This window comes from Pteropus medius, unplaced genomic scaffold (assembly GCF_902729225.1).
Source record: "Pteropus medius unplaced genomic scaffold, Ma_sr-lr_union100, whole genome shotgun sequence".
Classification (NCBI taxonomy): Eukaryota; Metazoa; Chordata; class Mammalia; order Chiroptera; family Pteropodidae; genus Pteropus; species Pteropus medius.
In genome coordinates, this window is record NW_024344241.1 from 3,382,107 (window position 1) to 3,526,285 (window position 144,179).

The 144,179-nt window shown below is 40.0% G+C and overlaps 1 protein-coding gene, 1 long non-coding RNA gene and 2 pseudogenes across 2 annotated transcripts; 2 read left to right on the forward strand and 2 right to left on the reverse strand.

Annotated features, from left to right (window-relative positions):
* Positions 1-25,688: 25,688 nt before the first annotated feature.
* LY86 (lymphocyte antigen 86) lies at positions 25,689-95,688 on the reverse strand. The gene is made up of 5 exons (XM_039869402.1): positions 95,516-95,688; positions 57,881-57,967; positions 56,430-56,558; positions 29,966-30,018; positions 25,689-26,100 (listed from the first exon to the last, which is right to left on the reverse strand). The coding sequence occupies exons 1-5, from the start codon at positions 95,640-95,642 to the stop codon at positions 26,017-26,019; spliced, it is 480 nt and encodes a 159-aa protein (XP_039725336.1). The 5' UTR covers positions 95,643-95,688; the 3' UTR covers positions 25,689-26,016.
* LOC120607681 (26S proteasome regulatory subunit 6A-like) lies at positions 32,138-35,170 on the reverse strand (annotated as a pseudogene).
* On the forward strand, positions 49,368-56,260 carry LOC120607683 (uncharacterized). Its single transcript, XR_005654196.1, has 3 exons — positions 49,368-49,711; positions 50,254-50,661; positions 56,094-56,260. It is a non-coding gene; the product is annotated as an uncharacterized LOC120607683 (long non-coding RNA).
* Positions 95,689-117,858: 22,170 nt separating the features above from the next.
* On the forward strand, positions 117,859-117,974 carry LOC120607788 (uncharacterized; annotated as a pseudogene).
* The last annotated feature ends 26,205 nt before the right edge of the window (positions 117,975-144,179 follow it).

Here is a 144,179-nt window from a genome sequence, read left to right on the forward strand (position 1 = left end):
GGTTCTGTCACACTTTTAGAGATAACAAATGCCTCACATAAAATGGATCTATTCTTTCCATTTTGCACCATTCTTTCAGTATTGGCCTTGCCATGAAGTCATTGCATCTGGACCGATAGCAACTTCTAGGCTTGGAGGAAATTGCCTTTCCAAGAAAGCAGAATGCAGACATCCTTCAATTTGTGTGTGCACCTGCATTAAACATAGCTCCCGCCTAATTGAGCTCCCCGATTTGGGATCTGGTACCATGCTGGCTTTTTGAACAAGCAACTCCTCTCTCTCCCTAACACTGAAGTGGGGTGCTCAGGGCCCCCCTTCCCTGCCCACCATGGCTAGGAGCCCAGGTCCTTGCTTCCATGGGCACCCTTCTCCCTGCTGGCCGGGAGCCTCTGGGGCTCCAGGTCTGGGGCCAGAGTCTGCTCCCACTGTCCTGATATCTTGAGGGAGAGAAAGGTTTCAACCTTTCTGATCAGGTGGCTCTCTCGCTTAAAACCTTTCGATGGTGCCCCATTCATTGCCCTCAGGGTAAGGTCCAAACTCCTAAAGTGGCTTCCAAAATCCTTTCTCACCTCCTCTGGCTTCTGTGCATCTTCCACTGTGTCTCTCTCTGTTTCCTGGCCCTCTGTGTCAATTCTCCTGCCACTCTGAACTTGATTCAGTACCCCCAAATTTTTCAGGTTTCCCTGGCTTCCTGGTCTCTGTATGAGGCCTAGAGTGGGTTTGATCGGCTTTTAGGGACTCCTACAAATGCACAACCCCTAGCCCCATTGTTTTGATGGGAAAATCACATTCCAAACGGACTTTCAAACCAACCTTTGGAGTACAGTCAGTTGGATATACAGTGGGGCCTGTATACGTTTTGTTAAACAAATCCAGTTACATTAGAGGAGTTTGGGTCTGGCAGCTCACCTCTTCCTCCTGTAGGACTCCTTTTTAGAGCTTTGGAAGCTTCCACACAGAAGTGTGACCCATTATGTGCTTGCCTTGTCTGGCACGGGAAGGCATTTGGAATAGATCTGGGCAAATGCTGAATTCCAAGGTGGGTCTGGTAAATAGCGCAATTCTCATAGGTCTGCCAGAAAGAAGAAGCAGCACACCTAGGCCTCACAACAACAGTAAGTGGAAAATTTGAGCTTGGGGGTTAATAAGTGTGAAAATGCTATTTATGGGCAGTGGCTTTTCACTGTGTGGCTTCTGTGAGTTCCCACCTCCTTTCTAACCTTGGCAGGACACTTTCCCTTCCCTGTAGTTCAAATATGTGCCAGAGCCTTGGCTTAACCTCAAGGTTTTTGATGTCATAAAAGCAAACATTTCTAGTTACTCTTATCAAATCAGCAGGTGACTTTTCTCTAGCCACAGTGAAAGCAGAAGCCTGATCAAGTAAGCCCTGGATGGCGGGCCAGAGCCAGGACCATCCCCGAGGTGCAGAATGTGAGGAGGCTGAACCACAGGCTGGACCCTCTGGAAGCATTTTTATGGGGTGGAAAAGGAAAATCTCCAAGGCATCTTGGCTGAAGCAAAGAAGTGACTAAGCAGACCCGGTGGTGTGTGTAAGATGGAAGAAGGACTCTATGCCTGTGTGTGTGTGTGTGCGCGCGTGTGTGTGCGTGTGTGTGCGCGTGTGCACATGCTCGAAGGGTCTTTATAGATTGGTGGGTATGATGAGCCTCAAGGCTGGCTTAGCATCTGCTTGTGGGATCACTATTTTGTGATCATTTCCAGGTCGAGTCTCTGTCTATGATAACTACTGTTTATCAAGTGTTTATAGCTCAAGCTCTGTCCTAAGGACTTACATATGTGATCTCATTTAATCCTCACACCAATCCCTGCTCCAAGTACTCTTTCTCTATTCAACACATGAGGAAACAGAGGTCTGAGAGCTTCTGCTACTTTTCCAAATCTCAAAGCCAGATCCCTCCAATTCCATAGCCCACGAGCTATTCTGTCATCATTTGTCTCCCTGAGGACTATAGGAAAATGGGTGCGGCTTCCCCTCCAAAGACGCAGTAGAGAAAGGAAACTAAGCATGTTGCCAGAGTTTTCCTCAGCATTCTTCAAATATGTTACCAGAAATACAATACAAATGGCCGGTTGCTGAGATTCAGGGATAGAAAACCCATTTAACTTGAGACCTTCCTACTGTCTTCATTGCCCTTCTAACTTCAGTTAGCTACCTTACTCGTCTGCTTTAAGCCTTTTAATAGTAGCGCCCATTACCCACAGGGACAGGTCTCAGCTCCCTAAGTGGTTTCCCAAATCCTCCAAAAACCCTTCAGTGTCTGAGCAGGCACTCTGCTCTATTGCTTAAAAGGTGGCAATAACACCATTTCAATTAAAGGTCTCTCAGGAAAGACGGTCAGACCCGCGTTTCCATGAGAAGGCACTTGGGTGTTGCTGGTGGGAAAGCACTTCTTGGTTGGAGTGACTCAGGTCTTAGGAACAGTACTCTTACCTCAACACAACTGTTACTCAGCTTCTAGTTATTTCCTGAAGGATCCTTCGGCATGTTCAGCCTTCCTGAAGCTGTCTAGCAGCTTGTCTGGGTCCTTCTCCTTTATATACCTTCCCACCACCCTGAGGGCCAATCTCATAAAGTGTGGGGCTTCCCTGCGGGGTAGCGTGCCAGTTTCGCGGCAGGAAGAATATTTATTGAAGGTCTGGCTATAGCTGGCATAGTTTGACAACATGTAAAGCACAAACATTCTTTATCTGCAGGATGAGGTTAGTTTCTGTTTAGGCCTGGTGTTTTTGTAAGAAGGAAATCACTTTCATAAGCGTCAGATTAGATCCAGGAAGCATCCGCAGGACATCGAAAAGCTGATAGAGGCAGAGCCTCGGGAATATCTCGTTGGTGACTACTGCCACCTCTTGGCTGACCTTGTGAACTACATAGTATGGACTTGCTTGGGAAACTGTTAAGAAAGGTTACATACCCCACTCTCCCCATTTTTACAAGCTCAGTGTGGTGCAAAAGAAAAAACGAAAAGAAATTATTATTTAGATAGAGTATTTATTGATATTTTAATATTAGAACAATGATAAAGCAGACACAGGAATGGTGAATAAAAACATAGTGAATTATTCTTAGTTGAGACAAAAAGGAAAAGAATTCATCAGAGCAATTTATTATACCTTCTGACTCAGCTTTGCTCAAAGTAAGTTTTCAGTCCTTCCTTGAGTTTCTAAAACCTCCTGTCCACTCTCTCAAGCTGTAATCTTAAGAATTTTAGGGAAATTTACTAATCATTTTGGAAAAGCAGTGCGAAATTAAGGACTTAAGTGATATTACATAAAAATTATTGAGTTTAAGGCATGCCTTTAAATTAAGCAATAAAGATATTAGATTTGGTATTAGTTCTCATCATTGTTTCATATTGGTTTTATTCTTAAGGCCTTACTCTCTAGGAATTTAAATTCTAAGTTAGGAAAAGGATTATCATAACACATGTAGAATACACATATATTGACAGAGGTAGAACTGAGTTTTTCCAGTTTTTTAAATTATGTATTTTACTTTTTGTGTGTGTGTGTATTTTACCTTTTATATCAATTGTGCTGAAATCCACAGGTGGGCGATTGCCACCATTCTTAGCTGCCCGACAGCTACTTTGTTAGTCTGGGTATTATGAGAAACAGACGCTAAGAAGGGATTAAACATTCCAGGAGCTTATTAGGGGGACCATCTGGTAGAGAAGATGGAGAGAGAGCTAAGGAAGACTTGGAGGGCCACCAGACCATGATGCAAGTCTGACCCCAAGTGCAGGAGAGAGGGAGGAAATGTAAGGAAGTTAGGAAGGAAGAAACGAAAGAAGGAAGGCTGGAAGCATCTTAGACTCCACTGTAGTTCTGAGGAAAGTCTGCAAAGCTGTCAGGGATCCTTGGGACAGGCAGATTTCAGAGATGACCCCCAAAGATCCCTGCCTCCTGGTACCCATGCCCTTCCATAACTCCTTCCCTTTGAGGAGAGACCAGACCTAATGACTAGCTTTTAATAAATAGAATATGGCAAAAGTGACAGGCTGTCACTTCTATGATGTTACAAAAGACTGTGACTTCCAGCTTACTTGATTCTCTCACTTGCTGATTTTGATGAAGTAAGCTGCCATGCTGGAAAGTCCTATGTAACAAGGAACTAAGGGCTGTCTCCACCAAACAGCCAGGAAAGAACTGATGCACTCAGTCCAACAACTTGTGAGATGGCGAATCCTGAGAATAACCGCTAGGTGAGCTTGGAAGCAGATCCTTCCCCTGTCAGGCCTCAGATGAAACCACAGCCCTAGATGACACTTTGATTTCAGCCTTATGAGAACTCCTGAAGCAGAGGACCCAGATAAACTGCGCCTGAATTATCGACCCACAGAAACTGTGACATAATAAGTGTATGTTGTTTTAAGTTACTAAATTTTGGTGTAATTTGTTATATAGCAACAGATCATTAATATGGTGTTCCAGCCAATGTTGCCCAGAAGAGAAGTCTTACAACTCCTAGAAACAAGCCTGAGTTAGTATTCCTGATGTGCTCTGTCACGGTTGGGAGCAGCCTGTGGGAACATGATCTCACTGCTAATTGGTGATGGAGTGATTCAGAGTGTGGTAGCTGGGGCTGTAGGACAATTATACTCCCTGTAGTCAGAGATCGGAATAACACATCTGAAGACACTCAAAACAAAGATTGCGTTTCCCATTCACCCTTGAAGTTTGCAGGGTGTTGTGATTGCGTTCTGCTCAATATGTTTATGTGCAAGCTGAATATACAACTTTCAGGAAGTGTTCTTTTAAAAGAGGGTTATTCCTTCTCTGCTTTTTCTCCTCTCTTGTTGGCTAGAATGTGATGAGATGACTGGACCTGAACAGCCATTTTGGACCATGAGACAGAAGCCATCTATGGAGTATGTTGAAGCCATAAAATTAAAAAAAACCAAGTTCCAGTGATCATAGACTGCCTAGGTTCATTGAAGAGAAAAATGAACCCCTAACTTGTGTAAATCACTGCTTGATTTTCTAACGCTTATAACAGAACTTAATTCTAATTGAAAAACATCTACATTTTCTATGTAAAGTCTAAAGGTTAAAAGAGTTAATATTCTCTGAGGATAAATCATGGCACAAAGAAAAGTTTAATTATCTAGGATTATTACTGGAATATGATATTTATTCCATCTGGTGAGTGTGGTAGCAGATCTCATTTTCCTGTTACTAGGAGAGCGTCCCTCTTAGTAAGGACAAGAGAAATAAACCACTCATGTTTATCATGGAAAAGGCTTTGAAAATAGCACATAAGAAAGCAGCTAAATCCTCTCTACTGTGTGCCCAGCTAAGAAAATTGGCCTCGGAAGCTAACAGAGTTTGTTGAATGAAGGGACCAAGAAGGAAACCAGCTTGATTTTTAATTGTCTGTTAAATCTGTTGAAAACTAACTTTCTCTAATTAAAAAAGAGAAAAACATTTCAAAGATTGAGAACATAACGAATGTTACCCTTTGTCACGCTTGTCATTGATTCAACCCAGAACCATTCTTTGGCTTTCTTTGCTAGCAGTAAGACAGGGATGGTGGGGGGGGGGGGGCGATTTGGGATGAAAGAGACTATTTTCTGGAAGGATATGGTGGTTCTCTCTGATGACTTTCAAAACATGAATTTACTCATGAAAACTTTTTGGCTATATTAATCCACAGCATTTTTAGCCCTCATACATACTTTCAGTGTGTGACATCTGAGGGTTAATTAGTTTCATATTTACTAAATGTCCCATAGGTTAGGAAGCAGTGTGGAGGAGTAGTAAACACATCCGCCTAGAGATACACCAGCCTGGTTCTGGCTTGGACTCTGCCACTGAACTGCTTGTGTCACCTTGGACAAGTGCTTAATCTGTGAGACTGTTTGCTCATTGGTAACATGGAGTTAAAACAGTCCCTAGCTTATAGGATTGCTGTGAGGATTAAATTTGATAATGCAAGAAAAGTCTTAGAGGTTCACTAGAAGCTGCACATGTTGTAAAAACACAGCGTTAGCTATTACTATTACTATTAATATTCAATCTCTAGTCACGTGTTGTCCAATATCCACTGGCCAGTATCCAACGGCCACACGTAGTCATTTTTTCAAGCACTCAAAATGAGGCACGTCCAAATTGGGATGTGCTATAAGTATAAAATGCAGACTAGATTTTGAAGTCGTAATACGAAAACAAGAATGTAAAATATTTCCCCAATAATTTTTAAAATATTGATTACTTGTTGAAATGATAATATTTGGATATATTGTGATAAATAAAATATATTATTGAAATTAATTTCACCTGTTTCTTTTCCCTTTTTAAAAATGTGGCTACTAGAAAATTAAAAATTCATATATAGTTTGCACATCAGATTTCATTTGGATAGTGTGGGGCCTAGGCAGACAGATAGGGGTGGGGGCAGTAAAATGAACCAGGAAATCATGGTCCACTTGGTCAGTCTCCAGTGGTTTTCAGGGGCTTGGACAAAGAAGCCAGAGGTTCAGGAGAGGAAACCTGCTTCCTGAGGTGCTGTGGATACTGGTAGAGTTCAATTTCACAGATATTGGCTGAGGTCAAGGGATAGTCATCTGAGGAAGCATCACTCAGCCATGTAAGTTTAAAGATAGGCTGAAATCTGGGGGACAATAGAGGTCTGGAGAGGGCAAACCAGGAATCAGGGTGGAGTCTCAGATTCAGGATGCAGCATATCCTTGACAGAAAACCAAATGGGAGGGAGTTATTTGGGGGCATCCACCAAGGAGACAGCAGTTTAAGGGTAGGAAATCCACAGCTCGGGGGCACCGTTGGTACCAACACAATTCAATTCTGCAGATGTTGATTAGAACTTAGTAAGTGACGATCCTCTATTAGAAACTGAAGAAAACACAGCCCTGCCTGTAAAGTGCTCACAGTCTGGTGGGCAGCCAGTGGAAGACGGATAGATGAGCAAGTGACTGCAGTACAGAGAATGCAGTGGGAGAAAGTGCGCCCATTCTGTGGATAAGGAACAGTTTCCCAGAGAAAGTGACATCTCAACTGTTGAAAGACATATGGGAAAAGAAGCTGGGAAAGAAGGGAGAAGCACATTGTAGGTAAGGCGGCAGCGTGTGCAAAAGCTGAGAGGTCAGGAGAGCACTATGGCTTCAGGAGCTGCAAGTGGCTCGGTGTTATTTTGGAATAAAGTGAAAGATGGGGATGGCTAGAAGATGGAAAGAGGAGAGACCAGATTATGAGGGGACTGTATCACAGATGGAGGGGTTTGAGAGCACGAGATTGGGGGCTTTAAAGATATATAAGCAAGGAGGGACATAGTCAGCTTCGTGCTTTAGAAAGATCTCTCTGATTACATTGTGGGGGGTCTGGTTCTGGATAACATGAATTAAACATTCTCCACCCTGTCTCTCCCACTGAAGTCAGCTATAAAACCTGGACAGAATGCATGGAAGAGCTATTTGAGGACTCCGAAGGGTAAGTAGTAGCAAGTGGATTGAGGAAGAGGGCTAGCACCTGAAGGGCCACTAAGCCGGTGGTGAGTTTACATTTTCCCCTCCAGTATTTCTCAGACTCAGCATAGCCTGAAACCTGAAAGGTGACATCAGCACAGAGAAAGATCCAGGAGAAGCAGCCTGGTTCAAGTTTGAAAAGTGGAAAAGGGATCTCCTAGTGCTAAGAGGGAGTAGGAAATCCTCACATTATTCTTCCTTTTCTCCATTTGTCTGCATTCCAGCCCCTAAGAAATCCTGAGGTGACAGCAAGAACAGTGGCAGCAGTGGGGACCCCAAAACTCTGAGGGAGGAGCTGTGGTCCCAAGAGTGTGGACTAAACAAACGCTTGCTGTTTTCCCTCCAGTGCTTAGCCCCAGATGTGGACTCAGTTGCAGCAGGTGTATGGCAGAGATTTCTGGCTGGAGATTGAAAAGAAAAGTCCCATGGGACCAGAAAATACTGGGGAGATCACGGAGAGGAGCTCAGAAAAGCAACCTCATAAAATTGTTTATGAACCCACAGACTCACCCCTGAGCTGCACAAACCTGAATCTGAACCTAGACAGAATGTCACAGACTTTGAGAACTGAACCACACCAGAGACCACAGTCCAGCCACTGGTTGGTACATGTGTGGGATATGTCTGAATAGCATAGCAAAAGCTTTGAAAATGGCACTGACATTTAAACCACATGGACAGAAGGCCAGTCAGTACTTGCAGCCTGAACCTAACAAGAGTCTGCTAAACAAAGTAGTTTGCCTGCCTAAACAAAAACATCAATAGTCTCCATAGTTTTGAAATAAAACCTAGTGCTTTATAACATAATATCGAAAATATCCAGGAAACAATCCAAAATTACGTAGTATACAAAGAACCAGGAACACTTTAACTTGCGTGGAAAAAGAACCACATGTACCGAAACCAAGATGTCACAGATGTTGCAATTATCTGACAAAGACTTTAAGGCGGTAATTATAAAAAGTAAGAAAGGGAATATCTTCTCCAAATCAGTGGAAAGACAGAAACTCTCAGCAAAGAAATAGAAAACATTAAATAGAAAAAAGGAACGAAATGGGAATTTTTGAAGTGAAAAATATGATAACCAAAATTAAAAAAACTGAATGTACTCCATGGAGATGACAGAGGAAAGAGTCAGTGAACTTGAAAACAGACCAACGGAAATGATCTGATATGAATAACATAATGTTCAGCTTCTGACATTCAAAATTGATTTTTACAGCCTGACAATAAGCTCTGGTCAAGGGAAACATTTTCTAATATTTTCAGCTCCTGTTTAGCATCTCAAGAACCAAGGCCTGGGAGGCTCAGATCTTAGAGGTCATTCCACAATGTAGAGAAGATGCTTGTCTCGCTTATGCAGATTACTGTTCTGGGTAGAGGAAAGAGGGAAAATTCATTCCTTTTCATCCTGGGAGATGATGAGTGAAAAAATAGTGAGAGAGGCAGGAGAGGTAGTTGGAAGTTTGTTGCAATTTTCTAGCTTTATGATGGAAAGTTTTGAGAGAGTCAGAATATCCAGGTGTGTTGAAGATGGTTTGTACCAGCTCTTGAGAGCTAGTTGTTAAAATTTCAGCAGTTTTATAGGCCGATTGTTACATAGTTGGCAGCATGAAATTGGACATGGTGGGAATATTGCAAACACTTCAAATCCCTATCAATATTGCTGGTGACAGACAAATCAAAGAGAAGGTGGGAGTGGATGGGATGGGGGCACGTTTTCCTTCTGAATCATTTGGAAGATGCCATGCAGGGACTTATGCTCATGTGGGATGATTTGGCATGGTGGTGGGACACAGCTGATCAGAAAATGAGTCTGGTTAACACTCTCAGCCCTACCAAGTTTCTCACATGGCACAATGCTGAGTCGAAAGCCCATGAATTAGCCATGGGGCCCACTGTGGTGAGGTGAGCAGTCACACCACAGAGTCTGGCCAGGAAACTCAGACCAGTAGTCTGTTGACCAGTGAGAGCTGAGGAAGGCTGAATCAGTGCGGGGACCCAGTGGGAAAGAATGGGCCACGGGTTTATGAGGCACAACCTCATCAGCAGACTGGCAGATCCGACAGACAACGTCAGGCCAACTCTACTTTAGTGCCCGATGGGCCGAGATGAGCCTGGGACTGAGGATAGTTCCTGGATCCCCAAACTCCTCATTCCACCACCATGAGGTCACAGGAGGCCTCCTCCCTCATACACTAGATACCATCATGGAAGGGGTGGGCATGGAAATGGGTGACTGAGATATAATTCCCCAAAGAATGAATACCAACGGGACTGTTTAACTTACTGCATCTAACTAAGTTGGGAGATCAGTCTATACATTAGTGATCTTTCCTCTGCTACCTGGTCAACAGGAGCTTAGGCCAAACTAAAGAGGCTACATTTTCTCTTCTTCTCTGACTGGTAGTATAAATTTGCCACTCAGTGACATTTATTAAGATGTATAATTCATGAATTTTTTAAAAGCTCAATCATTCTTTGCAAACTGAAGTTTAACTTCATCTTTATTTTACAGTTGAAAAGAAGCTGGAACTTATGCACTTGAGGGATTTGAAGACAGAATGACTAAATCTGCGTGCCTCTCCATGAGGTGGGGCTTTGCTCCCAGGCTATAAATCCAGAAACTAAATTTTTATCATTTCTCTCTGGAATAACAAGGATCAGGGGAAATAGCTCATCTCAAACCCAAGAGAGGAGAACTGATAAAGAATACTGAGTTCATTTAGTTGCTGTGAAAAACGTAACTGTAGTGAATTGGGATGCTCAATAAAGCAGGATGTTAGGACCAAAGAGATATTTGAGATAATTTAGTCCAGGAAACTGAGACCCAGAGAAGTAAAAACACATACTCAATATTAGAGAGCTTGTCTATGGTAAGGCTGGAACTGAAACCTTGACCCCATCCCCGGTTTTACAAGGACTGTAGGATTTGACCCAACCTCTGAGTCTACGTGAGAAACCAAGTCACAATTAGAAACCTGGGTGGGGATGGGGGCGGGGTGAGGATTCCTTAAGCAGAGGGCATTGCTTCTATGAGCCCATCTTTCAGAGACACAAATTCTTAATTCCATGAATAAAGACCATTGGGTCTTTACTCAGGTCATGAAAATGCTTAGTTAGGATATGTTATTTTGGAGTGAAGTGCTAAGCCCAACACCCATTCTTGATTGGATTTCATTATGACCCAAGTCATTTAGTAATAATAACAGATGATGATAGCTTCCATTATCGAGCATTTGCTATCTGTGTTAAGTGTTGTATTGAGTGCGTCACATGCTTTATCTTTTTCTTGATAGACTTACAAATAATCTATAAGGGTCTACTAGTTCTCCCTCAGAATGTGGCCTTTTTCCCACATTTGTGGCCCTCGGTGTCCTGTGGAGCTGTGTGGCTGACCAGCCACATCAGCAGCTGAGCCTCGAGTTTTGTGTTACAGCCTCAATGTCCCACCTCTTCTCTCTCAGCCCCCAGAGGCCCCACATACCTGTGTCTTGAAGGGTTTTGTGGGCCCCGGGAATTCTTGGGGCCCACTTAAGCTCTGTCAAGCTCACACTTTCTCTTTCACATGGATTCAAATCTCTGTGTTGGCTTGTGTGGGAGGCTGGTGAGCTGCTTTAGAGATACTTGTGTCTTGTTTTCAACAAGGAAAATGAAAGAGTAAATAAAGGCACTGACTAAAAATTGGAAATGTTTAAGAGAAATTTAATTTTCTAGGGATACAAACATAATACAAAAAAGTATGTGTGAGTAATTTGGATTTATAGTCTACACCTTAGGGTCTGGAGCTCTTTGGGTCCCTACATAAGATCGAATGGCAGGCGAATCACCTTGCACTGTCCAGGAATTGTGAGGGGGCAGCTGAGAGTGTGGAAAACCTACAGATGCTTGTGCGGCATCCTGGCTGTCAAAGAGCTCCTAAGAAGGTGACTGGGACTGGAGATGGGGCTAGAGGTGGTGGGGAAAATGTGACAAAGAAAAAAGACAGAAAACATGGCTTGGATTCTAAGGCAGAGGATGGCATGTAGGGGGGTTTCTGGCCTTTTTGTGTCTCTACCTGGTCTGGCAATTTAGTTCAATATAAACTTCAGGTATAGAAGAACTGATAACAACAAACTAAGAACTGACTAAAAGACTGTGCTCTTCATTAAAGCTTCTCTGGCATTTCTGCTTCATTTCTTAAGCAATTATTTAAATTTAAAGAAATCCACAAAGACGTTTTTTTTGTTGTTGTGGTAAAATACACATAATGTAAAATTTATCATCTCAACTCCTTGTTCAGTGGCATTAAGTACATTCACATTGTTGTGCAACCATCACCATCACCTACCCATAGAACTTTTTCATCTTCTCAAACTGAAACTCTGTCCCCATTAAACACTAACTCCCCATTTTCCTGTCCCCAGTCCCTGAAAAACACCATTCTGCTTTCTGTCTCTATGAATTTGATTACTCTAGGTACCTCATGTAAGTGAAGTCTACAGTATTTGCCTTTCATGTCAGACATATTTCACTGAGCATATGTCCACAAGGTTCATCCATTTGTAACATGTATCAGACTTTCTTTTCTTTTTAAGGCTGAATAATATTCCATTTTGTTTATCCATTCATCCATTGATGGACACTTGGGTTGTTTCTACCTTTGGCTATCATGAAGAATGCTGCTTTGAAATTGAGTGTACAAATATCTGTTTGAGTCCCCATTCTCAATTCTTTTGGGCATATGCCTAGAAATGGAATTGCTGGATAATGTGGTAATCCTGTGTTTTTTGAGGAAACTCCATATTGTGCACAAATACTTTTGTACGGACTCTGCCAGCTCTACCTCTCTGTAACTAACTATGAATGATTCAAGATTATCAGAGATTTTCTGTTACTAGGTGGCACTGAGTTGGAATATTTTAATTTAACAAGGGATCCATTTTATTTTTAAAAAAATATAGAAAGGGTCTCACTGAAGTCAGTCCCTCCTTTTGGAGCCTAGTTTGTGTCCCCCAATCTGGTTTGGTGAAGAAGACAGAATAAGATATCCCTAATTTAATCCCTAGAACCTGTTGCATTATAAGGTAAAAAGGACTTTAGCAGGTTTGATTAAGGACACCGAGATGTGGAAATGATCCTGGATTATTCAGGTGAGTCCAATGTAATCACGTTTCCTTAAAGGTGGAAAAGGGAAGCAGGAGAGACTCCAAGGAAGATGTGACTATGGAAGAAAGACACGGAGAGATGCAACATTTTGAAGATGATGGTAGAAAAGGCTATGAACCAAGGAATGAAGGTGGCTCAAAGGCATGAAATGAATTCTTCCCTAGATCCTGTAGAAGAACACAATCCTGCCTTCACCTTGATTTTAGTCTAGTGAGATCCATTTCAGATTTTTGACATCCTCAGATTTCTGAACTGAAAGATAATAAATTTGTGTTCTGCAGACCACTAAATTTACGGCGATTTAGTATAGCAATGACAGGAAACTAAAACAGATGGGTCTCATAGGGTCCTGTGTTCACATTTTATACTTTTCTTGTTGTTACTGTCTTGAGAACAGATGCCATGCCTACCTTTTCACACTGTGATCCTCTACCCCCACACTACCCTCCCAGCACAGGGCCACGTGGGAGAGGCATGAAGAACACTCACTGAAGGAACATGGATGACTGAGTCACACTGTGTGTTAGCGCAAAGGGGAGGAAGAACAAGCAGGCCCAGGGGTGCCGTGCATGATGACGGTGAGGCTGGGCCTTCACCTAGCTTTAAGAGCTTGGACCACAGTCCCAGTTGGGGGCCTGCCATGCTGCCCACACATACTCCTGGTCTCCATACTTTGTCAAAAACATGGTTCTGCTAAGAATGACTCTACTTGAATTACTGATCAGATACTAGTTTTAATCCTGGTAAATGGGTGACTTGTTTAACCTTTTTGAACCTTATTTTAAAAAAAATTATTTTAAACGGGGATAGAATTACTTCACAGGTAGTGGTGACTTTTAAATTGCCTAATTTATGAGAAAGTACCTAGTGTGGTGCCCTTAAAAGCAAGCCACTAATAAGCCCTCAAGGACTGAAGAAACCATTTTAGGTTAAATCCTGGGTCAAGGTGTTCAAGGTCACTGATTTTCAGTTATCTTCTCTCCGTGCTACTTGAACAAATTCGTTTGTTTGCCTTGCATCTGAGCCTCGTTTCCTTCCTTTCATCAGAAAAAGAGAAAGAAAGAGAGACAGGTAGGTGGAGGGAATCTTCTCAGTGTTATGAGTCTCAAGAGGGCCAAGAGCTTCACTCTTAGTATTTCTCTGATAAGAGATATTTTCCTATTCCATTAAGAAAATTTTAATCTCTTCCCAGCCTCGGTTAAAGGGACTGCTACCCTTACAAAGAACAAAGCTTTTTGAGAAACATTCAAGCAATGCTTTTGAAGATGTTTTTATAATAATGTCAATGTCTACCAAAATTTTAAGATCAAAGAATTCTGAGTAGATTTATACAGTAGTGAATGCTTTGCAAAAAATATTAGATTTTTGAAAGGGCGTGTCAAGTAGTAAACATTCAGGGTTCCATTTTCTTTTCCATAGTCTCAGAATGAATTCCTTTTTTTTACTATTTTTTTCTTTTAAATTTTAGTAAACTATACATAACAAAATTTACCTTTTTAACCGTTTTTAAGTTTTCAGTGGCATTAAGCACATTCACTTTGTTGTGTAATCATCGCTGTTCATCTCCAGAACTTTTTCATCATCCTAAACCGACCTTTATATTTTTCAAGATATAAGTTGCATCGGGGAATTTAGAATCCACATTTCCTTATTGGCTATCCTTAGAATTGTTCTAATGTTCTATATAAATGTTATATGCTTATTTGAATGTAAGCAATTAAAAATGACTCAGTAGAGGAAAGGAAGGAGAAAAATTTATCAAATGCCTGCTAAGCTCGACATGTTACATATTCCATACAACAATCTGTGAGGCAAAAAACTGTTATCCCATGTTACAGATGAGGAAGCTGAGGCATAGAAGAATTAAGTAGCTTGCTCAAGGTCACACAACCAGGAAGTGATGGAGCTGAGACTCAACCACCATCTGTTTTTCAATGGCACCATACTCTCAAGTTTAAACCACTTTCAGCACAAAGGAAAGAAGGAAGGAATTGGGTGAGATGTAAACTTTAGGTTTGTTGAGTTGCTAGTTACTGAAAGATACCTCCAGCAGAGTATGGGTTTTACTTTGTTGGAAATTTTTAAGATCAATAGTCAGCTCTTTTTCTGCCTTGTGTATTCTTGGACCACAAGAAACTCTAAAGGATTTCTGTGATTTGTGGTTACATTAAATTAGCTTCATTGTTACTTGTCTTTGTGAAATAGTGAAAATAGGGACAAAGATGAGGGAGGGACAGATATAGAGAGCTACTGGCAATGGAATACCAGAGGGAAGATGTCTGGGTGCAGCTGCTGTTCCTGTACACCCCTGTTTTGCTCAGAATATCATATATGAACTGGAGGAGATGATTGCTGAAAAAGAAGCAGGTGGCTTCTTCATGGATACAAGAATGGACGGACTTTGCAAGAGAAGTCTCATCCTCCACAGAGATAAACCAAAACTTTGGCCTCTTTTCTAACTGAGCTCTGGTACTGTCCCTGGGTCTGCTTCTTAGGAAGATGGAGTTAGAGTCATATTATGATATGATATTAGCTAATTTTTGTCAACCTCTGTGACACACATTATATGGTAATTGCTTTACTTACATTATATCTCCAAATGACATAATGACTTAGGTTCTGTTATTGTCACTATTTAACAGATGGGGGATGGTGGTCTCATGGCCCAGAGGTGGCAAGGACAGGACTTTGATTGTGGTCCACCTGTACCCCAAGTCCATACTTGTCTCCACCATGACACTCTGATGTCTAGTGTTGAAGTCACATGCATGTAGGTACTAGACTTGGCTCTATTACTTACTGCCTTGTGCTCTCTTCTCTCATAGAGTCTCACATCTGTAATATTATGAATAATGGAAATTGTACTTCCTTCTTCACTGGATTGCTACGAGGATTAAGTAAAATTATCTGTATGAAAATGTTATGTTATGGGTAGAATTGTATCCCCCTAAAAGATATGCTAAAGTTCTAACTCCCATTAATTTAGTATGTGACCTCATTTGGAAATAAGTTTATAGAGGTAATTAAATTAAAATGAAGTCATTAGAGTGGGCCCAAATCCAGTGTGATGTATGACCTTACAAAAGAGGAAATTTGGGCACAGAGACAGACTTATACCAAGGGAAGATGAAGTGAAGACATACAGGAATAAGGCCATGTGAAGATGGAGGATTGGCATGACACATCTGTAAGCCAAGGCACACTTAGATATACTAGAAACTGTGAGAGGCAAAGGCACAGACTTGTTCTTCCCAGGCACCTTCAGGGGGAACATGGCCCTGCTGATATCTTGATTTTGGACCTCTGGCCTCCAGAACTGTGAGATAATATATTTCTGTTGTCCTAAGCCACTCGGTTTGTGGTAATTTGTTACAGCGGACTTAGCAAACTAGTACAGCACACGATCAGTGTTATTTTATTCCTTAGACTCCTGGGCTGCGGACAGGTACCAGTCCGTGGCCTGTTAGGAACTGGGTTTAACAGTAGGAAGTCAGCGGTAGGCGAGCAAGTGAAGTTTCATCTGTATTTGCAGCTGCTCCCCAGCGCTAGCATCACCACCTCAGCTATACCTCAGATCATCAGGCATTAGATTCTCATAAGAGCACTGGTCCCTGGTGCCAGAACGGTTGGGGACCTCTGCCTTAGACCATTTATTAAACAAGAATTTTAAACCAAGCACTGGAGATTTCTTCGAAGGTGAACAAGACCTTGTTTCTTCTCTCAGGATGCTTATGTTGTAGTAGGGCAGACGAAAAGTAAACAAGCAATTAAAGTAGAATGTGGCGAGTGTCACGTTAAAGGCAAGTGGGGAGTGCTAGGAGAGCCCCAAAGGGGGTCTTTAACCCAGCCTGAGCATCAGAAGATGGACAGCTTCTTAGAGGGAGTTAAATTCCAAAAGTGATGTAGTAGTATTTTGGATAAGAGCAAGGCTGTCACGGAGCAAGGTTGTTAATGACTTTTTGTTGTTATACCGGAACAAGCTCAGTTCCCAGTCGATGTGAAAAATGACAAGAGACAAGCAAGATTAGAGAGAAGTTGATGTGTTTCTTTAGCAGTTTTGCCTCCAGAACAACTTTTAGCTAGGATGCCTCTTTATTAAGTTTGGTGAATTGGTAATGGTGAGCAGGGACTGGAGTAGGATGGGGTGATAATGAGATCAGGAATCATCAAGAAACAGGTAGAGACCAATACCTTCCTAAAGAAGAATATTCCCTTTAGTTAGCTCTCTTTCTTCAATATGTACCGTGTGGAGGAAGGAGACGTCGAAGCTTGGCCTAGGCCACTGGGTAAGGTTTGTAGGTTATGGACAGCACAAGAGGATATAGGGGACCGAAATCAGCATGTACTCACATACCAAGCTGTGTATCTGGGCATGGACCTGTGTCTGCCCGAAGGAGCAGCACCCTTTGATTTGTGTAAAGGTGTCATCTTCTTGCCAAGTCATATGCCACTGATTCTGGTTCCACCAAGAATTCTGGTTTCTAATTCACACAAAGGTGTCATCAATCCTAGTAGTTGACCCTAGCATGGCACTTGGTCTGGTTATATGACAAGGCATTTGTTTCTTTGAAAAGAAGCCTATTCTACATGTTGGAAAGCTGTCCGAGGAGTCCTTATTATACAGTTAGAGATTGAATCTACGGCAGATGAAATTATATTCCCATCTCATTAGCTAAATTACTACCTTCCAGTTAACTTGCTAATCTGAACCATATATGGCTTTTAGCTCATGCCCCTGAAGTTGAGACCATATCTGGTTTTTGTGGAGCCTGGAGAGCAAGAGACACAAGAGAGTTTAAGCAGTTGGTTAATAAATATTAATTATAAATATTGTCTGTGTAGCCAGGACAAATTTTTCTATAAATTTTATTCTTGTCATATACATAAATGTTTAATATTTTGTAAGTTACTCTGAGTTTGGAGTTTCTTCTCCTCTGGAACACACCACATATTTGCTTTGGGAGTAAGGTAAATGGATATGCTGTGGTGGGAGTCGAAGTGTGAGCTTCAGTCCAGAATATAAACAGACAATGGATCCTAATGCTTATTGTCAGAAGGATGGTGAGGAAGGGACTCTGTTCACAGTAGGAGCAATACATCCTGTCTGTCTTCGAGCAGAAGGAAAAACAATATCATAGGGACAGTGCAGAGGTCCAAATGGACTTCCAGATGTCAGTGGGGAAACAGAAGGAGCTGGGGTGGGAGCACTTGTAAGGAAATGGGATTCCTATTCTGGCGTGGCTCTGGGGGAGGGAAATCCTGCTTCCCAGTAAACTGGAATTTCTTACGTGTCAGTTTGTGGGTTCATAGGAAAACACTCTAACAACACTAACTTAATTAAATATCACTGACTTATCACTTACTTCTCTTGCATATTACAGAATCTATGCAGATTCCTCTCATTCTCCACTGGTTATTTTTGGTGCCTCATATCAGCTCAAGAGCAATTCTCTCCTATTTCATTCTTTAGCACCCTTCTCCCAGGACTGTTGCCCTAGCTCTTAAAGCTACGTGGAGGCAGAGCGTTGCTGCCATTGTGTGTGTGGGGGGCAGCATGCCACTCATGCCCACACCTGGTTATCCTTTCCCTCTTTGTGCTGGGTCCCTCTGGGTTTATGGAATAAGCCATGCCGTTTTCCTGCACCTCCTTCTCATCCACCCTCAAAATAGCTGCCTGCTCCCTGCTCCCTGCTCCCTGCCCCCTCTTGCCCCCTCTTGCCCACTCTTGCCCCTGTACCACATTGCCATGGAGGCCCTACAAAATACCACTGGTGCCCTGGAGTTTTTCTGAATCCCTCGTAAAAGTCAACTCCTGGTTCAGCTTCTCACTGTAGCTTCTTTTTGAGGCTCTGTCATACATGCGTGGGGAGTTGAGACACCAAGTCCTTCTTTCCACTCCACTCTTCTCCCAGGAGCTCACCCATAAGGCTCTGCCAACGTCATCACTTACACTCCCAAAATATCCAGAAGAGATGACATGGTGTGCTTTGCTAAGGCGAAGATTGATTTTTTTTCCCAAAGTTATGTTGATTTTTAGTTCCTAACTCTGAGGGTTGCTTCTCCAGCCTTGAAAAGCCTCTGGGAATGAGCTCCCTTAGAGCTAGAACAGGTGCCACCTGGCTCTCAGTGATGACTTAAGTTGCTTGTTCCGGATACCGAGATTCTGAAAGCTTGAAAGTGACTGTGAAATATTGAAATCAAAACACATCAAATATTGAAAAATGAAATCCAATGTAAAAAATGAACAAAAACAAATGAGTGCCAATTAGACAGACTTCAGGTTGTAAAAATGAAGGTGAGAAAAATGACATGTAAAAACAAATAGTTGGGAGGCAACAGTGAGCAAATCCAATATGATTATAAAAAATTATGGCCAGAGAGCAAGGCAGGAGTGATAAGAACCTTTTTCTTTTAAATGACTCTAGATATAATGTGTGCTACCCAGGCTGGTGGAGGGAGTCATTACTAAGAGCTGCAGATTTGGCCAGCTTGGGCTTGATACCAGATGATCAAGAAATGAGTTTCTGCATTAAGATGTCTTACAAGATAGTCTGAATGTTAGAGTTCCCCCAAAATTCATATATTGAAACCTAACCCCGTTGTGATGGTAGGTATTAGGAGATGGGGGTCTTTGGGAGGTGTTTAGGTCATGAGGGTAGAGCCCTCATAACTGGGATTAGTGTCCTTATAAAAGGACCCCAGAGAGCTCCCTGCCCCCTTCTGCCATGTGAGGACACAGAGAGAAGATGACCGTCAAGATTCAGGAGACGAGCTCTCACCAGACACCAAATCTGCCGACACCTTGGACCTGCAGCCTCTAGAACTGTGAGAAATAAATGTCTGTTGTTTATTAGCTTCCTAGTCTATGGTATTTTTGTTATAACTGCCCAAATAGACTAAAACAGGAGAAAAAGTTATAAAGTACATGATCCTGGCTCTGGTAAAATTTATGGCTCATGAGTATTATATTTTATGGAGCACTGTGTCAGGCTCTGAAAAGTAGTGGTGGGAAGAAAGTTGGATACACTGTCAGTGGCTCTGCCTGTCCAGGCCTTCAGCACTGGGCTCATGTAGAGGCTACTGCATGGAAGATACCATGTCTGCTGAGCCCCTTTCTTATCACTCTCAAAACAGCTGCTTCCTGCTCCCTGCCCCCAACCCTCCAATCTCTACTCCCCTTGCAAAGCATTTGTTTGTGCTTTGGTGCTGCCTCTATGTTCAGATGCCCTTCTCAGGCTGCTGTCCTCTCTTTCCTTCCTCCATTGTCTCATCCCCATGGAACCCTGCACAGATCCTCACTCACTGGGTCAGTCCCACACCTCGCACCACCAAAGGTAACTCAGACAACATGAGTCATATGTGAAAAGGGGTGAGGATGCTCTGGGTAAAGAGAATAACCTCTCTCCAGGGAGAGATGCAAAGGAGTTGGTCAGGAGGGTGACAAGTAGAACCTTTGGCAGGGGGATGGGCTTAGAGTGAGATCTGGGTCAACAGTAGGCCTCAGTAAACACTTGCTGACTTGTTGAGTTTCAGGGATCACAACTAAGTATTAACAAAAAAACATGTACTTGAGCGAAAGTCTCTTTTATTATATATTTAGTCAAAAATGGAGGTCATTACCCAATGATAGCAGAAATGCAGTGTCTCCTAGTCCTCAGGAATGAAGCATCAGGGTTTACAGCAGGGAACCATAGCTGGTACTGCTTCTGTCATGGACACCAGGACTTCTAAAGCCCCATCCTTCCTTCGAGGTCCTGTCATGGACACCAGGACCTCTAAAGCCCCATCCTTCCTTCGAGGTACAGCTCTGCGCACTCCACCACGAAGCCAGTGCATACGCCTTCCTCACAAAACCACACTGTTTCATTCTTCTTTTTTGTTACTCACCACAGTCTGCCTTACTTACCGTAAGAGATTTTCAACTTTTCTTCTTCTCTTTTCTTAAAATATAAGCTGGTGTTGGAAAGGGATTATATAATACATCATTCATTTTTATGTTCTATGTTTTATATATTATGTACTTGGTACTGAATAAATATTTATGGAAGGAAGAGAAAGAGGGAGGAAGGAAAGAAGGAAAAAAGAAAAGAAGGAAAGAAGGAAGAACAGAGAAAGTGAGAAAGCCAGACTATCCCAGTCCATTTGTCCAGGTGGGTTTGGTAAACGACCAAAGATTTTTTTGTTGAAGAGCGTGGTGAAGTTCCTCCAAATCACAGAACTCAAATCAGTACACTCCTTAAACATCCATGGTCATTTTTCCCCCACTGTTCTGCTCTTTTTTTTTTTTAATTATTCCAAAATATTTATTTTCATTGATGATATAGAACTTTATATTTGCATAAGTACAATTTTTACATTTGTGCTTTAGTTTATGAACAATTTACTTAATCACGTAATGGATAATTTCTCTTTGAAAAGGCATAACAATATATTATGCACTTTATAGAAGTTTATAGACCAACTCTAGTTATGAGATTATAAACTCTTAGGAAGGTTTAGAAATCTGAGACAAAATGGATCATGTAACTCACTCAAGTTCCCATGCTAGTTAGTGGCAGGGCTGGGGAAAATCCTAGAGCTTCTAATCCCTTGTTCAAAACTCCTGCTATGCCCACTGCTGTGTTCTTATCAGTGAATTAATCTAACCCCTTTTAGCCTACCTTTGTTTTTAGCCTGTTTGCTGCTTGATTTAACAAATCTTGCAAGCCTATAACTAAAACTATAAAGTGTTCCTTATTATAGTCTCGAACCAAACAGCCAGGGCAGTGTCAGCTAGAAAGAGCCTGGGATGGAGTCAGACAGATTTAAATCCCAGCTTGCTGAATTCAGGAGCCTGTATAAGCAGGGGCCAGTTACCCCACTTTGGTGACCTCAACTTCCTCTGCTGTACTGGGGGTCATTGGATTACCCACCAATGGGCTGTTACCGAGATTAAGTATGGATGTGCAGGTATAATACCTCCCACAATGCCCAGCACGTAGAAAATGCTCAAATAATTGTTAGCCTTTAAAACGCTGTTGTTATTACTGTTGTTGCTCTGCTTTCTCAGTTGTTGTCTGTCTACTTTCACACATTTTAATCTTTTTAGTCTATCTTTATGAGGAAATCTTGTTGCATCCCTTTGATCATTTTCATAATATTCTCTGGCCCCTTCCCAAACTCTCTTCTACCATTTCTGAGTAGAAGAAAGGGAGGAATAGCCACAATAAAAGAATGCATGCATATGTGGCATGGATGTTTTCTCTCTTCCATCGTTAGCTGGGTTTTAGGAAATCCATAAAAATATCAGCTAGGAGAAGAAATTGTTTTCAGTCAAAATAACATCGGTGCATACATTATTTTCCTCAGGAATGAGAAACCAAGATACTGAAGGGAAAATTTTTATTTTGTCACACATTTTAAAGGGAAGCTGGGTTCGAGGAGAGAAAAAAATTTGAGGCTGGTACATTTGAAGGAACTAAAGGCTTCAGTTCCAAAAAAATTCACCTAACATTATTTACAAACTAGGTGCAAAATAGCTCTTTCCCAAATCCTGCTTGCCAGATAAAATGATCAGGAAGTTTGACAGAGGAACTTGTTTTGCTGACTGAGAAAAATGTAGCCGATTCAAATCTGAAACCGAACTGCTGAGATGATAAGCTCTCTCTCTCTAACAAGTCCCGTTAAAATCAGGATGTGGCCCTTTCCGTTCTCTCTCTAGCTATTTTGGGTTATTTTTTCTGAAGGCAGACGTAATTGTTAAATTTGCAGATGTTACACTTAGTTCTTCACGTCTTGCATGTGTATTTTTTTTTTTTTTTTTTTTTACAGAAAACAACGTCGATTAAAAATTACACATATTTTCTTTCCTAGGTCCTTTTGGCCTATTTATAATGTTTCTGTTTTGGGGGAAAACTTGTACCTAAATGTTTTCCTTAAATTCTTTTCAGAGTTCATGGTCAGAGCATGTAGCTCAGTGAACATGCCCCCATTCCAGATCTAATAAAACTAGCCACTCTTAGAAGAAATCAGGGTGCCAAGGAACCATTTCTGGACTTAAAAAAGGAATGAGGGCTATGGATGAAGGTGAGACTCAAAGGCTGTTTGCCCCAGCGATATAGGAGGGATAGGAGAGGTAAATTAGGAAGTAGGGCTTTAGCTCTGTGGGTGAATACCCACGTCTATGGACTGAATGTTCGTGTCCCCTCAAATACATTTGTTGAAATCCTAACTCCCGATGTGATAGTATTAGGAAGTGGGCCTTTACAAGGTGATTAGGTGATTAGTGTCCTTATAAAAAAATCTGCAGAGAGCTCCCTCACCCTTTTTGCCACGTGAGGACACAATGAGAAAACAGCTATCTATGAACCACAGAGCAAGCCCTTACCAGACATCAAGTCTGCCAGAGCCTTGATCTTGGACTTTTCAGCCTGCGAGAAATAAATTTTTGTTGTCTATAAGCCATCCAGTTTATAATACTTTCGTTACAGCAGCCCGAAGAGACTAGGCACCACCTTAACATAATAATAACTCACTTTTTTTGAGTTATGTGCCAGGTACTATTCTGGGCACTTTATATGCATTCTCTTATTTAATTCTCAAAGTATTTCTATAAGGTAGATATTATTATCGTCGACACTTACACGTGAGGAAACTGAGGCTCAGAGAATTTAACTCACTTGCCCAGTTAACAGCTAGGGGACAGAAAACAATTTTTATTTTTCCGTCTTTTAGCTAGAGTAAGAACTAGGAGAGTTAGAACTAAAATCTGCTCTGTCTAATTCTAGATGTATTGCAGACTCCAAGTATCTCTCTCCTTTTTCTCCCTTTGCCCATTTCATACTCCCCCCGTTTCCACTTAGAGAATGGTATGGTTCCAGTGGGACCAACTCCAATCCAGCTCTGGGGGTGGGCCATATGACTTAGACTAAGTCAGTCAGTGCAGGGCCAAAGCGATTGGTCAGAAGTGGCCATGCGACCTAAGACCTTGCACTCAGAATGAATGGCAGGGTTTTGAGATAAAAGTGTCTCTCATTTTTTTGTACTTCGTATGAGTGTGAAACCACTTGCTATTATAAGAAACACTGCCTGAAGGTGAAGCCAATATTCAGGGAGGCCAGAAGTGAAAGAACGACAGAGAAACAGAGGTAAAGTGCCAAGGACAGTGTGGACAGGAAGGGCCTCTGGCATCAAAATGGCTGGAGCTGGCTGATTTCCATGAATTCTTTGGTTCCGGGGGCATGGCATAATCTTGAACCAAACTGATGTGTTTTTCGGGGAAGTTTATTGAGGTGATTTTGAAACAGTAATAAACTCTGTTTATGAGAAACTGAGAGTAAATTAAGTTCTCTGTCTGCGCACGCTCACCGCCCAACCCCAGATGCACACATAGATATTTGCCCAAGAGAGTTTTCTTGGAGTGGCCCATGTCCTCTTGATGCCTCCTGCTTCCTGGGTGATAATTCCAAACCTCATCTTGGTCACTATGTTCTGCCCCAGTGTTAAAGAGTGATAATGATTTTGGCCATTTCTTTTACCTGAATGGTTTGTATTTTAATAGGAGACTTGTAAACAATGAAAAATTTTCTCAACTTGCTGGAGTGAAACTCACAGTAAAGTTTAAGGCCCCCGACAGGAGACTAAGGACTGACATATTTTGGGGCAGAAAAACACTTTCTTTTTCGCTTAGATCACTCCCTTAGTGCAACTGCTGTGTCCTTAGTCATGGCTAGGGTCAGCCCTGTATATGAAAATCCCTGTTTAACCCAAACTGTAGCATCTTAAACTCTCTCTCATTCATACACACATACACATATTGACAAATTTTAAGAAGAGGGTGAAGAATAGGAAAGGGGACAGCTGGGTTGTGGAAATATAAAAAGTGAGCTTGTTTCCTATTCCTTGCTCTGTCTTTGGGAGACTATGATGCTGTCCTGAGCTGTTGGAACATGTGTGTGCTCAGAATCTACCCAGGACTTTTCCTAGAATAAGGATGTTTACTGAAGAGGAAGCAGTGAAATGTCTCCCTAGAAGGAATCGCAAAGGATCAGAAACTCAGTTGCTCTTTGTGTACATAACAGTATCACTCTGTGGGTGGTCAGAGGTTTGCTCTTGAACCTGGCATGCACACTGGTCTTTTCTCCCAGGCATTTAGAGACAGAGACAAGGACTCTGGTGTAACTTTGTCTCTCTATAACCCAGAAAATCTTAGATGTTGGCTTTAAATTTTTGATTCACTGGGTATATACAGCTTGTTATTCTAGGTAGTTTAGTTATGTACAGAAACTAATTAATAGCAACAAATACCTTTAAACTATGGATTTTTTTCCTCTTTTAATCTCTAACAGAGTGGCACTTTTATGGATATAAAATACCTGCAAATAATAAAGTCAACCCAGTCATCTGACTTCAGCCGCTTAGTAAAAGTGACAGGGCCAGATGTTGGGCCTAGGGACATAGGAAGGAGAAAAGTGGGGAGATGGGAACAGGATGGTGAAGGGCCCACCATACGATTCTGCACATCCAGGGACAGGAGAGGATGGGGCTGCCAAAATGGCTCTCTGACAGCAGACAGGCAACCTGCTCATTATGGATGGCTCTGAAGTGTTTCCGTACATGAATGATCATATCCACTGGTTGACATGTGGCTTCCTAGAATTTCAAGGGACCGCAAGCTCCATGGAGGCAGGGACAGTGTCTGTTTTGTTGAGCACAGGGCCTGGTACACAGTGTTCAGCAGTTGTTCATTGAGTGAATTAATAAATGCATTAATGAGAGCCATTATGTGCTGAGGCCAAGAATAGCCATGCTTTTGGAGATGAAGCTGTAATGAGGTTTGGTTAAGTAAGATTTCGATGTCACTCTTTATAAGGTTTCACCAGCTTCTCGTCTCTCACAGTCCAAGGATGCGGGGCTTGCCCAGCATAAGGAGAGGCACCTTTCCCTAGTGCTAATTCTGGCAGGGCTGCCATCTCCTGAACATCTTAGAACTATTTATGCTGTATCAGCCCGGGAAACTGTGTCGGGAGGAAATGACATTATAACTGCAGAACTCAGATTCTTTGAGGAACAATCGTAGGACAGCTTTCTTTATTCTGAGTAACTGAGGAAGTGCTCCTCAGGAACATCTGGTATGAGATGACCACTTAGAGAAGAAGGATGGACCCTCGAGCCTGCTTGGTGGCTGCAAGGAGACTGCTTAGAAGTGGGTAATTTCTGGTGCTTCATTACATCTGTGGAGTCTGGGGCTAGGGCTAAAGTCAGTGGCTGCTCCTTTGGTGAGCCTTCTTGTCGAGGTTCTCTCTGTGGTCGAGTGGTTCTTCTTATACAGTAGGTGCAGTTTGAGGAGCTTGGAGTTTTCATGAGACAGATTGCTGTGCTTTTGAGTTGCTCAGGAACAAATGACAGTAGCATTGGCACAGGCCACCGTGGAATAGTTTTCGTTATACAGTTTCAGCAAAACCTGGTATTCTCCCTGAAAGGGACACAGGGAAAGCATGAGGTATGGGACCAACAGAACAACCAACCATTCAATAAAAATAGTTATCGAGCACTTTCTATATGCAGGCACTGTTCTAGACACTGGGGACGAAGTAGAATCAGGCAAATTAAACCTCGCCTTGTGGAGCTATGGCCTCACTGGGAAAGACAGACAATGCAAGTTGTCACACAATGATGATACAAAGAGAACTCAAGTAGGGAAAAGGGTGGATGAGAGTGCTGGGCAGAGCAGGGTAGGGTAGGATCAGGCTAGTTGCTGGTTTGCTGTGTAAGTAGGGTGGTCAAGACAAGTTCTGCTGAGAAGGTGAGCTCTGGTCAAACACCTGAAGTTAGTGTAGGAGTACACCACACTGCTCTAGGGGTTGGCACTGATGTGTTTCAGTAACACTAAAAGGGAGAACGGGGCTTCAGGGTGTGGGAATCACAGGAGGAGGGAGAGGAGATGAGGTCAGGGATGGCCTCACTAGTCATGGTGGGGATGCCAGCTTCCACTCTGAAAAGGACACAGATTATGAATCTGTTTTCCTTAGCGGAGTTGTCTGATCTATGTGTTAGAACTCCTCTGGCTCTCATGTTGTAAGAGTCTGTAGTGGGAGAGGGTGGAAGCAGGAAGAGCAGGTAGGAGGCGCCTCAATAAGCCAGGTGAGAGATGGTGAAGATTTGGAGCAGATGGTAGAGATAGGAGCTGGGGTTGGATTCTGAATAGGTTTTGGAAGAAGAAGCAATATAATTTTCTGAGGAAACCCATGTGAGCGAGAGAGACAGAAATGGGTTAAGAATAACTCTGGCCTGAGCAACTGGAAGCATGAAGTGTCATTTGCTGAGAGGGAAAAGACCTCTGGGGGAGTGAAATTCAACTGTGTGAAACCCAAATGCTCTATCAGACAAAGAATTGCTGCCTTTTAGGGTTCCTTTTTGGCAACAACACACTACAGAAGAATTTGTCTGTGTTTAGCAGCTGCTATTCAGGCCTGTGTGAAACTGCAGAAAGAACCCAGGGGTTGAGCCATATCTGTTTGGCTCCCAGCTGAAGCCCTGCCCGGCCCCCACAGGCCCACGTGGTAATGTGTCTGTAGACTCAGCAGTCTGGAGAAGAAAGCTCAGAGAGAGGGGCAGCACGTAAGCAGGGCAAAGGGCCCAGGAGGGAAGGATGCACCAGACACTTCTGGCACATCTTTGATGCGCCTGTCACCCGAGGAAGGAAAAAGTTTTAATCTGTGTGAGCCAGAGGGAAGGAATAAATCAGGCCACTGGGTAGAAGTTGCTCGAGAGGCAGTTTTTGTTAGAAGAGAACAACTTTCTAGCAATTAGCAGTGGTCCAGGAGCAAGAAGGTCCCCACCGCTGAAAATCGTATTCAAGACACCCAGGTTCCACTCTGGATGGTGTCTGGGCATGAGGATTGATTAGAGCGCCTCAGGCACCATTCAGCTTGACATATAGGCTCCCATGGTTCTGATTGCTCAAATATATTATGATTTCAGAAGCAGTGTTAGAAATTTAACCAAAGCAGTGTAAAAGTTAAGAAATTAATTATGAGTAAAGACCAGCTCAGATTTGCATCCGATTGTGTTTAATTATCATCATCATCATCTACTTTTCTTTTAACTCTCAATGTACATTTAAGTACGCACCCTACAGAATTATTAAAAATCATATAAAATTTTTATTATTGTTTTATAAGCCGGAAAAAAGATGTAGTATTTGAAAGAAGGTTTCTAGATTATGAATTATAAGATATACATATTCTGGTTTAAGGGGCAAGAGTATTTAGGCAATTGTGCACATCTGTAAGCAGGTGGGAGGACAAGCTAGAAGACAGGAGAGACAAAGTAGGAACAAGGGACAGAGAGTAGTGGCTTCTTTGCTATTGAAATGATCTCTGAGTTTGTGAGTTAGGACTCTGTAATTATATCCTTGGCACTTACACAGTTCAGGCTGTACCTACAAGTTGTCCACGTGCTTTGGAAGCCCAAAGATCCCTACATTCTGATTCAGAAAACAGCATTCATAGACAGATGCAGGGCTCCAGCAGGACTGCAATCTGGGCCAAGGGACTGGCTGTGTTAAAAAGTAAAGAATACCAGGACACTGAAGATTGACTGCTGAGTGGAAAAGTTTTCAGCTAAGCAGACAGAGGATTAGCACGGAGGCCATCTGTGGGAGATTGGTGGGGGAGGGGATCTTTTAAAATGAAAAGGCTTCACACTGTCTCTGTCCCATATTAGGAAACGAAGTCTCTGAACCTTGCTGGCTGGACGTCAGCCAGGGAAGCCTGAGCTGCCTGTAGTTGGTCCCTGGCCAACGTGAGAGCACATGTGGGGATTAAGGCCTCAAGCTGCTGCTTATGTGACAGGCTGCATGTTATGTCCCCTGTCGGCTTTGGCCAGGTGTCAGCAGGCTGGTGTGGGGTCAATACTGGCCAGGTTTCCGCTTTCTGGGGATGCTTATACACCCAGACCCAGGGCCAGGAGCCCTGACCACGTCTTTGCCCTCACGTTGGGAAACAATCTTGTTGAGCACTGTTATTGTTTAAAGAATGCAGATACTGCACTTACCTGAGCGTCCTAGGTGATGGCAATAAAGCTTTTTATATCTCTGGTAAATTTTCTTTCAAAGGGATTCTTTGACTGTAAGAAATTCTTTTCTCTATTTTATAGCAATTGCTAAAGCAATTGCTAAAGGGAACTGATATATATATATATATATATATATATATATATATATATATATATATATGAAGGAAAATGGTGAAAAAAAATTCAAATAGCAAAGATTTAAAGAAAAAACTCTCTGGAGAATTTAGGTCCCATATCCTAGAAGTGAAGAGAGTTTGCAAAACTCTATTATACTGAAAGGCTGCAGAGAAAATTGGGGAAGAAGAAGCCCAGAGGGGGAAGGCAAGATGGGAAACTTGCCAGCTGCCAGAGCACCCTGGTGAACATCCCAGATGGTCTAGAGCTATGTGGCTTTGACCTTAGGAACCCAGAGGCTCCGATAGAAAGGAAACATACAAGAGAAATGAAACTAAACATTCTTTATGGAGAAGGAGACCCCTTTCCAGAGTTATATACGTCCAGGTTTTAGAGGATGGAAAGGATGATGTTGAAAACAAAACAATTAAAATGTTTACATTTTTGTGATTTTTTTACGTTGTTCCATAATATTCTCTTAGGAGTAGCACACTGAAAATTTATCGCTTATGTCAGAGCTGCTTGAATTTAGCCATCTAATGAAGTCGCATTATTTTAAGAAAAAAATAGTAGAAAATTCTACTCTTAGCTGTGAGGCTCACCAGCAAATGCTCAGGGTGTGGTGGACATTTCATTTACTTGGTGGCAGCCCATGAATAATACTGCAAGGACGGTAACTGGAGGACATTCAAGCCCTCATGGTTGTGTGCCTCTTCCTTTCTCTGAACGGCCAGCCTTATCAAGCACTACTAACAGCAAGCCTGTGGCTGCCTCCCACACCCCCAGCAGCTCTAGCCATATGGAGTCTCCCCAGACACAGCAATCTTGCAGGGGCAAGAGACCTGCATCCTTTTAGGGGGAAGGTGTCTACCCAGGGGCTCTCTAAGGGTCCGACAGAATATGAAATGTTAAACACTAAATTGATAAAACCAGTGCGTTAAGCATTTGTAAGTACCCACTATGAGGTACCAGCTTTACTGAGAAAGGGTTTTCTTAGTGATGGCCTGTGGAAAAGGTTTTAAACTGTTTAATTCCATGCTCCTCCTTCTTCTCTCTCCTTCTACCCTCCCCCTTCTGTTCTCCTTCTTCAAGAAGATGCTCAATACAATAATTAAGTAATAAAACAAAATAGAAAACCAACACCTTACCTGGGGAATTTCAAATCCAGGATTATTGGCAGGGCCAGCATAATAAATCTGCTCTGAAATATATACAAAACATACATAGTGTTATTCAATCATTTAAAACAAAATGATTTATCATATTATTTGTGCTCACTGTGCCCTGAGGATCCTCATCCTTACATCCTGATGAGGAGACTGATAGTATACAAATAACTAAATGAGGAAGCAGCTCTATTGTAAAACGTGCTAGAAGGAGACATACAGGTAATGTGAGAGAGGCAGGTGATATGATGGTTGAGAGGCCAGGCTGGAGGTGGGCTGTGCAGGGTTAAATCATGACACCATCTCTGATAAATGTTTGACCCTGGACAGTTATTATCTCTTTGGGCTCAGTTTCCTCACTTTTAAGATTGGTATAATAACAATAACAGTGCCCACCTCATCAAGCTGTGAGGAATATAAGAGTTAATGAATGTAAGGCACTAATAACAATGTCTGGGAAGCACTCAATAAATGTTTTCTAAAAGTACAAACTGGGAGATGCCATATTTGATATGGCTGGTCAGAGAAGGCATCTCTAAGATGACATTTGAGCTAAGCCCCAAGAGAGGAGAATGCGGCAACCATTTAAAGAGCTTGGAGAAGAGAATTTCAGGGCACCGGATGTGGAAAAGAGTTTGGAAAGCTGGAAGGACAGAAGAGAGATGGGTGTGCTAAAGCATAGTGAACTAAAGGGCTTATGTTGAAAAGAGATGGAAAGATTGAGGGGAGACAGGTATTTCAGGACCTTGAGAACATGATAAAGAGAAAGGTGGTAAAAAGTCAAATGAAAAATATTTAATTTATGTTTTGAAGAAATCATTCTGCTGTGTGGAGAGGCCAGTCAATGGCTGAGGCAGAGGAGAGTTTTGGCTTGAGAATCTGGGTAGATGGGGGTGCTATTTACTGAGACTGGGGAACCTAGGGAGGAAGAAGTTTGTATGTGTGTGTGGTGATTAAAGGGCTCTATTTCTGGGGGGTGATTATTAAGGGTCCTTGAGAGCCATTAGATACATGAATCTGGTATTTTGGGGAAGAGGTCAGGGATGGAGCTATGAATATTGGAATCATTATCATGTATATGCTGATAAAACCATGGGACAGGATGAGAACACCCTGCCCCCACCCAACCCCCCACCCAAGAAAATAGAATTAATAGATGGAGAAGGGAAAAGGGCTGGAACCACTCCTGAGGCCCTCTAACATTCAGGCATGGGGTAGAGAAGGAGACTCCAGCCAAAGAGACCAAGAAGGAATAGCCATGGAGTGAAAGGCAACCAAAAGGGGGATCAAAGAAACCAGGAGATGAATGTTCTTCTAAAAGGAGATTACGATCAACTGTGTCGAATGATGCTAACGGTTTAAGAAATATGCAGTAGATTTGGCAACATGGATGTCATTTAGTGATCATGACAAAAACAGAGAAGTGAGAACAAATGCCCAAATGGGGTCGGTTGAAGAGTGATATGGAGGTGAGGAAATAAAAAAAGTTTTGTTATAGAGAGAAGCAGAAAAAATAAATGACAAGTAGAGGAAGGTGTGGGGTTAAGAGTGGTTTGTTTCTTTATTTAAAATGAGCGATATTGCACCATTTTTGTCATTTGAAGATAATGGTCTTGTAGAGAGAGATTGAAGATGGGGAAGATAGAGAATAACTGAAGGAACGAAGTGTTTAAGAAGATGGGAGGGGAAGACTGCGTTTCAGAGAAGCATAAAGATTGCTCCCACAGTTATGGGAGAGAAAACAGAGCAGGACAGTAGGAAGATTTATAGACTGGCCAGTGGACCAATGGCAGAGCTGCAGTCTGATTACTTGTTTTCTCAGTGATGGTCATGGGCAAACATACGGTAGTTATCGTGCACAGTAGGGAAGAAATTTACTTGAAAAATATAATAGGATTGCTATGCAGTATTGAGTGCTTTTTTGTTTGTGGCCATGAATTTAAAGATACTCTGGTCACCACAGATGTATATTTTCTCAGCCACAGTCAGTAGCTCTAATGCAAGAATAGAGAGAGTAGATGGTTAGATTGGAGTTTTGCTGGACAAAAATGATAAGGAGAGAAAGGCAAGACTGTCTGGAATAGATACAGGGGAAAGTTTATAATAGGAGACCATGGAATCTAAGGAGAGTAGGGAAGAAAATGAAGGCAGGAATGGTTGATTGATAGTAATGCAGTAATGGAGTCAGTTGAAAGGAGTTTCCAGTATTTCAATCAAGGTCCTAGAATAAATGAGCTGGAAGGATATGGTGAAGCCAGAGAGCAGAAGGCTTGACACTAAGATTTCAGAAGTGGTGAATTTATTGCTGATGACAAGATGCAAGGTTGACATGAAAGACTGTGGTTGAAGTGGAATGATGCAAATGGTTGTTGAAAGTAAGGAGGTCAAGGAGCTGAGACATCATGGTGCTGGGTGGGCCATCCATGTTCATACTGAAGTCAGCAAGAAGGCTGGAAGCTTGCCCAGTTCCCAGATGGTGATTGCCTCCTCTGTGATTCTCCAGCACTGTGCTGGGGAATTATAAGCAGAGTGGCTAAGAGCACAGACTCTGCGGCCAGACTATCTGGGCTGGGCTTGAATCCTGACTTTTCTTCATACTAACTGGGCAATCTCCTAACCTTTCTGTGCCTCATTTTCCTTATCAAGAAACGAGAGTGATGATAATATCTACCTCACAGGGTTGTTGTGAGCATCGAATGAGTTAAATACATTATAATAGCACTTATAATAGCACTTGCACATGGTAAGCACTCAGTAAGTGTTTGCCATTAATATATTCGTTCACCGATCCACACTACGGGGCATCCATATAATACAGCCCAGGCACTATTCTAGGTGCTGGATACAATAGTAGACAATATTATGTGAACAATTTGAAGCATTGGCCACCCCGAATAGTGATCATTTGTTTACAGGGCTGTTTCCTTCACTGGCCTGAGGGCCTTCTTGTTTGCATGGTTCCCAACACATTGCACAGAGTCTAACACACGACAGGGTGCCGTATATGGTTATTGAATGAGGTCTTTGAATGAGCAGATTCAGTCAGGATATGGGTTTGGCAACCAACTTAGTTTTCGCTTCTGCTGTTATAACCCTCTACCTGCTGGAAGGGTCTAGGTCTGGGACGTGCTGACATAAGAGAGTGGATTAGGGAATGAGCCCTTCAGAGCAGCCAATCAGGTGATAAGTGTAGAGGGATGGTAAAGGAAAAGGAGGGTGAATACATGCTTATTGGTTTATTAATGGTGTTAGGTACTGAGCTCTTTTAAAGGCACAGCGATTTTCTGCTTCACACAGCACCTGACACTTAACGGCAGCTCAGTAAAGTTTTGGAGACAGACCAAGCTCTCCATTAGAAGGGCCTCTGGGCCAGGGACAGCACGGCTGGTGCATGAGCAACTGCCCATTTGGCACAATATCAGGAGCATGAGGATAATCCTCTTAAAAAGGCCTCTCCAGGGAAATCCGAGGTGGAACTTCTACCTGTAGGATAGACTTTGGCTTCTGTTAAATGTCCACATCCTCAACATATCTATCCTTTCTTTCCATGGTCAATCCTGGTTCTTTGCAAGGATAACATGCATACATGGTGTGTGCCAGATGAACAGCATTCCTATTTCATTGGACTGTAGGTACTGGTCCATTCATTTTTATTTGAGTTTTTATTTTTATTTTTGGCAGGGACCCGAAACCATCTTTTATTACAAATTTTAACCATCCAGAGACCAGGGAGTGGTGTGGCGGGAAGTGAACCAGGTGTAGTATGGCAGGTTGGCTTTCTTCTTGGCCTACACCTCCAGGATGCTCTCCATGTAGTCCTTGTGGGTGAGCTCTGTGGCATCCCTGCATAGTATGACCATACCCACCTCCACACAAGCCTTGCACTGGGCCAGCTCCTCATGGTTCACATCAGGACAGAAGTTCATCTTTTGGGCATGGATCTACATGACTCTGGTCCAGCGTCCTCGTTGGGTTTTGGGAACTCAATCTTTCAGTGTAGGAGGCCTGAGTAGGCGGGGTCCAGGATGTTAGTCGCCATTAGTAGCTGCAGTTATCTTATTTGAGTGTTGGACTGGAACTCATCCAGCTGGTTCAGAAGCTATAACATCGTCCTCTGCACCTCCCAGTTCCTGGCCTTCTCACTGTCAAAGTGCTTGGTGCCAATGCATCCAGCTCATCAATGAAGATGGTGGAAGGAGCTTTCTCCTTGGTCCCAGACCAGTTTGGTACCATCCTTAATGAATATCTACACAAGCTGGAAGCCAATCAGCTGCAAGAAAGTGGCCTTCGTTCGTGCAGCACAGGCCTGGCCAGCAGGATCTTCCCTGTAACCCAGGTGTCCATACAGCACCACCTTCTTTGGAGGGTGGATCCTCAAGTTCTCAAACTTCTCCTTGTGGCTAATTAGCAGGACAATGGCCTCCACCAGCTCCTGAATCTGCGTGTTCGGGCCCCTGATTTCACTGTATTGTTCCATGGGCCTCTTGTCCACCTCCATGGCCTTCACCCGTGAGTCGTACTCTGTGGGTAGGGTCATATGAGTCTAGGATCAAAGAGGAGTTTTTGTTTACACCCTCCAAGTCTCCTGGCTTCATTTTTTCAGCATCCGCCAACCTAATCACAGGCAGGAAGTATGTCTGTCATGTAGAGGTTTTGATCACTGCATATTTGCTTTTCCTCTGGAAGTTTAGGTCAATATTGACGTCCTCCTCCTTTTGGTCATTGAGATCAATATCCAAAAGTTCGATGATATTGGAGACAAGATATGGCAGGGTTTGCTCACTTTTATTTTCTCACTGTTCTCTTTGATTTTGTCATTCATGGCTTGGAGTTAATGGGTAACTTGTAACATTTCAGTCTTCATAATCTTGAATTTACTGTCCAGCATCTGTGTGCACTGAATAATCTCTTATGAGCACATCCTGAGTACCTCTTCCTGAATTCCATCTTGCTCAGCTTCATCCCACAAGGTCACCATCTTCTGCCAAGGTCCATTCATTTTTAAAAGGAAATACAAATTTGGTTGTCGATATAAATAGTTTTATTGGAAACGACTGAACTGTATGATATGGTATTAGAAATTGAGGTGTTAACGTTCTGGACCCTATCCTTGAGAATCTTCCAGTGCAAAATTGGTGCAGCCACTAAGGAAACAGTATGGAGGTTCCTCAAAAAATTAAAAATTGAACTACTTTATGACCCATTTCTCGGTATTTATCCAAAGAAACCCAAAACACTATTTCAAAAAGACAAGGGCATCCCTATGTTCTTTGCAGCATTATTTACAATAGCGAAAATATGGAAGCAGCCTAAGTCCCTCAATAGATGAGTAAATAAAGATGCGATAATATACACAATGCAATATTACTCAGCCATAAAAAAGTGAAACCTTACCATTTGCAGCAACATGGACCTAGAAGTTATTATACTAAGTAAAATAAGTCAGACAGAGAATGACAAATATCACATGACTTTACTTGTATGTGGAATCTAAAAACAAAATAAACAAACAAAACAGAAACAGACTCATGGATACAGAGAACAGACTGATGGTTGCCACATGAGAGGGGTGTTGGAGGACTGAGTGAAAATGTGAAGGGATTAAGAAGTACAAATTGGAAGTTACAAAATAGTCACAGGGATGTAAAGTACAGCATAGGGAATACAGTTAATATTATCATGATAACTATGTATGGCATCAGATGGGTACTAGATTTATTGTGGGGATCACTTTTTAAGTTATATAAATGTCTATCCACTGTGCTATACATCTGAAACTAATATAATATTATATGTAACTGTAATTGAAAAAAAATCTTAAAAAATAAACAAATAGTAACTATGTGGTGATAAAAAAAAACCTCTCAGTGCACCTGGAGAAGATACAAAAAACTAAGCTATAAAGAAAGTTAATTGTATGAAGAGGGAGTGGTATGTGTGGGCAGTGTATATAACAAGTGCAAAGGGTTCAGAAGGGCTGCCTGGGATTCATTTGTACTGCTAGTGTGTTGTACAACCTGAGGGCATACCATTCACATTATAATCTATGTGAATGGTGTCCCCTGGAGTTGTGTGACACAGTGGACCAGCTACCAGTAAATTATTTCATTTAGGAAATTATTTCTTCCCCAGTGGATACTCTCTGACTCAAGCCAGGACAATCTGAACAGAGGGACAGAGACTCAGGACCAATCTATCCAGCATAAGATGGTTTGCTTCATTTCAATTCATCAGTCTCTAGGGCTGCCCACTTTCTGCCTGGTATAGCAGGCTTCTCATTGATTCTGTGACTCCTTCCAAGAAAATGCCTTTGCTCAGCTTCATCCCACAAGATCACCATCTTCTGACTGAAATAAGTTTCTACCACCTGCAACTCAGGGGACTTTGACTGCTAGGGGCATGAACCAGTCAAAATCACTCATGCTGACCATCAGCGTATGGGACACAGTGTGGCTTAGGAGCAGAGTCCAAGGATGGGGACTTAGTGTTCCCATCCATGTCTGGTCTGAGTGGATTCCTTTGGACACATTTTATACCCACTTTATGTTTTTACTTATAGTCTTAAGGTGGGGTAGTACAAACACCTTGACCTAGGAAGCAGACAGTCTTGAGTTCAGGCCCCAGCTCTCCTACTCACTAGCTAAGTGTTGGTAGGCAATGTGTTTCATCATCCTGAGACTCAGCTTCCACACTTTGCAGAATGGAAATAGAAATGCCTCTCCTACAGGGCTCAAGAACTTGTATGCAATCTCACTGAGCTGAGTGGGGTCCCCAGTAAGGGTAGAGAATGTGGTTATTTGTTGTATTATTGTTCACTGGATGTGAAGAAGAGTAATGTGATGAAGACTTACTTGGCGGATGCTGAGGAACACACCGAGACTAGTGTGGGAATCTTTTGGCTGAGGCAATGTGTACAACTGCTAAGATCCGTTGGTGCCTTTTCTTTAAAAAACTTATGTTTTTAAAAAATGGATCAGTATGGTTCTTTAAGAATACCATTGGAATAATATTAAACATTCTGTTATGCTCATTTAATGTTCCAAGATTTGCTAATTTGTGCTCTTCATTATTAGCGGGTTCTTTACTGGAGTGAGAGAAAGTGTCATTAAATAGGTCTCAATCATTTTACAGTTTCAACAAGAGCCTTTCTGGGAGCTCATGAAGTTCCTGAGAATTGCTGCAAGTCATGGATGAAACTATCTTTTTTTTTTTTTTTTGGTAACCTGATGAAACAACACCTAAAATTAAATTCTTGCTCCTTCTTTTCTCAGATCCTCTCTGATTCTGAGATTCCTTTAATTAACATTCTCACACTCCATTACTATAAAAAGAGCCCTGGTATATCTCTACCCACTTCTTCCTTTCCTTCATTTGAAATCTTTATCAGTTTTTAATGTGCAGTGGATTAAAAAAATTCACCTCCCTAGTTCTGAATACATGAAGTCATTTCTGTGAATTGGCCTTTTTTTGGTTTTGACCCAGATCTTCATATGGTTGGCATATAGTGTCTTTTTAAAGAGGAAATTGATTAGAAAATTGTGGAAATAAAAGTTCCCAAAGGGTTTTGTATTAGACTGACATGAGACTCGGGCTGAGGCTACGGCCTTTTTTTTCCTCAGTAACCAGCAAGATGCCAGTCTGCAAGTGCTGGTCGAATGCCTGGGTTCTGCGAGGTGACCTCATCATTTTCTAGACCTTTGCTAGTGTCTCATTGGAATTCACTTCAGTCTTCCAAATTCATTACAAAAATGGCATCAATATTTAAACATTATTAGGGTGCTTGACAGTATAACATATTTAGAGTTACAACGTGTCATAAATAAGCCAATTAGTATATTCAGAACAAAGCTTTTTAAAGAAAATAATCATTTACTATTCAGGGTTTGAGCCCTTTTTGTGCCTGCCAGGCCCAGTGCAGGGACGGGAGGTTAGAGGCCAGTGATGGACTAGAAGGACACAGCCCTCACTCTGCCCTCCAGTGAGTGGGGGGAACTCAGGGTCTGGGAAGGTCCCATTACAATGGCTCCTGTAGGCAGTGGTCCCACAGTGAGGAGGGAGGAGGGGAGAATGTCTTAGGCAGACCAAGAGCCTCATCTCGTGAGTGAGAGGGAGTGAGCATATGACTTCATTTTGGTGAGCTCTAAACATAGGCTTCCTTCCTCTCTCTGCCTTGGGTACTTTCTTAAAGAGACCTAAATCCAGTGGGTGGCAAGGCCCAGGTACCCTTTTCCTCATCTTCTGCTCTCTGAACCTAGAGGGTATGGTGTTTCCCATCCCACAGGGCACCGAGCCAGTTGTTGGTTAGAGCATCATTTAAATTGATAATGAACCTGCCTAGGGCTATGAACTCAGAAGAATGTCCACTGCCTCCGGGGATAATGTGCTTGTAGACAGAAGTCCTGTTGAATTCTGGGCAATGTGGGTAGGTGGCTCCTGGCTAAGCCCAGGCTCAGTTTTTACTTTTTATTATATTTTTTCAGTGTGTCCTAATTTGTCAGTTTCTTCATCTCCTGGGCCATTTTACCTGTTATTCTCTAGAGCCTCTACTGGTTTCTTTTCTTTCTCTTTTTTGTCTCTCCTGAAGGGAGGTCACCAGAGGACTTCAGTGTCATAGGCATGCCTGTACCATCTCAGGAGTGATCCTTCAGCCATACCACATACAATCACACAGATTGGGCCTGGCCGAGAAGGTGAGTGGGAGCAGAAATCCAGCTTCTGCCCCACTGAGCTGGGCCATGCAACCTTGGGCTGGGCTGGGTCCCACCTGCAGATACCTCTGGTGTCCTTTGCACACCCCCTTGCCCACTGTGACATCACAGCAGCCATGCAAGGCATCAGCTGCACCTCCAACATCACCCCAGGTCAAGTGCCTGCCCCCTCTCCACACTTGCCTGCTGCACAGCAGCCCATGAAAGACAACTGGGAAAGGCAGGGATATTATCCCCTGGGGAAGGCCTCGACAGTGGAGGACTGGAATCAGGATTAATGCTACAGCCTCCTGAGCTTCAGAGGGACAATTCTGAGATACAGGCTACAGTTCCCCAATAGTCTTAGTGGGGCCAAGCCCAAGTTCCCTACACTGGTAATCAGGTCCTCAACACATCACTTCCTGGCTTTTCCTCTGGCCTGGAGCCCCTCTTACTCCTCTCTCACTCCTGCTTCCTGGCATCACATCTTAATAAACTACTTGCCTCCAAGTACTTGTGTCTGGCTTTGCTTGAGGGGACCCAAGACTAAGCATACTTCGTGGTAGAAAGTACACATTTTTCTAATTTGTATGAAGGCCACATATAAACTAGTGGTGGTCCTAGAATCTGGCTGCTGATATATTTGGCCCTGTTTCTGATGATGGAGCCACCCAGCCTAGAAGCTAAATATGGAACCTATTCTTTTACTTTGGTGCCAAAGAGCAGGAGGGAGAATGAATGCCATGGATTGTCCCTGTGGGGCTCCAAGCCTCCCACTTTGAAAAGAAAGGGAGTAAGAGAGGGATAAGGAGGTGAAGACCATAGCTGTGCTCATAATGGGATGAATGGTGGGAGCGGGGGTGGTGAAGGATGACCCGAGGGAGTCAGCAAGTTTGAGAACAGAGGCAGTAGAAAAAGAAGGGGAGAGGTACACAGCTAGCCTTGCTTTCTGTTTTCTTCATTCCATTGGAAGAAATTTTACTATCACTGAATAGTGGATTAATGCAGCGTAACCTGCAATAAATAACATGCACTCTAATAACTGGATTTACAAACTTTGAGATTCCTTGGCATGTCAGGTGCCCATTTTATTGGTAGAATTATTTCTGCTACTACTGGGAGCTTAGTAGTTAGAATATGCTCAATTTTAATAATTTTAATAATTTCAATATTTCCAATATTATTTCCACATTGTTTGGCCTTTTAGCTTTACATAGGGTCAGTGTGTCCCGGGAACTATTGCTTTGGTCCTTTTTAGAATCACAACTGTACCTGGTAGCTCATAGGTATCTAATTAGAGTTTGGATTGCTACGCGAATTAGCTTTGCCTATGCTAACTTGTCCATTCAAGCAGGCTGGTGAGATCTTCTTTATGGGCCTTTCACAACTAGAGAAACAATGTTATTTAACACATACACTGTGTGCTTGTGATGGATTGTTTATAAAACTATCAAATGGTAATCCTTCCAGGGCTTGTTCCCTCATGTCCTGCTACTTCTACCTCTCCTCTCCAGTAATTCGGAGATGTGCTCATTATCCCTGCTCTTCTTAACAACACACTGGATTCCTCTCAGTGATAAACTATCAGAGACTCATTGCCATCTTATCTTCTTTCTCTACCAGGTATCATTGACTTCTGGCCAAATACTTTCTCTTCTAGTAGACGCCATGGCAGATAGGAGCTTTATGAGGTCTTAGAAAGAGTGATAATAATGGCCCAATAAGGTAAACCTTCTCTGAGCAATGCTAGGATCTCCTAATAGGAAAATTCATATCTCATCTCAAGTAAATTAGTGACTATCATTTGTGACATTCTCAGAATTATTTGACTTCTCTGAGGGCATTTTCATTAAAAACATGCAGTTTGAGTTTTCCCTGGATTATGCACAATTATTTGGCCTCTTCACATGGTATGCAGGGGTCAGACAAGTTGTATTCGTTGGCTGGTTAGGGATTATTCAGGCTAGCATGGTCCAAAGATGTGGATGCTCTATTCCCCAGAACCTGTGAGTATGATACTTTACATGCCAAAAGGGATTTGGCAGATGGGATGAGGTTAAGGATTTTGAGATGAGATTATTCTGGATCATCTGAGTGAGTCCAACGTAATCGCAAGAATGTTTATGAGGGCAGCAGGAGATCTGAAGGAAGAAAGAGCAATGTGAGGATAGAAGGAGAGTGGAGTGATGTGCCTACAAGCCGAGGAATGCCAGCAGCTTCTAGAAACTGAAAAAGTCAAGGAAACAGAGGTGGGTCAAGATGATAGACTAGATAAAAGTGGGGTTCTCCTCCTCTCAGGTTCGCATTAGAATTACAACCAAATTATAAAATAATCAATGTGGAGAATCATCTGAAATCCAGCTGATCATAAAAAGTACATCTGATGGTATAAAGAAGGAGCCACATGGAAGCAGGCAGGAGGAGCAAAGTCAGGAATGGGCTGGGCCCACACCCACGAGTGGCGGTGGAGCACTGGGAGGGAGAAGGAGGCTACAGAGGTCCCCCTGAAGGAGAGAGGGGCCCTAACCCCATTCGGGGGCTCATCAGTCCAGGGAAGAGAAGTTCTCAAAAACTCTGACTGCAGAAATCAGAGGGGGTTTTGGCCATCCTGGTGAGACGGAAGGAGACTGAAATCCCAGATGCCACTTTAAAGAGCCCACGCACAGGCTCTCCCCAGCGGACACTCATTTGGAGCACCTGTGATGGGACGGAGCCTCTGGCAAGATTCACACGGGGACAGACTGCATTACCCAGCACTGGAATGAGGGTTGGACAGGCAGCCACCATTGTACCTTAGTTGTCACTCCCTCCCTCACATCCATGGGACAATCTACAGACGGGCGCCAGTTTGCCTGTGCAGATCCCAACCTGAACGGCCTATTCTGAAGCTGCACTGATGTGAGGATATCAACCCACCCTATCCAATCCACAGATTGCCCAGAGTGGCTTGTCACTGGGTGGCTGCTCCACCCTGCCCCATTTCCAGGGCCGAACATTCGGCACAGGCAACAAACAGGCTGTATTGGCCTGACAGCCATTGTCTCCCTAAGACCCCGCCCCACCCAACCCATACATTGTCCATGCCAGCTTGTTGACAGGCAACCGCCCCCATCTTATCCTTTTCCAGGGCCATGCATTCTGCTCAGGCAACAGACCTTGGCTAGCACGATGCATACGTTTTTTGGGAAATCAGTTGTGGGCAGACCACTGCTACCTACACGAGCTGAAATATTGCTTGTGAGGGATCACAAGGATCTGTGGGACTCCCCCAGACAGCAGCTGGTCTCTCTGTGAGCTGTCACTACAGCGGGAACCCATAGGCACTGAAGTTGGACCAAAACTAAGGCTGTATTCACCTGACAGCCCTTGACTCCCTGAGATCCCGCTTTACCCAATCCACAAAGTGTCCACAGCCTGTTGACAGGCAGCCGCCCCTGCCCTGCCCCTTTCCAGGGTTGCACATTCTGCGCAGGCAACAGACCTCAGCTAGTGCAGTGAGCAAATTTCAGAGAAAACAGTGACCGGCAGACAACTGCTGCCAGCATGAGATACAACATCGTTTGCACAGATCACACGGGTTTGTGGGTCCATCCCAGAAAGCAGTAGGTCTCACAGTGATATGTGACTTTTGTGGGATCCCATGGTCCCAGAGCTGGCAGCAATCTGGTGGTGTATAGGCCCGACAGCTCCATGCCTCACTGAGATGCCACCCTACCTAACTCACAAATTTCCTGTGGCAAGCCTGCTCCCAGGCAACTAGTGCCATCCTGTGCTTTCCTTGAGACACAAATTCAACAGCAAACAACAATACTCAGTGTGTGTGACCTACACAAAGCCTGTCCATCCAGGAGAAGCTTTCGGTGATGGGCCATAAACCTATGCCCACGGGCTTTAATAATTCTTGAACAGAGCTCGGGTGTTTGCAGGCCTGAGGTGGGCAGCGGCTGGCCTTTCTGCGATCTGAGACTTGTGCAGGGAGCCACAGAGACAGCACTGACATGTAAAATGACACTGCAGGGGCAGGGGGGAAATCTGCTCAATATATCCAGGTAACTCCCTGGGCTCCTGCACCACCCAATGCACATATCACCCAGAGGCAGAGTCTTACAGGCAGCCTCAGGGCTTGAGGAGCACTGTTCCTTCTGCTAAACTGCCCCAGGCCTAGTATGGGGGAACCAGACCATGGCCTCAGTGTTGTCTCTTTCACTTACCTATAAATCCAGCATAGGCAGCAACTATCTGCAGATCATTTTAAAGCTCTCACCAGGTAGCTCCGAGCAATCAAAAGCAGATGGTGACCTTGGCCTACTGTTGAGCCCCTGTCAAGGGGCCATGAAACCAATACATCCAGAGGCTGGCACCTCAATAGAGCAACTCCTGACTGTTGGTGAGATTGCAAATTGGTATAGCCACGATGGAAGACAGTCTGGAGGGTCCTCAGAAAATTAAAAATGGATCTACCTTTTGACCCAACAATTGCAATTCTGGGTATTTATCCAAAGAAAACCAAAACAATAATTCGTAAAGATCTATTCATCCCTATGTTCATGGCAACACTATTTACAATAGCCAAGATATAGAAGCAACCTAAATACCCATCAACAGATGATTAGATAGAGAAGTATGGTTTATATATACAATGGAATATTACTCAGCCACAAAAAATGAAATCCTACCATTTGTAATGACATGGATGGACCTAGAGGTTATTGCGCTGAGTGAAATAAGTCAGACAGAGAAAGATAAATACCATATGATTTCACTTATATGCGGAATCTAAGGAATAAAAAGAACGAACTAATTGAAAACAGACTTCCAAATATAGAGGACAATTTGGTAATGGCCAGAGGGGAGGGGGTTTGGGGAGCTGGGAGAATGGGGTAAAGAATTAAAGAAGTGCAAATTAGTGGTTGCTAGATAATCATGGGGATGGAGAACATGACCTAGGGAATGCAGTCAGCAGTAAGGTAAAGGCTATGTGTAGAGCCAGAGGGAAGATAGAATAATTAGTGGGGTCGTTTCAAAAACTATATAAATTTCTAACCAATGTACTATATACTTGCTACTAATAATAAAATAACATGCTAAAAAAGAAAAAGTCAAGGAAACACATTCTTTCTCAAAGCTTCCAGAAAGAACACAGGCCTGCTCACACTTTGACTTTCGACTTCTGACGTCCAGAATTGGAAGAGAATAAATTTGTGTTGAAAGTTTCTAATTTTGTGGTAATTTGTTATAGCAGCAGTAGGAAACTAATACAGTGGTCTTGGATGAAGAGAGGAGGCTTCAGGTGATTGATCTGAGAAGGCGCCAAGAGTGGTGGCTCGTTGAATTGGTATTCACAACAAAGGGCCCTTCAAACTACGACACAGGCATGATCTAGGATTTGAGTGAAAGAGAAGGTACTTGGGCCTATGGCTGGGTTAGAAATTTCTAACATAAACTCATACAAACAAGTTCAGGACAGACTGGTAAAAAACATTTATAGCAATGTAACAGAACATTCTGAAAAGATGGGGGTGTTCTGTATTTACATCATCAAATACGGGACTATCAGCCACATGAGACTATTAAGAACTTGAAATGTGGCTAGTGTGACTGATTAACTGGATTTTAAATTTAATTTAAATGTAAATTATTTAAATAGCCACATGTGACTGGTGGCTACTGTATTGGACACTGCAGTTATAAGTCAGCACTGACTAATAGAAATATAAGGTGAGCTACTTATGTAATTAAAATTTTTCTAGTAGCCACATTTGAAAAATAGAAAAATGAAACAAGCAAAATTAATTTAATAACACATGTATTTTAACCTCAATATTAAAATATTATAATTTCAATATGTAACCAGTATAAAAATTATTAATATTTTAAGTTCTTTTGTTACACTAGTTTTTTTTTTTTCACAAAGTCTTCAAAATCCAGTGTGTATTGTACACTTAGAGCACGTCTCACTTTGGACTGGCCACATTTCTGATGCTCGACAGCCACATGTGACTAGTGGCTACTACACTGGACACTGCCAATTTTTAAGTCATTGATGAGGAATTGAAGTGAAATGATTTGTTTCCAACTTTATTCCTCCTTTGAGACAGGTTTCCTCCAGGAGATATATAACCCTTGACGATAAGAAGGAAAAGAGAATTTCAGTTTATTTCCCTCTACGAACCTATTCCTGGATTTGTGTGGATAAACACTTAATATAACTTTCAAAATATAACTTGTGAATTTGTGGACTGATTGGATTCCCAGAAATGGAAATAAGGAAGATGGTGATGAGAAGAAAGAGAAGAAAAGAAATTGAATTGACCTCCAGAAACCCGGGGCAGCCGCAGGAAACAGCAACGTGATTGGAAATAATAAAACAGACATTGCAGAGGGTGGCCTTTTTCAGATTGGGTGTCTCTGGGGTCCATGCACATCAGAGCTCTCAGGATGTTTTTAAAATGCAAATGCCAGCGATCCATGGGATCAGAGTTTTGGGGTGATATAGGGGAACTGGGAGTTGGCCTTCTTAATTAGGGCTTCTTAAATGATTATAACATGCAAATGTGTGAGTCATTGAGCTGAATTTATGCAATTCCATAAAGGCCAAGAATTTGTAAAGGAGTTTGTATTGTCTTAGAAAATTAAAAATGTTTCTGGTCCTGGGTCATCATTAGTCTCAATATGCTGGCTCACATAAAATAAAAACTGACTGATGTCACAGGGCAGTTTCACATATTATTGGCTCTTACAAATGGACTTGAATTTGAGGAAGGGGGGAGCTATAGGTTTCCTCGACAGGCAATATGTTTCCTTCTTTATCTATCTATTATCTATCTATCTATCTATCTATCTATCTATCTATCTATCTATCTATCTATCTATCTAAGAAAGAAAAAGTCCTCTTTGGCTTGGTCATTCCTGGTGCCCTCTCCAGGGTGACGATCGTTTCTAGTTCTATTTTTTGCAGTGCAAGAGTGGAGTTTTCTGCTAATGCAGTACTAAGCTACTGTTTTTGTTGATTTTTTATGAATATGTAGCAGTGGCAGCTGCCCAGTAATTGCAAGCAGGAATCCACAGCTGCTTGAAATATTTTGAAGTACGCAGACAAAACATAAAACATGAAGAGAAGAAAGGGTGAAGGCTGAGGAAACTTTACTTCAAATTTCCAATTCCATGAGAAATGCAAATGGGGCTCTCTTCCCAGAGGTGCAAGCAGGCTGTGGAGACCCCAATTTGTCAGCCACCAGAGAATAGGCAGCTTGGACCAAAGTCAAGATTCTGCTACTAGTGAGGAAAAAGGCCTTTAACTTCTAAGCATCAAAGGCTCTACTGCCTCTCCGGTCCTTGTTAAAATGCAGACTTACACTCTGAGATTGATGACTTCAGGGGCTCAGAGGCCTTGTTTAAGAAATCCCTAATCGGCTGCATGAAGTAGCGACCATTTATCACTTATTGAGTGCTTACTGTGTGCCGAACTTTGTTCTAAGGACTTCACATACATTATCCCATTTTATCCTTACAACGATCTTGTGAGGTCACTCTTATTTTCCTTATCATACAGATGAGGAAACTGAAGCTCAGAGAGATTGAGTAACTTGCCTGAAGTCACATAACAATAAGCGGCAGTAAAGGTCCAGCTCTGTAGGTTTAGCTTCAAACCCTGTGCTTTCTGCTTCAAACCCTGTGCTATCTGCTAGGATGGTGGTTCTCAGAGTGTGATTTCTCGACCAGCATCATTAACCTTACCTGGGGACTTGTAAGAAATGCAAATTATCAGGCTCCTCTCCAGATCTATTGAATTGCAAACTGGGGATGAGTCTAACAGTCTGTGGCTGAACAAGTTCTCCAGGTGATTGTGATGCATGTCGAGTTTGAAAACCACTGAACTGGTCTAAGGCCCCTGCTCTCCAATGTAGCACTGCAGTGTGATGTGGCAGGCAATAGAATGTTCTTTAAGAATAATAATATTGATTTTAGTGGCATGCTGCCTGCAACTACAAAATGACAGCACAAATGATAATGGCAGGAGAAACCTCAATTTCCCAGGTGGCAGAGAACCCTTACTACCCCCCTCAGGTCTATTGATTCATCCATGGGAAGTGAAACCAAGATACTTTGTCATCTGGGCTATTAGCAATGGTTGATGAAGGGTAGGACCAGAAGCTGGGATTGGGAGAGATTGAGAATAAAGTGCAGGGTCCAGCTAAGCAGAAAGCCTGAAGCAAACGAGCTTGTAGAAGCAGATGGCCTAAAATGGCACGGAAATCAAAGATGAGCAAACAGGTAAAACAGAGGCGATACCCTGGTGAAGATGTATTTTAAAATTGAAGCCTCGGGTACAGCTACTTATTCCCCTTCTCTTATATCAGAAATCAATGACCACATTCCTAGGTCTAGCATCTGTTAACTCGTGTGCAGTGAATGTGAAACAGTTGAAAATTGAGGCCCACAGTAGGGGCGCATGGCTGTAGGTGTGCTTTATAGAGGTTGTCAGGTTGCTGGCATAGATTAATGGTGGAGCTTCTTCAAGGAGGCGTTTGTCTGGAAGATGGCTTTTGCCACCTTTTACTAGAGCAGTGCAAGTTGTAAGGCATTTTGCAGAGAGCAGTTATGGGAATTTTTCTAAATTTAGGCAATTTCCAATTTTCCTCCATTTCATAGCCTTGTGCAAGAGAGCACATAGAAATAGAGTTAGCTAGGGCAATAGGAATCTAACTGATGAAATCTGAATTGCTGATGTAGATAGAACTAAGACTGAATTTTGAATAGTTACAGACAGTGAGACAGAGAAAGCTCTGCAATTAATGGTGCTTCCAGGATGGCCAGGCACATGTGTTCAGCATGAACCAGGACAGACGAAAACCACTCTAGTTAATGAAAGGGAAGGAGGACAGGTAGCCAACAAGTGTGCCCACAATGCTTTTACCTTTGTCTTATTTGTATATGTAAAATCAGTGAATATTAAGGCAGAATCCCTTAGCTCCTGTCAGGGATAATATCTGCCTTGTGGGCAATATTGTGTCAGACTTTACAGTTCTTAGGGGATCTACTCAGTTGTTTATTGAAATGTATCTAATTATGATATATTCTCCACTTTGGACAAACACAAAGTAGGAACGTTCAGATTTACACAAAAGATAAATCAGGGAGCAATTCTTTTCTCGACTAAAGGATTCTTCAGCTTGCAAAAGGTGTCACTGTAATATTTATTTTAATTACAAGCTTTCCAGATGCATTTAAAATTAAGTCCACAACTAATTATTTTCTGTAGCTTACGCATTGTATGAAGCGAAGTATATCAATGTCTGTTGTATGTATTTCATGATAGATTTTGCTCCTACTGGAGAATGGTTAGTGTACATGTACAGGGACAAGAGCACCATGCATCAGCAGTTCTTCCTGCTGTGGCCTGGACCTCTCTGGCGTTCTGACAATAGTATAATATCAAGTCCTTTCAGGTTTCATCATGTTTTATCTATGTCAGTCACAGCTGTCAAGGTCTCAAAGAAGAGCCCTTGACCTACAGGTATTCTAGTTTATGATGATACTATATACTCCGTGTACACATATATGCACACACACACACGCACGCACACACACACACACACACAATTATTTAACTTCTTCAAGCTTTTATTTTAATTTTGGTTGGTTTTGGAAAGAGGGTGGGTACAATTGAGTCAATCTATGAAATAATAAACAAACCATTTTTGAAAGCCAATTATTACTTAGTGCTGTGAAACCAATGTCTTTTGCCTGGGTTGACCTACACTGGCTAGAATTCATAGTGACTTGGGCAGAACCAAGTTTAACAGTTGATGTGTCTTTTGCCATCGAGAGTGAAAATCTTGTCTTTATTCTATTTACTTTATGGCCTTAATCTGGGTCTTTGCCCAGATCTCCAGCTGAGAATCTCCTTTCTAAGTAGTCCTATACAACATATTCTAGACAGCCAAAACATGGGCCACTCTGCTCCTTTGAGTAATTCCTCCACTGTACATTTTTTTTTGTGTGGGTGGAGTGCATTCTGGAGGGGCCTGTTCCTAATTCCCAGATTAGCTTTTAAGTTTCCTCTTTAACAGGAAGTCCTACAATCATTTTATTTTATTTTATTTTTGGCTCTATTTTATTTATTGTTTCACTTTCATCTTCCTGAGACGGGATATTCTAGGAAACTTGTAGAACAAAACAAACCCCATTTTTTGTTGTTGTTGTTGAGAATGGACATCAAGGTGTATTGAATTCTTGATAAGTCAGAAGAGAGTGAAAGGGACTAGGGTAAACTTAACTCATTTCCAAGCTAGATGAGGCTGTGGGTGTCTCATGCGAGGTGTTGTTTAGTCCAACAAACCCAAATTTGGGGAAAAGTCCTATGTCAGAGGATTGTGGGATTACCTTTTTGGGAACATGGGGTTAGATCACACCTCCATGGATAGATGTCAAGATTCCCTGAATGGGTGGACATTGCCACAGTCACTCATTGTGGAAAGAAGTCAAGCCATGGGCAGAAAATGAGAACTTTAAAGGCTAACTTTAGACCAAGGTGAGAAAGCAAATCAGCACAGAAAGACACAAGAAGCAAAGATTTCTTTGGTCACTATTCAGGAAATCCTGGGATCCCGAGCAGATTGGAACAGTGTGGGCCAGCTGCCCCCTGGCTTCGGGTGAGATGGTTTGAGTCAGAATCCTCACCCCTGGCTCGTTTCTATGGGGGACCCTAGCCCGAGTTTATAAAGCAGCTGTAAGTCACTCAACCTGTTCCACCACCTGCCTCAAGATCTCTTAGATAAGGGAGGAAGCAGAGAGAGACACTATTTTTATGTTTATTACATGCTTTCTAACACGCCAGGCATGTTATACCTCTTTTCTTTTTTAGGTTTCCACTATTACCCAGTAAAGAATTACGGTTACTCCCATTTTATAGGTGAAAGAACTGAGAACCAGAGATTACACGATCCTTTGGCCAGAAAGGCCTCTGTCGCCAGGCTGTAAGCGGTAGCTGCAGGAAGGGGAGGAGACCATGAATCCTGCTCTCTGGTTTTTTCATAAGGTGCTCTTTCTTCCCTGCACATTGCCTCTCTTATCGGCCTTTGTGTTAAGTCCCTGTTCCTTGTCTCAAAGCTAATTCGTTGGCTCTGGCAAAGTATAGTTAAAATGGAGTTACTACACTTTCCTAAATAACCTGGATCTGAATTTTTTCTGAACTTCATGTCAGTGTTCACCATAGTGAAATCCTGGGGGTATCTGTGCTCAATAATGCTGATTGAGAGCCCTGATTCTTACTTTACAGCAGTCATTCTCAAATTTAAGCATGGCCATTTTTGAGCAGTTGTGGGCTAAGAATGGTTTTTACATATTAAATGGTAGGAAAAAAGCTCAAAAGAAGAATACTATTTCAAGACATGAAAAATTATATGAAATTTAATTTCAGATAATAGTATTCATCGGTAAAGTTTTGTTCACACACAGCCATGCCCACTCATTTCCATATTGTATACAGTCCTTTTATGCTGCAACATCAGGGTTGAGTAGTTGTGACAGAGACAATATGGTCTGCAAAGCCTAAAATATTTATTATCTTGCCTTTTACAGGAAACGTTTGCTGACCGGTGACCTGGAGGGCTCAATAAAATACAGAGTGCTAAGCCCCAATCCCAGAGTTTCTATTTATGAAGTCTGGGTAGAAACCAAAAATCTGTATCCTACTACATTCTTTGATGATGCTGATGTTGCTGGTCTGGGGACCACACTTGGAGGAACACTGCCTTATATAATGGCTGGTTATACCCAAAGATGATCACTTGATTCCTATAATTTGCTCATGCCTGTTAAATCCTCTTTTTCAGCCCTAGTAGAGGGATAAAATGAGTTATACTTCTCCAGCAGAGTTTTCTTTATGTTCAAAGAGGGTATGTAGCAGATAGGTTAAGAGCAAATGTCTTGAGCCCGACTTTTTGGAGAGAAACCTGGCTCCACTGCCCGCTGGCTTTGTGACTTTGGGTAAGTAACTTTTCTGGATCTCAATATCCTCATTTGTTAACGTTAGACTAATAACAATAGTTTCTATATGTCATAAGGTTGATGCAACAGTAAATTAGTTATTACATATCGTGTACCTGGAAAAGTTCCTGGCACATATTAAGTGCTAGGATAACGTTGGTTCTCATCATGCAATGCCTGCCTGGGGCTAAGGCACTAGTCCTCAACCTTGGCTGAATGTTTAAATCAGGTGGCTTTGGTCCTATCCCCAGAGATTCTGATTTAATCAGTCTGAAGTGGTCAGTGTTGGGATCTTAAAAAATTTAAAGGGTAACTATGGGAAGTGAACACACAGTATAAATATATATATGCTTTACTGTTAAAGTATACAGCTGAAACATTGGATTTCGTTAACCAATGTCACCATAAAAAAAAAATTTTAAAGGGAGGTTATAATGCATCACTGCCTAAAAGAAATATGACAGTTGCATGTATAATTTTGTTTTTTAGTAGGCACATTTAAGAAATTGAAATTAATTTTAACAATATGTTAATAATGTTTTATTGTTGATAAATAATTAATAATGTACTGATGATATAGTTTATTTAACTCACTATATCCCAAATATTATCATTTTAATATATAACCAATTTAACAATTTGAGATATTTTGCTTTTTTCCATATTGTCTTTCAAATTGAGTCTGTGTTTTACACTTACAGTACATCTAAATTTAGATCAACTATGTTGCTGTGGCTGAGTAGCCACATGTGGCTAACTAATGTGTCACCAAGATTGAGATCCCCTGGTGAAAGGGCACAGTTGGTGACTATGGACCAGGCCAAAACTAACTAACTCCACAGAGCTTCTACTAGCATTACTCTTCTTAACTTGAATATTAAGGAAGTTTACTGCACTTCCCTCCTGAGGGTTAATAATTAAGTGTGGTCACTAAGAACATTCAGTTAATTCCAACGTAGTCTTAAAAACTGATGTTGACCTGATGGAGCCAATTTGAAAGCATGACGATCAAGTAAAGCAAATTAATCTGTATGACCGGCTTAGGAAAGAAAGGAATTAGATGAGCATTAATGGAGTAGGAAGTAGAACAGAGGCCTGTTATGGGACCTTCTCAATGAACCAACAGTGGGTACAGAGGCTGGGGATATCCCAGGGATAATATGTATAATGGATGGTAGATGGTCTATAAAACTGTTTGATTCAGAATTTTCTGTTTAACTCCAAACATCATTAAATGTGAAGTAGGTTATGATTCTTTTTGAAAACTCTCATGTACTCTACAGAGAAAGAGAATTCATCCTCTCTAGTGTTTCCTACAATGATCAACAAATATTAAACAGTAACCATATAAATTTACTATAAAAACAAGATGATTTCCAAAAAAGATGACAGTAAAGATCTACTCTTTCATCATTTAGAGATAACCACTACTAAGCGCCTAAATGTATACAATTTCAGAATTTGTTTGGTGTATACACTTAGACACATTTTAATAAGAACAGGATCTAATAGTGAGTACTCTTTTATAACAAGCTTGTTTGTCATGACAATATCTTTATGAGTTTATTTCATGTAATTTAATAATCTCCTACAACATTGTTTAAAAGCACAGCATATTGTACTTTTGTTTGGTGGAACAATGATCTACTTAGTCAATCCCCTATAACTGGACATATAAACTGTTTCCTCCAAATTATTAATCACACTGTAAATGATAATGCCCAAAGAACATCAATCACTTGGGCTTCAGATCCAATATACTCTTGCCTTAGAGCTACCTGAGAAAGATGCAGAAGAAAAGAGAACATTTTATTCACACAGTCTCACTAGGCCTAAGCCATTTTGTAATTTTATCTGGCTTGGAGAACAGCCAGTGGGATGCAGGTTGCAGAGGAAATATCAAACAATTCACCTACAACTGACGTCGTAATAGGCTGCCCGCAGTGAACACCAAGTTTTCTCACTGCTCTGCTAAGAAAGACCTGCAAATCCCAGAGGAACTTTGCTTCCTGCTCAATATGTCCGAAGCAGCTTGTGCCTGGGTTTGGACTGACTTCAGTTCTCCTCGGTGCTGTGCTTTCCTGTTAATTCTGGTCTTAGAAGTAATCACTTCTTTTCAATAGAATCATTCTTGCAATAGGTTGGTGGATGGGTTAAAAAATTTTAATAACCCAAGAGGCCTCTGAATTTAAGGTTTTAGTTTTTCTGGCTTATTAGTTTATATAATTATTTGTTCATGCAGCATTTGTATATCACTTTTCTGATCACGTTATACTATGTGAGATTTCCTGACAATTTCCTGAGTTCTGGCTTCTCAGCCTGCCTAGGCAGCTATTAACCCCAGGGCAATAAGGCAAACAAATGGCTGAAGCACTATCCAGTATTCAGTTAAGGTAAATACCAGCCTTCTGAGCTTCTAAACTGAATTGGACACCTTAGTTTTGGGGGAATAATATCTCTTCTATTTTATTAATTCTATTAAAACCACTCATAGAGGAAAAAATAGGTTTTCTTAAATTTGGAGGACAAGATAACTTATTATTTGCTAGAATTTAATCTGCCTGTGTCTGTGGCATGCATAAACATCATTAAATAGTAACTTTGGAGTTGGTATACTTGCATTCAATCCATCACATGCACATTCAATAAAGCAAGTATTTATTATATCTTTACTCTGTGCCAGGCTCCCTTTGTCTGCAGAGTATATAGAAACAGAGGAGCAAGAGATATTCCTGCTTTCGAAGAGTTCAAATTTTGAAGTGTCTGCCTTTAAGGAACACACACACACACACATCTGACTATTGAATACAAAACACATACACATACACACACAATCTAACTATAGAATACAAAACATAATTCTGCCTCAGATAAGTGAGAAGGTGATGTTCCAGGTGCATCCAGAGGAAGCAATTCACTAGCTGGGGGTTGGAAGAAGTTTTCTGAGAGGAGGTGATAACTGAGTGAGGTCTAGATGGAAGACAAATGGGAAACAAGCATTAGAGGTTAAGGGAACCATCATGTGTGTAAAAACACAGAACGTGATTAGAAAGTGGCAAATAATTTGATGAAGCTGTTGCTAAAGGTGTATGTGAGCCAAGATGTGGCTGGAGAAATTGGTTAAAGTTAAATCTGGATAAACTTTGGTCACTAAAGAACTTAGATTTTGTTCTACAGAAATGGGATCCTTGAAGTCTTTTGGGAAGTGCAGTGACATCAGATCTGTATTTGAGAAGGCTACCCTGGCAGCAGTTTGGAGATAGGAAAACCAGTTAGGAAACCATTTCCATCATCCCGGAGGGAGACAGGGAAACTCGATCTAGAGAATAAAGAAGGGCAGCCCAGTATTGTTTCTTTCTTACTAAGTTGGTAGTACTTTCAAGCACACCTGTTTCCACATTTGCATTTAAGAATATTTATTTTGGGGAAAACTTGGAAAGATAAGCAAAAGACAGCAGATAGGACTATAGATGCTGGCTATAGGTGGCAGCCCATGAAGTTGTCAGTCATTCTCAGGAGTTTATTGTTTAATTATCAGCTCAAGATGCTTTGAATTTCTCTAAAACATTCTATAAAATCAAGAATGCTTGCAGACCACCAGTGTTATTATGCTATGCACAAATATGCACACATACACTCATATGCTAAGAAGTCTGTAAAAGGCTTTCAAATAACCTTAAGGCAAACAGGAAACTAATTCTGTATTAAATTTCCCAGACTTTCTGTGTTCAAACATGTTGAACCTGTTGGGGATGAACTATGCCCCTCAAGTTTCCTTGGCATTTTGTTTGTATCTCTTTAAAGCACACACTGCATACAGTAGCTAGTCCATCTTAAATGTCCTTGAAGGCAGAAATCATAGTTGGTTCATCTTCAGGCTTCCTGAAGTGTTAGACACAGAGTAGGGACTTAGTCAATGTTGAAGAAAGGAAGGAAGGAAGGAAGAAGGAAGGAAGGAAGGAAGAAGGAAGGAAGGAAGGAAGGAAGGAAGGAAGGAAGGAAGGGAGGGAGGGAGGAAGGAAGAAAAGAATGGCTGATTGTGGGGTGAGGAGTTTGGGACAAGAATGGCTGAGGGCAGGTAGGAAAGATTAAATAAGGACCAACTAATGAAGAGTTCACCATGCTGAGGAAATACATGAATGCACCTGATTAATCAAAAATATTTTCAGTAAGTTCGGAGAGAAAAACTGACTAATCATGCTATGGTAGATTAGCTAGGAAGAAAAAACTGTCTCAGACTGAAACAAAATCAGATCACTGGCCAGAAAGAATTTTAAATAATTTTAAATAAACTCCTGGCCAAAAGGTACATTTATCCATTTTGTTGTTGCTTCTTTTGTTTCCGCATTTTTTAGAAGTTAAGATTATGGGCCCTGGAGCCAGCCTTTGACCCACGGTCTCCTACAAGCTCTGTGACTTGGTACAAGTTTCTAAAACTCTCTGTGCCTAAGTTTCTGCATCTATAGTTAGAGTATTAGTAATACTAACTCTCGAGCTTGGAGTAGTAAGTAAATGACTTACTGGATATAAAGCTTTTAGAACAGTGCCTAATATAAATGTTTCAAAATGTTAGCCTTTTCACTCTGTATGATTGCTGTATTTAGAACTCTCTATGTATCAGGTACATTCAAAATTCTGGAAATAAAGAGATGAAGATGATACTATCTATCCTCAAAAAACTGATAGTCTATTGGGGATGACAAGGGGAAATAAACAATTATAAGCCAACATAGCAAGTGCTATAATAAATGTATGTATTACACTCTTCAGGGAGCAGAGAAAAGGGTGAGAAGGGAGAGCTGAGCTGAGGTTGGCAATCTGCACAATACAGCCAAGTCCACTGACTTCATCCGGTCTTTACTCCCTTAAATTCTCTGTTTTCTTTTCTTGCACAGACAAACTTCCTTTGTCTGCATCCCTTACTATGGGAAGGGGATCCTAATTTCCTCTAGATCATTTGTTTAGAAAGCATAATTGAGTGATTTCCTTCTGGCTTCTTTGAATGAGGAAGTAGATGAGTGGGTATTTCTAGGGTGTGGGGTGAGGGGTATGCTCCCCTTTGGCCAATGGGAATAGAAAAGAGGCCTGGGAATGAAGGAGAGAACAACTTCTGGGGAGGGCCCGTTACAGACCAGACCAAAGTTTTAGGTAAATAAACAGAGGCATCTCGGGGCCTTGGTGAAGATGCTGGGTGAGGACTGGAGGAGAGGAGAGGTGGGGACAGGCGGAAGTGGGGTTCCTGTGCTCTTCTCAAGTGTGCACGGGAGGGGGTGGGAGATTAGTGAATTGAAGAAAGAGAAGGCACAATACAATGGGTTTTATGCTTCTGTGCATTAAGTCTAGCCACCTAATGCCCCATCAGTCAATGACTCGAATGGGAAAGACCACAGTAAAATGCTGACATTTAGAAAGCTTTTTTTTTTCTTTTTCAGAGTCCATTGCTATATTGAAGAGACCCTGCCAGTAAAGAGATTGGTGAGGAGAAACCTGGAAATACTTTGAACCTCAATGGATCTGGGGAAACTATAGGTTCCTTCTGTTGCCAGCCTTTATTATAAGGTGCCACCACGAATATTAACATCATTCTGTTTATAAACTGCCTCGTAGGCATATTTCATTGGATTTTCACACCCACCTTGTAAGGTGGGCCCTGTGGGTGGGCTATTTTTATATAACAGCATATGACACAGCAGTTATAAGCTGACAAGTGAGGTTAAGTTTGTCTACAGGTGAGGGGTAGAACCCAGTGAGCAAGAGAGGCAGCTTACCCCCTTTCCTTCTTCCACAGAAAGAAAACTTGGGTAGATCCTCTTCACAGACCGGATAGGAGTAACTAAAAATGGGTTCTTCTTTAGTGAAGAGAGTTATGTCAAGATACAACTGTCTGATGTTCTCTCCTAAAGGGAAAGAAAGGATTAGCTTTACTATCTTTTGCTGTATGCCAAAGCATTCAAAGTTTATGAAAGTATGAGCCTGAAGGCCTTTCATTTCTAAAAGTCTGTGCTATATGAGGAACAGTTTTCTTCTTTTCTTGGTAAAACATCATTTAGATAGTGCTGCAAGGGATATGAGATGCGGCCCTTTCACAAACTTTATCTACCTGGGGCAAGGTAGTTTATCTCTGTGCTGCCCTGCCATGATGCCATGGTGGGTTGATGTGATTGCTGCAGGTCAGGCCTCTACAACTTCTCAGCTACATAGTATCACATACCTCCCCTGAGAGCACTGGGGTGTAGTCAAACTTGCATACTCCCCACTATTGCTAGGCAGATATTGTAGCATAGTTACACAGGAAGCTTCAGGGTGCTCTCTTCAGTGCTGGCTTCCAGTTCTTTCTGGAACTTTTTCCTGTTCCTTCCTTTTATGTTCTGCTTACTCTTCTTTCCATTTGGCTTTTCTTTCTTTCTTTCTTTTCTTTCTTTCTTTCTTTCTTTCTTTCTTTCTTTCTTTCTTTCTTTCTTTCTTTCTTTCTTTCTTTCTTTCTTTCAATCATTTAATGTACTAAGCTGCTATAGAGTTCAGATATTGTGCAAGGGTTTGAAAATATGAAGATGCATGAGAGTTCTTGGACTCTGAGAATGTTTCCTCCATTTTTCTGGAATAAATCCAAATGCTAAGTTTATTAAATCCTTCTGCTCTGCTTTTGATAAAACTGTTTTAGAAAGGAGATACTCTAGTAGCTATAGCAATATAGTGACTAACTATAATGGCATGACCATATAAAAATAATCAGAAAGCATTCTTGCTCATTGATTGTGGTAGAGGGAGAAGATATTACATCTTTGCCTGTGTCAAGTTTTAAGAATTTACATTAGCTATTTGAGAAATAAAATAACACAAAGATAAGCCTTGCTGCCAGTAGTAGACTTATTCATTGCTGTGATAACTAGGCAGAAGCTCTCTTCTGAGCTTCTGAGATCAATATTTAGGCTTAAAATATTTTCTTTCTTTGTTGGACATGCTGATTCCAGGTGCTCATATCATTTAAATGAGCATCTAGAGTCTTTTCAGTGCAAAAGCACAGCATTCAATGAGAGTTCTACTCTATCTAGACATAACCCGGAGAGAGAACTGAAAATGAAGATGGAAATATAGTTAATTCCAGAAAGTGATGGAGAATAGCAGCTTTGCCAGCAATACAGTTAGTATAAGTGGTTGTGTGTGTGAACCAGGAAGAGGCTGTGCAATGTTTTATTTTATGTCAATAACTTTTACTCACTCAGAATGATTCCAAATCTAATGTTGAGATTTGATTTTAATTGTTTGGAACATTGTTCAATGGAAAAGCCAAAATCTTGTAATGGATCTGCCAAGGAAAAAACAAGAGATTAGATGTGGGTGCACTGTATACTCTGCAAATTCATATTAAAAATTCACACCAATTATGTTATTTTTTCTATATGAATCACTAAAATTGACTCAAAAACATGTCTTCCAATACTCTTCTTGCATAGGTCCATGATCTTTAAACAGCCCCTCCCAGTTTCTGCAAAGTCTACGTTGGTCAACATCGTATTCACTCTGAAGTTAAGGTCTCAGTCTGTGAAATGAACACAGTGTCTTGATGGGTGGGTTACCTCTTTATTTTAATTTTTTTCATTGTCGAATCTTTTTATTTCCTGAATTTAGACTAAAAATAGCTCATTGATCACACAGAACATTTTACAAAGTATTTATTTTTATAATTAAAACAGAGGGAGGTGGAAAAAAATGACATAGCTGTTAGAAGCTCTGTTCATTCCTCTGGTAACCAAATCAAAGTTGTGAAGGAAACAAGGAGCAGCAGCAGCAAGGAAAAATCACCTGGGATCTAGAGGAATAAGCCATACAACTAGAGAGAAGTCCAAGAGAGCACCCTGCAGAAGGTAGAAGGGGGTAAGGACACTGGGCTGCTGGGTATCCAACGGCTAAGTGAGCGATTGGATAAGTGAGGCTGTGACAGCAGCAGCAGCAGTGGCAGATGCCTCTTAAAGGGGCCGAGTCCGTAGAGGAAATTTGCGGTGACAGACCTGCTCGTTATAAGCACCAGTGACAATTAGGCTGTGCGCAGGAGGCACCAGGGATTTACAGGGAGACATTGTCTGAGTGAGGGCCTAGGCAAGACTTGCTCTGCACAAAAGTGGCGGCAGTATCCATCGTTCCCTGTTGAGTCCCCACCAACCCAGTGGGGGACACAACGCCGCCATAGCCGAGACATCATTAAACTGGATAATAGAGGTCTCTCTGCCCAGAGGATTCTCTGAAATCCGGCCTCCCCCAACTTGCGGCCCCACCCAAGCCACACCAGGTATCTCCTCAGTGAGTCAGGTGCTCCTTGCTAAGACTCACACTGGAGGCAGCTGGCCTCGGTTTCTGGTGTGGCCTTTTGAGGCAACTATAAGCACAGCATCTGTGGATTGCTTGCTGAATCTTAACAGGTGGCCCCAGAGGGGCACAGGCTGGGGCTAAAATTGACCTGCAGCTGAATCCCTCTCAGGACTGTGCGACTGGACACCTACTTCACAAATCCACACTAATAAGACTTGTAGACTTAGGAACTTTGCTTAGTACATAGAAACATACATGGAAAGGCAGCCAAATGGGAAGACAAAGAAGCAGAAACCATATGAGAGAATAGAACAGAGATCCAGATATAATGGAGTCAAGTAATCTGACAGATGCAGAGTTCAAAACACTGGTTATAAAGATGCTCTATGAACTTTTGGGAAGTGTAGATGAATTCAGTGAGAACTTCAACAAAGATAAAAAACATAAAAATGGAAATGGAAATTATAAAAGGTAACCAATCTGAAATGAAGAACACATTATTCGAGATGAGAAGTATATTAAATGGAATAAACAAAGGAATAGACGATTTGAATAAAGAAGAGGATCAAATAACCTACCTAGAGGATGGAAAAGCTAAGGACACTCAATCAGAATAGCAAGAAAAAAGATGCCAAGACTATAAAAATAATTTAAGGAGCATATGAGACACTATTAAGGGTCCGAATATCCGTCTGATCAGCGTACCTGAAGGAAAACAAGACGTTGAACAACTGTTTGAAGAAATAATGATGGAAACCTTCCCTAACCTGGTGAAGAAATGGAAGCTCAGAGAATTCCCAAAACCAGGGATCCAAAGAGGCCCACACCAAGACACATCATAATTAAAATGCCAAAGTTTAAATACAAAGAAAGAATACTAAAAGCAGCAAGAGAAAAACAGATAGTTACCTATAAGGAAACACACATGACTGACAGCTGATTTCTCAAAAAGAAACTATGCAGGACAGAAGGGCTTGGCACAAAATATTTGACAGGTGAAGACCCAGGATCTACAACCAAGAATAATTTATCCAGCAAAGCTATCATTTGAAGTCGAAGGGCAGATAAAGAGCTTCCCAGACACGAATAAGCTAAAGGAATTTGTCACCACCAAGCCAGTATTACAAGAAATGTTGGAGGGACTTCTTTAAGAAGAAAAATATGTATCAAAAACAGGAATAAAGAATGGTAACAACTATGTTCCTATCAATAAGTACCTCAAAAGGAAAAGAATTAAGTGCTCCAATCAAAAGATAGAGTGGTTGAAAGGAAAAGAAAGCAATATCCCTACATATGCTGCCTACAAGAGCCTCACCTCATATTAAAAGACACACGCATACTAAAAGGAAGGGGATGGAAAAAGATATTGCTTTGATGGACCTAGAAGGTATTTAAGTCAGAAAGAGAAAGATAAACACTATATGATTTCACTTATATGCGGAATCGAAGGAATAAAAAGAACAAACTAATCAAAAACAGATTCGCAAAAGTTGTGGACAATTTGGTGATGGACAGAGGCATAGGGGGATTGGGAGGCTAGGAGAATGGGGTGAAGGATTAAAGAAGTACAAATTAGTGGCTGATGGATGGTCACAGGGATGGAGAGCACGGCATAGGGAATGCAGTTCATTAATACGTTGGCTAGGTGGAGGGCCAGGGGAGGGAGGGACAATTGGGAGGATCGTTTTATGAATTATATAGATGTCTAACCAATGTACTGTATACTTGAAACTAATTAAGATAAATAAAATAAAATAAAATAAAATAAAACAGAGGGAAATAAATGCATATTTTCAAAGTTAAGACCTGCCTTCAAAATTCCATCCCATCCCATCTCATCCTATTCAATATAATACTTTTTTCCCCCAAATATTCCACTATATGTGAGGTATTGTGCTAGCTATAATAAAGACTACAAAGCTAATATTTTTTACACGTAATTTCTACTCATTTAAAAAGCTCCAAGGGCTCTTCTACACCGTGAATAGAGTCAAGAAACGTTCGGCTGGGCCCATCTTCCATCCTCCGTGTTACCAACCATTCTTCCATCCCTTCAGATGAGGCTGCAGCGTAAGTGTGTGGCAAGTTCCCACCATGTTTGATTTGCTCATGCGCCTCCTCCCATTTCTAGTCTCACCCCTCTGGGCCATTGTCCTGTCTTTGTTGTGAAGGCTTCTCTGATAGTCTCCAAAATATTCATTTGCTTCCCTAAATTCTTAAAACGGTTATGTCTGAAACACTTTTTAAAGTGTACAAACATGTATGACTTTGTACTTTGTGCTTTGACTTATCCTGCAACACTTCATCCAAATACAGAACTCCTGACAAGCAGGAGTTGGTGTTTTGTTGTGTTTTGTTTTCTTTTCCCTTTTCCTTTATGTTTCCCACTGGGCCTGAGGGAGTAGAGCTGGGTCTTTGTTGCACTAGTCACTGAGCTGTGCACTTTATAAGAGCTCTATTTAATTTTTCAGACTCCCCAGTGTCTAGCAGAGAGACTGATTGTTGGACACACAGTAAACACTCCATAAATGGACATAATGAATGGATGAATGGGCCATGTATTAAGCAATCTTCTCTCAGCTCCAAATCCGGCCTTTTGAGCTCTGCTTTATAAATCCGGGGCTCTCTGCAGTCACATTTCTGCCAGAGAGGTGCCAGAGGGAGACCGAGGCTGAGTGGGAAAGGAACCTGCTCCTTCTTGCATTCTCACTGATCCTTGAGAGTGTTACCCGGTGATAGCTTATCACCCTGGCAGTGGCGACTGGTTCCAGTGTTCAGCTCTCTGCTGCCCCTTCCCCATATTAGCTGAGGCTCACCTCTGTGGGTCTCTAAGCTCCTGTGGTGTCAGTAGTACCTCAGAAGCTGTCACCCCTTCCTCACAGGAGACTTTTTTTAAGGTCGTAGGTTCTAATAGCTCTAATCTCTGCCCTCTGCTCCCTTGGGGTGGTAGCTGCTTCCTCACTGCCTCTTTTTTGCTTTTTTGTTTCTCTAGCAACTGCTTAACTAATTCCCTATACTAAATTCTCTCTGTTAAAATAATTGATATGGTTCTGTTTTCCGGACCAGACCCAGACTGCTATAATAAATAATGATCTTGAGAGATAGGTATGGTTTTCTTCATTTCATAGATGGGAAAATCTAGACTCAGAGAGGTTGTATTAACCTTTAGAGTCAAGATTCAAACACACTTACAAACAAACAAACAAACAAACAAACAAAAGTCAAAAAAATAAACAAAGAAACAAATAAAAAATTGGCCCCCTCACCCCCTCCATTGTGCAGAGGCATTCATGAAGTAGAGCCTCAAAGATGTATGCTAACTATTTGATTTGTAAGATTGCCTAGAATACTTTGTGTGCAGGCCTAGGGCATCTAGTAGTTCTCTTTCATAACTGGTTTCAGTTTCAGCAGAGTTATGAGCTCACATTTGTCATTGATAGTGTTTTAGACAGTTTTATCTCCCACGTTGCTGACCCGGAATGTACATAATTGTCTGTGGTTTCTGCCATGGAAATGATCAGTAGGCAATTTCAGCCTTGCAAATCTAATCTAGTGCACTTGTGCTTGATCAAACCTCTTTCGATCTGGTCACTAACTTTTCTGGGGGAGGGCGGGGAAGCCATTTTCTCTTATTCTCATTTTACTTCTTCATAAGCATCTTTATGCTGTCCTAGGGTTGGTTTCCTTCAGCTTAGAAAACAGGAGCGGGGGGTTATGGAGCAACTATTTCTGTTGCATATTTGGGACTCAGTATTAATTAAGAGCACCCAACTAACAGACATTTAGGAAAGTGCAGCCTCAAAATTGAAAATAAATTTAAGTTGCTATCTGAGAAAAGATAGAGACTAAATATGTATTGCTTAGCCAATTAGCAGTTACAGAATTATACTATATGTTTATCAATATTTTAAAAATAGAGATACAGAGAATAAACTAAAGGCAGGAGAAGGAAATAAAACATCTCTTTGGTACCGGAAAAATATTGTTAGGAAAATAATCTTAATAAGGAACAAAGTCACAAAGAAAGTAGTAGGTTGCTTCTCTCTGAGAATGTGTATATAAAAACAGAAAGATTGCTTAAAAAGTGCTTAGAGTTTTGGTGATCTTTCCTAGAAGTTATTTCAATTTTATATTTGAGAGCAAATTTTATATTTGGGAGTGAAAATGCAGTTGGCTGTTGTCTTGGAGAAAGTGGTATCAGGTCCTTTTATCTCCCAATTCCATACTCACAAACTCATATTCTTCCCTCTATTGATTTGTGTTTTGACTCAGGCACTTAGCATGCCTATATTACATTATATTTTCTTATATGCCTCTGTCATTCCTCTACTAGATACTGCAAGTTGGGCTCCCCAGCCTCAGGGCCTAGCATAATATCTTACGATTATATTAGGTTCCAAGTAATTGTTTGCTGAATAAATAATAAGGGTTATATGTACATTTTTGTGTGTGTGTGTGTGGATGCTGTCCTGTGCTTTGTAAGAGACATCTTTGGCCTCTACCCACTAGATGTCAGTAGCATTCCTACCCCCACCTCCAAATGTAACAATCAAAAATGTCTCCAGACATTGCCAAATGTCCCCTGGGGGATAAACCCCTAGTGGAGAACCACTGCTTTAAAAAATTGCTTTTTCAATTACTATATTACCTCAGAATCACCTGCCAAAATAAAGATAGTAGATTGCATTTTTAAAGTAGCTCTCCTTGTATAATATCAGAACTGATCAGAGCAAGGGGGAGATTGTGCTCTGAACACTTGCTTCTGGTAATTTTTAATTCATATAAATTAGATTATTTAAATTTGGATCTTCTGAATTAATATAATTAGAAGGTTAATGAGAATTGGTGTTCTCAGGCTTCGAAGACAGAGAGAAACGTTTGCTCCAAACCCTTCATTGTATAGCAGCAAAGGAGCTGAGGAAAGAAGCAGGGCTTTATGGTAAAGTGTGCGATCTTTTCATTTAGAATACTTTTTCCTTAGCTTCTAAGTTACACGCATTTCTGTGTGTCCTGTCGATGTGTACGGCATCTACCCAAGGAAAGATGGTAGTTACAGTGTGTGAACCCAGTATGTCCTCATACTGCCGTGCCCAGGGCCCAGAGACACATGTAGGTGGAAGGCTGAGAGCCGGTCCTGCTGGGACTAAAGAAGACCTCCAGGATGCTTTCAGCATCTGCCTTGTATGTTAAGGGCAGCAACAGTCAGCTGTGTGCTGGAACTGTTTTGGGCTTATTCATGGATAGAAAAGACTTAGATAAACAGGTAAGGCTTAGCATGTACAAGGTCTTAACAAATCTCAGATCCAGAAACATTCTTGTGCCTTAAGGTCTGATGATCTCCTGGGCTGGGCTGGATGATCTCCTGGGTGGGTGTCCAGGAGAGGACAAGATTCCCTTGGTATTTTCTAGCCAGTGTTGGGATCTCAACTGAAATCAGAAGGAAGGAAACAAAACCCAAGGGCTCACCTTCTGGAAGTGCAGTTCCCCACCAAGGACAGAGCTGCCACCAGCCTCATGGGTCCCTGACTGTGCACTCTGCTGGGCCTTCTTGTGGGAGTGGCCTCAGGCAAGCCTCCTGTCATTAAGTCCTGGAGTCCACTGGCATCGCTGGGTGCCCTGAAGACTGTGTTGCTGGTTGGGTGGTTTAAGGGATAGAGTAAGGGCCAACTCTTATGCTGCTCATGCCGTTTCACATTTCATAACTCTGCTTAAGGTTTTTTTAACTTTATATCTTGACATAATTATATTCTCATAGGAAGTTGCAAAAAGATAACAGGTTTCAGGCATACTTTACCCAACTTCTCCCCGTGATAACATCTTACATATAGCACAATATCAAAACTGGGAAATTAACAGTAGTATATTCTACATCGCTAATTCAGGTTTTACATGCACTTGTGTGTGCACGTGTGTGTGTGTGCATGTGTGCATGCACTCATGCATGCACATGCATGTACTTATGGTTCTATTGCTTAGGTTTCAAAAACTGTGGCAAAATGAGTAAAGCATTGTCCTTCCTGCTCCCATGGGAAGGTGGAATTCTTACAGCAACGCCACCCTTAAAAATTGCTGACAGCCTTCCAGCCTCACGTCCACTAGCCTTCCTCATGTTCAGCTCCAACCGCAAGCTTGTCCAAATCCTTCCTGCTGCATGGAGTTTATCCCCCTTTCTCTTCTTTTTCCCTCTCCTTCTTCCTGCCTCTCTCCTCTCTCCTCCTCCCTCTCTCCTTTCTCTCTCTCCCTCTCCCTCTTTTCTCTTCTCTCTTTGCTTCTCTCTTCCCCTCCCTCACTCTCCCTCCCTCTCTCTTGCTACCCTCTCCCCTCTTTCTTTCTCTCTCCTTTTCTTTTTTCTTCCCCCCTTTCCCTGTCTCTTTTTCTCCTTGCACTCCTCCAGTACTTAGATGGACAACATCCTGAGATCCAGAACACTGACTTTTCTTCTAACATATCTTAACCTCCATGGTCCATTCCCTGTAGCCCACATTACTTTTGGAGCTGGTATTGCTTCCTGCATGTTCTGTTATCAGAAAACAGGCTGACTCCAGGAGTGTTAGATATTACCAAGCATGTTTCACAGCATGCTTCCAAAAGAAGCCCAGCTTGGGGAGGGTAGAGAAGGACAATAGAGAACAGGGGAGGCCTTACTGTCAGCATGTAGCTTAGATGCACTAGTGAGAGCAACTCTAATGGTATGTGCAGAAAAGAAAAACTTAGGCAAACAGAATGTGAGTAAACCTAGTTCGCTTCTAGTTGCTAAATAAAATAGCACTGAATAGTTTCTTGTTATTTAATAAAAGGGGTATATTAGGGTTCTTCAGAGAAACAGAAGCAATAAAATATATATTATATATATTCTACTGTATATGTATAATACATATATTACATAAAGAATACATAGCGAATACATTTAGCATATCTAATCTATCATCTATCTATCTATCTATCTATCTATCTATCTATCTATCTATCTATCTATCTATCATCCATCTATCATCCATCTATCTACCTACTTACCTAACTACCTACCTTTCTACCTTCCTATCTGGGAGATTTATTGTAAGTAATTGGCTCACATAATTGGGGTTGAGGGCACAGCTGACAGGCCTGAAATCTATAGGACAGGCCAGCAGGTTGGAAATTCAGATAAGTGTTGGTGTCTGAAGGCCAGCAGGCCAAAAACTCAGGCGGGATGAGGCTCACCCACGGTATGAAGGATAATGTTCTTTCCTCAAGGTTCACTGATTATAAATGTTAATCATATCCACAAATGCCATCACAGCAACGTTATGACCAAAGAGCTGGGCATTAGAGCCTAGCCAAGTTGACACATAAAGTTCACTATCATATGGGGCCTTTTATGTCATATTGCCTGAATCTTCAACAGCAATTCCAACTGTGCATTCACAATCCTTCTTGTTCTTGTATGGTCAATAGTTACCTTGAGATTCAAATGCCTCTAAATAATTCCATATGTTTGTGGGATGATTTTTTGAGGCCCTACCAGTGGCAGAAACTATGCCAAGTACTTGGGATATAGAGATTAGAAAAAGCCATCTTAGTTGTCAGGATTAGAATGAATAAGGATGCCCTGATCCCATGGAAGCACAAAGAGTGAGCCAGTAACTTCCTGGGGAGCCAATGATATCTTTGGAAGGAGAAGGAGCCATCACCTGATCTATGCTTTCATTGCATGCAATGATTTCTTTCCTTTCTATCTAAATCCCGACCTCTGTTGAAAATGTTAACCTCATCCAACCAGCCTCTTTCTCTCTATGCCTTTGAACTTATGATCTATGCATATTTAGCATGTAATATAGACAATATTGTGTAGTTATTCAATATTTTATATGATAATGCCTTGTCTCTTCAATCAATGTCAGATCCCCAAGGGCAGGACTTTTTTTTATTATATGTTATTATATTACATCTTCTTATATTTTTGATTACCCCTCCTCTTCTCATTGTGTCGGACATGCACCTGCAAAGACAAGTACTAATTCATCGTTTGCTGGATAAATGACTCTTGCCTTTTGTTCTCTCAGAAAACATGTTTACCTCTATCTGCAGTGTAAAAATCTATTTGAGCAATTTCCAGTAAATGTCTTGTGAAAGGTTTAGATCTCATTATAAGAAAACTTTGATTGCTTCTCTCAGCCTTTCATACTTTCATAATATAGCTCAATCACACCTCTCTCCAGAATATCATCTGTGCTTTCCTTGTCTGTCCTTTCTCTGGTCTCTAACGGCATGCAGTGTATACTTTAAAAAAATATATATTTAAGTTTGTTTTTTTTATTATGGTGACATTGGTTAATAAAATCCGGTAAGTTTCAGGTGTACAATTCAAAAATAAGACATATATATATGTATGTATGTATGTATGTGTGTGTATGTATATATATATACATACACACACATACATACACATTGTGTTGTGTTCACCACCCATAGTTAGGTTTCTTTTTGTCATCACATTATTTGACCCCTTTTACTCCATCTACCTCTCCTCTCCCTCCTCCCCCACCCCCTCTCCAACTCTCTGGTAACCACTAGTCTATTGTTCATGTCCATAAGTCTCTGTTTTTCCTGTTTGTTTGTTGCTTTTAGGTTTATATTCCACATATAAGTGTATATTTCATATCTTTATCATCACAAATGTGGTAAGTATTCCTAGTTTGCATCTCTTGTAGATTATACTAGGGTATAAGCTGTGAGAGGTTAAGAATGATTTTATTCATCTTCAGATAACCAGCGTTTACTCTAGCAAATGTGCCCAAGAATGTTAGTTGGTTGGATAAATTGATGAAAAGATCAGATACTTTGATGATAGCAGAAGGGAAGCTGAGCTTTCACTTCTAGGTTTGCTGGGTGCCAGAGATTTCTTGGGAAGTCTAAGTTGAGAGGCTACTGATATAGATATCTCCTCATACCTGGAAGACTCTCTGAGAAAGTGTTAGTGTATTACCTTTGTCATTATAATAATGGAAATTTTCTTTGATACTTGGGATGGAGTTTCTGAGTGTGGTTGAAAACCTAGTCCCAGGTCAAATAGTTGCAGATATTCCTGTCATCTTTCACAATTCTTTTCCAAATAAAACAAGATAATACACAAACATTGCTTTTGACTTCTTTCTTTAGGCTGGATGACTACTAGTTCTGCAAGCTTGTACTTTCTTTATGATATAGGTCTAATTGTATATGGATCAGAACATTTGCCTACTTGCCTGGCTATATTTTGATTGGGGTGTTTTAATTTTCTTGTGAATGTGATTTACAGGATAACATTCAATGGTTGTTGTGTTAAAAAGAGGATGATGAATAAGGCTTCAGTGAGATGCTGTTGCTGGAAACTCATTACCATTAAAAACACAAATTAACTTTCCTTTTTTCTGTCCTTGATGCCACTGTGGTGTGTTCCTCCAACCCCTCCCCTTATACTCCTTCCTTGCCTTTGAAAAGAAAGAAATGTTGTTCTGTTATTTCTTGATCTCTTCTTTTTTCCACCTGTCAAATTTTATCACTATAGAATCACACAGCAAAGCCCCCTAATGGGCCACTATTTCAAATAAGAGTAGTTTCATACTCATTAAAGTCTTTTTGTTTGGCACTTCACTGGGAATACACTCACACATTTAAAGTCAGATATGTCATTCAATACTTAAATATGTTTTTGATATCGATCACAGCAAAAATGGAATGGACATCATCACAGTGGAATATCTATTATTTTTAATATGAGAGGAGAGATCGAGAACTCAAACACCTTGCAGGCTGCCTGGTAAGCTTGGTGAATTAATGAATTTTGAGTATGAAGTTATGTTTGAGCTGCCAAATTCAAAATTCTGGATCCCTCACTTGTCTGCTTCTTACTGCAAAAGAAATGGAATTCATTGAAATTTATTACTGAAATTTATTAAAAAGAAAAGTAGTACGAACCTGCATGCCCTTGGCCTCTAAATTCCACTTCCCCAGAATAATCTGAGTTTGCCTTCCATAAGCATAGGAGGAGATTTTTTTTTTTTTAAAAAATCATACCATAAATGTTAGAGACCATAAAGAGATAAATGGCAATCAAAATGAGCTTTCATTCAAAATACCTCACCAAATGTCTCAAGGAAAATAAGAACCCATTAGAGGCTTAATCTTTTGCATCTTAAGAGTAGACCAACAACGAACACTGCATGTGCCATTGTTTTGTGTGCTACCAAGAGGGTACCATGGTGCCACATAGCACAGAATCTTAACATGGGGATGAGAGAAAACTTGAAACTCTTTTATAGGTGACAGATAGAATATCTTTATGGCTGGAGAATGAGAATTCCAATCTAGCTTCTCATTCATTTTCCTGAGTATCTGACAAATGGCAGGAAGAGCACTAGGCCTAAGGGGTACAAAGACAAATCAGAAAATATCTCTGCTCTCATCTGGATTATAACATTGATATCATCTAATTATAATACTATACAACTGAATAATAGACTCATTAAAAGATACATGTATACTTCAATCTCTCATTTTATAGTCAATATGTAGTCAATGTTTTATGGTCTTCTCTGTCCAAGGTATGTCTTTCATGGACTCATTTCACATTATCTGGTTTGGCTCCTTTTCCTTTTAAACTTAGTCTTAGTGACAGTGTTGCTATTCATTCTTTCAACAGTATTTATTAACTGTGTAATATGTGCCAGACACTGTTAGCTGCTGTGGGACCAAGCAGGGTAGGAGGCCCTTGACTGGGCCAGTTTACCCAGAACCCTAGTATTGGTTAGGTAGAGACCAAATTACCAGGGCTCCCCCAAGTCTAGAAGCATCTGGGAACTTGCTTATTCTGTTTGATATTGATAATTGTTTAACTGTCTGTTAGTAGTCTGGAGTCAATTTGTGTGGGAAAGAAAAACCGAGAAATGCTAGCCTATTCTGTCTTTTTAGTGGATGATTAGAATTCAGAGCATGTCTCTCCATTGCATTTCGAAGGTGAGAATTCAGATTTCACTAGTAGGCAGACCCTCTTCCCAGGGAGGGTGTCCTTGGGGGGCTCCATGACTCCTGGGCTTAGAAACAGTGGGAACCGTGGAAGTTTGGTGACACTGAGATACCACCAGATATATCTGTCATATTTCATTTCTGCATTTCCTGCAAATCTGTCCATTTTCTGACAGGAGACAAGAGCCAGACCATGATGTACAGGGTGGTTTACATGATGGAATGTGTGATTATGAAGATGAGCTCTGAGACTTTTCTTATAATGCTGGAAATAGTGAAAAGAAATCCCCTTCTGCTTCTGGAAGTCATGAACTGGGTATAGTTTTTTAAAAAAGGAAGCTAAGGTGTTTGTCTTTGGCATCTGGTGCTATAGAATATGATGCATGAGTGACAGGGACTGATAAACTGGCTGAAAGGTAGCATCTGACAGCAGCCCTGGCTTTGCTCATTTAGGGAACTGGATTTGAACCCTAAGTCCTGGGAGGTTCTAATAAGTATTTGAATCATTGATCCTCTCCCAAGTCTTGTGAGTGGCCAGGACAATGGGTATTAATATCCATGTTTTGTGATGAAGAGACTGGGATCTAGGGCAGTGACTGTCACTCAGCCTCCATTGCTCTTAATACTATTCTGTGCTTCTCCCATGGCTCTGCCCTCACACTGCTGTATGGGAGAGACAAGAGGCAAGTGAGGACACTAAAAGAAAGAAGCAGAGCTGTGGACAGACGCAAAATGAGTCCAAATGCATACACCAAGACCCTGCTCCTCTTACGCTTCAGATTGATCACAGAAAGGGACAAGACAGTTTTGCTAGGCTTGCTGTCTGGGATCACATAGGTTGTTCTTACTCTGCAATGGGGCAGCCATCTCTCAGTCCCAAAGATACCAGCATAGTACAGACTCAAAACAAGAAGCATTAAAAGGTTTTTTTTTGTTTGTTTTTTTGTTTTTTTTTTTTTTAGGAATTAAGAAAAGTAAAGTATATAAAGCATCTAGGTCAGTGCTAGGAAATTAGAAGACACCCAACAGTTTGGCAAAAAAAGGAGATGAATTTTGGCAGAAAGGTGGTATTGACTACTCTCATTGCAGCTGTCAAAAATTAAATCTTCCTTTTGAAATTTTCTTAACATCAGAGCACTCTAGGTTTAAAATAATTTAGCCAATTTCAACAGATGTTTCTTAAAAAACCCAAAAAACGAAAACCAAAAACAAGTAGATGTCGGGGAGGGCATTTCAGCCCTTGAGATATAAATAAGATTGCACTGAACACAATTTGAGCTTGGGGATGTTTGTTACCACCAGTTCTCAAACTTGGCTGTAGATTGGAATCACCTGGGTGGCTCTATAAAAATACCAATGCCTGGGGTCTCACTCCAGAAATCCTAGGTGCTGTCTGGGCATTGAGATTTTTAAATGCTCCCCAAGTGACTCTATTGCCCAGCCTCACTGGAAAACCACTGTTAATGAGCTGCACCAAATTCTGTGCTCATTTTCTCATGTATGAGCTTATGGGTGTCTCCTAGCTCTGTGATACATTGCTACAGGCTAAAAGTTTCACCCCTTCATAGATTTTTCTCAGAAATCTTATTTACAAGTTTTATAGAATTTATGAAGATTAAGGGATTTCAGAGAGGCATCCCTCTCCCTCCAAGCTACCTATCATTGTATTCTGGGCTTCCTCCCTTCTTCCCTCCCTCCCTCTCTTTTCATCATCTCTCTAGAGAAACAAAATATTTCCCTTGTCTCAGTGCTGAGAAAGGAACCACACCAAGTCCCCTGGGGCCTCAACAGCTACCCCAATGACTTGTTAGGGAATTCTTTCAAGAAAGGCAGAACTCTACTTACAGAATTCTTGTGACATCCCCTAAGAGAATCTTTTTCTATTTCATCTCAGTATTAATGACTCTATGCTAAACACTAATTTAGGAACAGAAACATTGGAGATGGAGTCCAGGGATGAAGAGGGTAGAGTTAGAAACTATGGACAATGAGAACTTTTGGGGGATGGGATGCATAAAACGTGACACGTCCATAACACATTCCAAATGGGAAGAAGGATGTGGAAGCAAAGCAGAGTCTTGGCAGATGTGAGAGAAATGTGTGTGGATAGGAGAGCTGGGCCTGGAGGAACCCAGAGACCTGTGCAGGAGTGGTGGCCACCTGCAGGGGCTCGCTGAGACCTCTGTGCAGAGGTGCAGAGCAATCATTTGTGGGTGGGACTAAAACAATCTCTGAAAATAAACTAAAACAAAACAACTCGTGATTGTAAATAAAAGACATGGTGCCTTAATTAAGGAAATTAGGAGAGCAGCAGTGTCTTTTGTAGCCTCATTAGCTTTGTCTTCCTCTGCCCTCTGTGTTCATGGAGGTGGCCAAGGTCCACAGTCTGGGGAATTTGGGTCCCATTCTTCCCATGGTGGTGACTTCAGTGAGTGTGTTGTGTTGTGCTGTGTTGTGCATGTCCAGTGCCTCTCTGCAAACCTCCATGACTTTTGGAAATGGAATATCAACTCACCCACTTACTTTTTTCCTGAGCTCTATTTCACTTGAGAGGCTGCCTCTGGTCCTGAACATAGACACAAATACAGGCTGCACAGAAAGAACAACTTGTTTTCTTTTGAGAGAGAGGTAGAGGGTTTAAGCTATAAACTCTCTGATCAATAAGTCAAGAATTTGAGAATGAAAAAAACCAACGTACAATCCCTTTACTATTTCTGAGTTCCCTACTCCAACAACACCTTGTCTGGCTCATTGCACTATATGATAGGTGCTGCATAAATATATGTTGAATGAATGAAGAAACGTTGATCAACAATCAGACAAGGGGAAAGTAAGGGGCTATATCCCACTTAGCAGTAATTGAACTGATTTTGGAAATGACCTGACAATTCCTTTATCTCTTCAAATGTTTTGCTAACACATTTCCTTTTTAATAAGTCAATTAACCTTCGAATACCTTCACTTTGCTTTCTCCTAGTACAAGCGGATATAAAAATTACTTTTCTCTTCATAGTTATCAGTACTCAGACTTGGGGGGTAAATGTTTCTCCAATTAGATTTGCATTTGGAACACATTTGAAGTTAGAGCAGCTATCCGAATATGACGGCAATTTGATTTTTCTTATTTTTGGTAAGTGCTGAGAAAATAGAGTGGGAGATGCTATATCTACAGGACAGACAAGAAACATGGCACTTGTTATTTATTGATCCAATCACAAACATTTATTGAGCCCCTACTATGTGCTGAGCACTGAGCTACACGTGGGGATACAAAGATGTCTTAGTTTTGGGCATAGCCCCTGACTTTTTTGGAACACAGATTGTAGAAGGAGAAAGAGAAGTAAACATGAACACAGTGTAGTCACAAGATGTTACAGAGCACAAAGGAGGTGCACATAACCCAGCTTGGGTGATCAGGGGTGGCCAGGAGGTGGAAGTGACACCAGAGGTCAAATTTGCAAGCTGTAGAGGACCCAGGAGAATGTAATGGGAGTGATCATTGTTATAGTTCTGACCATAGCAGGTGCTGTTCTAAGCACTGTACATGCATTAACTTGGATCTGCACAAAAGCCTTAAGAGAGATACTATTATTCTCTTCATTTTAAGAATCAAAGCAACCATGGCAAAGAGGGTTTAAGGAAATTGTCCAGATTTACACATCTGGGAGGGCTGGATCATGAACCCAGACAGACCGTCTGTCTCCAGAGTCTATGTGAACTCTTTTCTATGAATCCTGGGGCAGAGAGAGCAACACACGCAAAGACCCTGAAGTTCTGAAGAGTGTGTAGTTCCTGGGAACTTCACGTTTGCAGAACAAAACCCTTGGTAAAATCAAACCAGTCCTACATTTGCGGTGTTCATCTTGAATATTATAAATGCAGCCAGTTCAGGTTCTTTTTTGGAGACTTGAGGTCAGAGGCGGGTGGTGTTTGCAAGGACATACACAGAACTTAAAGACCCTAAAGTCATCTCTGGAAAGATCCTAGAAAGTCCAGAGACTTAATTTTCTTTCTTCTGCAGCTTGAAATAGTACCAGAAAGATAGATTTCTGCTTTATCCCTATACATTTCCAAAAAAGGAGACAACATTGGTGAAACAGTTTCTGTGGCTTTTGGGATTAGGTAGTTTCCACTGTCATCATTGACCTGCATTTTGTAGGTAAGCTCTGGCCTTCTCCCCTTTTTTGAACCTTTCTCATCATCTGCCCATTACAGGGAATTGAATTACTGTCCCATTGATGCCGTTTGGACATTAAAACCATTTAACTTCCTCTGCAGCCATTAAACGACACACACACACACACACACATACGCACACACACACACACACACGCTTCAGAAACACAAACATCCCAGCCCTGTCTCACCTTTGGTAGGCCTCTGGGCTAATCATTCTAGGGCAGTTTTTGTTGGAGCAGTTCTAGGAAGAGCGGCTTTCACTTACTTCGGAATTTAAATTAGGGTGACAGCAACCGCTGGCCTCACTGAGCTTCCATTTTCTCACCTATAAAAGGAAGAACCTGCATTCTTTTAAGCTTCACATTTCCTTTTGGTGCCACCTTCAGATGCTCTAGGGGCCAGGGCCATAGAACCTACACATGGGGCCTCGCTGTGGACAGTTCTCCTGCAAATGAAATGCAGGGCCTTGAGCTCAAAGCTAGAGGCAAGGCCTTGCTTATTTATTTTTAAATTAACTTTTTATCTTGAAATGATGATAGACTTACAGGTAGTTGCAAAAAGTGCAAAGAGGTCCTGCGTGTCCTTTACACCCCTTCCCTCATGGTAACATCTTATATAACTGGATATTAAAGCCATGACCCTGACACTGGTACAATCTGCAGATCACCTTCCGTTTTCACAAGTTTTTTTTTTTTTAGTGCACTCGTGTGTGTGTGCATGCACGCATACACACACATATGTAGTTCTATGCAATTTTCGCTTGTAACCACCACCACAATCAAGGTACAAAGGCTCTTTCTCATGCTGCCCTTTGATGATCACTTTCTACCCCGCCCCCTCACCCCTTGCCGTCTTGAGAATGTTACATCAGTAGAACCATACAGTATGCAACCTTTCGAGACTGGACTTTTTTTCATTTTTGAGACTGGCCTTTCAGGTTGTGTATATCAATCGTTCATTCATTTTTATTGTTGAATAGTGTTCACAGTGTGAATGTATCACAGCTTGTTGAACCAGTCATGCTTCGAAGGACATTTGGGCAGTTGGGGGCAATTACAAATAAAGCTGTTATGATTTTTTACTTACAGCTTTTTATATGAACAGAGTTTATATTTCTCTGGAATAATTACCCAGAACTGCGATTACTGGGTTATAAGGTAAGTATATGTTAGTTTTATAAGAAGCAGTGCAACTGTTTTCCCAAGTAGTTGTACATTTTACATTCCCCCCAGAAGTGTAGGTGGGTCTTCTGAAAAAAGCTCTTGCCAGAGAAGCTTGTTCCCTGGGGAGAAATCAGGGTAGAGGCTTGTACAGGAGAGCGGGCAGCTTGGATAACTGTGACAGGCAGTTTCCTTACTTAGCCACCACCCTTCCTTCCCAATGCTGTATTTAGGGACCCCGAGACAGCTCTGGCCACACTTCGTCATACCTCAGAGTCCTGTAGAACAAGTGTTAATTCTTGAGATTTGTTTTCCCAGTGCTTTCTGGTATGAGATCAACTTATTTTTTTTCTGCTCTCCTTACACGTAGTAATGAATTGTCCACTGCTGCTTCCAACCCCCTATCAGACTCACAAGAGTAAATAAATCAATTTACACTTTTCCTAGGAGCAAGCCTTTTGACAGAGCTGACATGTTGTCTATGAGGCTGCCATAACAATTGCCACAGATGAGGTGGCTTGAACAACAGATATTTATTTCTTACAGTCTTGAGACCAAGGAGTCCAAAATCAAAATGCTTGCTGATTCAGTTCCTGGTGAGAGCTCTCTACCTGGTTTGCATAGGACAACTTCTGGGTGTGTGCTCACATGACAGAGACAGCTCTGATCTCTTCCGTTTATAAAGGACATCAGTCCTATCTTGGGGCTCCACCCTCATGACCTCATCTAACCCTAGTTACCTCCCAAAAGTCCCACCTCCAAATACCATCCCATTGTGTTTTAGGGCTTCAACCTATGACTTTTGGGGAGACACAAACATTCAGTTCACAAGATGTATAAAGGTCCTCCCCCTTACTGTTAGTAGGTCAGCAAAGGGACCATTGAGTTGAATGACACCGTGTCAGAATGCAATCACTTTGATTTAGAATGAGCAAAAGAGTACCCCCATAGAGAGGTGTTTGAGGGAAGAGAAAGTGTTCAAGGAGGGTCACAGACTAGTTTTTCACCAGAGAAGAAGAGGCGCAGTATCTCCAGGGCATGGGATTGACTCTTCCTGAAGATACTATGGAGATTTTCCAAGAAAGCAAACTGGAGTTACTACCAGGATGTCTTTTACTAAAATCAGGGAAATAGAATTCCTCATTCCTAAAACCAGTTAAGCATTTTTTTCTTGCATCTCTTACATTGCAAAATGGAGCCAGAATTGGTTGAGTCTGCTGGATGTCCCAACTCTGCAGTAGAACTCTCCCTGATAGAAAGGAGAGAGATGTTCTGTGGAAAACTCCGCACTTGTCCTTTGCACTTTGTCATTTATGTAACAGATCACCTAGGAATAGGATCCCATGGCTCAAATAACACAGGACTACGAGCACTTACAGGTTGATGCTGGAGGAGACAAGAACCAGCTTTCTTTGGCTTCTGCCGACACAATTCCTCTCTTCCAGAAAAAGAAATTCCTAGTCAAATAAAGAGCTCATTTCTCTGCTTTCCGAATCGACATAATCCTAGTGTTTCTTTTATGATTAGAAGATTAAAAATATAAAAAGAATTGTATTAGAAGATAGCAAACTGACATAAAAAATAAGATGTGAAAACTGACTTCAGATTAATAAATAACCACAGCCTTTCTGGTCCCCACTCACAAGTTAAATGGAACATATGAGTTGATGAGGACAAACTTTCAAGTAGACCCCTTATTCAACCCTTCATCCTTCTATTTCACGCCATTGCTGTCACCATTTGGATATTGTTCAGTCTTTCCTTGCCATCTGTTTATGTGTTTTCAGAACATAACATTTAAAAACCGTTACTGTATGGAAACATCTCTAGACAAACTGGCAAAACTAAGAGCAGTTCTCCTGAATACCTTTGTCTGGGCTTGAGCTTCAGACAAGTGCAAAGAAATGTCCTGAGCTGGGAAATCTTTTTCTAACACAAGGAGACATAAATAATAGATGCTCACAACATTTTGTAATTACAAAAAATTGGAAGCAACCTAAATATCCATCAAAAGAAGAATGGATACAGTTTAGTCTATACACAAAATTACATACACTATAGCCATGAAAACAAATTAACCAAAGCTATGCGTGCTAGTTATCTCCTAGAATAATATCATAGATTGGTTTCAAAATGAATTGATAATGCAAATCTCATTAATTTCAATAATTTTTAGAATAGGGTTTTCTATGTGGACAGTCATATTATATGCATATAATAATGTTTTTGTCTCCTCCTTTCAAATCCTTAAAATTTTTATTTTTCTTGTCTTATTGTGTTGGCTAGGGCCTTCAGTGCAATGTTGAATTGAAGGGGTGATGGAAGGCGTTCTTGTCTCATTCTTAGTTTTAAAGGGATTGCTTTCAATGTTTTACCATTTAATAAGATGTTCACTGTAGATCTATATTTTAGATATTATTTCTGTAAAGAGCAGAGAGAGCTGATTTTTAAAATTCAATCTGGCAATATTTTTTTTTTTAAATGAGTTTAGTCAATTTATATTTATTGGGACTTCTAATATATTTGTAATTATTTCTCATTTATATTTGAGTTTTCTTTCTTTTATGCCTGAATCTTTTATGTTCCTTTCTCCCCTTCTTTCCAACATTCTTGTGGATTGATAGAAGTGTTAAAAAATTTTTTTTTCTTTTATTAGTTTGAAAGTTATATACTATATTTCTAGATTTTTAATAGCTACTTTTGAATTTCTAACATGAGTATTTTACTTAATAAAGCTTACAGTTAAACATTATCTTTCTTTTTTACTTTTTTCCTTAACATTTATGTCTTTATTTTTAATTAATAAAATTTTTTTCAATTATAGTCGACATATGATAATATCATATGAGTTTCAGGTGTACAACGTAGTGATTAGACATTTATATAACTTACAAAATGACACTGCAATGTCTAGTACCCATCAGACACTATACATAGTTATTAAAATGTTGTTAACTATATTCCTTCTGCTGTACTTTATATCCTTGTGACTATTTTTATATTTTTTATTGTCATAAAAAAATGACATTAAATTTATCATCTTAACCAGTAGTATTAAATATATTCATATTGTTGTGCAACAGATCTCTAGAACTTTTTTATCTTGCAAAATTAAACATTATTTTTACCCTCTCCCTGAATGATAAAGGACAAGGATGTCAGAATGCTTTATGTTCCATCACCAGCCCTCTCCTCCATGTGCTATTATTATCCTGTTGTTTTCTACTGTATTGTTCCCTTGTGGTGAGCAGTCTCTAGTATGGCCCCCAATGATCCCTCTTCCTAATTCACGCCCTATGTGCACCTCTCCCTTTGAGTGACCCAGTGACTTGCTCCTAAGCAGTAAAAAAAATGTGTTGGGATGTTGCTTCTGAGATTAGGCTACAGAAATTTGTTACCTCTGTCTTTCTTGCTCTCTTTCAGAGCCCTCACTCTGAAGAAGCTGGGATGCCATGTTGTAAGTAAACCTGTTGAGAGGCTCACATGGCAAAAAGATATCTCTGGCCAATAGCCATTGAGGACCTGAATCCTGCTAACAGCCATGTGAGCAAGCTTGGAATGGATCTTCTGGGGCCTGCCCATAACCACATACTCACATGAGTTTGGAAACAGATCTTTTCCCAGTCAGGTCTTGAGATGGCATCAGGCAGCCCAGGTCAACACAGTGATGGGCCTGGGAGAGACCCTGTATCAGATGTACCCAACTAAGCCACTCCAAAATTTCTACCCAGATAAAAACCATGAGATAATAATGTTTCTTGTTTTAAGCTGCTAAGTTTTAGGGTAATTTGTTACAATAGAAGATGAAAATATTCTTGGTTTAAATTAGACATCAGTATCATCCTTACTGCTTATTTAAATTTACCAATTCTTTGCTTGCCATTCTATCTTGCACCTCAGAACTTAGTTCTGGGATCATTTTCTTTCTTTTTGAGGTATCCCTTAGAAACTTCTTTTTCTAAGAGTCTTTTGGTGGCAAACTCTGGATTTTATTCATTTAAAAAAGTCTTTAACTTACTCTTATTATTGAATGACAATTAGCTCTATATAGAATTCTAAAGTAAGTGTTATTTTCTCTTTTATATATTGCTGTTGCTATTTAGAAATCTATTAGTCTAAATGTAATTTCTTGTTAGATAATTTCTCTTGCTACTTATAAGGTTTTTTTTGGCTTTTGTTAATTTGTGGTTTTCTGCTGATTGGTCTAGTTGTGGAATTCTTTTTATGAATACTACAAGGAAATTATTGTGTTCACTGAATTTAAAAATTCATGTCTTTCCTTAATTTTAGAAAATTTTGGCATTTTTCTTCAGAAATTGCTTTACTCCCATTTTATCTATTTTGTTCTGAAGCCATAGCTCATATTTTTGATCTCTTTATTTCTCTGTGATACATTTTGAGTAATATCTCCAGACCTTTCATCCAGTTCATTAGCTCTCTCTTTGGCTGCTTTTAAATTTGTGTTTTAACCTAACAAATTTTTTTTATTTCAACATTTAAATAATTTATTTTAGGGGATTCTATTTGATTCTTTCTTTCTAATCTTTTAAAATCTTTCTAATCTTTTCTTGACATATTTTTCCTTGCTCATGTTTTAGATTCTCTCTTTATTTCTTTAAACAAATGACACTTTCTTATTTTACATCTTGAATCTTATATTTTCTAAATTTAATATATTTAGGTATATAATTCTTTTCTTTTCTTTTTTATTTCTGATGACTCTCCCTTCTGGTGGTTTATTTCCTTGTGTTTTAGAATTTTGGAATATGAGCTCAATCTTCAGAAATCCTGTGAATTGAGGGTTTGTGTCTCTGCAGAGATAATTTGCATTTCCTTCTGCCATATTCCCCAGGTGTTCCCAATTGTGACTCACTTTAACTTAATACCTAGGCTTGGAATTTTCTGCACTATGAAGGTAATATACTTTTAGGCTTCAAACCTATGTGATATCAGGTCTAGGGCTACTAATTCTTAGGGAAGTCTTATTTTCTCTTGAGGTCAGATAGAGTTAGGTAAGTATCCTTGTCTTCCATTCCTGCTGAATAGTGTTTTATTTTTCTTATCCATGTTGTGTGTGAAAATATTGTCTCCAGATTTATTGAAGTATAATAGACAATTAGTTGCTCATATTTACATTGTACAATTCAATGAGGTTTTTTATTTCATTTATAGTTGGCATACAATAATAAATCAGTTTCAGTTATACAGCATAGTGATTAGAGATCTATATAACTCATGAAGAGATCACCCCACTAAATCAGATACCCTTCTCCTTTACATATTTATTCAACATTGTCGACTATTTTCCTTACGTTGCACTTTATATCTCCATGACTATTTTGTGTCTATCCTTTTGTACTTCTTAAATTCTTTGCCCTTTTTCACCATCTCCCCAACCTCCCTCCTATCTAGTAGCCCTCAAAATATTCTCTGTATATATGAGTTTGTTTCCATTTTTGTTGTTCTTGTTGTCTATTTTGTTCTTTAGATTCCACATGTATGTGAAATCATGTGTTATTTGTCTTTCTCTATCTGACTTACTTCATTTAGCACAATACCTTCTAGGTCCATCAAGGCAATATCTTTTTCCATCCCCTTCCTTTAGTCTGTGTGTGTCTTTTAATCTGAAGTGAGTCTCTCATAGGCAGAATATGTAAGGGTCTTGTTTTCTTATCCATTCAGCCACCCTATCTTTTGGTTGGAGCACTTAATTCTTTTCATTGGAGGTACTTATTGATAAATATGTAGTTATTACGATTATTTATTCATATTTTTGATACATGTTTTTCTTCTTAAAGAAGTCCCTCCAACAATTTCTGTAATACTGGCTTGGTGCTGATAAATTCCTTTAGCTTATTTTTGTCCGGAAAAATCTTTATCTGTCCTTCAACTCTAAACGATAGCTTTTTTGGATAAAGTATTCTTGTTTATAGATCCTGGGTTTTCAACACTTTGAATATTTTGCGCTAAGCCCTTCTATCTTGTAAAGTTTCTTTTGAGAAATTGGCTGCCAGTCTTATGGGAGTTCCCTTGTAGGTAACTAATTGCTTTTCTCTTGCTGCTTTTAAGATTTTTCTCTTTGTACTTAATCTTTGGCATTTTAATTACGATGTATATTGATGTGAGCCTCTTTGGGTTCATATTTTGGGGGACTCTCTGAGCTTTATTTGTTAAAGTTCTCACTGAGTTCATCTTTACTTCTCCTAAGTTCGGTAACCAGTTTTTGAACTCTGCACCTATTAGATTGCTTCCCTTCATTATTCCTGGATCTCTGTTCTGTTCTCTCATATGGTTTCTACTTCTTTGTCTTCCCATTTTAGCCATTTTTATGTGTCTGTTTCTATGTACTAAGCAAAGCTCCTAAGTCTCCAAGTCTTATTAGTGTGGCTTTGTGTAGTAGTTGTCCAGTGGCATAGTTCCAAGAGGGGTTCAACTACAGGCCAAGTTTAGCTTCAGCTTGTGCCACTATGGAGCCACCTGTTAAGATTCAGCAAGCAATATAATAATGCTGTATTTATAGTTGCCTCAAGAGGTCATGCCAGAAACTGAGGTCAGCTCTCAACAGTGTGAGTCTTGGTGCTGCTCAGCAAGTGGCACAGGACTCACCAAGGACACAACTGGATGTGGCTTGGGTGAGGCCATGAGTTGGAGGAGATGGAATTTCAGGGAATCCTCTGGACAGAGCAACCTCTGTTATCCAGTTTGATGACGTCTCAGCTATGGAGGCTCTGTGTCCACCCACTGGGAAAGGGGAGGGCTCAATAAAGGAATAATGGATACTGCCAGCGCTTCTGCCTGGGAGAAAGCCTCACTTCTGGCCCTTGCTCTGACAACTCAGTGTTCCCCTGTAAGTCCCTGGTGACTTCTGAGCAGCCGACCCAGAGCTGGTGCTCAGAGTGAACAGGTCTGTCACCTTGAAAGTCTGGTTGTGGACAGAGCCCCTTTAAGAGGCATCTGCAGCTGCCATAGCCTCTGTCTCACTCAGCTGTTGAAGACCCAGCACCCTTGTGTCTTCACCTGCTCCTACCTCCAATCCATTGCAAGGTTATTTCTTATTTCTCTCCCTAGTTGTAGGGCTTCTGTTCCTCTACACTATCAGGTGATTTTGCTTGCCGTTTGCTCCATGTTTCCATCTCAACTTTGATGTGGTCACAAGAGGGGATGAGCGAAGCTTTGTATCATCTACACCATTTTGCTCAGTCTCCCTCTCTTATCTATTTTTTAAAAAATTGTGGATATATCTCTTTGAAGTTAGCTTCATAGAAGGATCCATTTCACACCTCGCACAGCCCAGAAAACTGTTGCCAGACCCATGCACAGCCATTGAAGCCCATGTTCTGGTTCATAGAGAGAGACACATTTACTAAGGGCAGACACAGCTTCATTGTTGGCTTTCCTCTGTTTTGGGGCTTTCTCTTTGTTTTGGCTACTGGAGACTTCCCATCCTTTCTTGAAAGCTCAGCTATGCATTTAAAAAGATCCGTGTCACATTTTATCCATTATTTTCAGATATTTATAGCAAGACAGTCTTCTATGGTATGTAGACCAGAAGATTGCCCACCTCATACACTTTCCCTAGCCTACCTCATACACTTTCCCTAGATGTATAGGTCATTTTCAGTGGGCTATTTGGGTCTTTCTCCAGTGTCCTGTTCATAGATGTTTTAGTATGTATTAGAGATTCAAATGCACACGAACACTGCAGCAGGACACTTATTCTCTACAAAGACTTCTTCTTGCATATACCTATGACACTGCCTGAGGGCTTTCTCTGGATGTGGAAGACAGCTTGTCCCATCACAGTCAAGTGAGGAGTGCTGGAGAGTTAATGTTCCCAGGAACAACCACAACAGATGAAAGTTGATAGATCAATGCCGCAGTTTCCTCTACCTTCAGGTATGACCACTCTAACTCATGTTTCACAGGGTCTCCCAGAGGTTCCCAGAAGGACCAAAGCACAGTTGCCCACAGTAGTTACTTAGACTGGCTTTCTTTTCTTCCTCATCTCACTTCTTCATTCTCTTTTGGTACTTCTTAGGATCTTTTCTCAAATAAATTTGCATTCAATTCCTACATCTGGGATCATTTTTGAGGAAACTCTAAACTTAATATTTACACCAATTCTTCTAATTTATAGTATTGATTGTGTATTGTAGATTACTAAATAGATTCAAAGATAAATTCTAAGAAATGGTTTCATTTGTAGAGTAGTTTCTGCTTTTTTTGCTATATTTTAGAAACACACACTTCAGTGATATTTGTAGGTAGCAAGAAACATTTCAACAGATTTGAGTCAAAATTGGCACAAAATCTAATTAGCATTTCCAGGTGTTTGGAGGATAATAAAAATAGCATGAACTGGACATACTTGAGTACTGGACTGTCAGGCCAGTAAGAATATTCCACATTAAGTAAGTGGATACTTAACTATATATATTTGGCATTCTTGGGGATTCATATAGTGACATCACTTTGATACAGAGGATGGTTGTGGTAAAACTGAACTGTAAGATGATTTCTTAGGGATGCTTTGAGACAAGGAACAGAAAGTCTTTGAGTACTGAAAAAAGGCTAAAATCTATCCTCTTTCCAGCAGAGGCTGCAAACTGCTAGCCCATAGGTTGCATCTAGCTTTCAGATGTATTTTGTTGGCCTGCAAAATGTTTGAAAACACTTAGACTAGTTGCCATATTTATAAATTAAGAAGTTGTGCCTCTAGATTAGAAACTCTAGTTTCCTTTGAAAATTTTTTCAGGAGATTGAACATCAAAGATCCCACAAACCCACATGATGATCAGATGGAGATGAATAGTAGTTTCCTTCTTGAGATGAAGCAAGTGCCATAGTCCCTGTCACTTTCTATTATATATTACAACAGATTGACTTCATTCATAATTTGCCTTTTCCATGAAGTTATTCGAGTTTTCAACCCCTGCTCACATCTTCTGGAATGGGCAAGATGCAGGGAAAGGACTGGTTTTTCAGGAAGGTGACTATGACCTTCTCTCTCTTGCTTGTTCGCTTGCCACTGCTTTCCAGAATTCTGAAGGTTTGCTCCCTAAGTAAGGCAGCACTGCTGAGTCCCTGAGAGCAGGCAATGTTTGCAGAGGAGCCTCCTGTTCGTTATTTTGGTTATTGGCTCTAAACCTCAGACATATTTCTGTTAGGACACTTGATACTTGCTAGCAAGCCTGCACTCAGTTCAACTACTGGCCCAAATAAACCAAGAGCCACTGGCAATTTTTCTTCTTAGGTATTCTTTTTCTTTTTTTGAAATGTACATACTCACTTACATAAGAATTGCTCTTTAACTTAGTTGAAACCAAATCTAAGTGTGAGGCAGAAAAGCTATTGTTCACCCGGGAAAAATAATCTTGCAGCCAACTTTCCACTCCACTTGGATTCCAAAGAGCTCAGTGTAGGTCAGGCTAAAATTTAGGGTCTCTGGAGAACTGAGACTCCTAGTACTTTTCTTCTGAAATAGCTTCCATCCATGATCCACACAGAGCCAGATGACCACAGTGGATGGGGGTGGAAGGATTTGGCTATTTGCCTGATGGCTGAAGTTAGTTGTCCTTAGCAAGCTTTTCTACATATGGAGAAAAGACCAGGAGAAGCAGGCTGCTGGCATCAAGTTTAGGGCTCAGGGGCCCAAGTCGCCTGTCATATTTTTGCCAGGTGTCCTCTGTCATGGTTAGTTCTTTTCTAAATGTTAAAGATACCACAGAAGAAGGCAGCTCTTATTCTAGACAAGCTCTAGCTTTCACTGCTCTACAAAACTATGCCATTTTTAAGTAAAGTCCACAATGATAGTACATTTATGGAACTGTTGGTCCTCTCAAAATTATAAGGGAGCCCCCCATAGATATTTTGTGTATACAAAGGACTTGTTTTTTTAGGGGCATAGGCAAAGAAGGGATGTGGGCAGATCACCTAAAGAGAAGGTCATAGAAAGAAGATCCTTTATACTTGGGGTTGTGGGTAGGAGGGAGAGAGTCTAGTCTTGGCGTATATGGTATCTTTGACCTGCAATGGGTGACCTCGCCCAATTTATAAGACCTGGGAGGGTCTTATCAGATTCTGCTGACATCTAGCTTTGTGGCTGTGGTTAGGATACATTGCCTCTCTGGCTCAGAGTTTCTTCTGAATGAGGAGATGTTTCGACTGCAGCCCTGCCTGGCCGGAACATTTCCCAATTCTATAAGAGGTCTTCAGTCTATCCTAAGTCTGTGGGCAGGGACTGGCAGAACACTGACTCTGCCTACATGCCAGCGAATGCTTGGATTGCAGAGAAATATATGGTCACGTAACAGCTCCCACCCCAGGACCAATTAATATCTATTACCGCAACAGATGATTACAAGGCTGACTGTCAGAAACTGATCTTTTGGCCTCACAAAGCATAAGGCTGTTCTCAAGACTGCTCCAGCAACCTGACCCTGTGCTGGAGCATTTCTCTGTCTCCTCCATTTGTAGCTATGCAGCCACTGTGAACTGTGATTGACTTACAATGGCCATGGAACTGTAAACAGCCCAAAAGCCAATGCTAGTGTAGTCTGTTATGCTCATCTCTGACTCAGAGTGGGGTAGAGGGGGAGGAAGACAGGCAACTGAGAACTTCCTCTCTTTTGCTGTTTGGAGCAAACAGCATTAGCAATGCCAGGCAATTGCTGGGAATAGGCAGAAAGACAGTGTCTGTTGTTTTGAGCTCTTGAGGACCTCATCTCTTGTGATTATGTTTTAATAATTATTTGGCTAGCATTTCTTAATGACACAGCCTTAACAATGACAGGAAGGAAGTTGGGTTACATCTCAAGCACTAGAGGAGCACGAAGCCTGGTTCCTAGTTCTTTGGGGATGCAGAGTATCTCTACTTCTATGGATAGGCCAGAGAGAACTATGCAATTTTCTCTATCTTTGTCAGTATGTTGGAATACAGATAAAGAATTGTGAATGAGCCAGAAAAAAATAGAACAGAAGGGACTGATCATCTCAAGTGGTCTCATATAAAAATTGGGTAGAAAGCTGGAAAACAGCCAGATTAGCACCAGCAATCACATAGAATATACAAGTAGAAAGACAGTCCAGTGCTACGTTCTAAGATGACGAGTCAGCTAAATATTGTACAGATGAGTCTCAACTGTGCAGACAAAATTCACCAACTCTACATGACCCCTCTAATAACAGTTTTGATATTACCATGGCAGGCGTAAGTTTCCAGCAATGCTGACAGACCAGATTAATGTATAATGTATAATGTATAATGTGTAATAATGCTAGGACAATGAAAAACATCACAACACATACTCTGAGGAAAAAGCACGGGGATACGAGGAACTTTTGAAAGAAAGGGGCTTAAAAGGTCTTCAGGACGAAGTAGATGAGTTTAAGTAAAGAGAGCTTGCTGACTAGCCACCAAGCCCAGAAAAAAATTGATTGGTAACTCAAAACCTGCATCCTCAGCTGGTCTAAGGTGATAGTCTTTATCACTGGTCTGGAGCATACTATACACCCAGGAAAATACTGAATTAAGTATTACTATAACCCCAGGAAGGTATAAGAATATAGATAAGGAAAAATATCAATGTAAAAATGATAAAGGAATAAATGTAAATCATGTTATCAATATTTTGAAATTAGTTCAAGAAAAGGTAATAAGTAGAACAATTATTGTGATAATTTGTGTTTACTTAGCCTGCTTTTAAAGCATTTAAGGAAATCTGCTCTATTAGATTAAATGCTTAAAATTTTATTAATAAATTCATGACCAAAGTATATATGTCAGCAATAAAATTAATTTTATTTACAAAGTTTTGCTTTATTAATTATGCAAGTAGTATAAAGGGACATTTTTAATATAGCATAGGAAGACTAAATTGATCACATATAGAGGAGTTCTTTGAATAAGAAAGATTGCAGCCATGGGAAAAAATTCTAATGGCTAATAGGCAGAGAGAACCCTGATCATTGTATTCTGGATTTCTCAGTGGGGCTGGCACAATTCCCACCTGGCCATAAGGAGGGACATCAGGCTTCCAATAAGGGAGCGCACTGAAAGCACTTTGGCTAAGCAGGCAGTCTGTGAGAATGAATTGTCAACTATAAATTGTGCTTGGAAGCAGCACTTTCTGGGCTAGGATCCTTTTCTTTCTCCTTCTAGCCATTGGGTTGGTTACCACTCACTTCTGTCCTCAAGGCAGAGAGGCACTGGAGGGAAACCAGCACAGAATTTCAAGAAGGGACACACAATGATGCCGTTTTGGATCCCACACAATGAGGCTGGCAGATGCTGACTTGCACATTGCCCACTGTGAATGAATCACCCATAGGTTGCACCCAGACGGATGTGCATATATTTGTTTCCCAGTAAACCCAGAGTATGTTTTCCAATGCCACATGGCTTCTCTGGGATCCCAGAACAAAGCTACTGGATGGGGGGCCTCAGATACCACTTTACAAGGAATCCCATAAAAGGACTAAACCTCAACCCAGATGGCACAGAGTTCCTGGATGAGTCACCCTATTCTTTCAGTTAAAATCCTCGCCATCCTGTTGTTTGGATTCAGGAGGGGAGTGCCAGCCCTGATATAACCATAACCTGCATTGCCACTGCTTTTTGCCTCTCACTGCTCTTATCAATATTGCCGAGGGCTCTGCAGCTGCGTGTTCCTTCCTTGCCTGGAATTTGGTGCTTGTGGGCCTCTGCCATGTGCTCCAGCTGCACGAGCTGAGGCTGGGAAGGAGCTCTCTCACCTTTGCCTTCCTTGGCCTCAAGAAAAAAAGCTGCTTTGGTCCCCCGAACGCCCCCTTCTGCAAGCCTGAGTCTGAAGACTTAATCGGAACCTCATACTGGTGACAGCTCTGAGAATGTGTTGTCTATGCTATAGTTTCTACAAAAATTGCTGCAGAGCTGAGCTGCAGAGCTGAGCAACAGCCCTCCCCCAACTCTTCCCCTCTAAAGATCCTCCTCCAGAACAGGAGCAAAACTGCCCATTGGGATTTTGCTTGAGGATGGAAAGACCTGGGAAGATGTTTTCTGCCTGCACAGATGAGGCTTCTTAGACTCATACTCTCGACTTTTTTTCCTATTTAGGTTCCTATTCACGAGTTACTCAACAGCTCTTTTAAAAGTGCTTGGGAGAATTAACAGGGAGGAACCCAGTGGCTTGGTAGTAGAAACTCACCTGAAGACTTAGTTCTCTTCCAGCTCCTGTTCAACCTCAACTGTTTTCTGTTTCTGTTTCACACACACACACACACACACACACACACACACACACACACACATTTTATTAACTTCCTGTCTTTACATTTGGGCCAAAAGGTCTCACTCTGCTCAAGGCAGCTAGCTAGGTTAACCCTTTAGAATTGCATTTTTATTTATCTGGCTATTTGCCTACTTATTTTTAATTGCACTTTATTTATATCCTTATTAGTCTCAGAAAATAAACTAAGAGAGAAATTGCTTTCTGTGTGCAATATTTTAAAGTGCTGCTAAATGACTACTTGGCCTGCGATGTTTTCCATTATTACCATTATAGTTTGATGTTGTTGCTTCTTTTGTGTTTGTCTCATGCTCCATTTACTTCAGAAGTATTAGGTTTTGAGGAAAGCAGTTTTTTACCCCACCCTTTGCTCCCAGAGTAGTTCTGAAAAAATTTTTCTATGAACATTTTATCAACATGCCTATTCATTCTGCTCTGCAGCTAGGTCATTTGCTGCTTACTCTTTATTTTAGAGGAGATGCTGCCACCATTGCTTTGCATTCTTAAAGCCTGATTAATTGTCTCGTTTGACTATCTTGATGGATTATGCAGGTGCACATGACCTGATTTTGACTTTGTAATTAAGGACATTTTGGAGGTCAGATAAAATACCCACCCTGCAGCAAACTTTAGCAACACACAAAACCTATTTAGACAGATATGGACAAGGCCGATTGCCTTCAAGGGGAGGTGTTGATTACAAGTTTGAAACATAGTGGCCAGATGCCATGGCCTCCTGACCCTAGAACCTCCTGGGTAGCTGGCCGGACCCCATAGGGACCACCCACAGACCTCAACTAACTGCCAGAGAGAGGGCTTTCCCTCTGCCCCCCTTTCCAATTCATCAAGTTCTCCACAGATGAAACTCATGTCAGGTGTGGAGGACATAGGGTTTCCCTATAGAGTAAGCATGCCAAACTTTTCAAGAGGGCTCTAACTGAAAACTATGCTGTTACTGATAAGAGAATGGTAGATGTCATTTTCAGACACATTTGCAAAAAAAGAGAACTTGGCACATGTGGCTGAAAAATGTAGATGTGAGTGCTTCTTCTCGTCTATGGCTGCTGCAGGTCCCTGGTGGATACTGGGGGAGAGCCAACCAGGCCCAGCTTTGAGCGTGTGCAGAGAGAGGAGGCTGGAGTGGGGGGCAGGGAGAGGAAACAATCCTGGAGTCAGAAGACAAATCTCCTCCTCCCCCTGCTCCCTTCTTCCTCCTCCTCCTCCATTTTCTAGTCCACAGAATACTTGGGGTTTTAATCTCTTCACACAAAGACTTAGTTTTTGAGGCGTGCCTTCTCCCTGTCTTCACTCTATGTTTCATGCCACTAGGCATGGAGTCAGACACTTAGGCTTGTATCATGGCTCAATGACGTTACTTAATTAACATAGTTATTATGTGTGAGTTTCAGTGTCTTCATCTGGGAAATGGAAATAAACATACTACATACCTCATAGGGTTGTTAGTAAGGGTCGAATGAGACCTTATAAATGGAAAGACTTTCTAAATTGTAAAATGTTATGCAAAAGCAGGAGATTTTTATGGTAACGATGATTCTTTCAAAGGTAGCCTATAAATTCCTTTCAATCATGGTGGTTTAGGTGTCAAGTTCACTTGACCACAGAGCCTCTCTATAGCTACAATTATCCAGAAGACCTAGAACTTGAGGCTCTGATCTGGTGAACAGCTCGGAGATTCCTTCCTAACCTTGACCAGGGAGAAGCAAACTGTTTCTATAAAGGGCCATATAGTTAATATTTTAGGCTCTGTGGGCCATATAGTCACAATCGCATTACTCGATATTGTAGCATGGTAGCAGCCAAAGATAAGACATAGATGAATGAGCCATGATACAAGTTGTATGTTCCAATACAACTTTATTTATGAATGCAGAAATTTGAATTTCATATAATTTCACATGTCACAAATATTACTTTTGCTTTTCAAATTTTTAGCTATTTAAAAATGTAAAAACTATTCTTAGCTCACGGGCCACACAAAAATGGTCAGCAGGTGAGATTTGGCCTATGGGCTTCATTTGCTGACCTCTGCACTGGACAACTCCCAGGAACTGCTTGAATGGGCAGGTTGACTCTGAGTGTCAGGGAAATTAAAAGGGGGACAGGAAGTGATTTAGGCATGTGTCATGGGTTTCTTATTTTTTATGATCCTCCTCTCTGCCTGGTTGATGTCAGCATTAATGACAACATTAGTCGATCTACACTCAGGCTCTGGCCAGAAAATACTACCTAGATCTCTGCTCTCCAGTCCTTATCAAAAACCCATAAAAGCAGCAGCAGCAACAACAACAACAATGGCAACAATACTTTGCATTTAATTTTCACACAACCTGAGCAGTATGTGAATTTATTATTCCTTTTGTAGTGGACTGAATAATGGCTCCCAAAGATATCTATGTCCAATGCCAAGAAACCTTGAATGTAACCTTATTTAGCAACAGGGACTTAGCAACTATGATTAAACTAAGGGTCTTGAGGTAATGAGATTATCCTAATCACAAGTGTCCTCGTAAGAGGGGGACAGAGGGAGATACTACACAGAAGAAAGCAATGTGATAGCTGAAGATGCTACATTGTTGGCTTTGAAGATGGAGAAAGGGGCTGCAAGCCAAGGAATGCAAAGGATGCAGTTGTAGAAGCTGGAAAAAACAAGGAAAGAGATTCTCCTCTAGAGTTTCCAAGAGAGAGTGGCACTTGACCAAGTGAAACAGACTTTGGACTCCTGACCTCCAGGACTCTAAAAGAATAAATGTGTGTCACGTTAAGCCACCAAGTGATAACTTGTGACAGCAGCTACTTTACAATCAAGCACAGGAGACTTAGTATTGCTCAAGGGTTGGAATGAATTTTGCTGACTCCAGATCCCAAAATCTTATCCCTCACATTGCCTCATTGTTGTATGTATCCTGACCTTCCCTGGCTTTATCATTCCCCTTCTTCACCCTCCCCTTACTCTGCTTCTTCCACTACTAGTTCACCTTCTCATCATGTGTACTTTCGTAATCTACCTCATGTACTGGTGTGATAGAGGCAGCGTGTAAATAAATACATTGGTGGACTTTTGCGACATGTGCATGGAGTGGGGGTCCCTGGGATTTTTCTAGCCCTGGGAATTGTCTTATGATTTAACCAAAGAAAGTCCCCTGACTGCTCTTGTTCCTTCTTTGCTTTTGTAAAGGTTGTTACACTGTAGTACTAATAGTTGGACATAGCAGGACTTCTGCTTTTTCAGAATATTTACTTACTTCCTGGTCAGTATTGAGAGCTCCATGAATGCTTATAAGTTTTTTTCTTTTCAAGGGTTTTTGTATTATTCAAAACAGTTTCTAACCTAAGATTTCTTCTTCCCACTAAAATTATAAAACAAAAAGAGAGGGGAAAAATAAAACACTAAGCCTAGAAAATAATGGATCCTCTATTCGGTCGGCTAACTCTCTCACATCCATGTGCATATTGGAATTCTAGAAGCCTCTGATGTGCACTTAGGATGTGTAAATACCAGGACTGGCTAGAGTGTCACAACATGTAGCCTTAGCACTGTTATCAATGTGAAGTCCTTGGGGGCTGCCTCACTATGAATCCTACAGTGGAGAGAGGGCCACCTTCATCTGGGGAGGGGTATGCAGTCAATGGCTAGGAAGACATGAAGCAGAGCCCATGTCTAAAGAAGCTCCTAGGACTCACTTTGTTAACCCCAAAGTGTACTGAAGATTCCCTCTGACATTATGGCTGTTGAAACGATGCTGGTTCAGGCTCTCATTGTTTCTTTCCTGGATTATTGATTCTACAGACTACAAACTCTGCCTCTAGCCTCAAACAGCTTTCAGTCTAATATCTACACTCCTACCCATTACCTGAGAGATCTTTCCAAATGTGTCCTCCTCATTGCCAATGGGATGCAGCCCAACTTTATCTGGGTCTCCTTGTGTATTAGGGTTCTCCAGAAAAACATAAACAATGAAATTACATATGTAATATATATATATTATATATATGTTATATATATATTAATATATATATATATATATTTCATATATATGTTTGTATGTATGTATTCTAGAAAGAGATTTATTATGAGGTATAGGCTCCCATGACTATGGAGGCTGCGAATTCCCATGATGTGCTACCTGAAAGTTGGAGATCCAAGAAAGACGATGATGTAGTTTGAAGGCCTGAGAAACAAGAGTGTTGCAAGCAGGAGATAAAGCCCAACTCAGCCATCAGGCCAAAATTGGATTTTCCATTTCTCCACCTTTTTGTCCTATCCAGGCCCTTAACAGATTAGGTGAGGTCTATTGGTGAGGGTGATCTGCTTTACTCAGTCCACTGATTCAAATGCTACTGTCTTCTGGAGACACCCTTACAGATACATCCAGAAATAAAGCTTAACCAGGTGGCTGGGCATCTCTTAACCCAATCAAGTTGACACATAAAATTAACGATCATATTGAGCTCTGCCCACTCTTTCCACCTTATTTTTCATCCCGCTCTTGTGTTCAGCACCCTGAATTCTATGCCTGGTCACATCCCCATCCTTCACACATGCCATTCCCTCCTTCCTGATCCTGACCTCTATTCCACTGACTTCAGATCAAACTCTAGAAGATTAAAACACAGGCTCTGGAGTCAGGCAGGCCTTGGATCAATTCATGTTAATTGCACAAATATTTACCTCGTGCCTTCTCTGTGCCACTAGAGATGTAATATTGCCACTGTTGCTTGTGTGGCCTTGGGAAAGTTACCTGATGTTTCTAACCCTCAGTTTACACATCTGTAAAATAAGAATAATTCATAGAAAGTACTTGGCATAGTGCCTGTCACATATAAACCTTTCATAAACATGAGATGTTACAGTTACTATTTTTATCATTCTTTAAGGTTGAACTCAAGCTTGATGACCCTTCCTCAGACAGATTTGGTCTCCAAGCTCATCCTTTCCAACCACTGTGTGCCCTGGTACATGATGCATACCTCTATTCCAGCCCTTCATACAGAGCGTTTACCCTGTTATTTAATTGTCTGACCCCTACCACTGTTGGACGAGAACTGCATCTCCTCCATTCTGTTCTTCTGAGTGCCCAGAGCAGGACTTGTGCCTGACATTCATTGCCTCTGTGGAGCAGACGGAGGACTTATCCCTAGGTGGGCCAGTGCAATGATCTAGTTCTTTTCCTGATGCATCTGCTCCTCTTGTTGCTCCTGGCAGCGACTTGAAAGGCTGTGCCAAGCTTGGCTGTAGGCTGAAGGCTGGTCAGGGAGGTGGATCAGTCATGGCAAACTTTTATGGGAGGATGAATTGGAAAAACAAATCCTGACCAGTCCATTCATCTCAAGTCTTGCTTCTCATCCTGCTCATAATAAATAGATGCCAGCAGAAAGTGTTCCATCCCCACAGGAAGAGCAAGAGTAATGAGATCAACACACTGGCATCTAGCCATTTATTCTCTTTAACATTAAAAAATATTGGGGGGTGCACTTTAATGTTCTATGTTTCTTCTTTTTAAAGGAGTCAAGTCAAGTCAAACTGAAGACAAATGACCTTGAAGACTGGCCTAATTGTCAGGCCCTTTCTGAGGCAGCTCCTTGGGTGGCAATTACAGGGATCAGTTATCTGCTCAAGTGCAACATCTCCACAACTTCTGAGCTTGCAGTGGGGGCAATGTAGATGCTTAAAGTGTATCTCCTTTTCACCTCCTTCAGTCCAAACAATATTTTGCTTCCTGTCAACCTCCAAAGTGTCATATTTCACAAATGTCATGCCTTTTCATGAGCCCATCCTTCTAATCTTTATTCAAGATGTGGTCCTGAGGTTAGGCTCATTTCTCACCATGTAGGCCCCCTTAATGGACCGAGTTGTTATGCCTCCTCCGCTGATTAGTATATTGAAGCCCTAACCCTCAATACCTTAGAATATGGCTGTATTTGGAGATGGGGCCTTTAAAGAGGTGATTAAGGTAAAAGAGGTTGTATGGGTGGGCTCTAATCCAACATGACTAGTGTTCTTATAAGAAGAGAGAGACACACTAAAAATGTGTGGGCACAGAGGAAAAACTATGTAAAGACCCAGAGAGAAGAAAGCCGTCTGCAAGCCAAAGAGAGAGATCCTAGGAGAAACCAATGCTGCTGACACCTCGATCTTAGACTTTTAGCCTCCAGAACTATTAGTAAATTTCTGTTATTTAAGCCACCAAATCTGTGGTGTTCTGTTATGACAGCCCTAATAGACTAATCTAAACCCCAAAGTGTTGTTTCAGACACTCATTACAGTAGTTCCCCACATTCTGCTCACTAGATTGCGATTTTTGTTGGTTTATCTGTTTGCCCCATTGGGGTAACAATTATGGTTCATTCTCTTTTGTTACGTCTAGCACTAGAGAAAATCCAGGCATTAATAGTTGCAAAATAAATTTTTGCTTAATAATGAGTGATGCTGTTGCAATGGAAACTCTAGGAATGTCATAAGAAGGACAGGAATCTTCTCTTTGGCATAAGTGACCTTTTCACTCAACTTGCAAACTAAAGAAACTGTCTAGGGGTACAATTATTATTATTATTATTATTGTTATTATTATTATTATTATTATTTTTGAGCAGGGGATTGGAAGAGTCTTTTCTTAATTTTGAACTGGTGAGGTTTCTTGATTTGATAGACTCATTGGTCATTTTGTTATTTTTCAGGTTCTGTAGTATTAGTGAACTGCTCCATTTAGATTCTCAATGTCTCTGTTTTGTCCTCTTGGTGGGTCTCTTTAAGATCTTTCCCACCTCTGACCCTCTTTTTTTCCAAATGATCCAAATGGCCCTTGCAGGCCCACCGTGAGTGGAGAAAGTGTCCGGTGCTGGTCTCCTCACCTTTCACCCACCCCGACTAAGCGCTACAGCAGCCCATCTGTTGGCCTTACTTTCCCCTCAAACACAAATGGATATTTTGAAAGACCTTACCACAACTCTGGTAGAGCACTTCCAAGCTTCCATCTTTGCAAGCTGTGTGTGTGGGCCAGGCTTGGCCACCACCGCCGTTGAGAAAAATTAGAGTCCAGATGAGGAAGGCAGCCGTGAAACCCTTCATGGTGAGGGCCTGTGTGTGACCAACTGAAAAATAACAGGCCCAATGTAAAGGGCTTTCAGGGTGGTTCTTCCTCTCCCCTCATTAAAGGGGTGACATGTTCAGTTTCACTTCTCATATTTTATGCTCCTAGGGAACCACTGTGAGACGCAAAAGGCAGTTAGCAGAGACATTTGAATACTATTCCCCCAGGACCTTTGGCACTTGAATCAGCAGGGTGAGGCTAGTTTCAGTTGGGGGTAGGTTGGATGCTGACTTTCTGCTTTCATCGGGAGAAACTAGAAAGTGGTACATGACTTTATGCCTTAGGTCCTCTCAAACAGCTCTCCTAGGAGCGCCCCTACCCCAGGTGGAGCAGTGAACTCAGGAAAGGTAAGCCACAGGCCACCATGTGTTTTCCATTAGCACGCCCCCATGTCTCTGCAGGCCTCTGATGTGGGCTGCGGACCAGGGACCTGGCTGCTGCTGGCAGGCAGTTCTGGGCATTTGGGACCTGGAATGAGGCTTTTGCCCTACTGGTGTTTTTCTCTCCTAGTGTCAGCTCCACCTTCCAGAGGAGGATGTCAGCAGTGACTTATTTAGCTGCGAGAATAGGGCCTTGTTCTGGGAGCAGCAGATGTGATCTCTGGAGATGAAGTAGAGAGAGAGTAACCTGAAAAGTGAGCGTGTTCTATTTCTGGGTTTGGCTTGGTGAACAAGGGAGGAAAGGATGGGGAAGTGAGGGACTCCCTTTTAAGAGTAGGAGTTTAATTGTTTCGATCATTGGCAGGATTACTAATGTCACATCCCATTTGCTTCTCAAAGCCAGAGTCTGTCTCCTTAATTCTACTACCGCTGTTGTCCTGCTTAGAGACAGCAAGATTTCTGAACTCTCATTCCCCATTCCCACCCCAACTCCACCTTAGCTGGAGAAAACTGGAATCAGGGCCAAGGCCAGCAGATTTTAAGAGCAACAGAGTACATTATTTCCCCTGGGAGGAAAAGCAATTCTCTGAGCACGCTAGGTAAATTGACTATTTCTGCTGATGATTTAAAGTTGCCTCAAAACTTTTTTTGAAGTGAGTGGAATTTAATTACCAATAAAGACAAACAAATATATTGACTTAATTGATGGATGCTTTGCATTTCTTGGAAGACATCAAGGACTAGTCATTTGGGGATAGAAAGGAGGGGCAAGTCTGGTTTTTTTGTTAGGTACTCATCTGCAAATCAGTTGAGTGCCATTGGCTTTCAACAGTAGTTCTCAAAGTATGGTTCTGAATAGCTTGTTACAAATGCAAATTCTTGGGCTATATGCAAGACCAGCTGAATCAAAAACTATAGTGGGGCGGGCCCAGCACTCTGTGTTTTAATACACTTTCCGGCTGAGTCTGACACATGCTAAAATATAAGAACCACTGGCTTTGCAAAACTCAAGGTGAAAGCTGAGCCCGGAAGAAGAGGTGGATGAGTTGCTTTAAGGAGAACAAAGTGGACAAGGTCGCCCCTGGTCTGTGTGAATGGAAGGCAGCTGTGCTATGAACAAGAACTCAGGAGGTGAGAGCCAGGAGCTTAATGTTTAGAGTTGAAGGCCCTGGTGGAATCATTGTCACCACTGGTAGTTCCAGGACAGAAACATGAAGGCCTTTCTTTAAGAACTTTGAGTGCTCCAAGAGTTGTTGGGAGAGCTTTGAACAGTAAGTGAGGAGAGCTGGCAAGGTTAAACTCTCCCACCCTGCATAGCATGGTATGACCAACATACTAGCAGCTCGACCCAAGGGTGCATAGCAGGGAGCAGTGAGCCTGGTAGAGAACTATGAATGGCTGCCAGTAGGGAAACCATGACATCTAAAACTGGGTCACAGATTTTTGTGAATCAAAGGACCTGGCGATGAAATGAAGCTTACTTCAGGAATTGCACTGACATTCAGAAACATTCAAAAGCTCTGGAGGCCTGGTGACACTATGGCAGTGGTCATCAGACTTGAGCGGGCATCAGCATCAACTAAAGGGCTTGTTACACAGATTGTGGGTTCTACACTTAGACTTTTTGATTCAGGAGGTCTGGGGCAGGGCCTGAGAACTTGCATTTCAAACAAATTCCCAGGTGTTGATTATGCTGCTGGTCTGGGGCCACAGTTTGAGGATTTCTACCCTAGACTACAGAATTTCATCTCTTGCAGAGTGTACAATTTTAAAAATCCTCTTATTAACAAAGTATTCTTTTGCTATATGGTGGACAATATTTTGTATAACACATAGCACACCAAAATATGAATAAGGAGTAAGCCATTTTCTCTTATTGAGAATGAGGATTTGACTAAAATAATCAGTTATGGCTCACCTAGTTCAAACAATCCATAATGTTTTGAGAAGTTCTTTAATTAGAAGCTTTGTAAAGATAACAAAAGAGTTTATCAAGAATGTTCTGTTCCCTAATTATAGAATAAAATTAGAATCAGTTTATGGTAGTTATTTAAAATATGGTTTTATATATAAATGGTAACTAAATATACTGTCAGGCTCTGATATTGACTTCCATTATTTTAGCAAATTATGGCTAAAGAACTTGTGCTGTTCTGATCTCATTCAGATTTCTTTTTTACTTTTTTTTGATAGTTCTTTTCCTCCATGTCTGAAGCTGCTCTCTTTTCATAGAGGTTTACTAGGGGATGGTGCCTTTCTTTTCTTGAAGTGCAAAAATGTTATTATCAAGATGGCTATCACTAAAAGTGTTCTTAAGGAGAAAATTCATGTTTAAGGAGAAACTTTAAGAATAACAGGTAAGCTTCTGAGGGCAAGCATCTAACTACATAAGGAAGTTGCTCCACATGACAAAATGAAATGGAATAGGTTTTGCTTCAGAGAGCAAGAAGTGAAGAGAAGAAGGGAGAAGTGAGCTGGTGAAAGTCTGCTGCTGGTTATAGTGAAAAGGCCTGTCTGCAGGTGGGAAGAGCCGAAGCTCTTTAAAGAACAAATTCTAAATTGTTTGCTGTGCCGTGTGCTATGTGACAGCCCTCTCCATTCTGTCACCTACACTAGTTCAGCGGAGACTTACATACCCCAAAACGTTGTGTGTGTGTATGTGAACTGAGACAAGGGCAGAGTTTCATGTTTGACTCAAAGAGCCATAGGAATACAGCTCCCTTGAAAAGTCATTCAGTCTTGGAGTGAGCATTGCACTTCTGCAGTGCATGGAAGGGGCTTTCAGCCAATTTTATCTGCATTTCACATGCCAGCAGATGGCAGATAACTCTGCTCTTAAACACCAGTGATATAGCATTCTTTATCTCCAATGGCAAATGCATTTTCATCATCATTTGTGTTCAACTATGGCTGCTCTCCTTTAATGCCCCTCAGATATTAATTATATTAGGCAGCAATTTTCCTTTGTGTAGCCCTGCCATTTTGCTCCTTTTCTCTGTGGCCTTTCTCCGTGTTTCTTCCACACGACAGTGGGAAGAGACAGGTTTGAACTCTTCCTGCTTTTGTTTTCTAGATTGAGTGCAACCTAAAAATAGCTCTCCTAGTGTGTAGAAGTCAGGAAGCCACACTACTTCCTGTGTAACACTATTTAGCAGTCCTCTGGGGTTTTACTCTGTTTTCACACCCATTGTTAAGTGGACTACATGAATATCTTGTAGAGATGGTGCCATTTTGCCGAGCTTTTCAGTAGAGTCTTTCTACAATCTCCCAGACTTATGGAAGATTCACCCCCAAAGAAACTGCGAGATCCCTGAAAACACATTAGATTTTGGGTATCATATGTTATGTATACGTATCTGATAGAAAAGTGTAGAAACAGTCTGCTTTCTACAGAAAACAGAAAAAAAATTCATCTATTTGTTTACTTGCTTCAGATTCATGCCCTTATTTATTCAGCAAATATTTATTAAGCATTCTAACATGCCAGGAATTCAGCAAAACAAAGTCCCTATTCTCACAGAGCTTACTTTCCAGGGGGAGGAGACAATCAACAAATTTTTTAGTACAATTGTTTAATAAAAGAAAAGAGACTTCGTTTCTTGAAAATTGCATGGTGTTCACATAGAAAATTGAACTGAGCTTTCTGAAATATTTTTAGCTGACTATTGCAGTAAACCTTTTAAAAAATTTTCCTCTAGACTGGTAGTTCATCAGGGCTTTCCAATAACTGTCTGCTCCAATAGACAAACTGTAGCAAACCTATCTGAAATACTACCTCCTCCAATTTTCTTATTATTGCTCCATTTATTATCATTACTAATGTTTATTTATTCTGGGGATGTAATATGCAAAGTCCTTGGTTCCTAAATGGGTCTATAAACTCTATGATAAACTATAAACAGAAATGATTTTTGTTTGTTTGAGGAACACATATGCTGGATGAAAAATGAGGTGGGCTTTATAGATCAATCTGTTCAATTTTCCAATGATCAAAAAGGCAACAAATTGCAGATTCTCATTAAGGCAGAATCTTCTCTGAGATTCAGAGAAGGCAGGTCTAGTCTGAAAGAACCAATGTACGTTGTCTAGGGAGAATGAGAGCGGGGGAGGTAGACAGGGGAAAAATTTTAAATAATTTTTTCAATTAAAAAAATAAATTAAAAAAATAAAAATAAATAAATCATGTATAAATGATAAAATAAAATTTCTTTATAGCATGGAACAAAAGAGCAGCTTGCAGCTAAAACTCTCCTCAAATTAAGATGTTCTCAAGATTTCATTTTGTTAAGATTAAAGTGATTTAAATAACCTGAAAGTATAGCACTATGGAAGAAGCCAGAAGTGTGGTAAAGAATGAAGGGAGTTCTTTACATGCTATGAAGAGGGGTCCTAATTTGCTGTTGTAGCTTGAGCCTTAAGGCTTCAATATGTACCCCCAAATCTAGCTGGTTCCAAATTTTCAGCTGGTTATTATGAGATTTGCACTTGTCATATTTGATCCAAATTATTTGAGAGCACGTATTGCTGGACTGGCAAGTGGTAGTGGGAATAAAATAATGTACTCATTGTTTGCATCAGACCCTGGGAGAGTTTCTTGACCTTTCCCCTGGTGGTGGGTATAAGGTCCACCTAGAATTCTTCTGAAAAGGTACCAAGGAGAGCTTTCTATTCCTTGAAGAAATAATCTTACTCAGCAATAATTCTGACATATAAATTGTAATCTTTGAAGTAGCCTTTTTTTTTTTATCCTTTGGAATAAATAAGAATAGCCAAATGTGCTGGACCCCTATTATGTGCCAGGCATTTTTTTAAGCACTTCAATATATATTCCCTCACTTATTTAATCTTTACAACAGCCTTGCAAGAGAGGCACAGCTCCATGATTCCCCACTCGTAACTTTGAAATCGCAAAGTCTTGAAAAAGGAAAGATTTTCTTTTTGAACTCTTTTGGTGAAAGAATCTGATCTGAATGGATGAGATTTTATTGTACTATTTTATTGCATAAATATTAATGCCATTGATTAGTGGGTAATGGGTTCTGTACCAGATCCCACTGGGAGTGTTATAAAATATATACCCGATTACCTTTCTAAAATCAAGAAATTCTGAATTTTAAATACACTTGTACCTAAATATTTCAGTTAAGGGATACTGGACTTGTTCTATGGTGATCCTCATTCTCCAAATGAGGAAATAGAGGCATAATTAATACCTAGTCCAAGATCACATATGTGGTAGAGCCAAGTTGAAAGTCAGGCAGACTTGAGAATCCAAGTTCTTGACTGGAAAGAAAAATGGCCTCTTTTTTACTGTGCTTGTATGCTTTATTATCCTCTTTTCTAGTGAGATCAAAGCAAGTTATCCCCACTACTTAAAAACTGATGGGACTTGGCCTTTGTAGTTGCAAATAGTAGGTTTGACCCAGGCTTCTCTCTCTGTCAGAGAAGAATTGCATTGATGGGAAGGTGAGTGCTGGGGGAGGGGCAAATAGGACTAATGCAAAGGGAATAGGTTTTGTAGTCAAATAGGCTTGGGTGAAAATCGTGCCTCTGTTGTGTGGTATTGGCAAGTCACATAACAATTTCTCTGTGAGTTTCTTTACCTTTGAAAAAGTCAATAATAATCAATAAATGGTAACTGTTTTTATTAATACTTTTATTTCAAAAGGAAATCAGATATTGGAAGAGGACTTGAGTGACAGGCTCGAGAGTTTCTCAGTAATCTAGTTTACAAACTTTGCTCTTCAGCCAAAGCCAGGCCCTAGACCCCATGACAAGGTGATTAAATGGATGAGCTTATGTGGGATATAAATATCTTATTAGAAGAAATATCTTCTAATTAGAAATACGAGGGGACAATAGAAAACAGGACCTTGAAAATTCAGAAGAGAGAGGCCATGAAAGGTGTCCAGTGAGATGATAAGCTCCTGAACTAGTCTAATGATGGCACCTTTCCTATCTCCACTGGACGCTGCTGAAACAAAGGGTCAGACAATTTTATGACAAGCCACTTAATATTCAGAAATTGGGCTCTTTGCTTTCCCTTTGAAGCTTAAATATGTCAGCTCCAATTGTAAGGTTTTTGATGAATAAAGCAGGAAAAAACACTTTGTATGTGTCAGACAAACCGTGCTTTCCATGGCTGTTGCCTTTGCTCACCTGAAATTTAATTGCTTTAAAAAGCCATGGTCCCGAGTTTTCACTTCTTGCTCAAAAAGCTGGTCTTTCCTTTGTTCACGCTTTTGAACTACAGTATTGGAGACTGCCCATCAGGGAGTCAAAGTCACTTAAAAATAGTCTGTCCATCACCAAGTGCTTTCCATTTGACCATGAGGATTGCTCGTCCTGTGCATGCCTGGCCATCGCTACCGCCGCTGCCTCAGATGAGGGTTCTCATGGTTTTACAGGATCCACCCTGGCACCCAACCTCAAATTCATTCTCCGGTTGGCACTGAGATATCTGCTGAACTGCAAATCTGTGAAGGGACATCCTGCCAAACCCCTTCAGTGGTGCCCCCTAAACTGTCCACAGGCCTTGCCTGATTTGATCTCTCCCACTTCATCTCCCTGGCCCTCTCAGTTCTTGCAGCACTCTGATCTCTCCTGCCCAGCATCTCCATCACATGCTATTACTTCACCCTGGAATGCTCTCGCCCTCCTCCTTGCCTTAATGCTTTCTCAGAGCTCAGCTCAATGCTTGCTTCCTAGAGAAAGCTGCTCTGCCACGACTGGGCAACTCCCCCTAAAATAAGCTTAGGCAGCTGAGTGGACCTCATCTCTTCACAGCACTGTTCATAGGCCATCATTAAGTTCAGATCAGATTCCTTTATATCAGGAACTCTTCCCTTTTCCTCTCTCCCTCCTTCCCTTCTTTCTGTCCTTCTTTCTTTCTCTTTTTCGCTTTCTTTCCCCTGAGATTGTATACCCAGTGCCTAGTAAATAATAAGTACTCAGTAAAATATTTTAGTCAAAATGGATAAAAAAAAAAAATGGGTACGGCCCAACAAGCTTGTCTTTTTAGCCTAGGCGACTGAACTTCTGGACTTAGTGGGTCATTGCAAGCAAGGCAAAGCAAGGGGCTCTCCCTCACTGGAGAGTCTACGATCCCCAAGTAGTTAAAGTGTGACATCATCTTTTGTCAGGAGTATGTTACAGTTTCCTTTGCTCTCTTTTTGCTTCACATTCTTAAAGTAATATATATTCTAATTGAAGGACTTTGGAGATATACAGGACAATCCTTTTCTATAGGGAGATGGGGCAGGGAAGCTGCAGAAAAAGGAAAAATAATCACCCATAATCTCATTATCCAGAGATAACCACTATTGACATTTTGTGAAATATCCTTTCAGTACACACACACATGCATGCACGATCATACTGTATAAACCGCATATATTATAACATACTGCACTACTTACACGAGTCATTTAGAATCCTTCTATGACATGACTTCTTTTTTTTTTTACTTTTTTAAAACTTTTTTAAATTATTTTTTTTAATTTAGTTTCAAGTATACAGTACATTAGTAGACATCTATGTAGGTCATAAAACGATCCCCCCAATTGCACCCTCCCTCCCCTGACCCTCCACCTAGCCGATGTATTAATGCTAACTGCATTCCCAATGCCATGCTCCCCATCCCCATGATCATCCATCAGCTACCAATTTGTACTTCTTTAACCCTTCACCCCATTCTCCCAGTGCCCCAAATATCCCTTCCTTCTGATCAACACCAAATTGTCCATTATATTCGTGAATCTGTTTTTGATTAGTTTGTTCTTTTTATTCCTTCAATTCCGCATGTAAATGAAATCATAAAGTGTTTATCTTTCTCTGTCTGACTTAAATACCTTCTAGGTCCATCAAAGCAATATCTTTTCCCATCCCCTTCCTTTTTATATGTAGGGGTCTTGTTTTCTTATCCTTTCGGTCACTCTATCGTTTGGTTGGCGCACTTAATTCTCTTCCATTTAAGCTACTTATTGATAGGAATGTAGTTGTTACCATTCTTCATTCCTGTTTTTGACATGTGTCTTTTTTCTTCTTAAAGAAGTCCCTCCAACATTTCCTGTAATACTGGCTTAGTGGTGATAAATTCCTTCAGCTTATTTGTGTCTGGGAAGCTCTTTATCTGTCTTTTGGTTTCAAATGATAGCTTTGCTGGATAAAGTATTCTTGGTTGTAGATCCTGGGTCTTCATTCTGTCAAATATTTTGTGCCAAGCTCTTCTGTCCTGCATAGTTTCTTTTTGAGAAATCAGCTGCCAGTCTTATGGGTGTTTCCTTTTAAGTAACTATCTGTTTTTCTCTTGCTGCTTTTAATATTTTTTCTTTGTATTTAACCTTCGGCATTTTAATTATGATGTGTCTTGGCGAGGCCTCTTTGGATCTCTTGTTTTGGGGATTCTCTGAGCTTCCTGGGGTTTTATGTTTATTTCTTTTACCAGATTAGGGAAGTTTTTCATCATTATTTCTTCAAACAGCTGTTCAACATCTTGTTTTCCTTCGGGCACGCCGATCAGATGGATATTTGGACCCTTAATAGTGTCCCATATGCTCCTTAAATTATTTTTATAGTCTTGGCATCTTTTTTCTTGCTATTCTGATTGAGTGTCCTGATTGGCTTTCCCATACTCTAGATAAGGCATTTGATCCTCTTCTTTATTCACTTTGTTTATTCCATTTAATATACTTCTCATCTCAGATGATGTGTTCTTCATTTTATAATTTCCATTTCCATTTTTATGTTAATTATCTCTTTGTTGAAGTTCTCACTGAATTTATCTACACTTCCCAAAATTTCATTGAGAACCTTTATAACCAGTGTTTTGAACTCTGCATCTGTTAGGTTACTTGATTCCATTATATCTGGTTCTCTGTTCTGTTCTCTCATGTGGTTTCTCCTTCTTTGTCTTTCCATTTTGGCTGCTTTTCCATATCTGTTTCTATGTACTAAGCAAAGCTCCTAAGTCTCTCAGTCTTATTAGAGTGGATTTGTGAAGTAGGTGTCTGTAGGGAGCTAAAGCTCCCAAAATTCAAAGGAGTGCATGGATTATCTCGGGAGGCTTGCTTGCATATAAAAGGGAAAAGGCTGGTTCTGAGGAATTCCAGGAGGGAGATTAAGATTAGAAACAGGAGTTACCAGGGGAGTGTCAAAAGGAGTGTTGAAGGGAGTTTCGATTGTACCTTGATCTTCAAGATGTTACTTTAATTATGTTATCTTGGGATACACAAAGGAACAGATTATGTATAAAAAGGAGCCTAAGAAATAAACTTGGAGAGACAGTTGTGAGATCTGTTCTCCCTCCTACACCCTGTCTATCTTCTCTTTTTTCTCAGTCCCCGCTCCCCCATTCAGGGACCTGGTTTAACTTGGTCGGCTGGTTTCCGACAGGTGTCCAGTGTCACAGTCCTGATAAGGGTTCAGCTTCAGGCCAAATTTAGCTCCAGCCTGTGACTCTCTGGAGCCACTTGTTAAGATTCAGTAAGCAATTCACAGATGCTGTGCTTATAGTTGCCTCAAAAGGCCACACCAGAAACCAAGGCTGCCTCCAGCGTGAGTCTTAGCAAGGAGCACCTGATTCACTGAATATACACCTGAATGCAGCTTGGGCGGGGCCACGAGTTGGGGGAGTGGGGGTTTCAGAGCAACCTCTCTTATCTAGTTTGATGACATCACAGCTATGGTGCGCTGTGTCTGGTGCATTGGTATTGGGGGAGGGCTCAACATGGAAAAATGGATACTGCCAGCACTTCTGTACCCAGCAAGTCTTGCCTCGGCCCTCATTCCGACAATGTCTCCTTTTAAGTCTCTGGTGCCCCCTGTGCACAGCCAAACGGGCACGGTGCTCAGAGCGAGCAGCTCCGTCACCATGAAAATCCGCTCGCAAATGCAGCCTCTTTAAGAGGCTTCTGCCACTGCAGCTGCCTCTGTCTCACTCAGCCACTCAGGACCAGGCAGCCCTGCATCTTCGCCTGTCCTACCTTCTGCCATTGCAAGGTGTATTCTCGGATTTTTCCCTAGTTGTATGGCTTGTTCTTCTAGATCCCAGGTGATTTTTCCTTGCTGCTGCTCCTTGTTTCTGTCACAACTTTGATTTGGTCACCAGAGGGATGAACAGAGCCTCTATCATCTACGCCATTTTTTTTCTCCCCCAGGAACTCTTATCCATGACCTGACTTTTAATGACTGTATAGCATTCTACTGTATGGATTGACCATAATTTATTTAATCAATTAATGCTTTAGATATTTAGATTGTTAATAGCAAAATAATAAGAAGATAATACTATAGCAAATTTCCTTATTGTTAGGATTTTGTGCAAGTATGATTATCTCCTCAAGGTAAATTCCTAAAAGTAAAATGCTTGATAAAAGTTACCAGATTTGTAAGGTTTTTGATACATGCTACCATATTGTTTTCCATATACACTGAACGATTTAACAATCTCATAAGCAGCTAGGCATTGGTATTTAAAAATTGTTTTTGTCGATTTAGTAGATAAACATTAGTTTCTCCTTAGATTTACTTATATTTCATTTAGCACTAATACAGTTTAACATTTTTTATATTATTGTTGTTGGTCATTTATATTTCTCCTTTGTAAACACCTGTGTATGGCTATTGACTTTTTCTATTATGATATCAAACTAAAACAAAAGAAATGGAAAGTAAGAGATTGATGAATTTAGACATTCATGGGAATCCAATTAAACAAATATTTATCTTTAACTACTTTTTGCACAGTGCTCTTTTTCCTTGAATAAACTGTGTTATGAGCTGGTGTGGATAAAGAAAATCCTGCCATGGGATTTGTTTCAGACTTAAGTTTACTTGGAGGATGACACATGCTATTCAGAAAACATACCGTGCTTACAATATAGAAATATTGTAATAAAAAGAAATCTTTAATATAAGATACTGTATTTGCCTGGGCAACTGGAGTATGTGGTCTCCTTGGAGAGCCTTTATATGTTTGGTAAGAGCAACTGAAGATGTGGGAGCAATTCTTTATACTTTAAACCAATACAAAAGAGCAACTGCTTTCTCTTAAGCACACACCAGAAAAGGAAGTTTGTTAGGGAGAAGTTGCATCAAATGGGTGGAGTCATTCTGTGTTCTGGCCCTACCAGTGATCACTGTGTGACCTCGGCAAGTCATAGAGTCTCATCTGTAAAATGCTAAACCCATGTTTCAGGTTTGAAAACAATACTAGACTGAATATGTATAAAAAGTGCTTGTTATATATTTGGTACTAAAAACCTGGTAATCCTCTTAAGGAAATAACCTCATTCTATAAATTAGGGACTGGGTCATATACGTAAATGAATACAACTCTTAGCAAAAGGATACTGGTAGAGAAAAATGTCAATAAAATACTAGTTCCTACCAATGTTGAGTAAGATTCACATGATCTGAGTTCCTTTTTGAACAAGTAGAAACTTCATTTTAAATTTCAATGAGCATCATTTATTCCCATTCACTGGTAGAATAAAGCCTACTAATTTTTGGAAAGAATGACTGGATCAGAACTATATTCACGATCCTTATGGGCTCCTTGGTTACTGTATTCTGCCAAGAATAAAAGATCATACATCGTAATGTGAATACTGACATAGCAACATTTATAATTTTACTCTAGGGCTACTCTCTACTTTCTTACTTCAGTCTCATAATAGCCATTTCAGTTGGCAGCCAGATATTATGTATCTGACTTATCTTTTGAAGAAAAGGACTCTGCTATTCACCCTTGAATGATGTCTAACTCATAGTTCATGGTCCTTAGAGTTAGTTGAGTGGATAATAATAGTAATAATAAACAACAAATATCTTTAAAGGCTTCCAAGATGACAGGCACTGTGTTTTACATGGAGTTAAGGTAGGTGTTATGTAATACCTATTATACAGATTAAGAAACTTAAGTTTTGAACAATTTAGTAATTTGTCCAAGGTTGAATCATAGCAGAGCCAAGACTCACATCTGGGCTAATATCCTAATTCATTTTAACTATAATGCTCTATTGATAATAAATGAATAAATGAAAGATGAGAAAGATTCGATCTCTTGTCTAAGTTCACAAAGTTTATTAATGGTGGATTTGTGACTAAAACTCTTTGCATTATTCAAGCCTTCTTGCTGTCCTTTCCTGTGTCCTATTCCAGTTGAAGGTGATGAAAGATTAATCTGCCATATCTAGATATGTTGACTTTTTTTTCTTTCTTGCATTCTTTGGGATTCATACAGTATTTCTTTAGTATTCCATTTCATATCTTCTCTTGGCTTTTTAGCTCTCCTTCCTTGTTTTACATTGTTAGTGGTTGCTCTAGAGCTGTGCTGTCCAATAAGCCAGCCATTTGCTATATTAACACTTGAATTGAAAGCAAGGACTCAAACAGATGCATGTACATCAATGTTCATAGCAGCATTATGCACGATAGCTAAAAAGTAGAAACAATCCAATGTCCATTAACAAATGAATGGCTAGTCAACCTGGTACATGCAAAGAATATTATTCATCCTTAAAAAGGAATACAATTTTGATTCATGCTACAACACGATGAATCTTGAAAACATTCTAAATGAAATTAGTCACATGCAAAAGAACAAATGTATGATTTAACTTATTTGAGCCTTCTAGAATAGACAAATTTATAGAGACAGGAAGCAAAATAGAGGTTACTAGGGGTTGGGGGAGAGGGAGAAATGTTTAATAATTATAGAATATCTGTTTGGGGTGATGAAAAATTTGAAAATGTTCATGATGGTTGCACAACATTGAGAATGTAATTAATACCACTTAATTGTACAGATGTTTAAAATAGTTAAAAATGAGCTGAACTAGTATCACTTTTTATTTTGCAATAAATGACATAAGAAAAATTCTAAATTAACATCTACTATTGCTACAATTATTTTTAAAGAAAAGACAGTTTACAACCAAAAAATGAGGAAGAACGACACATTCTCATATTGAAACGGAATTCTTTACAATCAAGACAGTTGGCAATCTCACACTGAGATTTATACTATTCTTATTTTTTTTATTTTGCTTGGGCCTGGTAAAAATATTTCATATACTTCCTCATGTCTGTGGGCAGGCATTTCAGAACCACTGCTCATCACCTTCCAAAGGTGTTTTGAGCTGATCCTATACAGCAGAATTTAACTTCTTTACATCATCCTAGGAATAGTATTATAAATGTTATGCCGAACAGTTTATATGTCCACAACAGTCTAATAATCTGAGAGGGGCAGTAAAGGAATGAATTATATTTTTATGATATTTGTATCATTTACAATGACCACATAGCATTTTGCAACTTAAAAAGAAATATTAAAGATAGCGTTTAACTAGTTGGTGCAAGTAAAGACAGTTACTTTCATTTTAAATATCATTCCCTCAAACTTTAAAGAATGCCTACGGGGTCTTTAAAATCATCTTCTTGTTGTAGTAGCATCATTTTTGTGTTTCTTTAATGTTCACTCTTACTATAGCAAGAGGAAGTTTAAAAGTGATCAGCTATTTTGATTTTTGTAAGTGGGAGATGTTTTGCAGCTGTAGCGAGTTGCCTTTGGTAGATTAATATAAGATGTTAAAACTGACTTGTCAGGAAATATTTAAATAAATCAACATGTCTTTGCTAAAATGTTAATTGTGGAAATACATAAATATTTCCTTCTTTATTGAACAGAAGTATATCTCTCCTGAGCATACTCCAGTGATTGAATTTCGTCCAAACACAGAGCTTCAGACAGTTGGAGGAAATGGAGAACACATACCGGGGAGCGGTATTATTATCACATTTTATTAGCTTAACCTCAAGTGTGACCATAGCCTAGCCCTTGGGGGAGACAGGCAGAGGAACCCCTCTCCTGGAGGTAGATATGTGGCGTGGAACTTTGGATGGCCCTGTATCTTATCTGCTAGATTTTCCCTCACTGGAGACAGGGAGGCCTGTTTGTACTGAGATTTTTATTAAGAAGGTCAGTTGCAACATGGAGGAAAAGCTGAAATGAACTGCTTTCTACAAACTTTTTTTTTTTTTTGCAATAGCTTTCATATCCAAGAATGAAGATTCAACTTAATCCAAATCGGGAACAGATTTTAAAATGTCAGGGACAGCTGCAGAATGATTCTTTCCGTCCCAGGACTCAAAATACTTGTCAGGCTGGGAGAACAAAGAAAAAGAAGCTGTCCTCCAGCTGTTCAACTAAAAATCTTTTCCTCCAAAATATTCCCGTTAAAGCTGGCCATTCCTCACCTTTCCCCACACCAGTTCTTAGGCTGGCCTCTCTGTTTCCATTCACCCTTGGTTTCCACGCTGCACACCGAGAAGCCGTTCCCTACTGCAACTGTGCCCACCCCGCCACCTCGCTGCCAGGTGCATTGAAAAAGCATGAAAAAATGTATTCACGGGAACCAGCCTGAATTCCTCGTGCTTGGAGGTGAGTGTCTTCACTTCACTGAGCCCCACTTTTCTTACGTATGTTATGAGGACGATGGCCTCCATTCTTGCAGATTAGTTTGGAAATTAAATGAAGTAGTCCATGAAAAAGCATCTGCTGTATAGTAGGCATTCAATAAATGTTAAAACAAAACCAACCTCTAAGCCCCTCTCTTGCATTGTGTCTCAGTGCCAGTCCTCCTTTGTTTTTCCACTTCCTCAGCCCTGACCTGTATTCTCTCTCCTGAGCTGGTGGAGTAACCTCTGTTCTGATATCCCAGCCCGGAGTCCCTCTTTCCAACCTTCCTCAGTGACACAGGACAAGGTGTTCTGCACCCCACTGGACACTCGCCTCCCATGCACAGAACCCTTTTGCATGTTCTTTTCTACCCTGAGATTCTGCCAAGCTCCTTGGTCTGGTATTCTTGGCCTTCAGAGTTGATTTTCTCAAAGTAGCTTCAAGCTTTCCCTTCAGGACTCTGTTTGACCTCCCTATTCACTCCAAGTGGTTTGTTTTCTGTCCCCTTTCAAGCAGGTTGCATGGGTTCCCACCTCCACCCCTTGCCTGTCCCACTCTTGCCAGACTTCTCCTTTCTTCTCCTTCATAACAACTTTTCCATGAACTTGTCCCAACTCCATTGGCCTGGGTGGTCTCTCTCCTCTGGTGTCCACCATGCCCCCTCACCACGCCAGTGGCACTATTTTACATGGGTCCTGTCCTCTCATCTGGACTTAGAGTTCCTTGAGGGGTTGTCATATACACCTTTAGAACTTCAGAATCTACCAGAGTGTTCATCACAGGACCAATAAATCTGTGTTACTGAAGAATGAAATGGGATGTGTAAAAAGAGGGTTCCCCTTGATCTGTGCCCTAGCCCCCCTTCCCATGCATGTAGCTCTGTCTCAAATAATTGCTGGCCATTATCTGTATATAGGCTTTACTCTTCATTTTCTCTTTAACAAGTTTTCATTAAGCAATTACTATGTGCTAGGCACTGTGGTGCCCTAGTGAAGAAAGCATTTTCTAAGTCTATTTGCTTATAGAAGCATTATTTCAATTCACTTCATAAAGACTTAGAGAAGGGCAGGGATAAATTCAGTTTTTGTGGAGCCTGAGACTTTCACAATTTATGAGCTCTCTTGAAAAAAATTAAAAATTGCAAAAACTAATGAATATCCAAAATGATCAGAGAAATAATACGTCATTAAATTTAAAATCATTAAATTTAAAATGCTGGCACCATAAACATCACAAAACCATAAAAATAACATTTTAGTTCATTAACTACCTGATTTCCTCTATAAGTACTTGTTTCTCCTACGTTTTTTGTTTGTTTGTTTTTAACTTCTCTCTCTTCAGATGGCAATTTTGTAATATTTTCCTATAAAGAGGCCAGAAAGATAATTCAGTCTTTCCTCTAACACTGTTGATTGAAGTGTTTTATTGAATTATTGCTAGTTTACCAAAAATGATTATTTTGTTTCCTAATTTATTTTTGGTAAATTTTTTAGGGTTATTGTCAAATTTGGGAAAATACCTATTGAGTTTTTTTCCTTACAATAACTATAAAATTTAAAGACTTTTCAGCTTTTTTGGTATACTGATTAATTTCTTAAAAATTTTTGAGTTGGCAGCACTCATAAACCATTTTGTCACCAAGGCCCTCATTTCGTGGCTTCTTATGAGTTTTAGATTATTGTTGTTGTTATCCATGGTTTGTGCCAAATCAATAAGAGTTTAATATTTTTCCATTTTGCTATGGAACTTATTCTTCTTCATTAATTGGACTATCAAACAACCCAAATATCCTATTCTTTACTTCCACTCTCTTAATGAATTACTACTTTTGGTTTAATATAAAGAAAAAATCTTTGCTGAAACTTACTCCTTCATATCAGAATAATTTTTACTGATTACATTGCTCATCTTTATGACTTTTGTCTTATATTCCATTTATTTTTAGCTGGATTTTCTCATAGCTTTTTAATAAATTTAATGATGACCAAAATAAAAACCACTTTTCTATATCCAAATAGGGACTTTGTAATACATTTTTCCACTTATTTTATTTATACAGTTCAAAATCTCTTGCCAAATTGCAAGTAAAACAGTGTCTTCAAGCTTTATCCAGACACCTTTGCCTTTTCAATAAGAAATAATAGGATGGTTTGTTTATAATTGTATTAGCTGAATCATCAAGTATATTTCTACAGGAGAAAGCTTCCATTTGACTAGGTACCTGTACAAACTGAATCCTCCATTTAAAATTCTAAATATCTTATGATTGAAAACATCCCATGTTTTCGTTTCAGATGTTGTTTCTCCCCCATGACCCACATACTTCTGTTTGGTGCTGTGGAGAGTCTATAAAACAACAACATCCAGGCCTGAAGCTTCTAGTTAGTTCCAACAGGTCAGCAGAGTGGGTGGTGGGAGCATTCTTGATGTGGTTCTTATACTAAAACCAGCTTCAGTAACTCTGGAAACCATGAAAATATATTCTACTTACCCAATTAAGTGGAAGCCAGTCAACCTCCTTTAAGCATCATCCTCAAAATGCTATCAGCCTCTCTACATCACCCAACAGGAGAGGATATGTGACAGAGATTTTGTCACAGTTGAAGACGATGGTCTTAACCAATTTTGGGTTTTACAAATTTTACAAATTATGAGCTGTGTGAATATATGGCTGAAGACACACCTTAGTCTCTGAAGGGGCCATGGAAGTGGGGGCCCTGGAGCCAATTTTATTTACTTCATAGTAAGTCTATCTGGAAAAGGTCAGATGTTAGCCCTAGGGTGACTTCCAAGGACTTAGGTTTTTTACAACAGTGCTCCTCAGAGTGAGATTCATGGATCAGCAACACCAGAGTCATCTGAATTTATAAAGATGCGAATTCTTAGGCCTCACTCCAGATCTACTGAATCAGAATAGAGAAGGTCTTTAGGTGGTTCTCATGCAGACTAAAGCTTTGAGAGCCATTGTTTTAGAAGTATACTATCCAGTATGGTAGCCATTAGCTGCATGTGGGTATTTAAATTAATTAAAATGAAATAAAATAAAAAATTTCTAGTACTTAATAGCCACATGCAGCTGGTGGCTATCATATTGGACAGTACAAAAATCAAACATTTCTATCATCACAGAAACTTCTATTGGACAGTGCTGCTTTAAAATATATGTTATCTAGGTTTTCCACCATCCCCAACTCTTTCTCACTTAGGGCCCAGTTATGTATCTCAACTGTATAGTAGTTGCATATCTCAACACACTGTATCAACATAATTTATTTATGTGTGTCCTTCTTCATCTACAAAGTGTGTGAGTTCCAAGCCTCTGTGTTATTCGTCTTTATATCCACAGAGCCTGGCCTAGAGTCTAGTGTATAATGATAGTTTAACAAATGTTTGTTTAACAAACAAGTGAAATATACCAAGAAAAACTGTTCTTATCAAAGAATCAAACATTTTCCATGTTTCTTCTGTAATTATAATTTGTGTATGTATCTTGTCTTATGTAAGAATGCTCTAAATTTATTGTAAATGAGGAGAAGACCAAATCTACTTTTCATTTGAGGAAGGCCACTGGCCTCAAGTTTACACTTTTACTCCAGAGGGTAAATGGGAGCACCCTCTGCAAACATAATCTTTAGTGAAATAGTTTGTTTATTCGTTTGTTTGTTTTCAGCAATCCCAGGTTGTTTTTGAAATAAATAACACAAGAGGGGAAAAACATTGGTGATAATGCCATTCAGTAACACTGAGATAGCTACATTATCCCACCTACTTAAATCATTCTTATCTAGTTCACGAAAGAAAGATAATTTAATTTCAGGAGATTGGAAGCATTGATTGAGTTGTGACTCCTTAAGGCATTTATTAGACAAATGAGACCAATGAAACAGAAATGTGTTTTTCATTTTTAGTTTCTGTAAGATATTTATAGCCAAACTTGGAAGAGTAGATTTTTAAAACATAACATTTCCCCAAAAGTTGACATACACAAGACATTGTAGATAAAGATATAACAGAGGAGCTGACAAAAGATGACCCTTAGGTTTTATGCTGTATCCTCACCTCTTGAACCCGCAGTCTTTCTTCTGAAGCCAAAGGCTGCAAAACCTAGGAACCGCCAGAGCTCCTGTCTATTGCATTTTGAATTGCACAGACCTTCAACAGATTAATTATAGCTGTTATTACAGGGTGCACCAGCTATACACAATATTTTCCCTCTAGGACGAACAATACTTAAAAAAAATTTTTATATTCATTTCTCAAATGTCTAGATTTGGGTTTAGTGGAGATGAAGATAGAGGAGAGTTTGTCTCATTGCATCTCAGCCTTTTTCAGTGTTTAACTAAGAAGATTAAAACAAATGATCTTTCTTATAGGATCAGGCTTCTCCTTCCTCCCTACCAGGCTGTATTTACATCAGTCTAGCCATATATCTCTTCATGGCAGCATCACCCCCTAGAGCTTTCTTCCAATTCCAACCACATTTATTTACCTGTATTTGTTTGCACCAAAGATGAATAATCCTCATTAAGGGTGGGGAAGACTGGCAGTGGGGCTGTGAGGAGAATCCCATACTTTGCCCAGATTGGGTGCAGTATGTGCCTCTAAAGAAATGAGGCTAACCAGAATTGGCTAGGGGTCCCCCAATGGGACCCCTAGCCAATTCTGGTTAGATAAGTGGCCTCCTCTCTGCTCTTTTAAAGAAAGTTCAGGTTTTTCTCAGGCTTGGAGACTTTAGTTAACCCCTTCCCAGGTTTTAGTCAAGATGCTTCATTGCTGTTAAGTCTCAGCAAGGGAGAGAATACTGAAAGTGAGAAGCAAGGCCAATTTAACTCTATTTTTAGGATGTGTGTCCTCCTTACCTCAAAGACAGAGATCTGGACCTATTAGTAGGAAGCAGGAGATGCAGTGGAAGAGGTGTGCATTCTAGGGACAGGAAGACCTGGCTTTAAAGCCCAGCTCTGCCTTTTAGAGGCTGTTAATGGACCTCCCTGTGCCTCAGTTTCCCTACTTTTAAATGATGAAATAGTATAATAACAATTATTGATGTTCGTAACTCTATAAATTTGATGTCCCTCCTCTCCCATTCAATGAAGTTTTCTCCACTGTTCTCTTGATCCACAAATCTATCCCACTAGCCTATACATCACACTATGCTATTTGGCCATTGAGTCACTTCTAATTCCTTTCTCTACCCAATGAAATTTCTTCCAAGTGTGGGCACAGCCTCCTACTTGAGCAGTTATAGTGACTCTTTTGACCCACAGACCCTTAATCTGGTCTCTGGGCATCCCTGCTTAGCCCTTTGTAGGCTTCCAAGGTGAGGGGTGTGGTGCCAAGGAGTCCAATTCCCTTTTCTCTGTGATCTACCTCTGAAGCACAACTATAAGCTCTGGAAATAGTACATGAAACAAGCAAAGGAAAATTCTGAAAGAAAGAAGAAGACAAAATTTTTAGGAATCCTGGACTGGTGGAACAACATACAAGCAGAGTATCTTACAGCTCCCAACAACAGAAGAAGGCCAACCAGACCTGGCATTTTACACCCCCTCCCAGCCTAATAATGGGAGGCAGATCAGGGAGGTCGATTCCACCTCTACATCAAAGAGGAGTCCCTCTGAGTATTACTATTCGGTGAGCCCAATACCACTGGACATTGGAAATCTCACCAACAATGAGCAGCCAGGAGAAGCACTCTTCTCTGAGAGAGGATAGAATCAATGAACTTGAGGCCAGAACAATAGAATTCATCTGACATAAACAACACAGAAAAATAGACTGCAAATAAATGAACAGAGCCTCAAGGACTGTGGGACAATAAAAAGATTCAATATTTGTATCATCAAAGTCTGAGAAGAGAAAGAGTGGACTGAAAGAGAATATGAAAAAATAATGGCTGAAAACTCCCCAAATTTGGCAAAGAACACAAAATATCAGACCCATGAAGATGAGAAAGCCCCAAACAAGATAAGCCAAATGAAATCTATGTCAAGACATGCCATTAAACCTTTGAAATCTAAAAATCATGGAAGCCAACAGAGATAAACAACACATTACTGGTGGGGGAACATCAGTTCAAATGAGAGTGGATTTTTCTTCGGTAACCTTGGTGGCCAAAAGGAAGTGGCACAAGATTTTTCCAGTGCTGAATGAAAAGAACTATCAACCACAAATTCTTTATCTGGTGAAACTATCCTTCAGAAATGAATAGGAAATAAAAAAATTCTGAGACAAAAGAAAACTAAAGGAATGTGTTGCTGTTGGACTCACCCTTAAAGTTGGCTAAAAGAAGTCTTCAAGCATAAATAATAATAATAAAAAAATCATGGATAATCAGGAAGAAAGAGAGAACAATGGAAAGAGCAGAATATGGGTACATAAAATAGACTGCCTGTTCTTCATGAGTTTCGAGAATTGTGTAGTAAGGAATTAATCTTATCTAAAGAGTGGTCTGGCTTTCTTTGCATTTGGCTCCTGGGAGGTAATCTCTAACCCCTTGGAATATCTAATAAGAGTTTCTTTGTTTCCCTGGGAAACTTGGATCACATCAGACAGTCAGCTTTTGGTGGGGGCTTTAGGCTACTTGATATCAGCTCAATTTCTGCAGGGGCTATGGACTAAGGTCAGTCATCCAGCCTTTATAACCACATCCCAATAAAAACTGTGGATACTGAAACTCAGGGGAGCCTTCCTGGTTGGCAATACTCTGTGACTATTTACACATGTCATTGCCAGGAGAAGTCAACACTGTCCACGACTCCACTGTGAGAGGGCAACCGGACTCCACATATGAAACTGTCTTAGACTCCACCCCGTGCACCCTTTCCTTTGGTTGATTTTAATCTGCATACTTTTCCTTCCATAAACCATAACAGTGAGTATAATAGCTTTCAGCGAGTTCTATGAGTCACAGAATTCCCCAAACTTGCAGTTCATATAATAAGTAAGTGTGGTTTCAGGAACTCTCAAAGTTCAGAAATTGGGACTCCCAAACTTTGCATAAATTATATTAGAGGATTAAAACAAAAATTATAATATCCATCTTATACTCAAGAAAATGTACTTAAAAATGAAGAAGGCAAAGAGGCCTAAACAGTGGTGAGGTTTCTACATCTCATTCTAAGTGTTTATGCTGATAGTAGTAGATTGTTAAAAGCCACATATGAACAATACTCAGAGCAACCACTATGAAAACTAGACAAAGAGATACACTAAAAAATACCAGAAATAAATAAAAATAGAATCATAAAAAGTGTCTATGGGTAAGACGTGGCTCCATTGTGTAGCGGTTAGCAAATCTGCTTTACATGCAGAAGGTCCTGGGTTCGTGCCCCAGTGGATCCATGGTCCATGGTCTACAGCCGTGCCACTCTGAACAAGCCTGATGTCTGATCTCAGAAGCTAAGCATGGTTGGGCCTGGTTAGTACTTGGATGGGAGACCACCTCGGAAGACCAGGTGTTGTAGGCATAATAATAAAAAGTGTCTGTGGGTAGATAAGAAAAGAGAATCAGGAGACAAAGAAAATGAACAGAAAATAAATATTTAAATGGCAACATAAACATTAACATATCAGTATATACCTTAAACATAAATGGTCTGAATACATCAATCAAAAGAAAGAGGTTGGCAGAGTAGATAAAAAAATATGATCAATTCCAAAATACTAACTTCGAATTCACTAACATAAGTTGAAAGTAAAAACAAAGTAAAAGGATAAAACAAAGATAATGACAAAGATAAAGAAATTAGGAGTGGCTATATTATTATCTGATAAAGTCAACTTCAGAGCAAAGAAAGTTACTAGAGAAAAAGAGATACATTACATAATGATAAAATGATAGGTCTACAAGGAAGACATAATAATCCTAAATACGTATGCACCGAAAACAGAGCCTCAAAATGTATAATTCAAAACTGATAAAGCTGAAAGGAGAAATAGAAAAATCCACAATTGTACTTGGAGACTTCCACATCACCTTCTCAGCAACTGATAAAACTACTAGACAGAAAAACATCAGGGTTATAGAACATCTGGACAACACTATCCAACTGACAGAATCAGTTACATGTATAGAACAACCCACCAACAAGTGCGGAATACACGTTTTTAAACTCCCATAGAACATTCATCAAGATATATCATATCCTGGGCCATAAAACAAAATTCAACAAATTTAAAAGAAATTATACAGAGTGTGTTTTCTGATTGTAATGGAATCAAAGTAGAAATCAATAATAGAATGACAACAGGAAAACCTCTAAACACATGGAAATTAACAATGCAATTTGAAATAATCCATAGATCAAAGAGGATTCTCAAAGGAACTTTTTAAAAACTCAGAACTGAATGAATGTGATAACACAATATACCAACAAAATGCAAGATGCCGCTAAAGCAGTGCTGAGAGAGAAATTATAGCATTAAATGTTTACATTAGACATGAGAGAAGCTCTCAAATCAATAATCTACTTTCCTACTATAAGAAACTAGAAAAAAAATAGCAAGATATAACCCAAAGCAAACATAACAAAGGAAATACTAAGGAACAGGAATTAATGACATACAAAATAGGAAAATAATAGAGAAAATCTCTGAAACAAAAAGCTAGTTCTCTGAAAAAAAAAAAATCAATGAAATTAAAAAACCTTTAGCAAAATTGATAAAAACGAAAAGAGTGAAGACATCAATTACCAAGATCAGGAATGAAATAGACAGTAACACTATAGATCCTGTAGCCATTGAAAAGATAAGAGAATGCTTTGAAAACTTTATGCTCATAAATTTGAAAACTTGGCAGAAATGATTCATTTCCTTGAAAATAAACTACTCAAACTTAACTAAAATTAAATAAATAATCTGAATATACCATAACCATTATGGAAATTGAATTAGCAATTAAAATCATCATGAAAAAGAAATCCTTAGGTTCAGATGGTTTCACAGCATGTGTTGGGAGTCCTCAAGGCTACCCCCAGGTTCTGTGGTTCACTAACAGGACTCATAAGACTCTTGCTCATGGGTTATATTTCTTATAAGAAAGAAATACAGAGTAAAATCAACAAGGGACAGGAACATGGGGCAAAGTCTTGAGGAAACCAGGTGCAAGCTTCCGAGAGTCATTTCCCAGTGGAGTCAAACAGCTCTTAATTTCTCTAGCAAAGAGTTATGACAACACATGTGATGTGTTGTCTACAAGGGAAGCTCGCCTGAGCCTAGGAGTCCAGGGTTCTTATCAGGATTTCTCAAGTAGGCGCCTAGTACCTTTGTGACTAACCACAGTCACTGAAATTCCAGATGCCCAGAAAAAAAGCAGTGGTTTAAGATAAACCACACCACACTCACATATTATGTACAGTGAGCCACTCTTAGAATTTAGAGAAAGTGGTATATTATTTTAGAGAACTATTTGTTTCCTAAGTTTCCAGACACTAACCAAAGACTAATCTTGCAAGCAAGTCTTTGTAAGAAACACAGTTTCAGGTCTGTGGTGTTAACTCTTTAATGAGCACTGGAGAATCCTACAAAATAACAAAAGAAGAATTAAAACCAACTCTACATAATCTCTTCTAGAACACATATGAGAAAGGAACACTTCCAAACTCATTTTTTGAGGCCAGTATTATCCTGATACCAAAACCAGAGAGATAGTACAAAAGAATGAAAACTACAGACCAGTATCTATCATGAACTTGGATGCAAAAATCCTAAACAAAATATTAGCAAACTGAATCTAAAAAAATATAAAAGGAATTATATGCTATGACAAACTGGTATATAATTATATATCATGAACCAAGTCTCGTTCGATATTTGAAAATTAATCAATGTAATTCATCATATCATAATTAAAAACCAACTGATATAGAAAAAACGTTTGACATTATCCACCCAGCCTTTTTTGATTAAAAGCTCTTAGCAAGTTAGGAGTGAAGGTGAATTATTGTAACTGGATAAAGAATATTTACCAAAAAAAAAAAACATTGTTCACATCATAAGCATAAACACTGATGCCTTCTCTTTAAGATTAGAAATATGGCAAAGATGTCTGTTCCCACTACTCTTATGCATAGTACTGGGAGTTCCAGCTACTGGAATAAGGCAAGAAAAAGAAGCGAAAGGAATAAAGAATGAATAGAAGAAACTATTTATAGACAGTGTAATTGTTTATGTAAAAAATCCCAGAGAATCTACAAAAAACAAACTCCTAGAACAAATAAATAAGTTCACCATGGTCACTAGACACAAGGTCAACACACAAAAATCAATAACATTTCTATACGCTAGCTATGAACATGTGTAAACTGAACTGAAAAGAACAATATCATTTATACTCATACTGAAGAAAATGAAATGCTGAGAGATCAGTGTAACAAAAAATGTGTAGGATCTGTAGGATGAAAATCAGAAAATGCTCATGAAAGAAAGTAAAAAAGTTCATGGATTAGAAGACTAAACATAGTAAAGTGCTAACTCTACCCAAATTGATCTGTAGTTTTAAGGTAATCCTTATCAAAATCAGCAAGGTAATTTTTTTTTTATAGAAATAAACAAGCTTATTTTAAATTTATATGGAAAAATACAGGCCCTGGAAAACTAGGTAAAAAATATCTTGACAAAAAAGAATGAAGATGGGAGAATTAGCCTTTCTGATATTAAGTTTTACTTTATAGCTATGATGGTCAAGACTGTATGATACAGGTGGAGAGAAAGACATATAGATTAGTGGAACAGAATAAAGAACCTGCAAGTAGAGCCACACACATATAAGCCCAAGTGGTTTTTGGAAAAGGTACAAAAGTAGTTCAATGAAGGAAAAACAGCTTTTCAACAGTGATGGTGCTGGAACAACTGGACATCAAGAGGCAGAGAAACAAAAAAAAGAGAGATCAATCTAAACCTCATATCATAAAAACTAACCAAAAAACCAAAATGGATTATGGATGTAAAGATACATATAAAACTATAAAACCTTTAGAAAACACTGGATAAAATTTTCAGAATCTAGGACTTGGCAAAAATTTTTAGGCTTGCTACAAAAGCACAATTCATAAAAGAAAAAATTAATAAATTGGCCTCAAAATTAAAATCTTTTGCTACGTGAAAGTCCATATAAAGAGGATGAAAAGACAAGCCATATTTAACAGATATCTGATAAATGATTACATAAAGATCTCTTAAAACCCATCAGTCAAAAAATGAACAATCCAATTAGAAAATGGGCATAAGACATGAAGAGATATTTCACCAGATAGGTATACAATTGGAAAGTAAGCACATGAAGACGTTCAACATCATTGGCCAGCAGTGTTGAAAACACTATACAAATGTTCATAGCGGTTTTATTCAATAGCCAAATCTTGAGCCAGCTGGGATGTCCTTGGAGAGGTGAAAGGTTAAGCACCTTATAATGCACACAAACTGTGACTTGGATGAGCCTTCAGGGAATTATTTACACTGAGTGGAAAAAAAATCCAGTCCTGAAAAGTTACATATTGGATGATTCCATTCACATAATATTTTTGAAATGACAAAGTCTTAGAGGTGGAGGACAGATTAGTGGCTGCCAGGGGCTTGGGAGAGAGGGGTGTGTGGTTATAAAAGGACAACTTGAGGGATCCTTGTGGTGGTGGAAATGTTGAGTGTCTTGACTGTGGTGGTGGATGTATGAATTTACAGGTGATAAAACTGCATAGAACTAAACACGCACACGCACACAGGAGTACAAGTCAAATTGGGGAAAACTAAAGATCAGTGGGTTGTATCAATGTCAGTATCATGGTTGTTATATTATACTATAGTTTTGAAAAATGTTAGTATTAGGGGAAACTGAGCAAAGCATATATGAGATCTCCCAGAATTATTTCTCACAACTGCATGATAGTCTATAATTATCTCAATAAAACTTTCAATAATAATAACAAAAAAAGACATTTGTTCCTTCCCTACTGAAATACTGTTTGGGTAGCTCTAAAAAGATTCCTGCTCCTTCAAGGACAGAGAATGCTCTGTGCCCTACATTTCTGAAATTAGAGAACCATTCTGGTGGCTTTCTTGAGAAAGATTGCAACTGGCGGCGGTGGGGGGCGGGGGAGGGGACGTCACGTGGCTTGGATTGTTGTGGCAATCCATTCAGACTTGGAGAAGAACATCTGAGAAGACAAACTGAAGTTCTTGAGCAAGACATTTATTGGACATATGGCAGAGTTTACTGTTATTGGAAGAAAATGCATGAGAAAGGACCTGGTTGGGTCAGATGGGGGAGGAGTGGGGAACCTTTAGTACACATGGTCAAACAAAGGATTTTGGTTCAGAAAAGAACTTGTTAGTTTCTGTTCCAAAAAAATCATCTGAGTGCTTCTGAAGGGGCTTTACTAGTTGGTCTATTCATTCTGGCATGTTCTAGGACAGTTATCTCAGGATGCTATTTTGGCCATAGGAAGCCAGACGGACCTGGCACAAGATGGAGAGGTAGAAGTGTTAGAACGGAGCTGATGAATCACTCAGCGTTTCCTCAGGAATAGTTAAGAGTGCTCAAATATAGGAACCCCGGAGCTGGCGTTTTCTAACAGCTTCGAGACTGGCTGTGTCTGGTGCTATGTGTGTGGGCCAGAGTCTGGTATTATCATGCTGAATAAATCATAATTAGTATACTATCAATTTGATATTGAGACCAAATAGTCCATGAACTTAAATGCAAAAGTCCTCTAGGAAAAAAAAAAAATAAATATATATATATATACCTATATATATATATATTCACCATGCTGTACATTACATTCCCATGATTAATTTATTTTATAATTGGAAATTTATAGTTTTTGACTCCTTTACCATCTCACCCACACCCCTGGAATTACATTTTTAAAAGATTTTAAACATGCTTTGCACTCCTGCCCTCACCACTTAAACAAGGATAAAATTGCATTTTTAACCCAGCGTCCTATAAAGAAAGCACTCAGCAGGAACCAGATTCCACTATGGAAAGATTCTGTTGAAGTTAGAAAAAGAAATCCCCCAAAAATGTTAATGGATTAAGCGTGGTCTCTGACATCAGAATGTTAAAATGTAGTTGAGAAGATGCATCATGTGACAAAGAAAAGTTAACTAGAAATATGGGGAAGTGGAAATGCTACTTATGTGACAGAAGCCCAGCAGGTGGCTTAACTCAATTGGAGTATTACTTTTTTTTCATAACCTGACGTCTCAAGGTGGGAAACCCAGGGTTGGTAGAGCAGCTCTTCAAAGCCATTAGGGAAGCCATAACTTCCTTCTATCTTTCTGGGCACATGGCTTTAGTCTTCACAAGTTTTTGCCCTGTATTCACAAGATGGTGGCCACTCCACCTTAGGGGCCTACATTCTGTGCAAGAATGGGAAAGACAAAGGGCAAAGGTGCATACCAGTGGTGTCTGTCCCCTTTTAGAAACCACCCAAAGCAGCATCATCTAGAGATTTCTGCATTCTCTCGGAAATGTGTCACATGGTATTCCTCACAGGCGAGAAGCACTAGCTGTGTACATTACCACCCTGAACAAAATGGAGGCTCTAGTGGGAAACTGGATGAGTGGTAGGCACAGGTAGGAAAGTGCAAGGCATGATGGGAGGCTAAACTTTGAAAGGAGTAGAAGTCTGTAAAATAGTTTCTGTGTGGTGCAATTAATCATTTTCTAATTCCTTGCACATTTCTTTTTACAATGGCAAGAAATTGGTGCACAACAAGTGGGGCATATCTTATTGATCAGAAGCTTTGGATGCCTATTGACACATCCTTTCCCTTTTCCCAAGTCATCAGTGGCCTCTCTTATCTGGAATGCACCTTCAAATGTTTGCGATGTACACAAGCTTTTGTGCTTCCTTTCACAGTCTCATGAACTTTGGACAAAGGCTTTGATTATTTTTTGAGTCTAGTGTGGCCTCAGTTTACTGATACTTGGACCTCAGCTGCCTCTAGTATTTCCTACCTCTTCAATATTTCTGGGGGATGGTGGAAAAATTTTCAAATGAGCATGTGAATAAATACACTCATGGTCTCTACTCTGTTGTGACAGGGCTGCAACATCCATACTGCTCTTCCAAGTGGCCAGCATGTTGCCACCTACATTTGCTCTTCTGGGTATTGTAGCTTCTCATGCTTTCGTAATGGCCAACCCAGGACTCAACACACTAAAATTTCATGGTGTTGTGGCCTGCACTTATGCTGCATTGTGGTAGCAGGGAAGCATCCCTGCTACCTTATGGCCCCGTACCCAGGACTCAGACATGTGCAGGAGACAGTTTAACCATTAATCCTGAATCACAGCTTCCTCTGATACCTAAGGTGATATTATGAGTTCAGTCTTTGTAAACGTGGCTCCTTCCCTACTTAGAGTTAGTTTCTTATGAGAAATTCTTTGGTGATTTCTGAATATAGACATCAATGCCAGCAGTGTGTAGTGGGAGGTTACAGATCGTGCTGACATTTCTGGTCTACGGGAAAGTTAAATCAGTTTGAATCAACCTACTTTCTCCCTCAATAATTATTCTTTGGTTGGTTCCAGGTGCTAGTCCTTCTATTAGACACAAGAGGATACTAAGATAATTTATGTGATCATTAGTCTCAAAAAGCTAACAGATTAAGGTCATTATCCTCCCTTCCTGCTCTTCTCTATCTCTTCCCTCAGTCTAATATTTTCTCCTGCCCTAGGATAATAAGAAAATGTTAATGTCGGACTGGGAAGCTCCTCATTTACCCCAAGCAGGCACCCTTCCATTTCCCGAGGTTGAAAACTTGGTATCAGTTATACTGCCTCTCTTTTCTTTAACCTTCACATTTTATCCACCTCAAATCCTTCTGAATCTTTCTTTTGGATTTCTCCCTTTTTTGCCAAACCCCAAATCACCATCTCAATTCATAATTTCGTAGTTGAATCACTGCACTGTGTCCTAGTTGGTCTTTCCCCCTCACCTCTATAATGTCTCTCTTTGCCAGATAGTTTTATATAGAACTCTCCAGGTGATTCTCCTTAAATGGTTTACATCGCTGGACTTCAAGGTCCCTCATGAATGTCTCCCTACCCCAATATCATCTTTTTATCTCCCTATGGGAACTTTCACTCCATCCATGCTGATCTTTTTGCCTTCTGCACATTATCTGCTCTTTCTTGCATTCCTTATGTGCCAATATTTTCATCCAGTGTACATTCTTCTCACCTTTCTACTAAAACTTGTTTTTGCCTCCTACAAAGCCCAGCTTGAAACGCCACCCCTGTGACTTCTCCACTGAGTGATTTCTCGTCTCCTTTTTTTCTTGGCCTCAGCATAAGCATGAATGTGGTATATTATTGTGTATTTGTTGAATGCTGTTTTATAGAAATGTTAAACATTTTTGTAAAACCAGAGTGGTTCTTTTTTCTTGTATTAAGGAAATTAAATATATCTCCCATTCATTTTCAGTCTCATGTTGTACTTGGCTCAACAACTGAACTCAGCAGGCTTTGAATTAATGTTATTGATGGATCGACTGAAATGTTTTGACTCAGTCTAAACGGTCTAACCTCTTTCATTCTGTTTCCTTCTTGAGCTGTCGGTTAGCTAGAATGTGATGGCTGTTAGGTTGCGGGTTCGGTTCCCTCAAAGGTGAGTTAACGTCACACAGAGAAAAGGTCTGTTATGTGGCCACTTGCTGTACCTTCTTCTCCCAACAACCACCTTAAAGAAAGTTATCTTGGGAGACTTGTGTAAGGGGGATACGTGGGACTCAGCATAATTTCATTGTTCTCGTTAGAATCATGTCTTAAATACATTTGATTTATGCTGGTAGATTAGTAAGTAAATGCCATAAACAGGACATATTAAAATTATATATTAAATAAAACAATATAAAAGAACATTTTTCAGGATAGGTTAGATTATGTTTCAGTAACACATTCCTGCCAAAACCTCAGGGGCTTAAAACAACATTTCTCAATCGCTCAAGGCCAGTGAGTAATGGATGACTCTGAGAATAACCTTCCTCCACGTGGTGACTCAGCAACCCAAGATGCTGCCACCATCTTGTGACTCTTCTCAATAATCTCCAAGGTTGGGAGGAGGGGGCTGAGAAGTTGAGCGCTGGCTCCTAAATGCCTGGCTCAGAGAAACAGGAATTACTCACAGCCTATTGGCTGAAATGTCGCAGTAGGGTAGATCATTAGTGAATAGTAACTGTCTCTGTCCAGATACAAGGTAGCTCTAAAGAATTAACATAGATTTCAAAGTTATCTAACTAACAATCTTGGCATGGCTGTTAGTCTGAAACAACGTGCTCCATGTTATCCTACCAAAACAGCATTTGTAACCGCAATTGCTCATGCGAAGAATAACTGGACTTACATGGATTTATGGTAAAGGATTTTAGTGAAAGATAATAATTAGTTCTTGCTCAGTCTGCTTTTCCTTCCATAAATAAATCACACCACTCAGTGTTGTCAAGCATTGCTTTACTGTAACAGCAATGGCATTTTCTTTTCGTCATTACCATAGATTTGTGTATAGAATGAATGTTCTATGAGAAGTGGATCTTTTTTTAGAGGGCAGAGGATTTATTTATGAAATTAAAAACTTCTTATTAAATTTTATATTTTTCAAAAAAATATATGTACATAATTAGAGCAAATTATCTAATTTACTAAGACTTATCAGCCCAAACTGGAGCATCATTACACACTCCCCATACCAGATTCTCACTCCCTATTTTAACTATTCGATCTTTTCTTTGAGGATACACCTTCAAACATATAAATAAACAACTTACACTGTTATTTCTTGACTTTCTCCCCAGGTTTGAAATTATGTGTTAAATTTCTATCATGGGAGATGAAGATTTAGAGCTCAAATTCGTCACCTCTTTTATACACTCTCCTACTTGCCTATCATCTCAATAAAATTATACATAATCGTTGGTAAATTAACATTCAGGATTTATATTATTATGACCACAGAAACATTGTTTCACAGTGTGACCAAGTAGTGCATGGCGATTATATTTTTTTATAGTACAACTTTCTGTTTTTCCTGGAGTTTATAATTTTAAAACTTTTATTGTTCTCATAGTTTTCTGTTTCGCTATCAGCCAAAGAATTCCTTTTCAGTACACAGCACATTCAATTACATTTACCAGTTTCATCTTCTAGAAGAGATTCTACAGAAGGTCGCTATGGCTCATCCTACTATCTTCTCCTTCTCACCCCAGGACTAGAAGCTTGCAAACTACATTTTCAGACTCTTTTGCCAGCTGAATTCTACTTAAGTTTGCCAGTTGGAAGCATTTGCAGAAATTAGAAAGCGTGAAAAGATAGAAGGCATAATGTTTCTGGCAGGTCCTCCCTCAGTAAGTCAGTGACTCCAACTCAGTGATAGTAGAGGCTGACTGTTGGCTCCTACAATAGTGCCAATAGTTCCAACACCACCATCAGCAGCTACAGGTGAGTAGGCTTCTGCCTGGGTGTAGCCAGCACACGGCTACAGGCTCGTGGAGCTGCTGAGTGACAGTGCAGGCATAGGCTCCTATGGGGGTGGGAGCAGCTTTCTGCAGTTCTGAATTTCCAGCAACACCACCTCCTTCTCCTTTTGCTCTTTCAATCTTTATAACAATTTGGTAACCCAATTCTCTATATTGAATCTCCTTCATTTTGAAATACCTAGAGTGGTTTCTAGTTCCTTCTTTGGAAATGGATCGATACATCCACGGCCAAGTCTGCTGCCCTGAAACCTTGTAATAAGAAAGCAGGAAAGAAAACACAAAAGTAACTAGGTTAGTGACTGTGGATCAGTAGTAAATCTTTTTAGACCAGTGCTGTCCAATAGAAGTATACAATAGGAGCCACACTGAAAATGTTTCGTTAGCAGCTATACTTTTAAAAAGTAAAAAGAAACAGTAAAATTAATTTTAACAATATATTTTATTTTATTTAACCTGATAGATCTAAAACATGATCACTTCAACATGTAATCAATGTAATACAAATATTAATGAGATATGACATTCTTTTTTCATACTAGATCTTGGAAATCCAGTGTGTGTTTTACACATACAGCATGTCTTCATTGGACTAGCCACATCTGAATCTCAATAGCCACATGTGGCTAAGGCTACTGTACTGGACAGCACAGTTTTAACTTCATAAGGCCGATATGGCACCCTTGCCTCCCACCAACCGTAAAACAGCACAAAAGGCAGTGATCTTGTGGTTGAAAACTACAATCAGGAGGATTGTAGTTTGCCCAATCTCCTGTGTGGTAATCTCCTCCGGTTAGACTTGGTTAGATGAGGTGCAAGTCAAGAAAACAGCTCAAGATGTTAGCCGGGGTTAGGATAAGGGGCGAAGAGAAGAGAAATGGCAGAAGGATCAGAGTATGAGAGAGACCGGTTGAGATGATGCCCTGAAGGAGCCTCTGGCGAGAATCGTGTTCTCAAAGTTTTTCAGGCAGTGAGGGTTTTTTTCTTCAGTTTTCAGGAAACAAATAGTTCATTGCTGTTAAGAGACCATAGGAATGTAAAACAATTCTGCAGCTGGGAATTGGGAGGCATGGATTCACGTCCTAGCTTGGCTGGAGCTGGGGAAGGTCATATAACAGCTCGCTTCGTGGCTGTGAATCAAGTAGGCTGGGCTTCGATCTCCCTGTCCTCTTCAGCTTCAAATCCAGTAGCTCTAGACTAGATTGCAGTCGAAGAGGGAAAATTCAGTTACAACATAAAACATTGGTCCTATGGACAAACTCCTTGTACGATGACTCATTTACAAGAAAACAAATATAAAACACGTGGCAACGCGGGGCCTACTGCAGAGCCCTCTCTGAGGAACAAATGTGGACCATTACGTCACTCAGCTTGTCTCCCCGCACGTATTGATCACAACCACTAGATGGCGCTGTTGTCCTAAGATCTAGAGCATTCTTTAACCTGGTGGTCCTGGGAGAGCCTGACCTGAATCTTAAAACTTCCCTAACGACCGCATTTGATTCAAAAGCAAAACAGCAAGAAAATAAAAAATAGCTGCACATCCCAATGAGATCAGAATATAGCATTTCACGGTACTGCGTGGCCCGTAGGCAAGTCATCGATGGTTATTTAACGTTCGATTTTAAGAAAATGACTTCAAAATGCAGAGTCGGGGAGCAGGCGAGCCCGGGCCCGTCTTCCTCCCCGCAGTCCCCGGCGAGGAGCTTCCCTGTAGCCGCAGCGGCGTGGCTGGCAGCGAGGCGCGGAGGAGGCGAGCTCCAGAGACCCACGCAGCGTCTGTCTGCTTCAGTGCCCAGATGGCAGGGGCTGCAGAGGCCTCCAGAAACCTGCGGTTCTGTCTCCTTTCTCCGGCACTGGCCCCCCAACCCTCCCTCACCATGCCAGCAACGGGGCTGCGGCACATGCGGGCTCTGGCCACCTCGGAACCGCGGGGCGGGTGCGCGGTGGTTGCGCGGTGGCCACGGAAGCTGCTGGCAGGGGAATAGGCCCTAGCTGGGAGCCCCAAGTGCCAGTGCTGGCCTATTTACACACTCGTGGGGTCCTGGGAGCCCAAGGCATGCTTCCCATTGATGTTCTGGCGAATAACTGCCCTTGACCCCACGGGCCGAGCCCGTAGAGCGGACCGGCGGCGCGCGCGCGGCAGGACTGGCGGCGGGAACGCGCGGGTCTCCCCGGGGCCTGGTGCCGCGTCTCCCCTCTGCGGACGCGGCTGCCTTAACTGCCCTGGCTGCTGCCGAGGTAACGTGCTCCCGGCGCATCTGGGCGGTGGACAAGCAGAGGCTGATGAATTTTTCATCGCAATGCACTTGTCTGTCGCTCTGAAGGCAGCCTCTGGGGCAGGAGCCATGAAGGACCCGGCCGTGCCAGGGGGCGGCTCCTCCCCCGACCGCGCTGATTTCTGACTTGGGAAGGGGCCGGTTTCTCTCATCTTAGCGCTTCTTTGTCCGCTCGGGCCTTGCGTGAATCCCCAAATAAAGCTGGAAGCTGGGAATTCCAGGGAATGGGGGCCAGGCGGGGGGCAAGCGGTGGTAGGCAGAATCAGCAGAGGCTGATTAATCGGATTTGCGGAAAGTCCCGGATGGCCCAGCCTAAAGGAAGGTCGGCGTAGTCACATCTCTGTACCAAGAGCCAGTTAAGTGGGCCCGACTGTGAGCAGCAGAAGGGCCCAGAGGAGGGGAGGTGCAGAGAGTGAAGGGAAAAGAAAAGGACCAAATACGTGAAGAGGCAAAATGAGGGCTGGCCTAACTGAGTTTGGGGCGGGAGAGAACACCGCCCTGTGCTCTTCAGACCACCCAACACCCAGGTAGACCCACCAGATGTCTGGAACCGGTATCTGCTTAAAGTCTTCTCCCTACCTTATATCATAGTTTGAAAATACACAATTCGCTACCCAGAGAAAAACAAGTCTTTCGGGGAGTAGGGAATGGAATTGTTTCTATCCACAATTTTTTTTTTCCGTATGAAATTCTTAACATAGTTGTATGTTAAAAATGCATACGTGACACACCTAGTGTATGTTACCAGTTTTATGTTTAGGTATTTAAAACCATGATTTCTAATTGTAAAAAGTAGTATATGTCTTTGTAAATTTGGGGAGAAATAAGAGAATATATGAAGACAAAAATAAAAATCACCAGATTCCAAGTGCAATAATCCTTTTGGTGTGTTTCCTCAAAATATTTCTTCTGTGCATGTTTAATTTAGCTGAGACCATACGGTATTTGTTGCTTTTAAAACATGGCCAATATATAAACATTAATAGATGGCTATGTGAGAAAGGTTTCTTTATCTCAAGGTGGGAACCTTCTCAAGGATTCTGAGTGTCCTTTGAGTTCCCCCTACCTACCCACAATTGAGGGGAGAGCCCCAGCCAGGATTTGAGACTCAAGAGACATTCCAAAGGCATCCCTGAGATCCTTTTCACAAACATCCCAACTTCCCATCTGCTGTCCTCTGTTTGTGGGGAGGGCTCTAGTTGTAAAATCCTGTCCCAACCACCTACTCAGAAAATTTACACAGACGTTGCTTTGTAGCTATCATTCTTTTGGTGTCTTTCTTGAAACATTAATTTAAGTAATTTTAACACCTTTTACAAAGGCCCAAAAATCAGAGTCGCATAAGAGTTTTCCTCTGACACGTTAAATGCAAAAAGAATATGGAGCAACATGTAGAGAATTTTGAGGAAAAGATGTTTGTGAACTAAGAATTTTGTTCTATGTCAAATTATCTTTCATATTTAAAGCCAACAGAAAGACATTTTCATTAAATGAGAAAATATGCCACCTGGTACATTTCTTGAAAAAAAAAAAAACTTGAAGAGGATTTTTATTTCTGGCTGTGAAGTACTCCTGGTGTTGAAGAACTGTGAAAGCTAAATAAAATAAAATGTAAAATAGTTGGAGAGTATCAGAGAGCAATCAGAGTTGCCAGTATTCAAAGGGCCAAGATGCTAGACAGGAGAGAAATGCATTGAAATAAATTCTTTCTTTACAACTGTTCTTGTCTCCTTGGAGCATTTGGTCATTCAGGTCTTGTCACGGGGTGTGGAATCCAGACAGAACGTGGCAGCTCATAGCTTGCCTCAGTCAAAAAAAAATGGATATAAGGTTCCCAGGACTTGATGAGCCAGGGACCCAGAAAAATAGAGAACCAAAGAGACTTGAGTCCACGGGCAATTTCTCTTTAAGGCATTTCCTGATTTCTAAGATGTTCACATGAAGAGAAAAGTCAAGAACCCAAACCAAATAAAACAGCTGCTAAGAGGCTTAAAAGCTGAGCAAAGATGTGGCACAGTCACAGTGCTAGGTGGACAGTCGGATGAAAATTTCAGTTCAGACCCCGGAGGAGGAGGAATCAAGTCATGTAAACACCTTTGGCTGTCAGCTGAGACCCCAGAGACATAGCCCCAGGAGCCAGGGCCAACAGCAAGGGGCAGCCCTCACATACCCTGCATGGGCTCAGAAGGCCCCAGTTCCTGCAAGGATGCAGGCAGACTGCTTTCTTGTGTACTCTGTCTTTTGTCACAAGCAAAAGAGAGGAAGATATTCTGTTGCAGTATCACACAAAATTTTTTATCGAACCCCCATATTTACTAGGCAAAAATTGGGAGAGAAAAAGACAGTGGCTGGCATGGTGGAAGCAAAGAAATTTGCTGCTGTGTGGGGGAAGTGGCTGTGCCTCCTATGGGTGTCATAGGATGCTCCTCTGTGAGCCACATGTGGTCTGTGTGGGAGGGAGAGCTGGCTGGAAGCCATTTTAAATTTTGCTAAGAGGCCTGGATAGAGGAGATAATGGACTCCAACTGAGATTCGGTGCAAAGAAAACTGGCTAGAGAGGCAAGGCTGAGGGAAGTAGTCAATTCAGTTGGGAAAAAGCAGCTAGTTTAGTTCACCAGTGTCTCAGGAGTTGCAATAGGAAAAATACAATAGGAGAATCAAGTGCCCACAAATGTGTCTGTGAGAGAAAGAAGGAGCCAACCATACATCTGGCACAAAAATGGCCCTGCTACTATGTGACTCCTTTTTCCTAATCCCTTCCACCTTGGTCTTGATCCTGATAGGGTGCCAGGAGAATGCTGGGGAGAGGGAGGGAAGAGAAGGGGGACAACACCCAGATTTTCCTCTACAGATGACTAGAGGAGACTAGATTTGATATTAAATCAAAAGGATTTGATTATTGTCAGTGACTGAATATTTTAATTTTTGAATTGCAACTGCGTTTGCAACTTAAAGTAACAGTAAGACCTAAGAGTGCATGGAGATGTCATGGGTACTGACAAATGTTTATCTAAGGATCTCCAGGGACCTTGTAGAAATAAACGTAAATGGTCCCTGGAGGAAAGCCTTTCTCTGCAAGCCCCTCTGAATCCCCATGGTTTAAACTCAACCATATGTGACTTTAAAATAAAAATTGCAAGCACTGATGAAAATGAGCCATAGCTAGTAAGAATTAGCAAAAGTAAACACCAGATTTAGATCACAAATTACTTTACATATGAGACTTTTTAGCTACAGAATATAAAATATGAAAATTTCAAAGAAAAGAAAAACGGAATTATCAAAATTAGTTAAGAACAAGAGACTGTTAACAATGAATAGAGACATTAAAAATTTAGCAAATAGAACTTTCAGAAATAAAAAATATAATAGTTGGTATTAGAACATGATGTATGTTTTTAATAACATGTTATATACAAATTAAAAGATAATTTGAAAACTAGAGGAAAGCTTCTGAAGATGTTACCCACATAGAGCAAAGAGAGGAAAAAATATAGAATAAAGGTATATAGTCATAGAAGACAAAATGAAAAAATCTAACATATGTCTAATCAGAGTCCAAATAAAAGAACAGGGAGGACAGGAGAGAGAAGTGATGTTTGAAGAGATGGTGTTTAAAATGTTTTCAAAATAATAAAAGTTATTCTTCCATGAATATAAGAAAATCAACAAGGTGAGTAAAATACATTCCATTACAGTATTTCATGAATACATTGTAGTATAAAAGCAAAGAGACGATCTTAAAAGCATCCAGAAAGAAAAGATAGGTCACCTACAAAATACAGGAAAATATCAACATCAGAATTCTCACCAGCAACAATGGAAGCCAGAAGACAGTAAAGTAGAATAAGATAAAATAAAAATCTTCAATATGATCTGAGTGAATAACTATCTAAAAGTCTAGTCCCAATAAAACTGTCTGAAAATCAGCAAAATAAATAATGTCATTTTTGTTCTGAACAAACAAGAATAGAGACAGTTTAGCTCCAAGAGACTAGAACTTCTAAAGGGTGGACTTTAGAAAGAAGAAAAATGATACCAGAAGAATACCAATAATTAACTGTTTAAAACAGTAATATTGTATTAGTAATTCTTATTTGTGAGGTTTTAAAAAGCTAGATGAAACTAAAATAATGAAAACAATAGCATATAAGTTGAGAGGGATGTGATTGAAGTGAAAGTTTGTTTTTTCACTTCTCATGAAGAGGGTAGAGATTTTTTTCCAGCTTTATTGGGATATAATTGACATGTAACATGGTATAGGTTTGAAGTGTACAACATGATAATTTGATAATGTATATATTGCAACATTATTATCACAATAAAGTTATTAACATTTCCATCTCCTCACATAATTTACTTTTTTAAGGTGGTGAACACATTTAAAATTTACTCTCTTAACAACTTTTGAGTATATGATACAGTATTACTAGCTATAGTCACCATACTCTATATTAGATTCCCCAGAACTTGTACATCTTATAACTGGAAGTTTGTACCCTTGACCAACATTTCTTCCTCCCACCTCAGCCCTTAGCAATCACCATTCTACTCTATGTTTCTACAAGTTTGGCTTTTTATTTTTATTCCTCATACAAGTGAAATAATACTGTATTTATTTTTCTCTGACTTATTTCACTTAACATAATGTCCTTAAGGTCCATTCATGTCACAAATGGCAAGATTTCCTTCTTTATTATAGTTGAAAAAAATTCCATTGTTTATATATACATACCACATTTTATTTATCTATTTATTCGTCCATGGACACTTAAGTTGTTTCTATGTCTTGGCTATTCCGAATGATGCTACAATGAACATTAGGGAGTGGGGGTTGCAGATATACCCTTGAGATGGCGATTACATTTCCCTTGAATATATATCTAGAAGGGGGTTACTGGACCATATGGTAGTTCCATTTTTAATTTTTTGAGGAACTGCCAAACTGTTTTCCATAGTGGCTGCATCAATTTACATTTCCACCAACAATGCACAAAGGTGCCTTTTTGTTCATATACTCACCAATGCTTGCTATCTCTTCTCTTTTTGATATTAGTCATTCTAACAGGTATGAAGTGGTAGCTAACTGTGGTTTTAATTTGTATTTCCCTGATGTATTTCCCTGATGATTAGTGATGTTGAGTATCTTTTCATGTACCTGTTGGTCATTTGTATGTCTTCTTTGGAAAAAAATGTCAATTCAGGTAGGAAGGAAGAGATTTGATTAACTCTTAACATTGTTAAGTTTGCACTGTAAAATATCAAGAGTGATGACTGAAAGAATAACAATAGAGTTTACAATATTCAAATTAGCAGAGGGGAATTAAAAAAAAAGAGCTCAATCAATCTAAAAGCATGAAAGGAGAGAAAAAATAAGCATGGAAAATGTGGGATAATTAGAAAGCACAGTAGTATGGTTGACATGTTTGGAATAAATACAAACTTCATAACTGCAATAAACATAAAGGACTAAACTTACCATCTGAGGTCAGAACTTAATCAGATTAGAGAAAATCCAAAATTCAGCTCTTTGATCTTTAGAAATAATAAACCTACAAATTAAAGACATGAAAAGATTAAGAATAAAATCATAAATCAGGCCAAAACAAAAGATGACCCACAAACAATAGCAAAACAAAAATACTGCTTGATACCTATATTCGAATTAAATAACTGACTAAAATTATCAACGATTTATTAATAATTTAGAGGTTAACTATGAAATGTTAAAAGATATGTTAAATGTTAAATGTGATGGTAGTACATAACAATTCTAAACTTATATGCACTAATAGTGGATACAAAATATAGAAAGAAAAAATCCACACACAATTTCAAGGAGAAATCAACAAATTCCCTTTCAAAGTGGGAGATTTCAAACTACCTCACTAGTATTTGATTGGTTAAGAAGATGTAAAGAAGGGTAGAGAAGATTTGAAAACATAGTTAACAATTTGACTTAATAGGTATATATTGAGCCCTGTACACCAAAACTGAAGAATACGCTTTCTTCTCAAGAGTACATGCAGCATTTGCAAAAACTGACCTGTATTAGTTCTTTAAAAAAACTCTAAAAAAAACACTAAAGAATCACTATCAGAGACATAAAGAATTTGATTGATAATAGTAAATACCAAAACCAGAGGATGACATTGAAAAGCAATTTGAGGAAAATCTAAATGCCGTATGACAAAAAACAGAGGTTAAGAATTGATGAATTAAAGAGCCAACTTAAATTGGGAGTGGGGGAAGAAAACAAAGTAAAACAAGAAGGTAGCAGGAATGAAAAAAAAAATTAAGAAAAAAGAAAAATTAATGAAAGAGTAAACAAAAATATACCAGAGAGAACCTAAGATGAGAGTTGACACAAGTAAACAATTAGGAATAAAAATATAGATATAGAAGACATAATGAAAAACACTCTATGAAAGAGTTATATGCCAGTTATTAGAAAACTTAGATAAAAAGACAAATTCTTAGGAATAACTAACCAAAACTAGATTAAGGGAAAACTAGCACAAATAGTCACATAACCATTAGAAAAAAGGTAAAATTAGTAATTAAAATTTTCCTACAAAAAATTGGGCTTAGATGGTTTTATGGGTAGGTTTCACTAATCTTTCAAGGAAGAGATAATTGCAATATTGTAGAAATTCTTCTTGAAAGTAGAAAAAGAGGGAATTTATTTTATGAGGCTAGTATAACCTTAGTTTCTACACCAGACAAAGATAGCATGAGCTCAATTATAAACATTGATGAAATGTCCTAAATCGAATATTGATAAATCCAGTAATGTATGAAAACCATGGCTATTCTCTTTAAAATCGTGTTCAAGACGATGCTGCATGCTATAAACTTCTATTTAGCATTGTTCTGGGGATTCTAGCTTGCTCAGGAAATGAGAGAAGATATAAAGAATATAGAAAGATATATAGAAATATAAAGACAAAGATATATGAAAGAACAAGAAAATATAAAAAAAAAAAGATATAGAAAAAAGATATATAAAGAAAGAAAATATAAAAAAAAAGTTATATAGAAAAGAAATATATAAAGATATAGAAAGATATATCAAAGATATATATAGAAGAGAGAAACAGAGAGAGAGAGAAAGAGAGAGAGAGAGAGAGAAGGGAGGGAGGAGGGACAGAGAGTGAAACAGAAATAAAAACAAGAATGAGATATAAGATTAGTATAAAGAAACCAACAGTAAACAGTTTAAAAATGCCTTAAAATGATACTATTTGTAATAGCAACAAAAACAAGTTAGCCAGTAAACATCTATGAAAAGATTATGGGGGAAAGTATAAAATTTATTGAGAATTATTAACAAAGACAAATAAATTGAGAGATATACCATATTTATTAATAGGAAAACTCTGTAAAGATACTAGTTTGTACCCAATATAATTCGTAAATTCAATTTAATATTATGCTTTAAATCAATGCTGTTTATAACCAATGCTGATTCTAAAATGTATGTGAAAGGACAAAGATCCAACAATAACCAAGATACTCCTGTAGAAAAAAAAGGTGAGAGTGGGGAAACCTGCCTCATCAGACATCGAGATCTAGTATAAAGCTATATTTGTTATTATAATGCAGTACTGGCTCAGATATACAGAATAGACCAAGGGAACAGGACTTACAGAAACGTGATTTCCCCAGTGAGAATTAATACCGATTAACAGTATGAAAGTACTTGTTTATTTATGTGGAAAAGTGAGATTAGATCCCTGCATCACACCATATACCAAAAATCAATTCCAATTCCAAGGGGATTAGAAAAAACTTGAAAGAAATGCCCTTACCTTTTTACAATAGCAAAGATTTCTTAAACAAGACATTAAATAAAACTTGTAAAGGAAGAGAAAAACAGGCCCAGATCAAGCAGGGCATGGTGGGCTCTATAACGGAACTTGGTGGTGATATTGAGTGTCATGCAAAGGTTTTGAGTAGGGGTCTATTATGATATGACTTGTGTTTTAAAAAGTTCTTTATCTGCCTCACAGATAATAGACAGGGGGTAGAAATGGAGAAGGAAAAGTACTGAGGAGATTATAATAGAAATCTAGTCACAAGATCATGGAGTTTGGAGAGGGCGGTGACAGTGCAGACAGAACGGAATGGATTTGGAATGTATTCTGGAAGAATAGCAGATAGAGTTGGCACAGCTAACTTGGAATGAGCCAACAAAGATAAGTCTAAGGATTTTTGGCCTGAGCAACTGGGCAGCTGTGATGTTATTTACTGAAATGGCGAATCTAAGGAAGGAAATATTTAAGGAGCAGCTGAGAAAAGATTCAAGAATCCCATTCTGCCTATTAATCAACCAGTCAGTTTGATAAAGAAAGCATTTACATACACAAATATAGAGCTTGCTGCTGAGGTCAGGGGTGGAGATACTAAATTTGGAGAATCATCAGCATATAGATAGTATATATAGCCATAGGTTAGGACAATGAAACAAAGATCTATAAACCAAAGACATTTTACTCAACTTTGAATCCTTCATACCAACATTGACATCTAGCACAAATATGTGTTCAAAAATATTTGAGGATTAAAAGTTGCTGAGACTGGTTATGTATTAAATCTCCTACTTTATTAACAATGTATTAACTAAATAAATAGAATTTAACACCTCTCCGCCCCACCCCCCCACTGGTTAATGTTAGTAAATATTGAGATGTTTTAGTATTTGTACTTGGTAATGGAAAACACACCAGGCAGAATCAGAAGAACCAGGTTTATCTGCTAGCTCTGTCACTTTTAAAAGGTATGAGACTTCAAGGTAAATCATTTAGGATTCATTTTTAAGGATTTTTCACCTGCTAAGATGAGGGTCTTGGCCCAGATAACTTCCAAGATTCTGTGATTAAATTTGAAGTGGTATTTAAAACACCACTTATTAAAAGCAACATTAGCTTACCTGTAGAGGGAAATGCCTTTTTAAAAAAAAAAATAATGTAGTAAATTACATGGGATTTGGAGGAGAAAAGACAATAAAAGAGCTAAATGTTCTAGAAATAAACCATTCTTAATGTAATACTGATGTTGCTATGAAAGAAGGGTTGAGAGGAGAAAACAGGGAAAAGGAAATTAGCCAGACACTGAGGGGCAGAAACTTTATTTGTGTTGGTGTAACCAGTGAACAGTCTATGATGGGAAATTACAAGTGGTTTGAGGACAGGGTAATTGTTCAGTTTCTGTCATTTGCATTGCTGTGATATAAATTCCTTTGATCTCCTCCAATTTCTTGTAAAGTCTGCCAAATTGGGTATTGGTGTGAGCATGGATTTTGCTTTTTTGCTTTTTTGGCGAGATGTTTTGTGTGGTGTGTGTGTGTGTGTGTGTGTGTGTGTGTGTGTGTGTGTGTGTAGAGAAAAAATGAAAGAGAGCACCATTTCTTGTCTGGATTGATTTGGTACAGAATGAAAACAGCACATAGGGACTACCACATAGTTCATGTATACAACATATTCAGTAGAATGAGAGCTTACACCCAGGAGTAAATCCTCCTTGGGAAGTCTCATAAATCTTTGGCAGGACATAAGACTGTCCACAAATCTTGATACTGTTGAAGCCAAAGGAGGGAGAAAATCAGGGTGACCCTGGCTCTCCTCGCCAGCTCTCACAGCCTGTCTAGTCATCAAACTTGTAGATTTTGGAAGAATACTGGGTAAGCAGAACAGTTCCTGATATAATGCTTATTTTGCTATGACAAACTTCTTTGCACTATTTGAAACAATTCCACCTATGTACTTTTTTTCTACCTCTGATTGGTTTTAATATAGATATTTAGAACACTCTCCATATGGTCATTTATGTTTTTATCTAGCTCATAATGGGAATTAGTGGAGAAAAATAGCATGAGTTTGAAACACGTGCTTGTATATACAAGTGAGTCAAAAGTTAAAACAAGATATTTTCCAATACAGAAGAAGCAACAATTCTATTTGTGGTTTTTGTTATTGAAGGTGTTTCTTGTTTGTTTCTACAGCATAATGAGGAACTATTCATCATGAAGAGGGAAAAACTGACTTCTTCTGAAAGGTTCTTGAGGTCAAACATATGGTGACAGAAGGAAATTTAACTTTGGGTGGTGAACGCACAATACAATATACATATGACGTATTATTGAATTGTACATTTGAAACCTATATAATTTTATTAACCAATGTCATCCCAATAAATTTAATTTAAAAAAGGTGCTTGAGAATGACCTAAGTTGTTTTAAAATTTCCTCTTAGTAATTACATCTACCATCCATTTTTTCCTACTAATTGCTCTAAAATGAAAAGAAAAAAAATAACCCATGAATAACTTCTAACTTTTGAATTTGCCTGATAATTTCCTGGTAACTTGTATCCATTGACCCTGTACAATAATAGTATTTGAAAGAAGAGAGTGAAAATTGGCCGGAGATGGGGAGTGAGCTTTTAGCCTCACTAGTGTGCTGAACCTCTGGCCGGAAGGAATTCCATTTCAAGGGGCAGGGAAGGCATTGGGGTGAGGTCTTTGAAAAACTGGAGAACAGGAGGAGGGCCAGCGGACTTAAGGGCAAACGGGGCCCTTCTTTCCTAAACAAGGGGTTAAGGTAGATTTTGCTAACTAAGACCAGTGAGGTCATCATATTCCTTTTTCATTTCATTTTTAAAAATGATATTTCATGTTTTGACATGCCATGGCTTTTTAACCAACTCAGTGTAGTGGTTATGTGTGTGGAATGTGGGGCCAGGATGACTATTTTGGAATTTCAGCTCTACCACATATTGTCTGTGAGACCTCAAGCGAGGTAATATCTTTGCTCTTCAAATTCCTCATCAATAAAATGGGGATAAAGTATTCTCTTCCAGGGCTGCAGAGGGAATTGTTGAAGTTATGAGGAAAATATGTAGCAGTGACAGACACATTGTGAACACTATGTATGCAATTATTAGTATAGAAAATCCAAAGATTTTTATTGGGCATTTAGGTATTGCCCCAATTTTTTTTAAAGCATAACTTATGTTCTGATGAACATTCATTTACAAAAGTCTTCAAAAATATTTCCTTAAGATAAATTCTTAGATGTGAAAACATTTGGTGGGAAGGTATGTACAATTTTAAGCCTTTTGATTCTTATTCTTATTTCCAAACTGACTACCAGAAAAGCTTTTCCTACCCCTCTCACCAGTGAAATATTAAAAATAAATAAATATATGGGTGTGTTTATAACCAATTTGCTGAGGTACAGGAATATGGAAATAGTATTTCACTATTGTTTTAATTTGCATTTGTTTGATTAAGGCTCTTTACTTGATTAATGTTCTAAACCATTCTTCTGTAATTCAAGTCCCACTTGTTAGCTACTCCTATTATTTCGGGCAGCTATCTTATTTTCCTCACTGGTAGATATATATAATCAGTTCTTTCAACCATTTATCATATGAAATAGTTTCCAGAATAGGTTATTCTATTCTGAACATATACTAGTTTGTCATTGTCCTTCTTAAAATATGGCTCCAGAACAAACATAATACTCCATGTGTGGTCACACCAGCTGTTATGTGTGTCAAGGAATAAGAGAGTTCAATTATAATGTGTTTTTCTTTTAAGAATCCATTAGTGTGCAGTTCCCTTTGAGTTTCTATTGAATCTTGCAGTAATTTAGAGTGGATTTAGACCAGAATGGTTTTTTACTAAAGGACTTTTTTTTTTTTAATTGTGTTTTAAATGGCTTTTTCTCTCCTACCTGTTGTATGCTGTTCTAAGACCACATGGTGTAACTATTATCTTTGGGGCTTTGTAGTCTGTACTTTATTAGTGTAGCACTGGGTTGTATTAGCTATTTTAGCAGCCAGCTTATACTTTGTATTGTATAGAGTTCATATTTAATGGATTCTTTCTATATAGAATAATTGAAGTACATTTAAAAAGAATGGAGGTGGCTGGATCCAATTCTGAGAGATTTGGTTCAGTCAATGAACAACCTTAGAAAGGGGGAGAGAAGACATATTAGAGTTTTTCTGATCAGTCTGCTGGTCAATCAAAAAGGTATGGTTACTGTCACTGTTGTTTTAAAGCCTTTCAGAATGCATACACCCTGTGGAAATTAATGTCCTATACTCATTCATTTTATTAGCTGCAATACTTAAGGAAGAAGGTGGTGAACAGATGAAATATTTTGACTTAGATTTGAATGTTATTGTTGGAGCTGAGTGATGGGATATACGGAATATCAGACCTAGAGAGTAGTGATGGGAAGGTAGAGATTGTGAGCAGAGCAAAAAGCTATTTCCTAAAGTGAGTATCTAGCTTGAGTCTGAGGACTTAGTTTTTAAAAGCTGACTAGACTGGTGGAGCAGAGATGGAGCACAACTGGAGGAGACAGATAGTTTGCTGAATCCAGTGGACTCTGGTATAGAGAGATGAAAGAGGCACATGAAGGCACTGAAAAGCTAATTCTCTTGGATAAGTTTCTCATCGACGGTCAACCAGTTTCAATCTCCCGTGACCATGCCCTCTTTTTTCTTAAAGCTATTGAGCTACCTGGTGGTTTCGTGATTTTATAAGATGATGTCTACCAAGTATGAATCTGGAATGAGCTAAGTCAAAAAAATGAGGGAAGAAAGTGGGATGGACATAGTAATGGAGAATTATGATCTTATTTAGTCATAAACTCAACAAGTAAAGTCTAGTTGCTTTACACTTACATGTTATACCCAGAGGAATTCTTTCATACTATGACATAATTAAAATATTAATTAAATGGTTATTTGTAACTGAATAAAAATAAACTGATGCTCTGAATTAAAAAAAGTTATAATTTTAGCTTAAAGAAGAGACAAAATTTTAACTTTCATTAAATGCTGTAATAGTTATGATCTTTGGCTAGAACTTCTATGACATTAATGAGCTCTTGGATCCACTTGTTCAAGTGCATATTTTTCTAGATGACACTGATATTTTAAGCTCTTTGATATGGACAAATATCTTACCTATAAAACTCAATTGTTTTATTCAACCCTTTCAAATGCTGTTTTGTTAGTAGAATATGGATTTTGAGACACCAACTTACTCTCATTGGCCATGGAGTCCAAGAAAGTAAAATGGCTCCTACATATTTACAGTGACTTACCTTAATTTTGCAAGTTCATAAATCCAAACTATGTTACCATATGAAAGAAATAAATAAAGGATGATAAAGGAAACATTAAAAAAAAGCTAATGTGATTGCCACAGCACTTGAGAGCCATATTCTCTTTAGAGAAGCTTCTGTAACACAGTGCACCTTTCTAAGGCAGATCTGCTTGGTGTTAGGTTTGCCAGAATATTCTTTTAAAAGAAGCTAGCTTCCCTGCTGAACAGGGGCATTAATTTTTCATGGATTTACACTGTGATAAGGAGCATGAAAAGGATGAGAGACCTTAGGAAAACAGTGTTGAAACAAAATAAAAGAAGACTTGTTCTGGTTTGAGAAAAAAACATGGAGACTGTTGTCAAAACTTTGCTTGTTAGTAGAGACTGAAGTTAAATATGAAACATTTTAATGCAGATAATTCTTTGGTATGAATTTCCTGGAAAAGGAAGAAAGGTTGTGCCAAGACTAGCCCATTTAGAATCAGACCAGAAGCTATTTGGAGCCAGCAACGATCACATTTCTACTCTGGCAGGAGAATTTGCCTCATAAAGAGTTGCTTGACCGAAGGCAGTGGGGCCTGCTGTTGTCTGAGATAAGTCACTGGCCATCTGGGCCTCTGATTCAACACCTTTTGAATGAAGGAATGTTAAATTTCCTCCTATTATACAATTAGCCAAATCTACGTCAAAAGATTTTAGCACATAAAATAGTATTTTTTACTTTAAATCTGAATTGGAGATGCTGTTTCAATAGAAGCTATGCTAATATGCGACTTTTTCCTTTATCTCTTT

Coding starts and splice junctions, on each gene's coding strand:
- LY86 (XM_039869402.1), bottom strand. CDS start 95,642: ATGAAGGGTTTCACGGCTGCCTTCCTCATCTGGACTCTAATTTTTCTC. Junction 57,968..95,515: donor AGTGCTCTACCAGAGTTGTG/GTAAGGTCTTTC, acceptor TTTCCTTGGCAG/ATCCATTACAAGATTTTGGC. Junction 30,019..56,429: donor CTGTGGAAGAAGGAAAGGGG/GTAAGCTGCCTC, acceptor TATATATTTCAG/AGCAGATTTATTATGCTGGC.